The sequence below is a fragment of the Aythya ferina genome (assembly GCF_964211825.1).
Source record: "Aythya ferina genome assembly, chromosome: Z".
Taxonomy (NCBI): Eukaryota; Metazoa; Chordata; class Aves; order Anseriformes; family Anatidae; genus Aythya; species Aythya ferina.
Genome location: NC_140299.1, coordinates 23960297 through 24082025, shown reverse-complemented (window position 1 = coordinate 24082025; position 121729 = coordinate 23960297). Strand labels below are relative to the sequence as shown.

The 121729-nt window shown below is 42.8% G+C and overlaps 5 protein-coding genes across 44 annotated transcripts; all 5 read right to left on the bottom strand.

The window, feature by feature from the left end:
* Nucleotides 1-1678: 1678 nt before the first annotated feature.
* On the bottom strand, nucleotides 1679-40993 carry SERINC5 (serine incorporator 5). Of its 2 annotated transcripts, none has more exons than XM_084503993.1 (12): nucleotides 40843-40993; nucleotides 29150-29317; nucleotides 22017-22195; nucleotides 21657-21739; nucleotides 18685-18778; nucleotides 17360-17571; nucleotides 16443-16538; nucleotides 13491-13617; nucleotides 11824-11890; nucleotides 9287-9326; nucleotides 8470-8617; nucleotides 1679-8172 (listed from the first exon to the last, which is right to left on the bottom strand). In XM_084503993.1, exons 1-12 carry the CDS (start codon nucleotides 40867-40869, stop codon nucleotides 8025-8027), a joined length of 1389 nt encoding a protein of 462 aa, XP_084360119.1. In that variant the 5' UTR covers nucleotides 40870-40993; the 3' UTR covers nucleotides 1679-8024. The 2 variants fall into 2 exon arrangements, with proteins under 2 accessions (XP_084360119.1, XP_084360118.1); XM_084503992.1 differs by lacking the exon at nucleotides 40843-40993 and adding an exon at nucleotides 31573-31719.
* Nucleotides 40994-43808: 2815 nt separating this feature from the next.
* CDK7 (cyclin dependent kinase 7) lies at nucleotides 43809-71087 on the bottom strand. Of its 38 annotated transcripts, none has more exons than XR_014687047.1 (16): nucleotides 70787-71087; nucleotides 70633-70692; nucleotides 69434-69467; nucleotides 67575-67642; nucleotides 66037-66105; nucleotides 64363-64473; nucleotides 63111-63229; nucleotides 61854-61953; nucleotides 59840-59926; nucleotides 56913-57062; nucleotides 55661-55808; nucleotides 51606-51871; nucleotides 50594-51104; nucleotides 49618-49794; nucleotides 46563-46667; nucleotides 43809-46485 (listed from the first exon to the last, which is right to left on the bottom strand). XR_014687047.1 is itself a non-coding variant. In XM_084503417.1 (12 exons), exons 1-12 carry the CDS (start codon nucleotides 70844-70846, stop codon nucleotides 51855-51857), a joined length of 1023 nt encoding a protein of 340 aa, XP_084359543.1. In that variant the 5' UTR covers nucleotides 70847-71087; the 3' UTR covers nucleotides 51321-51854. The 38 variants fall into 38 exon arrangements, 3 of the variants coding, with proteins under 3 accessions (XP_084359543.1, XP_084359542.1, XP_084359544.1); XR_014687023.1 differs by having other exon boundaries at nucleotides 43809-45438; nucleotides 51043-51104; XR_014687024.1 differs by lacking the exon at nucleotides 46563-46667 and having other exon boundaries at nucleotides 43809-44340; nucleotides 45245-45438; nucleotides 51043-51104.
* A 274-nt stretch (nucleotides 71088-71361) lies between these two features.
* On the bottom strand, nucleotides 71362-76438 carry KGD4 (alpha-ketoglutarate dehydrogenase subunit 4; the record flags this gene model as incomplete). 2 transcript variants are annotated; one of them, XM_084503422.1, is made up of 4 exons in its annotated part: nucleotides 71362-71601; nucleotides 72971-73167; nucleotides 75780-75843; nucleotides 76096-76188. In XM_084503422.1, the coding sequence occupies 4 exons, from the start codon at nucleotides 76132-76134 to the stop codon at nucleotides 71584-71586; spliced, it is 318 nt and encodes a 105-aa protein (XP_084359548.1). In that variant the 3' UTR covers nucleotides 71362-71583. The 2 variants fall into 2 exon arrangements, with proteins under 2 accessions (XP_084359548.1, XP_084359547.1); XM_084503421.1 differs by lacking the exon at nucleotides 75780-75843 and having other exon boundaries at nucleotides 76096-76438.
* Nucleotide 76439: 1 nt separating this feature from the next.
* Nucleotides 76440-83633, bottom strand: CENPH (centromere protein H). The gene is made up of 9 exons (XM_084503420.1): nucleotides 83464-83633; nucleotides 83313-83368; nucleotides 82977-83025; nucleotides 81725-81799; nucleotides 80982-81038; nucleotides 79765-79828; nucleotides 79448-79499; nucleotides 78102-78262; nucleotides 76440-77045 (listed from the first exon to the last, which is right to left on the bottom strand). Exons 1-9 carry the CDS (start codon nucleotides 83562-83564, stop codon nucleotides 76947-76949), a joined length of 714 nt encoding a protein of 237 aa, XP_084359546.1. The 5' UTR covers nucleotides 83565-83633; the 3' UTR covers nucleotides 76440-76946.
* Nucleotides 83634-86954: 3321 nt separating this feature from the next.
* Nucleotides 86955-107081, bottom strand: SLC30A5 (solute carrier family 30 member 5). The gene is made up of 16 exons (XM_084503415.1): nucleotides 106922-107081; nucleotides 105935-106057; nucleotides 104071-104137; nucleotides 102613-102698; nucleotides 100900-100987; nucleotides 99236-99323; nucleotides 97941-98017; nucleotides 97165-97335; nucleotides 96246-96534; nucleotides 95680-95888; nucleotides 93691-93848; nucleotides 92920-93049; nucleotides 91631-91862; nucleotides 90020-90246; nucleotides 88030-88158; nucleotides 86955-87386 (listed from the first exon to the last, which is right to left on the bottom strand). The coding sequence occupies exons 1-16, from the start codon at nucleotides 106993-106995 to the stop codon at nucleotides 87216-87218; spliced, it is 2319 nt and encodes a 772-aa protein (XP_084359541.1). The 5' UTR covers nucleotides 106996-107081; the 3' UTR covers nucleotides 86955-87215.
* Nucleotides 107082-121729: the final 14648 nt, after the last annotated feature.

The following is a 121729-nucleotide window of genomic DNA, read 5'->3' as shown; positions in this document are numbered from 1 at the left end:
TGGAACTGTTTGCCCAGGGAGGTGGTGGAGTCACTGTCCCTGGGGGTGTTCAAGGCAAGGTTGGACATGGTGCGTGGGGACATGGGTTAGTGGGTGACAGTGGTGGTGGGGGAGGGTTGGGCCAGATGATCTTGGAGGGCTTTTCCCACCCTAATGATTCTGAGACTTCCTGAAAGACCTGTTAGACCTCCCTATCCTCCCACTCCCAGAAACTTAGGAGTACACCATCACATCCTGTAAAAGAAAAAAGCTGCCCCCTGGGAGTTTTAGCCAACTCTTACACAGTGCATGACTTGCATGTGACTTTAAGAGAAAAGAAAAAAAAAAAAAAAAAAGAAAAGAAAGATAAATGCAGAATCCTCCACAGTGGTGGATTCTAACTCACACACGAAGCCAGGCATGGCCCTGCTGCCCATTCCCTGCCCCAAGCCAAGCTTTCTCAACAGGTACTGCAATCTTATGACACTAAATCATTAACTTAAACAAACAATAACCACAAAGAAACAAACCTTGAGTCAAGCACTGGCAACCATCAGGAAAGGACTGGAAAACAAAAAAGCCCCCCAAAGAACAAGTTGTCCCAGCGCACCATACCATTCAATGGGCAGTGAGGTTGGACACCGCGTGCACCTCTGCCACCTGCTTTTTCAAAATGGAGCTAGGGAAGGAGGAGAGGACAAGCTCTAAGGCCAGCTGAAGAGAAGGATACTGCAGGCTGTGGAAAAACTGCTTTTCTGAAGGACAAGAGTAAACAGTAGGGAGAAATAAATAAATAAAAAGAGGCAGGGGAGGAATGGGGTGAAGGTTTTAAAAATCACAGGTAGCCCTGAGAAAATGACCGGCCATGGCCGCTGCCCAGTACAAATGTAGAGTGGGAAATACTGAAGTTAAATGATCACTCTCAGAGAAGGAGGTTCCTGTTCTCGCTATAGCAAAAACACCCTTAAGGTTTATGATGCTATCAGAGGCTTGCGACCCACCCTCTCCTAGCTGTACACAGGCTGTAAACGCAGTAACGCTCCCTTAGGAACTAGAGCAGAGACCATAACAAAAAGTTGTGTCCTCCCTAGCGTGCATTTGCATTTTCCTGGCAGGAGCACCTTCCCCAAGCAGGTGTCCTGTCTGAGTGGGCTGGGGGCACCCCAGGCAGCAGCAGGTGAGGCTGCAGGGTGGGCTCAGAACAGTGGCTGTGGTTTTAAGGAATGCTCTGACCCTCCTGCACCAGGTTGCCACCTCAGAGCTTGCCCTCTGAGCCCACACCTCAGCCAAGCTATCCCCCCACTGGCTATGGGACTCGAAACACATTGCCTTGCTCAACTGCTGCCCACAAGAGCTGGTCACAGCCCGACAGACGTTTTCCTTTCAGGGACCTGCCAGGGGATGTCAGAGCTCACGAGTCTGCTGTGTTGGCACAGCGACTGCTGCGTGGCCCCCAAATTCAGGAACTGCAGAGCCCGGCTCCTGAACCACCACCACCCCTTCTTTCTGGACTGTTGTACAGCAAAAACAGAGCTTCACGTGTGGCCTCTGGCAAGCGAAGGCACTGCAGGCCCACATTTTCTCAGCCGGGCACGCAGCTTGTCCTCACCCCCACTGCCTGCATCGTTGGGGTCCTGGGGCTGCGGCACACCAGCCTCACGTCCCACTCTTCTCAGGTTTTACATATCACAGCACTTCGTTTCAAATGTAAGAAAAACTTTATTTATTGGTCCATTAAACATTAAACCTATAACAATACATTCACTCAGTATACAAAAGGAAGTGTCCATAAAAACCATTAACATGCTTTAAAAAGGCAAACGCTGTTTTACAATTTAGTTCTGAGAATTCTGAAGTCTACCAATCCTTAAAAGTCAAAGCGTTACAGTTATACGGGTCACAACACTCACAAAAAATGTTAAATAAACTAGCAAACCTCCGCTTCACTGAGCTACAGATTAATAAAACAAAACCACACATACACACCAAAGAGTTCCCTTGAGATATTAAGAACCTTGAAAAGGACTAATTAAAAACCCTTCACCATTAAGAAAGTGTTTACATTTTCCCTAGTTTGCATCCAGTTTTCAAACATGGTATACACGAGACTAAACACCACTGGTTTCTGGTAAATAAAAACAGACAATGAACCATATGTTCCTTGTAAATATCTTCTCAGCTTGTATAGACAAGTTGAAAAATTTTCTCTGAACATCGGTTTTCCTCGCTTGAAGTCTGCGTGGATGTCCAACGACATCTAAGCACCTGGACGTGTATCAGCAAGAGGAAAAATAAAGCTAAGGTATGAGTAACGGCACATTATTTTCCTACAGCTCTCCCAAATTTTCCTTGGCTTCGGACCGAGACTTCTTTGGCAGAGACACAGCCCCAGGGCTGCACCCCACAACTCTGACTAACGCGGGCCCTGGCAGCCGCCGGCTGCTGGCGCGGTGTCAGGGCTGACGGCTGCAGCTCCGCAAACAGCCGGGTGCTGCAGGGGTGCGAGCTGTGCGAGACTGGCAGACGGGGGGGGAGCCAATCTGGTTCATATTTGAAATAAATCTGAAGTGTTTTTGTTTTTTTAAAAAAACACAGTATTGTTGAACAGATGTGGAATGATTCTAAACCAGGGTTGGGGAAAGAAAAAACAAAACAACACAAGTGGATTTTTGAAACCTACAGAGCTTCTCCTGGCCTTAGGACGTGGCCATCACAGCGTGAGGCCTCCTGACCCAGAGCCCCAGGCTGCTCCTCCAGTTGCTGTGCCCAGTACCTGCCTCCCCCCCGGACGCTCTGCACTGTGCCTTGGGGATGTTGCAAACGCAGACGCATTTCCCAAGCTGTATGTCCTCTTCAGAGCACAAAAACTCTTAAAAGCACAAAAAGCCCACGCTTCCTAAGCACTTGACCCCTGGCATTCCCTTGTAGTCAGACAAAGCCCCGGGTTCAGACTGCTGCTTACAAAGCTGGAAGCAGAGAGTGAAGCTCCACTGCCCTGGTTACATGTTTTCCTCCCACCAGAACTTGCAGGCCACCTCAGGAAAACAAAAGATGCATTTTTCACAGAGGAAAGCTGATCCCTGTACAAAACTATGATCCTGGACTTTGCTTCAACACTGCAGGCTGTCCTTGTACAGAAAGGCAAGGATCGAGAAAAGCTGGCAGAGAACTCAGCTCGTCTCTAGCACTGACCGCATCCCAGCTGCAGGCAGCAGAGCGGGAGTTAAGCAGGCTTACAGCGCCTTCAAAGAACAGACTCAGGGAGAGAAAGGTAAGGAAAATGAGGGGACACAACTTGCATGGAAGAGACACTGCATCAAAGCCCTGAAGGAAAGATATACATATTTTTTTAACTGCAGATAATCTCTCTGATTTAGCCCCATATGTACAATCTCGCAGTATTTTGCTTCACCGACACATTTAGGAGGAAAGCGTGATGGTTTATAGCATAAAATCCTTTAGAGCATATTTTAAAACCAGCCAGTGAATTATTCTGTTACTGGTTTGTTCAGAGATCCCAGTGACGCTGTGGACTGTTCACCCAGGTCCCCAAATTCCTGATGCAGTGGTGAGAAGCCAGCTCCCCTCCCGCCCCCCGCAGTGCAATGCTTGCTCCGCTCCTGGCAATGCCCCAGCCCAGGAAATGCGGCGCCAGTGGCTGGTGAAGCAGTTACAGGTGCACAGCTCACACTGCCAAAGCGCTCCAGGGCTCGCGAAAAAGGTGCTAAAACACAAAATAAATAAATAAATAGGTGCGCAGCGTGCAGAGTTCATGCTACCGCGAGGGGTGAGCCCTCTCTCTGGACTGCGCCCACACCAGCAGCACCCCATTACCCGTTTCAGACAAAAGCGGCCCAAACCTAGCCAGGATCCACCAGCTCAGCTGGGTACGAATGAGCTTTTCGATCCCCAAAGGAAACGCCCAAGGGACAGAGAGGGAAGCATCAGAAGCGCCGAGCCCTGACCTGTGAGCCCAGAGCACCCAGCCACACGCTGCGAGGAGCGGGGCGGCAAGCAGCAGGCAGACGTCTCCACCTGCTCTCTGCGTGCTTTTTGTAAGGTTTCGTGACCTCACTTGTTAGTCCGGCTGTCTGGGCTCAGGGACTCGCTCTCCGAGTCCATCCCACTGATTTTTATCCCCAACAAGAACCAGTCACAATTTCAGCTCTTGGTTGCCCTCACAAGTAAAACTGTCCCAGCCTCAGGCAGCAGTGCAGCAAGCAGGTTCCACCTAACCTTCCATCTGCTGGCAAGTTTGGGAAAGTAGGAAAATGCCAGTATGGTACTCCATTTTCCCAGCAGAAATGGCTTCTGCCAACCCGGACCGTTCCTCCAAAAGTCCCCTAAACAATGGCATTAGTTCACATTTGAGTTCAACCAGAGGAAACAGCACAGGACATGTTCTCTGGTCTTCCTGTCTTTGAAACAGCAGTTTCCTCACTTCACACAGTTAGAAAATAGCAGGAACCAGAAGTGCTGCGCTGCTGTCTTATTTCTGGGAACAAACTCAAAGCACAGCCATGGTGCAGGGCATGTGTCGGTGCAGGAGACACTGCACTGCCTCGAGCAGAGCAACCTGCCCTTTCAGAACAGGGGGAGAAAGTCTGACAGCTTACAGTGTAAGTGTCAGCAGCAGCTGCTCGTTTACTTACAGAATGATCAGGCTGTCTGTGAGTTTTCCCAGTTCATCTTCCACTGCAACATAACATCTGAAATCAGTCCTGCTCCAGCAGGTTGCCAAGCACAATTGTTTGGTCTTCCACATGCACCACAGGTCATCGCCGCACCTCGTACGCGCCGGTGTCGTGTACAAGGCAGCAGCACCGAGTCACAGGCTCAGCCCAGGCTTTCCAGTTCCAGTGCCACCTGAATTACTAGCTCTCATGGCAGTAGGTCCAAAGGCACTTGTTAAAAAGATTATAAAAGCCCGTTTGTGTCAACTGTTCACAAAGTACGTTTTGGGCATTGGAATCTTAGACGCTAGCCCAGGGTTTGTATGAAGTAGTTGCATGTGGGCAGTTCACAGTACAGATTTCACTACAAATGCTAAGGCTGCAGGATTTGTGAGGCCATCAGGAGGCCGTCTGGGCCTCACTGAGGAGCCAGAGGCTTTGTGCACCGAGGTGCCAGCGATTATCAGTGCCGTAGAAAGGCCTGGAGACCCACAGCTGTACCAGGGGTCTCAGCATGGACAGACAGGTCCTAATAATTATTGTCTGGGTCATTTCCACAGTGTTTGCTCAGAAGCATCGGAGGCAGCATAGTCAGAATTCCAACCCTGTGCATACCTGCAGAGATCTAAGGTCTGGTGGAAGGGACGGATGAAGGAACAACTCAGCAAGACAAGTGCTGTGAATAAGGACAGACTCAGGTCTCACTGTGGATTTTCCTCTTACAACCCTGTTTCCTCTGTGCAAAACCTATTTCCCTAAATACAAACTACAAAAAACATGAGCACAAGGAGGTACATTGAGTCTTTGTGTAGGAAGATGCTACCTACCAAAAATAAACATTTTTGTAAACAGATAGGATGTCGTACATGCCTTCTTCTGCAGAGCTCCTTTCCCAGATTGTTCTGTTACAAAAACCAATGCTAATTTTAATAAAACACGCTTGGTTTCTCATACCATAGCATACGTGACACGAGAAGGCCACTCCTAGGAGCCTCTATACGTTAGGGATCAGCGTTCACATTCACCACGCGAGAGGCAAGGAGCTGGACCGTCTCAGTTGCAGCTCACAGTCATAGCTCTGGATCAAGGCTGTCAGATAACTGCTGCCAGTTAGGTGAGGCAACTGTTCCTCATCACTGCACAGCCCATAAGCTCTTATCCTGGAGATGGGGCAGATAAACGCTTCCTGAATGTGCATTAACAAAGGCCTCCCTGCTGCAGCAGGATCTACGTGGCTAGACTCCAAATGCACGAGGGGATACTGACAGACCCCATGCTAGCAGAGCTCTTGATCAGACCAGGATCTCAGAGCATGAGCAAAAGCAATGACAAAAGCCTGCCACCACCTCCAGAGCTATTGGTTGTACTTCTAACTCAACATCAAAGATAAGCTTCAAATGCTTTTTTTTTTTTCCTCGGTGAAAATAATGAGAAGAGCAAGGGGTTCACCTCTGAGCAGACTCCTCTTTTCCTCAGACTTCATACCAGAGGTATTTTGAGTCCTGATCACTGGGGTAGGTAATACAAGTATGCAGGACTACAAACCTGTGGATTTTGCTCAAGGTAAGAGTGCTTGGAGTTGGGAGGATCACACTCCTAGCAAGTTCCAAGCAGGACAGAAGCCCTAGGATAACACAGCAAGATGTCAGCTAAAAGTGTCAAAGGAAACAGGAGCAGAGCTGAGATTTGTTGCATTTTAGGATTACTCACCATGTGTGCCTTAGCTATCAGTTATTGCAACAGAACAAATAAGGCATGCAAATATTTTGGCCATCTCATTGACCTCTATGTTGTGCTTTTGTTTTGTAGAAAGCATTGAGTGAGGATTTAAGGCTCAACCATATAAAAAGAAAAAAAGAACCAACAAAAATACCCTGCTAAATTGGTTGATTTTGTTTATATCCTGCACATTTCACATTGTATGTATATATATACACAGAGAGAGAAGAGAAAGACTCTGGGACTAATGTAAACCATAATTTTTTCCCACTGGAATGTAGATAACTGAAGTGTGTTCAAACTTATTCAGCACTTAGAGCAGCTGAGCTGTTGTTCTACCACCAAATCATCTGCTTGAAGCAAACAAAAGCGATATAATAGGGCTTAATATCGTCAAGTCAGTCATTTGCACTAAGGCAGCTGCTGTCACACTTGTGTTTTCTGGTTTTGCTTTCCTGGCTGCTTTCCCTGCTGTCTGGAATAGGAGTTCTCCAAAAGAAGTTCAGTCTCCATGAATTAATCAGTTGCCTATCTCCCATTCCAACAGCAAAATGAACATCAACAGAGGGTATAGAATTATAGCAGTTAGGAAGAAACCTTCCAACCAACGCACAGGCAGAAAAGGAAGATGATATACTATAGTCCTTTTTCTGACTACCACTGCATTTTAAATATTATCCAATTAGGAATAGAAACAGAACTGAAGACCCTGGGAGATTTTCAGGAACAGGCTGAGACAGCAGGGTAGAAAAGTGACTTTAAAAGCGGAGTGCTCAGCCAACAGCAACTGGCAGCGCTCCGGTAATTAGCATTTTCTCAACAGCAAACATTCCAAATAAAGAATGTACCATATTAAATCCCCATACAGTACACAAACTTTACAGTTACTAATCTTAATCTGGCAAAGCATCATTTAAGAATCTGTGTGTAAAACTCTCCTTTTATTAACAACTAGACCAATTCTGAGTTACTTAAAATATTTAGGTGCCTGTTTAAGTTAAAATAGGATAAATACTCTATCATCAATGGTACATTCCTTTCTCAGTCTAGGTATACAATAACTTAAAATATATTTAACATTTTTAAAATTTTTAGAAGATGCTTTGGCAGTCAAATTCTTGCATATTCTCTATTTCTACAGAAGTATTTAGGTATCTTTCTGGAAAAAATTATCTGGTTGCTACTTACAAGAATTATAGGCTGTAAAAACAGCAATCCAAATTACCATTGCTAAAGACATGGTGAATCAGAGTATAAAAAGGAATGCATTTTGCTAGAAGATATTCAACATTCACAGGAAGAAGATACATCTGCACCATATTTTTTTCTGTTCTTATCAATGAAGTAAGAGAAAGATTGTCAGTTATTTGAAAAGTATTTCACCTATTCCAGTTTATGCAACAACCAAATTTCCCATACTATACACGAGTGTTACAAAATTTTGGAACAGATTTATCCCCTTGGGCAACACTTGTTCCTGGCCATTAGAAGAGGTTAAAAAATGTCTTCAGTCATTTTAGTCTGACTAAAAAGTTAATACCTGGTATATTACGGTAACTGGGCAATAGGTTTCTCCTCATTACAAAGTGACTGCTGTACTTTATTTGTAACAGGAAAAAAAAAAGTAAATATGCAGAAGGATCTTCTGAGTGTTCATACCGAGAACTGTCTGGTTGGGCAACACAGTGGAGCAATAAGAGTCCATAAATATAGAAAGACACAAACCCAACAGGAGACCATCTTAATCCAGAAGATGGACCAGGTTCCGGTGAAGAATTTTTCAATTTGAGCACTTTCATAGCTGTTAAAGGAAAAAAAAATAATGCAATAAATTCACCATTCTTATCTCAAATTGTAGCATCCCCTGTTTCTTCTAGGTGGGTCACAGACTTCAACTAGGTTATCCCAGCCATGAAGTAAAGGAGAGCTACTCTTTTGAGCAAGACCTTGCTCAAAAGTACCCCAGGAGACACTTACATCCTCTCTCCCAGGTTTTTACTTAGGAGAGGAGACACACGAATGGCAGGCATTCCCATTCAGATATCTCCTCTCAATGGGAGAGACATTAGTTTTTCAGCTTTAAAAGAAATGCACTTACTGGAACCAGTGGGTTACTGTCATCATTACATAGAGTGAAGCCAGGAAGAAAACAAAGTGGAAGTAAGCGTAGCTGTACACTGTGCCCTTCTTCTCATCATAAATCACAGTCTGGCCTCCTCTTTTTTCAGTGTGCTCTTCAGCATCAGCTGAAAGAGACAGGAAACAAGAAAACTTTTGTAAATTTAATGAGAACTGAAAACATCAGCTGGCATCATGAAGAACAGAGCAACACGTCTACAGTGTGATTCAGCAAAGCATAATACAGAGCAATACTCAAACATTTTCTTGCCCTCGGGGCTTGAACCTAACCCTTTAGTGAAACAAACACTAATGCCACTGAAACGCTGCACTGCATCATGTTCCTGGTCTACTGGCTGCTTTTTGAGCATTTGAGCCATTTATATTGCTCTACCTGTAGGATATTCTCCAGGCAAGTACAGGTTGATATCCTTGATTGTACCAGATCTGCAAACAGGACACTCCCTCCTGAACTGGAGTCCCTGTAGCACTGTTGAGCCAAAAATCCCACAGTTGGTCACACCCACAAGCATACAACGAACAGAGATTACTCCTTGTATGTTGCATTAACAAGACACCCTTTAAGTAATTATTAACTTGCCTCTTGTTTTAAAACAGTATTGTTATGTCTCTTACTTTCTTCCCTAGTCTAACGTTGAGTACTGCAGCTGCTTCGGTTTGACACACTACAGAACAAGGCGATACAAGAAGCTTTGTCTGTGGCTGTGTCCTTAACTCTCTTTGGTTTGGTCTGGAAGCCACTAGCTAGATAAACCATGTAGTGCAAATGTAATTACCATCTCCATCAGGCACACAGCAAAAGCAGCAACGAGCTACCTGTGGAATAAACAACAGGAAGGGTAAGAGTCTGTGCAAGAGCAAAGAAGCAGAACAGTTGGTGGAGGAGGCCTTGTTATGTCTAAGTTACAGGCACTAATTTAGAAAAGTCTGGTTTGTGTTTCCAACCAGCACAAACCTCAGATTAGGATTTGCCAAATTGTTCATAACAGCAGTTTCTAAGCTTTGGAAAAACCTACTCAGTAAGAGTTGGAGTAAATTAATTGTTGTTTAATAATTACTCTATTCATTTTATATAATTCAAGGTCAAGTACTGGTAGTGTTACAGTTCAAACAATTTGTGATAGAATGGCAGAAAAACTATAATAAAGTGGTTACACATTAGTAATTCACAGGGGACTAACCTCTTTAGACTTGCATCTAAGTGCTCTTTAAATAAATACTCCACTGAAACGAAGATACAAGGAACTTGTAAAACCCTACTGCATGGGTTGGGAATCAGAATAATAAACACCTAACTCTGAAATGTACTTATCTTTGCACGGTTTTGCTGAAATGGAGCCAGAATGAGTACAAGCAGAGAGTGGTTTTTACCGTTTCACTTAAATTAACATTATTGATTTCTAACTGATAGAAAAGGGAAAGCTGAAATTGCTGAAGGGTCAGACACTCCTTGTGTTGAGTGGTAATGTAAATGTAATAACGGTGCAGACAGTGCAATAAATATATAACTAGGTGCATTTCTGCACCAGACCACTGTACAAGTCAGTACGTTCTGTACTGTGTCATCAACATCATTTGTTCTGATGAAATTGAACTCCAGGATTTATTTTTTTTTGGTGATCTGGTAAAGACAATGAACTCCAAAAATCACATACTAAGTTTTTACAGTTTCCAACAGAAACAAACTAGTTTTTACCCTGTGTACCTATGATTGATTACATGTATTCACTGGGTTCATAAATTCATGAAAAGTCAAAAAGCTCACTTTTTTTTTTTTTTTTTTTAAAGAGACTATATTGAGAGTTTAAGGAAAGCTTTTATTCCGCATCTCAGTGGGTTAACATGCTCTTTCTACTGTTACACTAAGCCTCACCTAACACACTTAGCCTGAGTTTTCCTTTGGCTGTATTAAGACTCTGAAGCAAGTCCTGGGTTCCCTCAAACATTTTAATTAGTTGCATTTGTCAGAAATTAAGTCCTTGCACACATGCTGATGCTAACAGCAATGCTGGCACACATACAACTAGCCCTTCATCACGCTTAGCTGTCTTCAGCATGGACACTGAAAGAGTTTCTGTATACCACCAGTAACTGCTAAGTTATGTTTATATTCATGTTTGGGAAGACAAAGGCTCTTTATTACGGAGAAAACAATCAGAATGCAATTAGTTGCTCTTTGCTAGTCATTTCTTTACATTAACATTCAGTGGCTCTTGTACTGCTCTTTAAAACCAAATGGTGCAGAAATAACCCCACTGGCAAGTGTGGCAGGAGAAGAGCTAGACCTTCCCAGCAAACCGGCCACATCCAGCAGCTCACCCTGCTTGTGCCCCTCCTGCAGCAGGGCACACATCAGCCATGAAGCCATAGGGTGATGCTATGAAGCCATGGCTTGTGTGCTTTTGCTAGAAGTAAGGAGAAGCTCCCGCAGCCCCTGATATGGTCCCAAGACTAAATGCGTTTTCCTTCCTCCTGTCCAGCTGCTACAAACAGCAAGTTCCTCATTATATGTTTCTGCATTTTTGTATTCTCACAAACACTTAAACTTTTAGCTTCAATTTTTCAGTCCTTAATCAAACTGCAGGTGCAAGTAACAGCAGCAAAAAGTGAGCTAGGAATGCAGATCCATCCTCCACACACAAGCACACACTCAATGTGTGACACTACTAAGCCTAAGTATGGAGTAATTGTTACATACCAAAAAAAAAAAAAAAAAAAAAGCACTTTCTTCCCCAGTATTTGGGGTATTGCTTGGACAAGCATGCCAAATTAACAGGCAGGTAGAATGAAGAACTGTGCTGAGGAAGGAAAACATGGACCAAAAATAACTAAAATTTGAGATATAACTAGAAAGAAATTAAATACTTATGTACAAAAATAAAAATAAGATGATCTTGGGATCATATATGCTTGTTATGTTGTTGCAAAACCAAAAGCAATCGGGATCTAAAGTGTTCAAGAACTTCTTTATCTAGACAGCTTCTTAGTGTCCTGCAGATTTTTTCTTTGAATGTGAGGACATAAGCTTATGAGGAGCAGAAGATTTACAGGAAGTTTATACAATGCTGTGTAAACTGTACTGAAATAATTCGCTGCTCTTGCATAAAGGCACTGCCAAGGGACCAGCAAGAGCTGCAGGAAGGCCAGTGTGGAAAAAATATTCTGTCAATTCCAGACCCAGAGGCAAGTAGCACGTGTGCTAACAACCTTTTGTTTTTACGTAATTACAGATTAACTAGCCATGAAAACAACAGCAAGGAAAGCACACAAGGGAGTCTGTACAGAAATAATGTGGGAGGAAGCAAGAACTCACTTCGGTTTCAGGTGCTGCATATATTCCCCTCAATGCCTCAGAGCTTGCACGTGTTGTTGAGGTCAAACTAGGAGCAGAAGAAGATTGAGTCAGAATACTGGCATAAATATAAGCCTAGAAGGGTGATTTTTCACACCCACAGGAAACATAAGTAGTCTACTCCCACGCTTAAGCATCAAGCACTAAGCATGTGAAAAGTTTCTTCTGCATAAGTATAAACCAGCCTGACAGAAAGCCACCGACCAACTCAGACAACCTTAAAAGTAGGTCGCTTCTGGAAAGCAGTGAATTCATCACCAGCAGACACCAGCAAACAGCTCAGCACTCCAATTTGCATTTTAAATGAGATCTCCCCTGCTGTGCATAACCAATGCTTTTATATTAACTTCACAGCCATCAATTTTGTGCAGTATTCATAAAATGCTTCTCTAAAGGCTGTGCCAGAGAAGAAGCCTGTCACTGGCTGGAGTCAGTTTTCAGAAGTAGTTTACCTAGCGGTTAATAGCGGTTGCTATTGTCAGTGTTCCAGTTGCAGAAAATCACCTTCCTGCATGACTGTAACCATCTGGGGGGAATCCTTCCTAGTTTCTTCTGATTAGAAATATTTCTTAGCCATCCAGCCTTCCCCTCTCAGGATGTGTAAAGAAAATTTCCCATTACCCACAAAGAGATGTGTGATATGCTTTGCTGTACACACTCATCCTTAGTAAGCAATAGGTCAGAACATTAACCCCTTGATGGCCCTCATCTCCTCAGACACATGGTGCACTTCTCCAGCAGGCCACCTGAAAGCCATCCACATTCCCCAAACACCCTCCTGTTACATTGGAAATGCTGTTCTGCTGTGAACTAGATCTACGCAACCACTCCAATATTTGATATAGGAACTAAATGGAACAAATATCCATATTTGATGGCAGAAGAGACACCATGCTATCTCTTCAAAAAACCTCTCACATTCACTTCAGAATTATTACAGTCTCAGCACATCAGCTCCAAAGTGGACTTGAAGCAGAACGTGCTCCAATACCTGCAGTACAGGCAGTACTGTTCCTGACAACCCATGCAGTCGAAACAGCAATACATCATGTTTTTATGATCAGCAATTGTTTTCCACCCAGTGTATGGCTTAGTTCATTGGTCCAAGCTGAGATAATACATGGTGTACAGCCATGGACAGATTTTAGAGGAAGACGTTGATGGTAAATCCTTACAGTAGTCCTGCACTCATCAGTTGTTCAAAGGAAGGCATAATCCCTCCCAAGTAGTCTTTAGCCTCTGCCAGGACATTACAGAAACTTCAGATACCTTTTTCAGATGGACCTAACTGCATGGTGTAACTCGTAAAGAGAAGATTAGATGCAGAATCAAAGCTCCTTGAGACTGTTTGCCTTCATGGACATCTGGAAGCTTTCTCTCTCCACCTTTAGCTGTGAATTGCTCTAGTTGGTTTTAATGAAATGAAACATTTGTTTCAGAAGTTATATTATCTTGTTGGACATTTTTGGCTAGAGAATCCAACCATTCTGAAATTAAGGAGAATAGGAACCTTCCAGCTCAGTTTTATTTCTCACCATGATGTTGTCTGCTTGAGAACTTCTATAAGCCTTCATTAGTTTGATGACACTGCATTTACAGTAAGGTTAAGTGCAGACCCCCAGACTTACCAAGAGTATAAAATGCAGCCAAAGAGAATGGTAGTACCCAGACCCGTAACCAGGTTTTCATCTCCATGCAGGCCTTGACTAAATTCAGGTACACAGATTGTGATGTTCTGATTGTTTTCATCCAGGACTTCACAAAACAAAAATGAAATGAAAATAACAGTTACCAATACTCGTTTCAATGCATTTCAAAGGACTGTTCAGAGTAAAGATATTCAGGGAAATAGTTTTATTACTTCAGACACTGGGTAGATATATCTCAGTTGTTGCCATCTATCTTTTAGAAAAGTCATACAGAATAAATTCTATAAATCTGACCTGCCAGATCACATGTTTTGGGGAAAACACTGCAACTTAGTAGGGTACTAGAGCTTCTTCTGTGACTAGAGCTGACAAACAAGGAAAGAGACTGTCTTGTGAACTAAGAAATAAAAAGCTGGAAGTTTCCCAGCCCTTCATGCAAGACTACAAAGCCATATAAAACTGAGATAGTATGCACCGGATACTATAAATTTATTTGGCTGCAGATGTGCTTTAAGGACAGCTATGAAATTAATAGTCAGAAAAAAGAAGTAGCATGTAGCTGTCCTGCTCTCAGATATACAGAAGACCAAACACAAAGAGATGCATTGGTTGCAGGCAAGATTTTACTTTAACATTTAAGCAAATACTACTTCTAGGTTCCTGAAATGAAACCAATTTAGTCGATGTTCCAAGATGTGTCTGGCCTTTTGGCGTCTGCTTTGATCCAAAGCAGAGTAGTAGTCTAGCATCACCCCAAAGGAGCTTATTCCAGCTGCCCCTTATCTCAAATCAAGTGATTTTCATGCCAACACCACTCAAAGCAAGCTGTGTTCCCATCACCTCTTTCCTTCCACTGTATCCCCACTGGGGCAGCATAACTGTTTGGAGGGCCAGAGGGCAAAATACAGCAAAGGCTACACCCAGGTTAAAAATAAACTTGAAATCAGTCCCCTGACCTGGTTCTATGTAGGACTGCATAAACAGCGTTATCAGCAGATGACAGGGACAAAGTAATGCCAGGAGCAAAGAAGGGAAGACAAGCCTTTAGGGAACACCTTGGCAGGAGACAGGCAGAATCCCCCAACTATGTCCCATCACAGGATACAGCAGCTAGGCAGGCCGCTGTTTGGCAGGCCTTTTACCTAAGTCTGGCATCAGAAATCAAAGTCACACTGCGATAAGCACAGGTTCAACAGCAATTTCCTTTTGTTTGCCTTTCCCTTCTAAAGACATTGGCAACTGTGCTTTTTAATGTTGCAAATAAGTATTTGTAGCTTACATTTTCTTCAGGCCTAGTTTGTGAGACAGCTTACTTGGAGGTCCCTGCTTAAGGTACGAGTCAACACTAGGTAGCGTGTGGCAAGTCTGAGTGACAAGGTATGGGACACTTTAGTAAGTGTCAGCTCCAGCACGTGCCACAGTAAAAAGTACACAAGGCATTATAAAAGTAAGTATTATGAAGACAGGAGCAAAGACAATTAGGAACAGTCAATGCAGGGAGCCTGAGACAACATGCTTGAAGCAAACTCTGCCAAAGGCAATAATCACAGTTGCAATACATACCAGAAGAATCAGAGCATTCACTTAACTACTGAAAGCTTTGATTGTCACAAGTATGAAATAACACAAAACCAATGATTTAATATCATACATCACTTTCTTTTCTTTTAGACTGTGTCGAATCTTTTGAGTAATTCAGATGTCATCTAAATGAGTTTCTATGTTCATTTGAAAGTGCTGCTTATGTTACATAAGTAAATCTTCCACCAAAACAGTCTGTTTTTTGTTTTTAGCTCTGGAATACATTTGTTTATGTGTCTATGTTCACATAGACAAATGTGAGAAAGACATTCTTCCCCTCTCTCCCGTTTCTTCTGGGCAAGTGTCTATAAAACTTCTCCTTCCTGCCCATGTACTTCTACTTATTGTTGCTTCAGCTTTTCAACACTAAAAGCTGAGCAATAATAATGGAGGTCTTTTTTCATTACTGATCTGAAATAAGAGATCTTCTGTTAGTGAAAAGCATGTTCCCTGTCCGAAGAGGTGAATATAATGATTACAATGATTATGCGGGAAAAGGACACCAATTGAGTTGAACGTGTAGTCTTGATCTGTTTTTGCACCACAAGGGACTTAAGACACTAGGGAAGTTCCCTGCTTCTGGTTTGCAGTGTGAACTGTTAGAAGGTGTGGAGTATGGTAACTCTGCTGAAGAACACTGTCAACTCAAACAACCGCAGCATAACTCCAGGTCTTTTCCCAGAAAGCTTTCTTTCATAATGAAAGATGAGCAATACTCAAGTTTTTGTTCCATCAGGAGACTAAGGGAGCCTAGAGCTAAGGCTACCTAGCGAAACAATCGTACGAGAAAACAAGCAATTTTAGTAACCACTCTGATGGCCAGCAGAGCAAGAACAGAACAAAGCTACCTGGGTGCAAGGTACCTACTAATGGTGGTGGACCTAGTAACCTTCTGGATAGAGCTGGTCACCAAACCTCTTCCAGAGGCATATAACAGCCATTTCCATTTGTCCCAACTCTACTCCCATCATGTGACCAAACACGTTATGTATTTAGTCATGTCCTATTGTATGAGCACATACACTTGCCATACAAAGGGACAGAATGCAGGGCTCTGGGAAACTTATCAGTAGTAAACAAACTAGAATGACGCTGGTGCAAGAGATGCAACCCACACACAGTGAGTTGCAACTCCCCTAGACCAAAGTGTTCAAGGTACAAGGGAGAGCATCCATTGCACAGTCTTTCAAATACTGCAAAAATTTATTATCTGCAACTTCTTTTGCACAGGCCAGAGCAGACCAAAACCAGCACTCCTAAATTCCTCACTGCTAAGGTTTGCTAAAGGCTGCCTTGCTTTTAATACATAGCATGTCTCAAAGGATTTACATAAAGCAGAAGGTAACTTACTGGTTTCTGGTGGCTTGCTGGATAATGCTGAGAAAGTGAGGTACATGACATAGCAGCTGATAACTCCTGACTGCAGCAAACCAGAATGGGGCTGGCCTTTTGAATAAAGAGGACAAGAGATTATTTTTGTGGGTATTTTAACAGACTGAAAAATAAATTCATATCCCTTAAAGAAAAGCACACTTGTATCTTTCAGAAGAGAAGAGTATCTTTTACATTTTACTTAAAGCAGTTCATAAGTCTTTGAGGCAGTTCAGATATGTTTCCTCTGGCAGGTAAAGAGAAAGGAGCCTGTCCTTTAGTTCTACTGACTGTTTTAGAAAGGCATTAAAGATTCCCACATAAGAAAAGAATCACCCCTCTGCTCTTGCCAAAAGAACCAGCTTTCCAAAAGCTATTGACAGGCTGCCATAATCATTTTATTTGCCCATAATATTTGTTTTGGAGACACTCAAGTTACTATTTCCAGGTCCAATGTACGCAAGATACTAACAACATACATAAAACACACCAGAGAAGCATGAAACGCTGCTGTCAGCTGCTTCAGACCCAAGCTTTACAGATGGTAAATCATAAGCAGCCAAAAAGCAATGCTAAAACAGAGGTTAAAGGGTTTTACAGCCATTGTCTCAACTGTTATTGCTGCAGGAGTTGTGTAAACTCCTCAACACATCACCAGACATCAGCATTTGAGTGTTCTTTAAGTATAAGTGGCTGATGGCACACCCACAGCAACTCTCACCCAGCAGCCAACTTGATCAGCAACAGCACTTCAAACTGTAGATAAGGGGACAGGGACAAGAGCAGCACTAGCTCTGAGCTATCACGAGTCTTTCTGCCCAGAACATAGCTGATTCCTCAAGGCACACAACCATAGAAGTACCCAAAAACCAGGAGGAAAAGGTCAGCAGACTCACGATTCTGGACACAGGGCGATATGGCTACCAGTGACACGAAGAGGCACAGGCCACCATTGACACCGATCAGGACCTTGTTGTACATGCAGCCCTCTGAGCGTGTGTAGAAGAGAGCCATGAGGACCAGGGCTGCCACAGCAACAGAGTACAAGACGAGAGTGACCAGGGCAAGCAAACCGTTCCACATCTGCTTGTGGTTTGCACCTGCAGTCCTGGGGAGACAGAGACAAGCACCTTATCTTTATCTCCCTTTCCTAAAAAATAAAGTTCTAATAGTTGAACAGTTTATATAAAACACAAAAAACAGGGCTTATGTTCCTGAAGCATGTGTGTATCACTACACTAACACAGGTAATTGCAAGGTTTCTCCCATGAAACTGACAGCAATGTTCCTTAGCATTGTTTTTTTTTCTGTGAAAACATGGCTTGTTTGAAAAGAATATCTATTGTAGAGACTGATGGTGTTACATGCTGCTGCTGCTGGAAAGTTTTCATCCACATACTTGTCATATAAGGAGATCTCACCACTGCCTACATGAAAATGGGTATCTAAAAAAGCCCAAAGGCTTGCTGAAACCTTTCCTAACAGCATGCTAAGTGAAACAAGAGAAGGCAGCAAAGGCTGTAGGGGAAGAAATGAGAGACAGGACAAGTTGTATGGAGGTAGGAGTTCCTGTGTGTATGTGGGAGAACAATTTCAATACTTCAATGCATGATGAGAGGCTAAGGGCTGGGGCGATAATATCAAACAAATTAAGTCAATGCCAAAACATGATATATGTGGGTTGATAATGGAATCTTGCATGTTTAGATGAAAACAAAGAAGTTGGAGAGAACATAGCAGTTCTCGTGACCACAAATAAATAAATAAGTCATTTGACGTGCGTTAAGCTGACATCAAAAAACAGGATGTATCAGTTTGTACCACTGCATACAGACAGTTTCATTGTTACATTTTGCAAATCCAGTTTTATTCTCTTGCACCACTTTGTTTCTTGGCAGCTGTGTTTTCATCCAAAACTGGAACAGCTTAAAATAAGTGATGTTCGCATCCCAACATGCTACTACTTACTAGAAGCAGAACAACTAAGGTTAAGAAAGGTTAAACTGAGGTTCAGAGTAGAATAAGGAGGAAACACCTCCACCTGGGAAGGAGGACAGTGTATAAAAAAAAGATGCACAGATCTAAATATCAACTTTAAAGTATCTTCTTTCAGAAATTATATCCACACTACTTTTAAATGCTGTGTTCCTTTGTTCCAAGGAATGTGTTGTTCAGGAGTCCATCAGAATATTACACAAATAATTACGTGCCCAACACATACCAGTTTTTGTTCCACTTGTGTGCAAACTCAACAAGCAGGATGAGCTGAATAGCAATGAAAAGGAAACCTCCTGTTGCTCCTACATAGCGCCAGGCTGCAAGGCAGAGAGACACAAAATAGGTAAAACTGCAGTCACCTTTCCCTTGAGAGAAAATGGAATTAAGTCTATCAAGTGAAGCTATTACACAGCTCAAATATCTCAAGCCCACAGATGTAACAGGTGATTAGAGATTTCATCCAAAACATCAGCTGAGCTACCTCAAGATTGATGTTGAACTCAGCTTGCAATGCACTACACCTTCAAAATAAACCTGTAAGGACATTTGAGACTCCCTAACCTAGAAAATTTTTGTGGAGACAAAGTTACTATATTCAGGCAGAAAATACTGAAGCCTTTATTTGTGACTGGTTGGGGGTGGAGCATGCCTGAAGGCATTTAGAAGTCTAAACCCTAAAATTGCAAGGTATTGGAACCCAGTTCTAAAAAGGGCAATTACTTTCCTTGATTCTAATACCACAGAAAAATAAAGGCGAGGCTCATCTGTTTACAAATGCTGTCCTGAGCCACTCCCAAAGAAACCAGAACACTTGGTATTCATTGACTAGTTTTAAAACAGGTTATTTGACTACTTAACCACTGACCTACATATGCTCTATTCTATACTGCTGGAATAATTTGGACAACAAATCCCTTGTGTGCAACACCAGGAGTCTCTGAGAAAATATCGATACCTATCTAAATGTTTATCAGCCTGTGTTGTTGTACAGCCTACAAATAAATCCAGGTACATGTATGCAGCTGATTTCAGTGAAGACTGAGAAAGTACATTAGCAAAATTCATCCATATGCTAATGGAGTATTTTTCTTCCAGATTTAAAACAAACAAACAAACAAACAACAAAAAAAAAAACTTAGCTTGTCTAAAAGGAACAGACTAACAGAACAGCCCAGATACGCTACCCTTAGCAGATGAAGCAGAGAGGTTTTTTTTCAACTGTACAATAAGTTCATTGTCAGAAAGCAAGCAAAAATGCCACTTGTCTGGTTTTGCTAAATGAAAAAAATCCATTTGATTAGCATGGTGCTCTTCAAACAAACAAAACAAAATAGGACCAAAAAAGGATGTAAGAAGCTAGCATGCAAAAATACATTAAAAATAGGGTGTGCCTGTGTATTTTGAATAGGTGGTGTAGGAAAAAGCAGACCACCAATGCAGTGAGTAATTAAACATCTAGACTATCAGTTATGATCTCCCATTGCCACAGGCAGGACACTGTGGCATATTTTATACATCCATCATAGATAAGGTTAGCATGGCCAGAGTGGACTTAGTGCTTCAGCCCCCACAAGCCTAGCATATAATGTCCCTCCTCCATGATTAAAAAAATGCTAAGTATAGGAAGCCTGGGAAGAAAATTTTACATTTTTATAAAAAAAAACAAACAAACAAGCAAACTGACAGAATGGTCTAAGAATGTTCTTAAGCATAAAATACAGTGCAGGTTTCTTGATAGGAGGGGAAAACCAAGAGAAAACAAAACCACACAATGCTCAGACCCTCTATAAAGCTCAAATTTAAGGGCTTCATAGAAGACAGTTTAGCAGGATGTATAGAATACTGCTTTAAAGAGAAAAATTGAGATCTAATTTAGGGATGAAAGCTTCCTATGCTGAATCTCCACACTAGGTTAGACTGCAACTGAGAAACAGTCGTCTAACGAGCACAAAAAAAAATAATCTTGTTTCACTTCTTCCCCAAACACTTGAATTCTTGATGACTTTTTGCCATGGAAAGAGTCACTCACAAAGATGACAGGGAGTCTTGCTTACTCATGAGTGTAACACACTGTACCACTGCATCTTTCTAAACTAAGCACTCATCAGCCAGTAAGGGCAAGCACAGACAGCCATCATGTGTCTTCGAGGAGAAGAGAAACAGGGATAAGGACCCCTTCACATCTGGGGTATCAAACTGAACCAGTACCAAACACAAGCAGCCCGTAAGAGCATGAAGGTGAAGTAAACCTCAGTGGTTTACTTCAAGTGTTTTTTACCGTACTTTCCCAAAGCAGCATGTTGGTAGTACATCTGTACACTGCATTCTCTTCCCTTGTGTTACTCCCTCCTCTTACCCCTCTGAACATCCACAGAAGATTGGAGTTGAAAACATGCACACCCAGAGAGCTTCAGTGGAAGCAGGTGGCTGACAGACAACTGCTATTTTGCATGACTGAATCTACCCCTTTTCACCTGCCCAAACCAAAAAGCTTAAGGGCTTAGCAAACAAAAGAGCACAAACTCATCTTGGTATTATAACCAGGACTTCTGCTGCCACCCAAGAGGCCTCTGAGAAGTAACACATAGAGATGGCATTTAAACACTTGCCCAGCACCAGTATGCTTGAGCAGCACCAGAGCGTCTTCTAAAACTGGAAATGCATTGAGCATAGCACTCTGGGCTTGGCACTTGCAACAGGCCATGGGAAGTCTAGTTTTACATTACTAGGTTTACATCACCAGCCTGAAAGATAGTGACATCCCACATTCTTTCATGGTACTGAGGGTTTCCTGCTTCCTACCATCAGCATGGTACCACTTCACCACATAGCATGGTCCCCAGCTGCTGTGCTACAGCAGAGCTACCTGCAAAAGCCACGCTAACATGCGTCTCTGTGCTCTCAGTAGAACAATTTCTGTCACATCACTGCGGTCTCTGCTTCTTAAAGAATTTGCAAGACAGCACTGCAGCTATTTTACCTACCCTCTTGGCCTGCTTGTGGTCAGCACAAACAATGAGTGGTTAATCTTTGTGCGTGCTCACAAACAGCTCCAAATATCCCTTCTGTACCTGGACTATACTGGCTTTACATGAAGAAGTACAGCCATACCCACATTGATCAGACCTTTAGGATTTAAAACCACCCTCAAGGTAGTACAGAATGTAGCAGCATAACAAAATGAGAAGCACATACCATTGAGAAAAGTGTCCTGATCAGGAATGAAGAATGCTCCTGAGCACATCGCTGCCAGAAGTAGAAGCTTAATAAACCAGAATCTGGCCAAGAGAAAACAAAAGATATCATCTGATTATAATGGGACTTAGAGGTCTTCAAAACAAGTACCATGAAAAATCTCTATTTAAAGCCCAGCAAGAGAAAAAAACAACTTTTGTTGACTGATTGCTGTTTAAGTTTGTTTGCACTTGACTGCATTACATTTGACAGCAGCAGTGACATCAAACTTTTTTTTTCCTGCCTGGTACTACATGCAACTGGAAAGTAAGCAGCACAAACCGATAAACAGAAGAGGTAATTAAACAATCAAATACCCACCCATTATGAATATAAGCTCGGCAGCTTTTGCTGTTGTTAATTTTGATGGTGAACAAGCAGAAGAAAAAGAAGAAGCAGGCCATTCCAAAGCAGACTTTGTACACTGCAGAGTATCCCACCAACTTCTCGCACATTTCACCTGCTTGAATTCCCTTGCACATCTGCTCATAGAAGGGAATCTGAAAAACAAAACACATGACAAACTGTTAGGCAGGACACAGGGCTTTACATAACTATGTATGCATAAGTCAGAGCACCACTGATTTTTTAGTGGCTTCACTTAACACTGACATCTTTCACTGTTGATTTCCCTCAGCCTGGATTTAGTGGTTTAAGGGACACAGAACAATGCAAAACCCAAGGGACTGGATCCTTCCAGAGCCTCGTCTGTAAACTACTCCCAGATGGCTCTCAGATACAAGTCCACCTTGCCTTCCTTCAGTTTTATTGGATTAAACCATCCCTGCCCCTTACTGCAGGGACCCTCTCCCTTCTTCCTGTGCTTTTTAACAACAGACTTTGTTTCAGTAATCCGGCTTACATAATGCCTTACTGGCTGTTTCACCAGCCAAAGGGGCCATGCATGGGGACACATGGCAGGAAGCTCTGGCTTGTGCTGCCCTCAATGAAAATGTAGACTGAAGCACGCCCAAGCAATATGGGAGCAGTGAGTCCCCTCCCCTCCATTACAGCTTCTGAAAGGGAGTTGTGCCAGTTGTCCTGATTTTATGTTAAAGTAACAGAGGCAGGAAAATTCCACTTTTCTCCTGACTCGTTAAATATTTGCCTTTGAGGCTTTGCCCTTGCTGTGAGGGGAAGGCAAACAGCCACACATTTTGGCCTCGGTTTCACCAAGGTGGGTGTGACATGAGCGCTCAGAAAGCAGGACTCTGTGCACAGGTCCCACTCCTGTGCAGAGCCTTTGTACAGACCAGCCTCCCCTTCCCACAGCCAGGGTGTTGAGCAGAAATAGAGGCATTTAATTAAAAAACCACCAGCTGCTTCAAAGGAAGAAGGGCCTCTGTATGCTCAAAGCGCTCAGCCGAGGCTGGTGAGACCAGTTGAGCAACACATCAAAACCTCTGGAGCTGATCGCAGCTACCTGCGTGGGTAACTGGGAGAGACAGAGGACAGCGCATGCCAGGACAAAACATTGTACAAATAAATAAATCAGGCAGATGAAATGGGAAATCGGGTGTGAGAAAGTGTTCAGCCAGGCCCGATTTTGCTTAGGAAAAATATACAAAGATTGTGGGCAACACCATCCTTGAACATATCCAATAAAGAAGAGAATATACTCTTGTCTACTTCCTTCAGCAGGCTAGTAAGTAAACAGAAACAGGACAAGGGAACAACGAACAGGGCTCAACAGACAGCAATCAGGCAGCATTCCCAGCTGGGTGGAGAGCCATCAAAGATGCAGGAAACATGGGATCAACACATAGAAATGGATTCAAGCTGCGCCACCCCAAGATGCTCTTTTAGAAGTAACTCAGAGATGAATAGCCAATGCTTAAGAAGTTGCACAGCAATTGAGCAACTGTGACTTAACTCGCATCCAAAAAATTTGGAGGGCTCCTGAGAAACCGGCTGGAGCATCAGCAATGCCTTTCTTAAGTCCTGAAAGGCAATGAAATGTCAGACTGGCCAAATGTGCCAGCACTCAAAACGAGCAAATGGGTTGGGTGAAATAACCAAGAGACCTATCAGTGCCACAGCAATGCCAGGGAAAGCAGCTGGGCTGTCAGTTAACTCTTTACTTGTAATTCCTGTTAACGATGCGTGGTATTGAACTAACAATATTTCTGAGAAAATCAGAGCTTTTGGTGGAGATGGTAATGCTGATTAAACGGCTAGTTTCTGTTAGATCTGCACCAAGCGCCAAACATCATTTTGATTACTGGTTTTAAAGAGTAAAACAACAAAAACAGCAAGGAACATAATTAATCAACTAGCTAGTTAAAAAGAGATCTCTTTGTAACTGTAAATGAGGATCTTCTTTAACTGCATAGGTTTCTACTGAGGTCTAGAGGGGATTCTTGACCCTTTGTGTTCTTTTCTCTATTTAGTAGTAATTTCTTTACAGAACAGGCTGACAGAAAACACATGGATTCACAAGAACAACAGCTTACTTTGTGCCTGCACAAACAACAAAGGGCTCAGCCGTTGTGTAGCATGCACAACGCTACACAGTGATAAATGATGGCCTGCGAGATTGAGCATCTTTTTTCAGAGACCACTGATCCCAAAGTAACAAATCAAGAATAAAAACAAAGACTTGGGACCCCAGCAGATAATAAACACGAGCACAACACTGAGGACAAAAGGGTGGATGTAATGAAAAGGGCATGTTTTCATGAGAGGATAATCTACTGCTGTAAACAATTTATCAAGCTTTATGCGAGTTCTTGATCACTGAAAAGTTTAAAAAAGACATTTTTTTCTTGCAAATCTCTCTCTGAAATATGTTCAGCTGCCAGAAGGTTGCCTATCCAATGTCATTTAGTACACTTTCTAATTGCTGGGTAGTTTTGCCAGTTGTTGAAGTCACAGATTAATTACTTAGCTGATCCTGATGGAGTCAAGTATTTACCTTTCTCTCTTTAAAAGCAACATAAGTAAATTCCCCTGGCCCCTAAGCAGGGGACAAAGCATTCCAACTGCAGTAACTCAGGATCCACTCAGATAACGTGAATGCCTCTGTAGCTGCGTGCACAATGATGTTATCAAGTCAGTATTTTTTTTTTTTGAGTGCAGTGAAACAGAAAACGGCAATATCCACAAGAACAGGGTCACATTGCCCTGAACTTGCTATGTCTTCATTGTGAGTGTCTGTCTTCCTAAATTACTGCAATGCTGCAGCGAGCTGATGCAGCTGTGCTGTGTCCAAGCTCCAGCCAGCTGCATCTGGGACACCTCCAAGCTTGGTCTGTCTGTGCTTGGTCCCGTGAATGCAGAAAGGCAGAAAACAGCATCACAGGGCAGCAAGAAGGAAGAATTGTGTACAAACAGGCCTGGAGAGCCAGAGAAACCAGAAAGGGACTGCTTTCCACACGGATGTCCTCATCCAAGAGAGGGGGAATATGGCAGGTGAAATTTGTTACAGAAATTGAGAAAGCGTAAAAAAATAATCATGCGAGAAGAGAGATAGTGGGGAAGAACGCTGGTAAAGCCACTTGTCTTGAACATGTGAGATATGGACTGAAGAAATAAAAAACAATCTGATCAAAGCAAGCATCAGCTTGCATCCATAGCTAAATTCTTACCAGAAATAAGTAATGGACAGTTTCTTAAAAAGAAAAAAAAAAAAAAAGTTTTGGCAGCAAATTTGTATTTTAACATACTGTAATGGATTTAAGGACAGAGATATCAACCTGGCTGGGGAAACAAGTCTGAAAGCATGCTCTACCAGAACATTTAACCACCCAAGACTGAAATGCTTTCACACAACTGAATGAGCTTTCACTGTATTTGCTTTCCTGAAATCCTCTTTTCCGATTTTCCTTTCCTTTTTTAAATAAGGCATGGATATTTTCAGGATGAAACCACAAGTTTTGAAACAGCTTTGACATTAAGACAAACATTAAAAAAAAAATCAAAGTAGTATTTTGACTGACTAGCACAATTCTCTCCCTCCTCTTGTGTCAATTATCCTTTCAAAGCCTATGAAGCAAGGTTATGCTTCAACAAAATGTTTGTGGGTAAAGCTGTAGCTGATTATCAACAGAATAAATGGAAAAGCACATACCTGGATCAGGGCATAGAATGGTTTGGGTTGGAAGGGACCTTAAAGCCCACCCAGTTCCAACCCCCCTTCCATGGGCAGGGACACTTCCCACCAGACCAGGCTGCCCAAAGCCCCATCCAGCCTGGCCTTGAGCACCTCCAGGGATGGGGCATCCACAGCTGCTCTGGGCAGCCTGTGCCAGGGCCTTACCACCAGAGAAAGCCCTTCCTCAAGCTGGATCCTGATCTACTTCCTTTTGGAACAAAGTCAGGTCTCAAAACTGTCTTGTGTAACTGTATGTTCACCTTTTCTGCCTTGCTGTCCCCTTCACTAAAGCTTTCACATCTTGATTGATGTTGTATCCTATCTTTTGCCTCAATACACGACCCTGCTCCTCTGAAATCAGTTCTACATGCTACAACTCAAACTGCTTTCTTAGTAAGAGCCAACCACTCCCTCCCTATCTGCTTCACTCCCTCTCCACTCCCTCCCCACTGCTTGCTTCTTCCACAGAAGATCAAACAGAAATGCCTTGGTTTCCCTGCACATTTTTTCTGAATTTAACTCTCCAGGTTCTCTTGGTGTCTCATGAGCTTGGGAGCAGATCCGAAGATGAAGTGTGAAAAGAATAGGAAAAAAAAAAAAAGCTCACCAAAAAAAAATAATCTTTTCTTTTTTCAATTCTTAAGGCTCACCACAAAAATAGATCATCAAAATACTGCCAATTAGATTAGGAAGCAAGGTTTTGAAACCATAATCAGATACTCTACAGGTACGGTACCCTCCCACTGACACATGGCTTTGTCTGCCTGCCAGCTCTGGGGAGGAGGTGGAACCTGGGACACTGACTTGTTTTTCCAGACATGCTGCAGGGCATAGAGTAAGTAGGTCCCCGACTCTGGGCTGGCACCTGCAGAGTCTGACACCTCAGAAATGGAAAACCTGTCTTAAATTTATTTTAATAGACCTACAAAGTGGGGCAAATGAATACTGCTGAACAAACACATATTAAGTCTTTCTTTAAGGTGTCCATCAGAGATATACTTTGCTGCAACTTCCTCTCAAAATAACTTCAAAGGTCCAAAGGCTACAGTGTTACAATAAATACTTTTAGAACTACTTCAGACTTGGGAACTTAGCACCAATCAACAAAACAACTGAAAAAAAAACCCTTCACTGACAAGGGTGAGATTCCTTTCACTTAACATCAGTGTGATTATTTGATTTCTAATCTAGTAAACCAGACATGTTGTTCCCTGCCAAGCTGATGGCTCCACAAAGCACTACACTGAAATATTAATTGTTACTTTAATATACAAATTAAAATAAATAAATAAATAAATAAATAAATAAAATGAATTAAAATTCTGTCCCCTTTCAAGAAAGAGGGCATGAGGTCCTTGAAGCATCGTGCAAAGTATTTGCTTACAGTGGGGCTTCAGGATCTCGGAGTGCTCCACAGTCCAGCCAAAAGCAAAGGAATCACTAAGTGACCAGCACTTTCAAAATACAGTTTGTCATTGGGAAGCTGAGACCAGTTAGTCTGGATAGATATTTTGAAGGTGCGCTCTACTACAACTGGGTTGAATTAGCTTCAGGAGTCTTTGAACTTTTAACAGCCCAGAAAGTAATTATTAAATTAGAGAGCAGAGAAAGAAAGACTACTTTCAGATGGTCCATTTCCTATTCAAAGTCACCAAATGCGCTAAATTAAGAAGGCAATTATCTTTCCACTTCACACTAACAGCTACTCTTTGTGCCATTTCTTCCTACACTGAGCTTTAAAGGCTACAAACTGGAAAAGAAATTTGGCAAGGCTAAAAAGCACGTTATTGAAGGCTGCTTGAATCACTTTTCTGTTGGATAAGGAGAGGTTTGGGTTTTTGGTGTGTTAGGGATACAAGCTGCATTAAAACCACACTACTGATGGAAAACGACTTTATGAAATTTGGATACGAGCATATAGTTTGTCTTCCACATACTGTAGTTCCCTGGATTATTCACTTTATTGCCAATCTAAGCATCTAGTAAGTCAAAGTAATTCCTGGCAAGAAACTTCAGCACATACATTTTGAAGAGTTTTTAAGTCACAGCTCAGGGATGAGCATCTTGTCTGTACTGAGCACTCTTACAGGGCTGTAAGCAACTTCTGGTGATCAGGGATAAGACAGCAGCATTGTGATAGTCTGAGCAGTGTCATATTAAATAAAAGAAAATTAGCAAAGAATGTAGGAAAGGTCACTGGCACAGAGCACAGAAACCCTCAAGATAGTCTCTGCATAAGCCTCTTGTTTTGTCTGCCTTGCAGGCACCGGGTGTTACCACCAGCTTCTGGCCCCAGGATGCTGCAGAGGAATGTGTTTCACAGGTAACTGAAAGTTAAGCAGAGCATCAACTCAACCAGCAACAAGGAATTAGCCTTAACTGCGCACCCACTGGCACTCCCCTCTTGGGAGAGAAAACACAGAACAACTAGATGCCCACATCAATCAAGGCCTTCTTATCCTCCAGGGCAACCACAATGACAGCCTCAAGGCAGGCCTGATGCCAAGTTTGGTGTGAAAAAGTTTCAGTCCCACATTACTTAATTTTAAAAAATTAAGTAATCCAGCCATTGTTCCCTCTACTTTAAAGCAGACTTATTTTCTTGTAGTTTGTAGAGGGTGAGAGAGCCTATTTGCGCTACTGAGAGCAACTTGGGTGGCTGAAGAAATGAAACCAAAGACATGGAACAACAGGTCTAGTGTCTGACCTCAAGCAGGCAGAAATTGAGCTCAGGAAAGTTACATATTAAAAACCAAGTTCCTTTCAGAGTCTTATAATCTAGTTTTTGCCACAGCTCCTTTCATGCTCTTGAAGCTTTTTAATTAAGAAGACAATTAGAGCTGAACAATGTCTGCTGTGGTTATAAGCCATGTGAACATGATGACTCAAAGCACGCTGAAGAAAACCCCTTGTACAGAACCCACTGCACTGTACTAGTCTGTCACATAACACCAAGTACACAGAATTAATGTTATAAATGGAGCCGTTGAAGAGCTGTTTTCTAATTGCTTTTTCTGGTACTAACCTAGTTAGTAGCAGAATTTATGCTGCTACAAGATGTCTTGAAACTACCCACGCAGAATACCTGGGGTGGGTTTGCTGGCATGGGTTTCTGCACAACAAAAGAAGAGGAAGGATGCTAGTCCCATGATCCTTGACTCTTCCTGTTGTGAAATAGACTTGAAGGCTGAGCAACCAACAGGAAGAGGGAGTCTGAACATGCACTATCCTCCTGTCTGGGCCTGGAAGTGCGTGGGTGGAGGGAATTGACTGCCCCTTCTTGAGCAAGCGCCCTTGTATATGAAGAGACAGAGAAGGAGCCCCACATCCGTTCAGGAGCAGGGGAGGATCTCTTACTTACACGTGCTTTCATCTCGTTAGCTACCGTCGTCGACATCATGACACAGCAGATGATGGTCACCAGGATGAAGTAAAGCGCGTACATGAAGCGGGTGCTGGTTGACTGCTTTATCTTGGGGCAGCATCGGCAGCACAGGGAACACGCAGCAGTGCCACAGCAGCAGGCCAACTGGAGAGGAAGACACAAACACAAATCACTCTATCATCACTGCTGGGTTTCTGTTGCAAAACTCACACAGGGAAACTGGGCGACTTCCTGTAAAGCTCCAGAGTTTCTTAAGTCATCTCTTTCCAGCATATCGGCGTTTAAGTGGAAGCAGACTGTCCTGTTTATCCGAAGTCACTAGGTCCAAACACACCAGTTTCTAGCTCTCCCACACACTAAGGATGAGGGCGAGGAGGAACTGCTGCTGATTTCTTAGCCCTACTCTCTGCCATCCTGCACAGCTCATGGCCCTATTATGTTCCATCCAACAGAACAGGCACTGCAATGATCAGGCTCTACTGCCTGCATTGTACACTTCCCCTTACATGGTGAAGAAACAAATCTGCACAAGAAGAGCAGAGCCTCCAAATCTGTTTGCTTTTAACACAGAGACAAAATGAATTTTGTTCCTGGGATGAACTGGAGATGGGTTTTGTTTCACAACAAGCCGTACAGATCCACTTTCAACTAACCAGAACCATACTGTCCTGTTTAAGGTGCTTTTCTGGTATGTATGTACATATCCACCCCCACACCCCTCATTATTTGGCTATGGGACTTAAATGCTTTTTAAGGCTTAGAGCACATTAAAATGGAGGAAAGAAAGATGCTTAAGCAACATTTCAGGACAGTTGTGCTTAAGGCTTTATAAAGAGGTAACAGCTACAAAAACAAATAAACAAAAACCACACTGGCAGTTTAAATATCTTGAGCAATAGAGAAAGAGCCTGGAAATACTTTGCTTGCTGCAAACAAAGCAAAAAACATCTGAGCTTGAAAGACCCCAAAAGACAATGGCACAATCTTATAATGAAGAAAGCCAGAGAAGAAATTCGTATTTACGGTTATTTAGACACATTTTTGCAAAGATGAAAGTGGTGATTCCACGTGCAAGATGAGAAGCATTAACACAGCTACAAAGGAAAATCACATAGAGTCGCCCTCCAGCTGATATTGTCTATTATATCCAAACACTAATAGAGACAGAGCTGGATATATGTTTTTTATTTCTTTTCTTCCTGCAGCTATCCAAGGACCCACCAATTCAAAAACTTGAAGGATTCCTAACAGCACTCCTAAAAACACATAATTTCCTTATTTAGCAGGGGAATAGACACTGAACAAATCCTGTGAAGGATTTACCTTGGGGCTCATTATTCCCTTGCTGTTGACAGTATCATTAACTTTCAAAGCAGCTGGACTTCCCTTCCCTTCCTTCTACTTTAGGAAAATTCATATATAACAACATAAATGCATTCGTTATTTCTGTACATAAGGCAGCAGTGTCTCTGGCCAGGCCCTTCTTGCAACAGGCAGCAGCTTCATGTGGCTGAGCCCAGCAGAGGTGACCACAGGAGGAGGTTTGAGACATCAGCAGGCGTCCAGGCGCAGGGCACCTCTCCTCCAGGTCCCGCTGCAGACCCAGAGCACCCTCAGCCCCCAGCACTCCTGTTTTCGGGGACAAAAGTCTCTGATGAGACTCTCCGATGAGAATCCACAGAGCCTCGCTACCCGACTGGCTGATCAAAGAGCACCAAACCATCCTGATGAAGAAGTGTCTTTAAAAAGTCTCCCAGCTTATTATTTCCTTGCCACTATTATCAGCTGCAACACCCAAGCTTAGACTTCCTGCCTGCAGCCCTGCACAAAGGGTGCAGCGAGGGAGACCTTGCCTCGCTTCACAGCGGCTGCTGGGTTTGCAGAGCAAACAGAAACGGGGACAGAACGACCCGGCGCTCGCTCTGCCGCGCTCTCGGTTCATCGCTGCATCCCGTGCCAGACAAGACAGGGGCCTCCGAGCGAGCAGCTGCTAAAACTGCTGCTGCTGCAAAACAGAAATCCTCCCAAAATCACACAGAGCTCAAGCTGTGGGGGATAAACAGAATGGGCCCGTGTTGGCACCAAAGCTGGAAATTAAAAACACAGCGTGCACAAGCACATCATGCAAGTGTATTTTCAGAACAGAAGACAATGGCAGCTGAGTGAAGTTAACTTTTACTGCATCATCTACAAATCCAAGGCATAACGAAGCTATGGTGAGGTACTGATTCATTAAGCCAATGGAAAAATAGTATTTCAAAACAAAAACGTATCAGAAAATTATATCCACCCACTTCAGAACTATGAAAAAAATGTAAGATTAAGAGTAAATGTCCTTTCAGTCTTATCAGCCAGATCCAAAGCGTCCAGGATGAACTTCAAATGCTGGCCGTACTCACCATAATGTTAGAAACTATGCTGGAGAATGAGAAACGTATGCAGCTTTGGCATTTGTAAAAGTGAGAGTGGAACATCGTTTTCTTAAGTGCTGCAAAGCTTTGCCAGTGAAACCTCATCCATGTCCAGCAACATGTCTGCTATTCCAGTCCTGGGAGTCCTCCAGTCCCTCAGGCTGCTATTTAAAGCGACAAACACGTAAATAGATTATACAGATCATTTGCACGTTGCTCCATGTTATCCAGAGACTTTAATGATAGCTTCTAATAGCTCGCTTGTAGCCCACAAGTTGACAGTATTTGTGAAAAGTAAGAGCACACCCATCTTATTTCAGACACACTCCTCTCAGCACTCTGAATAGCCATGGAAACCATAGAAAGTTGGTTAGGTTGATCAGCCACAGTCTCAAATTTTATTTTTTTTCTGTTTTAAACTCAGGTTATGTTTAACTACATTCCAGAGCGGACTGTAATGAAATAAGTGTTATCCAAAAATAAATGAAAACTGTCTCTGTCCCAGAGAGCAAAATGCTGGCAGCAACCCACTGACCTGAGAGGTTTCAAAGATGTTATCCCTGGATGAAAGACTTCACCGTTCAACTCTGCAATGAGTTCTCCTAAAAGGCTGGTGTTACTGTGCAGCTGAACTGTGCAATCTCTCTGATGCCGCGTGCTGGCACATTACCCTGGCGTAACTCACCTCCCTCTCACCTCCCTCTGCCTTCCTGACTGCTGTGAGGTCTGCCCAGGGGCTCGGGACCGACAGGTGCATAGGTGTAAGCCAGCAACAAATTCTCTGCAGGTTAAAAAAAAGCAACAACCAGGCTGTGAGAACAGCAAGTAGCGCCACGGATCTTTTATAGATCTAGCTTATCATTAAACAAAAGCTCCTCCAAAGGCTGAGCTCTGCTGAACAAAGATGCTTTGCAGTTTTCTGAGTAGAAACAGACCAGACAACCCAAGATCTGTGACCTCTGTGTGCAGACAGGCCCCAAAAATCCTGGTGCGTACCTACAGAGCTCCTCCAGAGTCCTGTGACCCCTCTGAGCCCTGAGTTCCAGGAAGCCCAAGGCAAGAGCAGCGGGCAGTCTGCCTGTCCCGGCAGGAGGCTGCCACAGGCACAGTGGGCTCTGGCTTTAAGTCTCCCTGGTGCAAAGACAGCCAGGAGTCAGGCAGTCAGCATCAGCACACACAGCCACCCTGGCTCCCTCTCCACGCTTACTCACATCTCCTCCCTGCTCGGGTCTGGCAATATTTACAGGCACTGCACAAATATTTATGCTTTCCACAAACATTTCCCCAAACCCACCGCCTTCCCCTCGCAGCGCGGGGCGTCCATCTGCTCTGCTGGGTGCTGCGGGGCGCGCAGTGCTGGCTTACCTGAGCCCTCCCCAAAACACAGCGCAGCGGTTTGAGCTGTCTGGAGGGTGGCTCATCTGACTGGTTTCGCAGCAGCAGCTGTGGACGGTGGCGTGGGAAGTTATTCAGTTAAAAATACTGAAGGCAGAGCTATGCAGGTGTCTCTCTGGGTGGTGTCAGAGCCACCAGGTACCCCCAGCCCTGCTCCCGGGGCAGCCACCCGCTCCTGATCCTGCGCCACCACCGCAGAGTTGTTTCTGCTGCTGTTGGTGGCCAAACAAAAGAACCAAACAGCATAAAAAAAAAAAAAAGGCAAAGGAGGGAAGTGAAAATGACTTATCAATTATCAACTGAGAGGACAGCACGCATGTACAAGGGGAGAGCAGAGGTAAGCACCTCACGTCACTCCCATGTGCTTTGGCCCAAACCTTCTCCAAGCTGGCATTTCGCTGGTGGCTTTCTGCTAAGCCATTTGGGACGACTGCAGCAGGCTTCTGCCAGGTCAGACGGACAGACAGCACCACATCCACGCAGCCAGGACCAGAAGTGATCAGCACAGGCTGCCCCAGCCGGTGCCAAACGCTTTCTGGGCACAGGCAGGAGAGGGTGAGTGTGTGCTCCCATCCGATGCCAGCGTGGGCAGCAGCTATGGTTAGCGAGGGAGAGAGGAAGGAGGACACCACAGGCTGAGAGCAGGTTTGCCAACACGCACACGAGCCGTGCGCTCCCTGCAAATAAGGCTCCACCAACATGTATTTAACACCTGCTGCACGTGCAGGGCTTTGCAGGATCCAAGGAGGAGTTAGACAGGATGGTAACGTTAATCCCACACACGGCTATTTACACACAAGGCTGAGGAGTGAAGTGGATGTGTCCTGCCTACTGCTTTTGTAGACACCGTGGCATTTTTAGAAGGTATTTTCCAGCAATGCTTCCAAAAAAAATCTCAGAGGTTGTAGGAAATATTTTCCATAGCCATTAAAACAAAGCGTATGTCCATGAGGAGTTTCGGGCTCGCTGCCCAAAATAGCCCATGGTATTTTTAAAGCATACAAGCCATAGGGAAGTATCGAACTTGTCACAACAAAGCTCTCTTCCTTTTGGGAGACTTCAGCTGAAATGCTAGAAAATTAAACCAAAGAAGAGTTTGTTGGGGAAAAAAAAAAAAAAAAAAGTGCATTCTTAAACGAAATGAAGACCTAACAGCGTTTCATTTCTTCCCTGCTATGCGACCACCCGGGCAGCACGATGGGGGACCGCGTGCTGGCCGTGCCAGAGCTGAGGAATGTGCCACACTGAGGCTTCTTTCCACCAGGGCCGGCCACGGCTTAGTTTTTCCATCCCCCGTTTGATTACTTGACCACCAGCACGATCAGGGCCGTAAGGCTTGCAGATAATGCAGTCGCTGATCTGTCAGTGGCAAGGTCTCCCGAAAACACCCAGGCAGCTCCTCGCAGAGCTGCAGGAAGCGTGCAAGCACCAAGCACACGGCTTTAGCCACGGGTTCTGTGACCAGCACACCAGCCCATTAACTGGCAACCTATTTTTACAAGCACGCCTCACGCTGTGGACTGTGCAAAATTAAAACTGACCTCAGAGAAGTGTCAGGCCAGCACAGACGCTGCCTTAACACTGCTTTCTGGTGAGGTGAGGCTTTCGTGCCCCAAACTGCAGGCTCCTGCCCTGCACAGTGGGTCAGGATGGACAAACAGCCAAGCAGCAGGAAGCAGACCCAAGCCTAAACGAGGGAGCAGCACCCAGGGCAGCCATGCCGATAGCCAGAAACTGGGCAAGCTGCTGGCAGACGCTGGCAGATAAAAAGTTAAGCAGCTGACTGGGCTGAGGATGATTAGCTTTTGTCTCCGTGCTCGAACGGGACTAAGCAGTGACTCAGCCCAACATTAGCAAATAGCGTCACTGCAACATTTCTAAATTAAAGACTGCTCGACTGCTCTTCTCCTGATGATTTTGGAAAATTCAAGATGATTGTTTAGTCTGACCTGAGCGTCGCATGCATCACGTCACCCAGCTCCCCAGTAGTATAGCTATTTCCCAGTTATTAAATTTAGTGCAGACCATCTGGATTTGACAGCATAGGAGATGAGCACTCTGTCCCTCCTAGTCATTACTTACATCTCATTAAAAACAGAAAAAAAAAAAAAAAAAAAAAAGATTTAATTTGTCTGCTACAGTTCCCAGACCCTGCTTCTCAGTGAGGCTTCTTTCACTAGCTCACTCTTTTTAATACCTCATCTTTTCTCCATGTCCATCAAAGAAGGAGCCCACACTGAGCACCCCAAGTTCCTCATCTGAAGGCCTTAAGACGTCTCCTCCCAGCAACTTAGCATGTGTATCACTGCATCCCCAAATCCACAGCGCATTTTCCAAAGCCACGGCCACAGGACCGGCACTGTTACACCACATACAAAGAGCAGAGCCCAGCACCTCGCTCCTCTCCCCAGGACACAGCCCGGAGGGGGCAAGGCTCTGCCCTGCAGTGCTCCCGTGAAAGCACTGGTGAGGCAGTGAACATCCTGACCCTGCTGTGTGCTGACCCGCTGATGATCAGGTGCTGCCTCTGCTGGGTGATGAGCTCGGCTGTGCTCTCCCACCACTGCACGTTTCACTGCCCTCTCACCTGCAGGCTGCTCCAGCTCGTACATCAGACAATTGTAATTGCGGGGGTAAGAGAATGGGGAAGAAATACTAACACTTCATGCAAACTGACAGAAGCCAATAAACTTGTACAGAAAGCAAACTATTACTCACCACATCAAAATAAATAAAAAAACGTCTAACTTTCAGAAACATTGCTAAAGACCTTCCAGTCACAACAGCCAACTTCACACCCACTTCCAGGCTGGCAGGTTCCTCACGAAGCCTCTTCCCATTTCCTGCTTTCTGAATAGCACTTGTAAAACACGGCTACAGCAACTTCTTCAGAAATGCCTTGAGTAGTGTTCCTAAACTGCTGCTTTGCCAGTGACCGTAACATAAAAAGCCAGGGAAAGACACACGAGTCTCTTCTGGAAACACTGCGAACAGCTTCTGTTTGAGGGATGACATGCTGAGACGTTTTGGGTCAGTCATGTTGTACAGAAAAAGAAAGGCAAAACTCCACATTTTCAGGCTGTGAACTCTTTTATTCCTGTAAATGTTTGCGCACGTGCCATCTCTAATTGCCGGCAGCTCCAATCAGGACCGGCAAACACCAGTCCTCGCCTAGTTAGAATGAATTAAACCAAAAGCGAGACTGCTAGGTGTGTCGGGGCCCTCTTCCAAGCAAAGGCTGAGCCACGCTCCCACCGCTGCTGTCACCCCAAAAGCTCTGTCTGCCTGTCACCAGCTGCCTCAGGCTCAGCACAAGGCAGCACTCAGGCACCACCTGCACTTAGCCGAAGGCTAAATCTGCTGCTGGGAGAGGAGAAGCGAGAGCATGCACCCGGAATTAGAGACACAGCGATTTTACTTCGCTTTCCTTCCGCGGCACTCAGCTCAAGGAAAACCCTCAGCACAAATACACTCCCATTGCTGATGGTGAAGTTTATTTCTTGTGTGACCTGAACAACGCAGGAGGTCAGATTCGGTAGTCGTAATGGTCCATCATGCCCCAGAAACCCAGGAAGCCAGGCATTTAACATGTCAAGACCTATTACAGCCCCGTGCAGCTGAGAAAGAAATGGGAGTGCCATTAACTCTGATGTGAGAAGGATTTCATCTGCACACAGCTAAGCCAAGGACCCAGGAGGTTTTTGGGATGACCGGCTCCAGGTGAGACCTCAACCTTACACCTGCACTCGTAGCCAGGGGCTTTCCTTTCACCCAGTCACCGCCCTGAAACACAAACATCTCACACTGGCAACTGCGAACACATGCACTGCAAGGCTCAGCAATGAAAAATCCACCCTGGAATACCCGTGCTTGCAAATAAAATAAAGGCAGCGGTAGCATTTAAATCCTCCCACAGAAAAGCATCACCTTGACTTTGAAGGCAGAGGGTCTGTTCTCACACTGCCTTCACTCCACAGCTGTAGGGAACGGGTATTTAAGCTGTTCCTTTAAACACCCGGTGCAATCAACTGACAAACAGGATGTGAAGGGAAAAGGCTGAACAAAGTAAAGCATCAATGAGAGACTAAGCAGGAATGAGAGAGTATACTCTGCCTCTTAGGCAGTGCCAGAGAAAGAATTAGTTTGAACTCTACCCAGCAATGCAAGCGCCAAATAATAGAAAACTTACATGACCTCGCTGTCTTTTGGTAGCTGCCACCTCCCTTTCCAAACGCTTTTGGGTCCATCAGGAAATTTTATCCAGCTATGAGAGGGCAACGGGGCCTCAATGATATTATTTTCTTACTATTTCCATGAAAACAGGTAAAAGGGCTGGCAGAGAAAAATGATCTCTCAACCCTGCACAAACACAAGGCTGCAGTACTTACTGGAAGGGGAAATCAACGTGAGATACCAACCTCAACGCTCAAAGCTGTAGGAAACCAGGCTTTGCTGCTTCAGCTGTTCAGGCAACCATTTGTTTTAAAACAAGAACTCACGTTTTTGCAAATGGGGAAAAAAGCCTTTTCCCACCCTGGTTTTCATAGATGTGTTTAAGTGGAGTACCCTACAGTGCGCCCAGCCAGACCTCGGACAGCTAGCTTGCTCCTCAGCCACCTGTGGCAGTGGCGGTGGGGACAAACAGAGGGGTGTGGAAAGGCAGCTGGGAGAGGGGGATAAGGTGCACTGGTGAAAAAAAAAAAAAATAAGAAAGGAAAAAAAAAGAAAATTGGTTAAGCTTGTGGTTTGGGCTTAGCATAATCAGCCTCACCCAGTGAGACCATTTCCAGCAGGCAAGGCATCACCTGGGGAGCTCCAAGAGGAGCAGAGCCAGCAGCAAGCCCACAGCATCCTCAGCGCCCAGGTTGGGGACAAGGCAGGCTGAGGTGACAGAGCTGTCCCTCGCAGCCTTCCCTGTGAAGGGATGAAGGGGATGGGGCTGCCAAACCCCTCCTGGGCCTGCAGATGCAACCAGGCAGCACTGCACAGCCTGGTGGCCCCAGCACACTTCCTTCCCCTGCCACACAGACCACCAACCCCATCAGTCTGAGGCTGGCCTAAGCCATGACTTTAAATAGGGCTTTTTTCATATTTTTGTTTTTTAAACCCTCAGCATTAGAGGTCTGGGTATAAAATAAAAATCTGATATTCTACTCGTGGCACATCTTACTTCATTTACTACATTATAGGACTTCTAAGTGCTGAACAGCACTAAAGAAAGCACTTGAGATTTAACAGACCTACAAAAATAGCTTTGAATGCTTTATAAGCTTTAATAACTACCAGTTCTAATTGAAAAATCCATCTTCTTGAACAAGCCAGTTGGAGCATACTGCCCCCTAAAAACTAAATGCTAACAATTTAAATTACATTTATTTTAACTCTGGAAAAAAACATATTCATTGTAATAAAGATTTTCCGCAACAGCTGCTTTTCTTAACCATGATCTCAACTTTATTCTCTTGAGAATAACTACTGAAGAAAAGCCAAATGTAAAATCCTGTTTCCTGTCAATTTAAGCAGATGTTTTTATGTAATCAAAAGCATTGTGGAGGCCCAAGCTAGACTGTATTCACTCTGCATTCTGAAAATAGGTCCACCAAAGAAATGCTAGCAAAAGAAACATTAGCAAGCCTATTACAGCACAAACACCTAAAAATTACAATTTTCTGCCAAATAGGTTTGCATGCTGCACAATAAAAAACAGTGGCAAAAATTAGAGCTTATAAATGATCAAGACAGAGGCTTGCTTCCTTCAGAGTAAGTTCCCATGGTCTACTTGGCAAGGATGCAAGTCGCACAGTAACGTTAATTGAGATTATTTCAAATAACTTCTGTTAGTGCAAAATCAGCATAACCAAAGGACATTGAATTTTGGCAGCCATTCCTTTAACAACAGGAATCTGGGCCGAGGAACCTGAATGGATTTATTCAGACAGGCATCATCGGCTAGATGTTCAGCACAGCTTGGTCCAAGCCCAAAAGAACTGATAACTCCTTGTCTGTTTCACATCAGGAAAACTTGCTGGCATTACGAATGGAGAAAATTGATAGTCAAGGGATGTTAACCCGCAAGAAAACTTTGATATCAGCACTTTCACAGCTCACGAGGAGGACGCTGAAGTTCCCAGTCACTTCTAGGAGAGCAGACCCAGAGAAACACAGCAAGGCAGAGACACGCAGGCCAAAAACACTTTTTTTTTTTTTTTCCTGTTGTTGTTACAACACAACACTCCAACAAAACAAACGCCATGGGATATCACGCACATTAAACCAGTACTTCTTAGGCCAAAAGGAGAGACCAGCGTAAGGGCTGTTTTTCAGGACTCACTGTATAAGGTCCCATCTCTCCTCAAGCATATCATTGCTGTTTCTGTAGGGACGGTTACATCCTGCAGAACGTTTAAAGAGAGGCCAAATTCCTCCTCAGTTTTTCAGCTTGATTAACAGTACTTGTAAAATGCCTGAAGAAGTTCAGATGAGAGAGAAAGAACTTCTACTCCTTCTCGTTTAATATAATGAACACGCAGGAATAACAGCCTCCCCTCCATCAAGGTTGGAACTCATCTAGCTGTGAACTCAAAGACCATTTTTCCTTTTCAAAAAGTTACACTGTACACTATTGAAGCATGATTTATGTCATTTATCATCTTAATCTGTATATAAAAAGGTTATCCACGCTAAGTGTGCTGGTACAAGCCCAGCAATATGCCATATTTAGCGCAGATAAGTCTTACATCAAAAATAATGTTTGAGCCAGCAGAATACATCTCCCCAGGGTATTGCATAATTCTGCAATAATAATAATAATGACTGCATGGTTAGGGCTTTTGCTTAGGCTCCAACATCACGAAGGAGTTCAGCTTCTCTCCAGACTCCACAATGACGCATCAGTGTCAATAAAACACATTACTACTAGATATTACTACATGGCACACTGAGAGTGGCTCTAAGAAACCTTCACAGTTCAGTCACGCTGAATCCATGCCATTCAGCACATGGTCCTCATGACAGCTTTGTCCTTCTAGTTTTAAGATACTTCTCCAGGAGGTACACCAAAAAAGCAACGAGATGTGAACAGCCACGAACCACCCCCATAGCTGTGCCTACTGCCAGCACTTTGTTCTTTCCATGCTGTGGAAAAGACTGAGGAGCGCTAAACCTTGCTTCAAGCGCTGCCAGAATGTGTGTGAAACAGCAGCTAAGGAATCACAGGATCTTTAGGGTTGGAAGAGACCTCCACGATCATCTGGTCCAAACATCTCCCTAACACCAATGACAGCACTGAACCATGTCCCTAAGCACCACGTCCAACCTTCTCCTGAGCACCCCCAGGGACGGTGACTCCACCACCTCCCTGGGCAACCCATTCCAGTGCCTGACTGCTCTTTCTGAGCAGAAATGTCTCCTCATTGCCAACCTGAACCTCTTCTGGTGCAAATTGGGGCCATTCCCTCTGGTCCTATCACTGGTTACCTGTGAGAAGAGGCTGACCCCAGCTCCCCACACCTTTCCTCTCAGGTAGCTGCAGAGAGCAATGAGGTCTGCCCCGAGCCGCCTCCTGCCCAGACTGCACACCCCCAGCTCCCTCAGCCGCTCCCACAGGACCCGAGACCCACCCGAGCAGCAGCGCTGCCCCACGCAGCCGCTGCCCCCACCCGTGCTCCTTGGCGAGCTGCAGGGGGCCCGTGGGACGGGCAGGCTCAGCCGCCCTTCATTCACCCCCCGCACCTCCTCAGAGCCGCAGGGACGAGCCCAGGGCGACCCTTACAGCTCGAGGCAGCGCCAGCGGCTGCCGGGACCCGCGAGCACAACGGAGAGCTCCGAGCCCCCGGGGGCTGCCCCCAAGCCCCGCGCCCCTACCTGGCCGGCGCAGCAGGGCGCGGACATCCCGGCTCCGGCTCCGGCCCCGTCCCCCGGCCCCTCGCTGCCTCCCTCAGCCCATGCGGGTGCGGGTTTGGGCTGGGCTGGGCCGGGCCGCGCAGGGCACCGCGGCGGCGGCGGGCGGGGCCGCACCGCCTCTGCCCGCCGCCCTCGGCCCGGCCCCGCCGCCCGCCTTCCGCTGTCGTCAGGGAGCGGCGGCCCCCGAGGCCCGCGGGAGCCCGCTCGGGGCGGGGAGCCCCGCGGCAGGTGCGGGCCCGCAGCCCCCAGCCCCCGGCCCGCTGCGTGCACCTGCGGGGCGGCCCCAGGGCGCAGCGGCGTCAGGCGGGTGTTACGGCCAGGGTCCGGTGGTGGCGGGGGAGGAAGGGCGGTGGGGAGAGGGCTGGCAGCTCCGCCTGGCAGGGTCCTCAGGAGCATGGGGTGCACGGCCCCTGCAGCGCTACAGGGCTGGGGCAGGGCGGCTGGGAAGCTGTGCAGGGGAAAGGAGCTGGGGGTGCTGGTCGATGCTCACCTGAACACGAGCCGGCAGTGTGCCCAGGTGGCCAAGAAGGCCAGCGGCATCCTGGCTTGTGTCAGGAATAGTGCAGCCAGCAGGAGCAGGGAGGTGATCGTCCCCCTGTGCTCTGCTCTGGTGAGGCCGCACCTCGAGTGCTGTGTTCAGCTTTGGGCCCCTCGTTACAAGAAGGACATCGAGGCCCTGGAGTGTGTCCAGAGCAGGGCTACGGAGCTGGTGAAGGGCCTGGAACACAAGTCCCATGGGGAGCGGCTGAGGGCACTGGGGGTGTTCAGTCTGGAGAAGGGGAGGCTCAGGGGAGACCTTATTGCTCTCTGCAATTCCCTGACAGGAAGGTGTGGGGAGCTGGGGTTCGGCCCCTTCTTGCAGATAACCAGTGATAGGACCAGAGGGAATGGCCGCAAGTTGTGCCAGGGGAGGTTCAGGTTGGAAATGAGGAGACATTTCTCCTTAGAAAGAGCAGTCAGGCATTGAGACGGGTTGCCCAGGGAGGTGGTGGTGTCACCATCCCTGGGGGTGTTCAAGGCGAGGTTGGACATGGTGCATGGGGACATGGTTTAGTGGGTGACATTGGTGTTAGGGAGATGTTTGGACCAGATGAGCTTGGAGGGCTTTTCCAACCCTAATGATTCTGTGGTTCTATGACCTCACAGGGCTCTGTAGACTTGTACCTGTTCAGTTTCATTGGGTGATCCCAAACCCAATCTTCACTCACAGCGGGAAGGATTTTGTTCCCCCAGTCCCTGCCTTGATGCTCAGGGCCTCGAGAGACTGCAAAGTTGTGGGAAAAGTGAAGACTGAGCCAAAAAAAGTTACAGAGTACCTCATCCTTCCCCATGTCTGTTGTCACCAGTTCACCCTTCTGGTTTATTTTGGGGGGCGTACCCTCATTAGCCTTTCCTCTTCTAGCTAATATACCTGTACAATCCCTTCTTATTATTCTTTGCAACCTTTTCCTGCTTCAGCTCCAACTGTGCCTTGGCTTTCCTGATCATTTCCCTGTACATCTGGGTGACATCCCCGTATCCTTCCCAGGCCACATACCCTTGCTTCCACTGCCTGTGCAGTTCCTTCTTGTGCCTCAGTTTGACCACCAGCAGGTCCTTGCTCAGCCATTTTCCTGCCTTCCCTGCTTGATTTATTACACATGGGGATCCAGAGCTCTTGTGGTCTGTGAAAGCTGTTCTTAAAGAGTTGCCAGCTCTGATCAGTTCCTCTGTCCCTCAGGGCAGTGTCCCGAGGGATTTCATCCACTAGTTCTTTAAACACCTGAAAGATTGCTCTCCTAGAATTCAGGGTCCTGACTTCACTCTTTGCCAGCCCTGTATCCCTCAAGATCACAACGTCCACCAGGGAGTGACCACTGCAGCCCAGACTGCCTCCAATTTTGACCTCTTTTATTATTTCATCCACGGTGGTGAGTGCCAGGTCCAGTAATGCTTCTCCTCTCATTGGGCTATTACCTAGATAACTCAGCTTCTTGTGTGATTTCAGGTTATTTTGCAAACAAAGCCAACAGTGGTAGCAATCGGGTTCTCTGTGGGAAGACTCCCTCGTTTTGTTTGCATTGTTGCCTCCATGTATATCCATGCTATAACATTTAAGATAAATATTTAAGGCATTTTAAAACTAAAGTACTAGTCTTAGGAACTCTGTGACTACAGGCTGTTGTACTGTGTGTATGTGTAGGTAACACAGATTTATGGACCAAAAAGGAAATCAGTATGGATTGCAGGATGTATTGTGTAAAACCCCTTCCTCTTTCCCTTTGTGTGCAAACAAACAGAAATTTGATATTTTAGGAGAAAAAGCAGGTCATGTGATGAACCAGTGTCACATAATTCGGTGTTCTGCTGGGGACTGAAAAGCCCAGAATTACTCTGAGGGTGTAGTTTATGGAAGGCAGACAGGTGCTTTATTTTTGATGGCGCTCTGACGTCCATATATACTAGTTAGAGATGTAGTATTTACCCCTGTCATAAGATCAGTTTTGTCAATCGGATGGCAAAGGACACCAGCTCGCACTGATCCTACAGAACCCTAGGCAAGAGTGCAGCTGAAACCCGTACTTTGTAGGAGCATCATCAGCCACAACCTCAAGTGTGGACTCCTCAGGTCAGGGCTGAGTCTAAGCACAACTTCTCTAATTTACAGCCCCTCTCTGTAAAGACAGGGCCGAAGGGAAGGAATCAAGGACTGAACAGTGTACAGGAGAGCGGTGTGTCTGCCTGTAGAAAACCACTGTTATTTTTAACTTCGAAACACAGTCAGGTTCTTGAAGCATGTGGTTGAGACACGGCAATACACAGAATAGTAAGAACTAAGCAAAAATGTGTTCTTTTTCTATTTTTGTTCCAGACTTCTTGTACAATCACAAAAAGCTGACTGGTCAGGCATGGCTTAATTTCCACATCTGCAAAATTAAATCAAAACATGAAAGAGAATCTGAGGTTTTATTTAAAAATAAACTGTCTTACAAGAAGAGGCTGCATAAAGGTGACATATGGGTGCGGTGGAAGAGTGCAAGCGTCAGCATATCAGGAGGTTGGTGGTGGAGAGAAAAACCTTGACTCACACAGTGCAGTGTTTTACTGCTTTGGGTCACTCTTCATATTCTCAACTAGCGTGGGGGACCAGCTGTATCCCAGTCTCTGACAGCGACAGGAGGAGCTGAATGAGCTAACAGGAGCTGGTAAGAGACCGAGCTTTGTCCAGGTTAATGCCGTGCTTCAAATTCACATCACTGGAGACTCCTTGCAGCACCCCAGGGATGCACACTAATTTAGCAGCTCACATCCGGTGCCTAACCCGAAGTGTTAGCTCATGGTGCTGCCCCTCCTCAGCACTCCCAGATTAGCTTCATGCTTTGTGTTGATAGCAGCAAGCCTTCAGTGGGCAGGGAACGCAGCTCCACGCAGGTCTGTTCCTGCCAGCACTCTTATCACTGAAACAAATGAGCCTAGCTTCTGCACTGAAGAAAACAATGGAGATCTGTAACAGACTTGCCAGTCAGTAGGCCAGAACACCCCAGGGCTTTGGGGTGTATGCTGTGGCTTTTTAAATCAAAAAAAAATAAAAAAATGTCACTAGACATTCTTGAACTTCCCTGCTGCGTTGCTGGCAAGGACTGAGCAGGCTAACAGCTAAGCAATGAGCAGATGCTGCTGCGTGAACAGAACTGTCACTCTGAAACTATCCACGCATTTAGAATAAGGTTTACCCATCAAACGTAGATTCTGAAATCAGAAATGGCTGTTGCAGTCCCCTAATCTGATTTACCAGCCAGAAATCTTCAGCCAGTAATTCCTGCCTCTTTACCCTGTTGGCAGGGTAAAGAGCATCTCCTTGAGGAGGAGCTAATTCTGATTCATGGCATTCAGAAATCTGATGGGAAATCCATAGTTTCAACTGAGAAAGGCAAGAAGATTTGGCCTGCCTTCGTATAAGGAATTCTAGCAACACTGATTTACAGAGATTTAATTAGTCACGACAGGAGAAAACAGACCTGCGCCAGCCCCAAAGGTTATGCAGCCGGAGCTTGTGACACAGGGGGGTGAGAGGCCGAATGGAGGCATCAAGGGGCCCCGCAGGACACCTGAGGGGTACCCAGGAATGGACTTCAAACTCTGGTCACAGTTCATGTGCTGGAGAGCAAGGAAAGCAGGGAGGGAAGTGCTTGGTTAGAAGTTGTAACTACACAGCTTTTTCCAGAAAAAACACTGTTAAGAGCCAGTTGTGCCCTGGGAGCAAGCCAATTTCCTCTCTCAGTGTGTATGCAGGCAGCACAGCAGAGCCTGAAGCCCCAGACACGTCACTTTGAGCCACCTACCTTCGAGCAGCCTACAAAACTCTGCCTACAATATATCTGACCTTGTTTCTTATGCACTTGTAACCTTCTGGTGGCACATCAGCTTCGCTGAAGCTAGCAAGAAAGCCATTACGCTTGGATCCCAAGTGTAGTTTCACTCGCAGATGTTGCACCTTCGCGTGTATCCACTTCACCCATGCCCAAGTCATTTCTACAGGGATTATGTAGAAACAGGGACTCTCACTGTTCCCCTTTGCTGTGAAAAGAATGCAATATTACCAGCTCTATAGAGTACTCAAAAGATGTTAGTGATGAAGCAAAAGGCTCTTTGGCACCACACAGGGAAATCATAACTTAGCAGGAATATCTGAGGACTCTGTGCTTCCTCAGGACTCGCACAGTATAAACCAGATCACCATATTTTATTGTAAGAATATTAGGAATTGTGCCGTTTTGTTCACACCTTATGAAAGGAAGCTGCAACTGGGAACAATGCTTTTACTGTTCTGTAATTCCATGTTTTTTCAGTAATTAAAGAGATTTTGGTTTTCATCAACTGGCAACGAGAAGAATGCAAAAAGGCTGCATGTGATGAGGAGAAAAAACTTTACCACTTGGCCATGTTTCAGATGAAATGAATGAAATACATAATACCTTTCCAAACGTAAATGTGATCAGAAAGAAAACAAAACCAAAATCTATCAATTGTGGTGACACATACAATTAGTTCATTTTTATAGCATACATTTACACTTTATATGCCTATTAAAATATAAGAGATTTGAATTCGCTTTTTAGGTAAATGTATATTTTGCTTGAGCCTAGGAGTTAGACACCCGTCAAAAACATGGTTATGGGAAGGTGGGGAAATGTGTGTCAATGCTCATGCACATGTTCCGGAAACAACCACTCAAGTCCAAATGGGACCTTTTACGTAGCTAATGACCTAACTGCTGTGATGGTTGCTGGAACAGTGTCCTGTGGAAAAGGTATTCCAGTTAAAGGGAGCTCCACGCAAGAGTGTGAATAGACAGTAAAAATAATTTCTGCAACACCTAGCAGTTTTACTTGTCAGTGACTGAAAGATCATCCCCGTCTCACAGTCCAGATGGCTGCAGGCCACGAAGTCAATTTTTTCTGAAGTATGCACCACCACCTGGTAACTCAAAGTTTCTTGGGGATGACAGAGCACTTCTTTCCAAATCCTCCTAGGTAGCCAAGGGCTTCCTTTGGAAATCTTTCAGAAGCCAGCATATCTAGGAACCATGTTGGGACCAGTACCCACAGCACAACGTAGCCCAGCCTGTAGACCTGACAAAAAGCAGCTGGGAACAGCCCACTCTGACACAAAGCGTGCTGTTAGCAGCCACAGCATCTCACCTGTTTTAGTGCTTGGCTGAGGGCAGGAAGCCCAAGGGCAAGGCGTATCCCATTCCCGTGTTTGATGAGGGCACTGAGATCTTGGCTGTTACATCTTACTTGCATCTTTGTAAGGAAGGGAAAAAAGGAGCATTATAATAATGGCTCCAGAGTTCACCGACACTTTGAAAAACATCTAAATTTTGTGTTGTTTTATGATGTTTAAGCTCATAGGAGCTCAACTTTCACACTGCAGTCAGTGTCTCTAGGGGCTGAAAGTATCTCCCACCAGCAGCTTCAGGAAAAGAATCCGTTGGCTTGGCATCCATTAAGATTCTTACACAGTGTAGCATTTGTTGCTGCTCTAATCGTATGATCCAGTATCTACATACAGCCTTGAAGGGGAGGGACACACAAAGCAACCGTAACAGAAAAGAAAGCACTGGGAGATCTGCTGAAGCAAGGCAAGGGCTCTACTGCAAAGAGACACCTGAAATACAAATCTCTGAGATGGGGTGGGAACAGAGATTGCCTGTGCATGTGCGGCCAGGTACACATGTGTAACCAGTCTTTCCAGAACATCAGGTTGGTCATAACAACAAACGGTGGTATCACTCACTACATCTTTGTTAGTGACCCGTAACTCACACATCTTTTCTAGCAGGTAGGAGTTATAATTAAAAAAAATAAAAGGAAAAAAGGTCCATGCATTTAAGTAGTCAAGTTTGGTTAGATTCTGATCAGATTGTTTTACATTGCTTGTTAGATTTGTAACAAAACACTTCATAGTAGTTGAAGATTTTAATCTTTACACAAAAAAACAGCATTTCCAGACAAATTTGCGTAATAAAGATTTTAAAGAATTATAGCCTAATAAACTGCTTTTTTTTTTTCCCCCACTGCAACTCTAATTTAACATAGATTAAAACCTGCATTGTCTATTAGTGAGGTGCAACAATTAAACCTTTCTGCATAGGTAACTTTTGTAACCAAACTACATTATGATAGCAATACATAGCTGTGTACCGAACTCTACAGTTGATGCATTTGCACATTTTTATTGACACTTTTTAGCCCAGTACCATGTACAACCAGTTATAAATGTCATTCTTTCTGACCTGTTGTTAAGTGTATGCGGTCCAACTTCTAATTCCTAAATCAGGTTTTAATTAATGACATCTCAGGTTACTTAATGCCTTCACCTTACAAATAACTGTCATAGACATTTAACTCTGGTGGCACTAAGGACACATTGTGCTCGTAGGAGACAGCAGAGTTCCCAGCCACATTTACACATTTCTGACACTGAGGTAAGCAGCCAGCAGCTGGGAGTCTGGTGCTGCCTTATTTACCCTTACTGGAGTTAATGAGTGACAGATGAAAAAGAGAAAACGTGCGTGCCCCCAGGTTACTAAATAAGGTCAAAGTAAAGGGTCTTATTCAAGAATATGAAGTAATGCAGGCATAAACTACATGCTGAGAGTCAGGCCAGTTTCCCATCCTCACAGGAGCTCCAAGCTGGCAGAACAAGGACTTTCAGAAAAACAAGTATCAGGAAGACAGTTGAAATTGTTACTGCATCTGACTACCTGCTTCATGTATCTGACAGACACTACCTCCGGTGGCAGGAAAAATGTGTCTGAATGTATATCAACATCTGAACTCCTGCAGTTAAGCTTGATGGATGGCCTAAGTACTATTGGAAGGTACCTGCCTACCAGTCTGACCCAAACTGGAGGTTTTTCAAAAACGAAGCACACAGTCCACATTCTGTTTTCAAAGTCAGGTCAGTGCAACTGCCAGCATCCCTACTAAAGTGGCACAAATCTCCTGGAGTAAGCAATATACCACATTCCATTACACATGTTAATTAAGAGCAAAATGCCGCCTTCTCCTCCTTCTTTCCTTGCATACCATTCTGTTTTTATCGCAGTGGTGAATGCTGCTTGTATGCAGGTTTCTGGGTAAAGTTTGAACTGACTGCACTAGAAGAAATAGTCACAACACTGGCAGCCTCTGTGCTGACTACACAGCAAGTTTTTCAGGACATTCTCACACAGAACCTGCCTGCCTGTCTGCAGATTCAATTCTTTGAAGGAAGACAAACTCCTTAAGTAACTGTTTGAAAGAATAAGGGTTTCTAAAAAGAAATAATTATTTGCTGAATTACTTTCTCACAAATGGAGTAAAAAATAAATTAAAAAACTTAGAACTGAACACAGAGATGACACGAGGATATTTCAATAGCATCAAAACTTATATTTTATCCCAGTTCTATTTGGGTAAGCTTGACAAAGAGATACAAAAAAAGATGAATGAAGTTTGCACCAGTGATTGAGATGTGTTAAGAGAAATGCAAGATGGAGTTCGCAAGCTAGCAATAACAGAGCTGCTGCTGGTGCCTTCCAGTTGGTGGTGATGGGTTATAGAGAGAATAAATCTAATACCCATCAGGCCTTTGGGAAGAGAAGAATCAATATAAGGTTATCTTACACAATACTGTCTCTCATGCCCTGAAGAGCTACAGCCATACATGTCTCGTTCACATCCTCTCATACTACTACACGTCATTACAGTCTGTGAAGAGTGTTCAAAGAACTCAATTTAGCCCTCCGAGAAGCTCCCCATCTCAACCAGTCAAACTAAACTTAGACCTATCCCTGATTTATCCTGTGATTTTATTACAGCCACGTGGAGAGAATACCTTACCTCAGACAGAGTTGATATAATCCAGTACGAAATGCAAGGGGAAGTGGAGGGGGTTCAATAAAAAACAACCTAAACCACAGCTTTCTTGTAGTAATTCCTCCCTTCTATCTGAGAAGCAAATAAATATGAAGTCAGGTGAAACCTGCTACAATTTTAGAGGTTTCTAAAGGAATCATCATACTGGTGTACATGGAGCGTAAGTGACCATACACCAGAAGAAGTGGCCAAGCAAGAGTTAAGAGAATAGTGTATATGCAGGAACAGGAACAGTCACAAAACCAAGAACAAACACTAGTAGAAGCAAAGAACTAGCAGAACTGCCTGGAGTGCTCACAGTATGGAGGCTATACCATAGATAAGAACGTACCACAAATGCAAAGCAGCAGTGTTACACCGCATCCTGGCTCTAAACTTCTTTGTCAAAAGAGCATAGAGGCTGGAGGGATCATACAGTGTTGGCACTAATGAAGAATCAAGGAGATGAGATGAAGACATGACAGCTAGGAGTCTTGCCTCTCCATGTTATCACAAGTAACCCCAGTCTCTGTGAGAAAACAAAATCAGTTTTGTTTAGAACAGAGAGCACGTTCCCTTTCTATATTGCGTGTTCTTACAGTGAGTTTTGCTGCTTTTATTGTGGCAACATAGAAAGGGAAAAAAAAGGCTTTATTAAATTATATAAGTAATATCAGTACAATCCACAGAAGTTACTCAAACTCCAGTAGGTCTGAAAGTGGCTCACAATTAAAAAAAAAAAGTGATGAGGGCAGGGAAACCGTCTCAATCCAAGAGAGAAGGCATTTAGATTAAGTTCCAGTTTGCACAAGTGTACAAGATAAGCCTTTATACAATTACATAAGCACACATATTGCAAGCTCAAGACAAACCATATATGATCACTGTTAATCTTAATAGAAGCCAAGTAGGTTGCAACAGTTAAATATTTAATGTGCTGGTGTGATAAAACAGATTGTCCAAGCTGAAGCATCGTTAGCATGACAGAAAGCTTGCAAGGTAAGCTAGCTACAAATTTAAACAGTATTTAACCAGTTGCATAGTAATTGATAATCAGCAGTAGTCACAAATGCTTCTTCCAGAGTTCTGACCTAAGTCAAAAGAGTTAAGTCAAACTATCCAAAAGCCTGAAATCAAGAAAATATTGTGCTGATGTTTTTTCTAATCTTATCTTACTCTGTGGTGTATGTACACTTAAGGTATGCACAAAACCACCATTAAGAGCAAAGTAAGTTTAGTCCCTGACACAGAAGGCTTCGTTCACGAACACAGATGAAGTCAAGACATGATAAGCTGCTATATACACTCACAGCACACAACAGCCTTACCTGCAGTGCACAGTATGACAAATGAATTCCAGTGTGGGATTTGGAAGAGAATGGTTCCTGACCTTCTATTATATAGGAGCACTGCTTTTTTAATTCAAGTCTTCTGTGGTAGACACATGATTGGAAGCACACAGGTCAGCAGCATAGGTTACAAAATGCTCAATGTCCTCTTTTCAACCTCTCTTACAGAGCACAGTAAACAAATGCTCAAATCCAGTATCTACTTGACAAGTTTCGCCAATAGCAGCTTGGAGGATTGCTCCTTGTTCTACTGGAAAAGGTTCCCTTCAGGCCAGGGTGTGGTCTAGGCATATGCTGTGTTTGACAAGAAGGGAATGAAGTAACTCTCACAGCAGAGCTGGTACAACACAAAATTGCCACTGCCATACAAGCTCTATTTGTTATGCTCAAGAGTTAGGCGTGAGTATACTCACTGAAAGATTCTGTACCTGTATTAGTGGCTGAATGTTTCAGGACTTTGAAATCCAGTCAGAATGCTGCTCTAGAGAAGCTGAATGCAAAAAAAAAAAAAAAAAATTTACAGTACTCCTAACTCTCTCTTCCCTATTGAGATTAACATATTTTTTAAACCTATCCCTGCCCGAGGTAGGACTGCAGCTCTCCTCTTAGTCCTTCAGCCTGCACTCAGGATGATCTGTGATTACACAGATAATAAAAAACCTGCTATAATTAGTATAGAGAAAACATTCATGATATGACATTATCATTTAGGTCTTCGTAGAAATTTAATTTTCACTCACCAACAACCAGAAACACAGTAGGATATTGCCATGAACACAGTACGTTACTGAGGGAGTAGCAACTGCTGCCCCTTTAAGGCCAACGTATTTCCAAGTTGGCTGATGGTACAAGTAAATGGAGTTATTTCAGCAGCAAGATGATGGTTACTAGTCCTCTACAACTTTAACTCTTCTGCTAATATACTTGCCATATACATTAAAAAACAGAATGCTCAAAGAGGGTCACAACTGGGAAAATGACAATGGCTCACCGGGTATCCCTGAGATCCACTGCACAACAGGGGTGGGCACGCAGTTAGGCTGCGCATCAACAGCATCTACTGGCTTGTTTCTTTCCACTGAAGAAGTCTGGTTGCCCAGCAGCCACTTTGTAACACAGTTATGCTGGAAGTCAGGCAACTTGAAGAGCTGAGCACAGTATCTGCACTATGAAATGTTCAACAGCCACAGGTTGACAGGAGGGCTGGTATAGTTTTCCCAGCTGGATCTCCCTCCATCATTTATTGCAATCTTGAGGCTGTGAAGAAAACAGTATTTATATGCGCTCTCAGATAACTTTTCCTGGAAGACTAGAATGCGTAAAAGAAACAACTTCACATTCAATCTATGCATCATATTGTTTTCAATATAGTAGATGTGTCCTTTGAAAGTCTTAAGGCGTGTCAAATGAGAGCACAGGCAAACTCACTCGTTACTATACTGGCATATTAAAAAAAGAATCCTGCCCTTCTCTTACAATGATACAGTTTTTCCAGCATGTATTACACATCAGACATATATACTTAAGCTCCAGGTGAAAAGGCTGTATTTGCAGTTTTTCTCCTTGTTTTGCAGTTTTGCATCTATACAGGATAGCACATGATTCAGCATAAAGGCTTTGCAAAATTAGGCTGTGTAAATCTGTAGCCAGCAAGTGTCTTTTTATGGAATTAATACCTCAAAGCATGGGTCGAAATAATGAAACAGCAAACCAGAAAAAGCAATCTTGCTGTTTTGTTTAAAAAATTTATTATAAAAGAAGTTAATAAAACCTCAATTTCAGTTACTAAAATTGCATTCACATTTTACATATAAAACAAACAAAAAAAATAAACATCCAGTGACTATTACAGCGTTTTTCAATGGTTGGCACTCGGGTCATATGATCACTCATTTTCATCCACCATCCACAGCAATCAAAAAATCAATTTTTTTGGTAATCCTGAAAAGTGTAAATCACAATGTTACCAAAGTAAAGGGGTTCAGTCCCCTCCTTGAGTTTTTAATGCTCATTTAATACTATTCTTCACATTCATTTACTCCGAGCTAGTTAATGCTGTCTGCAGCAGCAAAATACTTCTATTTCAGTAAATCTATGGGGGACTGCCAGAATCAAAGCCAACTTGCATCAGTAGCTGTACTCCATATGAGTCCCAAATTCCATAATTATGGGTTAATTGCATTTGGGATACATGTATTTCTCTTTGTTGGTATAAAAAGTTAGCCAATTAAATCTATTCTAAACCTACGAAAGGCAAGTTGTTCTAAGACTTAACCCTACCCTACTGCATATACTCTTAATGATCTTTTTTGCATGCTGTCTGCAGGAGGTAGCGGCCTTTTTTGTCTATGACTCATTCTTTAACCATGTTTTTGTTAGTATCAGCTGTAGAGATGCAGGGATCAGAAAAGTGCTGTTTCTATTCTAACTGTCCTCTCCTTTACTCATGTGCTATTTATTTATAACATAGGTAGCTTATACCATCGTTGCCTTCTGGGATGACAGATATGAAGTTTGCTATGGGAGGTCCAATTGTTTTTGCCTGCCCTGTAAGCAGAATTGTCCTCTAAAATACACTGGCATTGAATCATTCCCATGAACTTTAACGGAATACCCAAACAGCAGAAGTTTTTAATCTTAGATATGAATGGACTTTTATTTTTTTCAAGCCAAAGTAGAATAGACCTGAGATTAGGTAGGTTTCCTACACTGTGTTGACTTCAGGAAGAGTTTATTGCTGTTATCTTCTACATTCTGTTTTGTGAGTTTACAGCTCTGTAGAAATGCAAATTTGTAGGACCGGAAATCAGTGTTCTGGGAAAGAAGTGCTGTATTTGACTATGTGTTTTCCAGGGTGGAGAACATGGACAATGATGTTATAATAACATCATTGTCTCCACATACCTCACAGATGAGAAGTAAGTGGTAGTAATAGCTAGCAATGATGTATGCTTAATACTTTGTCATTCATTTAGTTCGTGAGTTTTCCCCTGACAACAGTTGTTTGTTTTTTTTTTTTTTTAATTTTCCCTGTAGGGTACAGCCGCTGCACATTTAAGTTTGGTGAACACTCCCGAAGGCTATAGCATTTTCTTCTTGTGGAACAGCAGCACTTCATGGTGATGTAATTTCTCTCTCCCAGAAGCAAGCCTCTGGTGCCAAGATTTTGTAAGAGGGCACCCACTACTAACTGCTTCAGTCTACTCTAAGTTCTAGAGTGCTGCCTCAACAGGGCTGAAGGAGAGATGCTATGCAAGATGCAAGCACAGCTTAGTTTGAGAATTTCAAAGGATGAAATTTATTTTTCTTTGAAATGACTTCTGCACATTTTCGTTCTCAACAGCACTAAAAAATGCCGTATTTCCACCTTTATTTATAAATACTGTAGGATTATTGCTCTTTCAAACTAAAAGCATATTCACATTTTAACTTGATGTTCATGCCATGTAAGGACATCAAACGAAATCCAGGGTAGCACACTTGCTAGATCTAATTTTGTCTCTCTCCTTTAACGTCAATTGGGACTAGGAAATATACCTTTGGTACACTTGGGTTCTATCAGCCTAGCTAAGGCAACAACAGAACATAAGTTTTCTGATGTGCATCAACCAGCACTTGGAGGAAACAATATACTTTTTAAACTGATACTCAAATGTCTCAGGAAGTAATGCTGACTTCCTAAATGCCTTAGTTATATCCAACCTCAAACCTTATGGCATTTAACGCTGATTTCACTTTGCTGAAGATGAGACTTTTGTAAAGACATTAAGCCAATTAGTGTTCTAATTCTGATACAGCTCTGGGAACCTTGTTCATTGATAAATGAAATATTTTAAAGTTGCAGAGCTCAGGGAATCATTTCCTCCTCTTTCCTGTCCTTTAGTTAATTGGCGTATTTTGGGGCATGGACTCGAAAACAGTAAATCACAGATCCTCACATGGTGTTGCAGAAGGAGATAAAGAGCTTAAATTAAGCAATTAATTACATACGGGAACTTGACAAGTCAGCCCATGGTACTGAGGTCACCAGACAGTGTGTGAATAGTTAAATGATTAAAGATTCTAATGAGTTAATGCATTTTACTTTTAAAGTGACAAAGACTATCAAACAATGAATTGAAGTGCCTAAAAAGTAAGCTAAACTCTAACAATTTATCTGTCTGAACTCAAGAGGAAATGTACTTTCATGCAAGTATTTGCATTCCAAAAATATGTATGACTTTAGTATCAAAGAGCCTCGTACTGACAAGAACAAAAAGCTGACAATAACCTGGCAGCTGCTATCTAGCAAATTCTGGCTGTTAAGGCAACAAACTCCCAGTTTAAGAACTAGCGTTTGCCTCTCTGATATGAAGTCTGCCTAGTTTAGTGTCTGAAAGAAGTCTTAAATCCTCAGAGCTTTATTACTATGAAGGTAAGAAGTATGTGCTACTGTCTGGGGGAAAACTGGACATTCCATATAGAAGTTAATATTAGAAAATAGGTTTGCCTTTTAAAAGGATCACTGCAATGTGCTTAGAACTTCCTTACAGAGTGATCGTAACACTTAACGTGCTTAGTCCAAGGGAGACAGCGGAAATCTCTCTTCTAAAATCTGATCTACAGTCTCTGATCTGTCACTTGAAAGAATGAAATACCATGTTTCTCTCATACTCTCCTCCCCCCATTTTCTCTCTCCCTCTTTTTTTTAAAAGCGACTTCCACCTCAGTTCAGTAAAGTGTCTTGGGAATAGAGGGTCTAATAGTAGCCTCTAACTTATTATGTAGTACCACACTCCATAATGGAAATTAATGGTATTAAAAATCTATTCTAACAAATAGATTTCAAAAAGCTTTTTTTTTTTTTTGTACTAGTTCTGCTAGAACACAAAACTAAGCCATTCTCACCCTAAAGTGTTTATCCTAAAATATAAATTGTCAGAGGGCTTCAGATGGTGCTGGTACCCAGTTGTCCATTCAGAAGGTTTTTGTTCTGAAACACTGGAAGCATCACTTCCTCTCTGAGCTTGTAGCTCCTATGTTAAAACAGGTGAAACAAGATGTTACCTTGATCTATTCCTTCTGTTCTTTTCCTTTTTAAATTTGGAATTGCATTTTGTTGCTCCTTTACAGCTTCTGCAGGACAGTTGGGTCTGGGTAGTTGGTTTCCTGGAGTGGGTCCTGGTCGATTACTGAAATACTTCTGTTTCAACGCCTTAATGATAACGGAAGAAGAATAACCAAATAATTAGTATATAGCATCAGAACTCCATATATTGAGAAACTATAATGAAATAAATCACTTGTAATTACAACTTCAAAAACTACTTTGGCACATTTGTATGGAAGGTGTTCTTGGTACAAATCAAGGTTTGGTGTTCTCAATTATTACCATGGTACTTTGATTTTATTAGACATGCAATAATTGCAAACTGATGTTTTTAACTTGTACTGAGACACCTAAACATCTGAACTCTAGACTACACTGCAGGAGATTTTGTACAAACAAGAAGTTTGTATCTCCAAAGAGCTTACATTCTGAAAAACAGATGAGACATGAGGATAAAAAAAGAAAGTGGAGAAAAAGGATTAAAATAATATGATCAGATTTAGGGTCCGAACACCTGTTTTGCTAACTTTTAAGATAAGTCTTCCCCCACAATTTCTTTAACTGTGTTGCTTCTACAATGTAAACTGCAAGAAAAATGTAGTTTGAACAAGAAAAAGACCAACACAAGGTAACAGGGATAGTTTCATGTAGCAATATTACATACCCTATTTTAAACTTTTGGAGTTCCACAGGTTCCATAAACTGTGGAATATGGTCTTACCTAAGCTGTCTCTTAGGTTAATATTATTCTTGCTTATGCCAATAACATAGTATTCAGATCAGGATGCTGGTTAAAATCATCAGATTTCCAAATAAAAAGAGTCAAAAAAGTTTAAATAAAATAGAAGAGACTAGATGAATTAAAGATGAAAACCTTTTAAGAGCAGGGAATGAGACCTGCTACACCAAGATTTAAGTTGCAAACTTCAGGTAACTGAATTTAGAATATCAAATATAATGATTGTCTGTAGACCATGACTCATACACCTTTATTTACATTCTCTTTATAATTGGGCGTGGAGATTATTAGTGAGAATTATTCATGCCTTTCAGAGTTCTCTGTATAAAACACTGGAAATATATTTCTAACATTTCAAAGACAGATACCTGACATTTCATTTCAAACCTGGTTTACTAGCTTCAAACCACATTTATTTGATATTAACAGTAGGTTAATGAACATTAGGACATAATGCAAGCATATGATACCTGAGTAGCTGTAACCCTAGCACAAGGATTAAAAGTGAATAAGCCTTGCAGAAGACTGAGCAAATCATCACCAGCTGCACTGAAGATATGCTGAAGCGGCATCCCAGGGAAAGGCTTAAATGTGACATAATCTGGAAGACTTGTCATATCCTGCAAAGACAAAAATGGGATGTAAGTATTTTCAACTTTGAAATAATTCAGCTTTTCACATATATTGGTACAGTTGTTTCACACTTTCCGTTTCCAAGCAATCTGTCCTTCCCTTGCAAAAAAAAATTGCTAACAATGAAAGGAAGCATGAAGGAACTTCATAGAGTGAGTGCAGACAAATGAAGTAAAACTAGCTTTGGCTTTTCTCTTGCAAACTCACATGGTAGAAAAGACAAGATTCACTAAAGAACCAATCTGTATTTTCTCCAATTTAGTAACAGGCTGTCCTCAGAGTTCACTGTTCATCACAACTGTTTTAAGCTACTTTTGAAATGCAAAATAGTTAAAGTTTTACTTGTGGAATGGAGGGAGGGAACAAGAAATATACCAAGCAGTTAAACAACAGATGAATGGCATACTTTTATCTCCCTTAGGTACAAAAAAAAAAATAAATCCCATTTTATTCAAATTCTATCTTAAAAAACTGCTATAGACAATTTTCCAAACATCTATAAGTAATTTAAATCTCTAAACATCACACTAAGTTTATCCAAGCAAAATAGAACGCTAACACTGAAGTGAAAAATGTGTACAATGAGTCTCAGTTCTAAAGGTTTCAATTCTCAAAATGTGTGGGTTTTCAAATTAATTTGGGAATATCATCTCTGTTATGCCATCAAATCTCCTATTCTGCTTTTCCCACCTGTTTCAACTCTTCTCCCAAGAATGCTGAAACGTCACTGCAAAACAACTTTGTACATTTCCTTTAGAATCTCAGCACGATGCAATTGTGTGCAATTGACTAGTACTGCCTTCTATTTCTCCATATGGCTATAGCTCCACTTGGTGATTGTGCACCATTTACATAAAGGAAAACCAGCACAGAGAGGGAACACAGGCAGGATGTGACTACTAGTTAACAAATACAGAGGATGCTTCCACAACTTAATAAAACAGGACAGTGGGATCAGGGAATTCAGAACTCCCCATGCCCTCTAGAAGAAACCATCACTGGAGAAACTGTGTCCTGTTTTATGTCAGCCTGCCTTAAAACCATGGTATGTGGGTCATTGTGCATTGTAACGCTATGTTTGGCTAAGCATTAGTGAATGACTGCATTTACTGTCATCTTGATCCAAATAATTGTGCTACTGATTTGTATCTATTACTGTACTGTTACTCAGATAAATTGTTTATCCCTACAGTTGTTGGTCTGGTGTCTGTCACCACATCCTAAACTTTTAACTTGATTGGTTCACCTCTGGTCACAGAAAGGGGGGGTACGATACACAGCATCATGACCTGCCAGGGCACCATAGTGGTTGCCTTAATTGAGTTTTTTGGAGCCTTGCCCCACCCATAGACACCAGATTGCCTGATTGTGGGAACTGCCTATTCTCTTTCCCTAGCTGCTTTGATTAGAGAAATTCAAAACAACAAGCGTATGCCTATCCTTCGCTCATTGTTTCAGAAATACTTAGCATAATCTGTATAGAGACAATGCCTTTTGTCTCCCTACAAAAAGAATTAGGTCAAACCCAGTGGAGTACTCAGGCTGCAGTAGAAGATCAGACTTTCATTGCTGCCTGTGCTTAAATTGTGCAGTCTAACACGGAGACATGAGTGCATTGCATGGTCCCCCTAAAGTAGCAGTATGTGCCCAGGAAAAGCTTGACCAGCAGCCTGAAGCTGCATAAAAAACAGACTTTCTGAAACAAAAATACATATAAATTTACATGCTGAGTAAGACAACTGGTACCGAAATAATTCTTAAAGCCCAAACCAAACTTAATCCCAGCATTTCTGGAAACTCAAGATGATGCTAATGGAGGTACAAGCATCTCTACATGCTTGTCCACAAACATAGCACCTGCTTTATGTGGCTAGGTATATTATAAACATATTACTGTGGATTACTTAACCTGATTTGGACATAAATAATGTGATGGGTGGAGGAGGGGGCAGAGGGAGGGGAGATGCCATACAGATTTCAGAATCAGATACCCAAACCCCCACTTTATGATCTGGAATCTGACTACAGGTTCCAGCAGAAAATATAGACTATATTTCTGGGTGTAAGTAGCTTAGAGTGAATGAGAAGTGCCCACAGGACTCCTGGTTATTTCATGGCCAATCCCACAGATTTGGATTGAGCACAGCTAGGCTGGTCATCATTCAAGCTTTAGATGCAACCAGCATGGCAGATAAAGACCTACGGTGAAGCTGTCCCACTGAGACCTATTGGTACCCACTAGTTAAAAAGGGTCCACTCAGGATGGATACTGATTTGTATTTATTACTCCACAGTTACTCTGAGATGAACTGTTTATCATTAAAGCTGTTAGTATGGTGTCTCTTACTGTCTCCCAAACCTGTAACTTGCCCAGCCTAGCTTACGTTCCTACTAATTGCCTTCAAAAGCAAGAACAATTTAAGTCTTTCAGGTTAAAGCAGATTAAATTAATCAAGCATCTCAAGAACATTAAGCAAGTGCCATTCATTTCACACAAATAGCCATGGGAAATGTGGACCAAGAAAAGAAACCAAGAATCTCCATTAACATTGTTTGATGCTAACATTGCTATATTAAAAGTTTGCCATGAGGAAGGAAAAAAACTCGGCTGCTTGTCCTCTTTCTTTTCAAGATAAGGCAGTTCCTTCCTCAAAACCTACTAAACTAACTGGTATATCACTTAATTTCAAAAGCTAAAACAAAGTAAATGTAAAAAGGTGAAACAAGGAAAACTAATGTCAGTGTGTTAAACAAAAAGACTCACAGGCCACTGTTCTTCTGTCGGAGTGCCCAGTGTTTCAAATATCCTTGTCAGCTGGTCAAGATCAGAGTCTCCTGGCAAGAAAGGAACCTAGGAAGAACAAAACAGAATTATACAACATAATTTCTCATTGAATTAGCTTCTGAACTTCAATTCTAGAAAGCAACTTTGAGTGCCTCCTCATAATTGCATTGTACATTCACGGCAAAACATCTTTGCTCACTAGCTGCCCACAGCAAAGTAGAGGATTCCTAATCATTTGAGGATTCCTAATGATGTTCAAATAGATTTTGAAGGCTTCTTGCAACCCAGGCTTAGTATCACTGACTCAATAGCATAGAAATAAACACATAATTAAACTACTGCCACATTAATATAAAATCTTTCTTTTCCTGTGTTCTTTTCCTTTAATTTCACATCTGAGCTGAAAGTTCAGTCTGTTGTTCAGTGATCTTTCCAGGATCTACTATCTCAAGTTAGGCTTAGTACAGATTCAAAACAATGTAAATTGTAACTGGACAGCTAAAATAACAATTAGACTAATAGAATTAAGATGACATTGAGGGTAGATGGTGACTCATACCCACTAAGACAGAAACAGCCTACCCAGTGTCACGTATCGATTAGATTAGGCAAAAAGACAGAAAAATTAGATTTGTCCAGTTGGAGTTGTAGTTTGTGCATCAGGCACACAATGAAAGAGAAAAAAACTTCATGAACTTAAGTAAAATTAAGAAGAATTAGAGGCAGTATTTAAATAATTAGGACAGAAAGAGCATAATAACTATCCCTGCTAGGAAGTGCATTCAGTTCTGGTGTCATAAAAATCGATGGAACATCAAATTCTTTCACAAAGCTCCCAGAAGTGCATTGTCCCTCAATCTAGTTTACCCAAGAAGAAAGAGATAAGACATTTAAAACTATAATGGTGATAAAACACAACCATAAACACAGTTTCTGCTTTGTGAGAAACCAAATTACTCAATACAATTCAACAATATATATGCTTTCTAACTTTCCACAAGCTTACTGAACTTTAGAGAATCTAGTCCATGTTTATTTACCCATTACTAAAGCTGTTTAGACAACAGCCACTATAAATTCCTGTTTCTGAACCAACAACTAAATTGTAACAGCACGCTTGCTTGTATGATAAATCATACAAGGTAAAAGACATTCCAGGGTGTTTTCAGACAGACCAGTTCCCCAGTCTGGTTCATGACATGGTCACACAAACATTTAAAGAAAACAGCAGAAGCCACTTAATTGTGAAAGGTTAAGTTATAGTGCAGGCTATTTCACGCTTTCAGCTGTGTCTGTACCCTTGCCTGCCACTTCCTACCTCATATTTTCATGTTCTCTTGACAGAGCTACATAATACATTGCTTAATTCCATAAAACATACTTAAGGATGATTACATCTGTACACCTTACTCAGGAGTGATATATTAGAATCCTGTCGGTTATCAGAATTTCTTCAAACTACTTCACTCCAATTTGTTAAGCAACCACAGCTGAGAATAACATCAGTACATCTCCTCATGACAAATAAACCCATAGTTATTGTACTGGTGCTAGTTATTCCCAGTTACCTGGAAACAATTTGTGAGGAATAGAGTGTGAGTGTATCTGTGTTGCCAGTTTTCCAGAAAGATCACAAATGAAAACGGATGGAAGGCTGTATGAAAGGTAACATTCAGAGGACTGGAAGAGTTAACTGCTCTAGTCACCTTCCCCAAGGCAGGATGTGTGACAGTTTGCTGCAATTTTTTGCTTAGCTGTTCTTAAAGACTTCCAATGATTGTGACAGTTATGTAATCTCAGTCTATTTGAAAACCTCACTTTCCTTACAGTTAACAAACTTTTGGACGAAGGGAGGGGGAAAAAGCTTAATTTCCTAGAGAGCAGCCTAACTTCCTTTTCCTGCTACTGTTACAGCAGAGAGGAAGCCCGCACCTAAAAGCTGTAGCGTAACACACTGAAGAGCAAATATAAATGCTTATATTTGAAAACTTACCCTGAGGAGCAACTCTGCTAAAATACAACCGACAGCCCACATATCAACACCAACACCATACATTCTAGCACCAAACAATAATTCTGGGGCTCGGTACCACCTGAAAAGAAAAAAAAAATTAGGAAAAAAAATCACCTGATTCTTCTGATATTAAGTGTTGCATTCAGCAGTAATGCAAGAACTACAAAACCGGTTCTGCTCCTGTGTATTTTTCTAACACTGAAGAATTGCAAAGTCCTTTGTTAAAAAATAAAAATAAAAAACTGTTCCTCACCACAGGCACAAGAATAACCATAGATCACCTACAGTTTCAGCTGAGCTGGTTGACAAGCAACAGAACTGTAGACGTGCAAAGGAAAAAGTAGGCAGGTTTGCAAGTTATAAACCATAGTTTTCTTTAAATTTGACATTCATGAAGTAACACAGAGAGAATTCTTTCCAGCTTTTAGAAACACCTGTAGCAACAGACCTAAGGATAGAGATTAGTTCTGTACAAAATAAACCTTGGCAGTAGTTATTTAAAGCTGCAAAGAAGATCTGGTACATACTGCATTTGAAACTACTGTATCAACTCTGCCTCTTCAGTGAATGAAGGTGTTAAAAAGGAACAATTTTGCCTAAATAGCTTTAGCATTGCAGCAAACAAAAAGAATTTTTTCTTATTTTGCAATCCTCTACTCTTTAAGAGTACATGTCTTAATTAAGCAGGTCATAAATGACATTGGTAAACCCTTTGTCTCATGCTTTTCACAGAATCACAGAATTTTCTAGGTTGGAAGAGACCTCAAGATCATCGAGTCCAACCTCTGACCTAACGCTAGCAGTCCCCACTAAACCATTTCCCTAAGCTCTACATCTAAACGTCTTTTGAAGACTTCCAGGGATGTCATAAATTATTTTGTATCATAAATAATGTGCCTAACTACAAAAAAGACTCTAGATCACAAGATTAGCAGCAAGTAACAATTGTCTTTATCTGAAGACTAGGCTTATAGATAAATGAGTATGATTTTCATGTGCTTCAAAGGAATGTCATACCATAGAACAATTGTCATCGATACAAATTCCAGAAGTTCTTACAGACTTTGCCAAACAATGCTGTCTTGTGTTTTCTGTTTTAAGACTTTTCCCACTACAGATATATAATGAGGTATACGCTAAACTCTAAACATGTTGATTTGACATGGTTTATTCCAGGAGGCAATATAAAAGAGCTACACAATCAGTATCTAAGAAACAAAACAGAGTATGCCTTACCTTGTTACTACTTGGTGTGTATAAACTCTATTTGGGCTTCCAAAAGATTTTGCCAAGCCAAAGTCAGCCAATTTTAAAACCCCACTTTCATCTAATAACAGATTATTTGGCTTAAGATCCTGTCAGTTTAGAAAGAAAAGAATTAATCCTGTCAGTTTTGATAAGGACAAATATATATTGAACCTCCCAGCAGGTGTCCAGAAACGGCATTCTAAAACTCAGCCTTCTGATTCTATTACAAGTTTACATAGCAATGAAAAACAAACAAAACATAAAATCAAGTATTTCCTTATACATGAAAATCAAAACTAGCCAAACACTCCTATTTGAATATTGCAATACTTAATCTCCAAAGCATAAAAAGATTATCAGTTTTGCAGGAATATTAGTTTTACTGCATTGTTTACAAATCAATAACAAAGACCTAGCCAATTTTTCAGACAACTGTAGAAATAATGAATCTGGTACAGTTTAATACAGTAATGGTGTTGTGGGTTGGCCCCAACCAGAAGCCAGGCAGCCCACACACCTATGACCACTGATACCTTTAGTGGGTCAGGGGAGAGAAAAGGAAGAGTAAAAGCAAGCAAACTCATGGATCGATATAAAGGAAGTTTTACAGTTGCAGGAAGGGTAGTGGTGGGGAGGAAAGCAAGGGATGCAAAGGAAATCACTCATCTCCTCCCACGAGCAGGCCAATGCCCAGGCAGTCTCTAAGCAGTGGCCATTCTTCCCCTGCCTGATGCTGAGCACGATGCTATAATATATAGAATACCCCTCGGGCCAGCTTGGGCCAGCTGTCCCTGCTGTGTCTGCTCCCAGTTTCTGGCCTAGCCCCAGCCAATTTACTGGACTAGGGGCAGAGTGGTGGAAACTGAGAAAGCCTCAACAATATACAAGCACTGCTTACCAAGAGCAGAAACACCAGTGTGTTATCAACACCATCTTGGACACAAATTCAAAATAGAACAGGTGACTACGAAGAATATTAACTTCATCTCAGCCAGACCGAGTTCAGAGTTCTAATTAAAAAGTCACATACTTGAGATACTTTTATATATGCATCTACCTGATCACCATGTGTAACTCTTAGCATTTCTGGTGTTGCTGTTGCCACTCCATAATGGCTAGCATGAAGTCTTACACATTAAAAACCTATGAATTTCAAAACCATCTACGTTCTTAGACTCATCTTCTACCAAATGTGACTTTCGTTACAGGCATAAAGGTCGTCAATTTAGTGCATGCTTACCCTGTGTAGAATCCAGTGCTGATGTAAATATTCTAATCCTTGAAGCGTCATCAGCATGTATGCTTTGATGTGAGACTGAGTCAACACAATACTACTATCCTTTATAATTACCTGTAAAGTGTTAAATTGATAGTGAAGCTTATCATAAAAAATCATCTTTCTCCAGTTCTTTTGCAAAACAGTTATTTTTATCCTTTAAGACAAAGTTTGAATTGGCTGCCGTGTATGCGCTACTGTTCTCATCCTTTCTCCAGAAAAATGTGTCTCTGATTTAGTGACCAGAAATTTAAACAGGGAACCCAGACAGCCTATATGAGCTTTGCATAACCAGCAACTAAGAAAATTAGGGAAAAACTTAAGTTTATCATTTTAACTCCATTCCAGGTCGGTACCCTATCTTACAAGTCAAAGCTGTGCAAATAAAAATGTTAAATGTGCTAATCAGCTCAAACAAATTATATTCCTACTTGTTGCTTCTTCCTCTGTGCAAATTAAGCATCTAAATTTTGTAAATGCATCCTTTTCCCTTTTCAGGAAGGCAAGATACTTTAGCCCCTATAACATATTTTAACAAACCTATTCAACATTCAGCATTCTTCTGTCTTTAACAGTATAAGCATGACATTGACATAGAGTTTTAATACCTTCTACATTACTCCCCTCAAATTGCTTGCTAATATTACTTTGCAGTTCAAAAGCAGCCTTTCCCAAGCTTTAAGTTGTTTGAGATTTACAAAATAGCTAAAACTATACAAAGAATTTCAGATGTGCAGCACATTCCCAGACACAACAGGCTGCAGACCCAAATGTTGGCCTCTGAGTGATACCACAATGCAAGTAACTTACAGAGCATTTTATTCATTGTTGTACACTGTATCTTCTTCATTTCTAAATACTACATAGTTACTAAGTAAACAGAATTAATCCTCTACAAAGTCTACTTGTTACTGTAACTTCTATTAGCAAAAAACCTTCTGTCTCACATTCCTCTGGGCTTCACAAGCCTGTCAATGTTTTAATATTTTAGATGCTAGCCCCAGTGTTTAATGCCGTACCTGTAATGGGTTAGCTTAACAAATACATCAACTTCCATCCAGACTATGGACAGATACATAGATCTGACATGACTGTTACCTACAACAGTCTTCCAAAATGACGAAGCTGCAACAAAATATATGATACAAAGCCTTCAAAGACAAACTAATTTAAGATCTTGGAGAATGAAAAACCTGCAAGATTCAGACTCACAAGTACGCAGCACTGTTATGTTTAAAAGAAGGGTGCAAAAGTGTGTGACTTTTAGCATCAGATCATCACTTGGTATACTTTGCTTTTTTGGTATACCACGCTTACTTGTACATGTTTTGTGCTATTGTGCTTGACAATTGCATTCTGAAAGCCTAGCCTGTGACCAGAGGTTTCATGCTCTACTGAAGACCCAGAAAACTAACATAGTAAACATAATCTGTTTCCTGAAGATTATTCTGACAAAAAAAGTATTTAGAAGCAGAGGCATTTTGAGAACAGAGAAGAACTGTCCAACTGTTCAAGCTTTTTAGAGGCATAATCTTAATCAAGTTACGCAATGAAATGTCATCTTTCTAGAAATCAGTAAGTATAAAGCTGTTAAGCACTTTTTTCCAAAAGCATTTGAAGATACTGAAATAATCTTACCTCTAGATCTGTTTCCATAAAATCAAACACCAAGCTAATATTGGATTTGTGGCCAAATGCATCTATAAGCTGTAAAAACAAAATATATTATGATGTATTATACTCTCCTACTTCCAGTTTTCTACAATTCTACACTGTTTTAGTCTGTCTGTGGATTTTTAGGTTGCTGTCAGGGCTGGGGCAGACCAGCACAGAGCAACTGTTGCAAAGACCTGATAATCAGAGAGCAGTATAGCTCAGACACCTCAGTTTTGTCTCAGCTCTGATTTTCTTTAACATAACCTGTAAGAAATTGCATCGCTTCGGTTCTTCAACCTGCAATATAAAACTTCTTACTCAGTTTAGCTTCTTAACTCAGTTGCCAAAGAAGTCCCCGTCAAGTGTGGTAACATTTTACACAACTGCTTTTCCTTTCTGAAGTTAGAAATTTTAAAAATAGGGTTAACTTCACCATGTTAACAACAACAGATACCCTAACACACACCTCTCCCCATACTTAGCTGTTCTACAAAACTCCTACCCTCTTCTTGAATGAATTCACGAATGATCACAATTTTGCCAATTTCCTTTTAGAACTGCTGATGCTATCTGCTTCAATAATACCTGTGGTAACAAATTCGAGAGATTCACTATGTGCTGTGTAACTTAATACAGTCCTCCCTCCCAACCCCCGAAACATAATGTGAACACATCTCCCATTTCTAGTATTGTTTTTTTCCCCCCGTATCCTTTCTGCATACACTTTACCTACTACCTCAGTTTTGTAGACCTCCCAACGCCCATGAGGAATCCCCAACTTTTTCATAAAGGAGGTGCTCCATCCCATTGCCATTTTAGTTGTCCTCCTCTACATATTCTCTATTCTTGATAGCTAGAGCAACTGTTTTGAAAGTAATTTCACAGTCCGGAAGAGTACTGTATTTCCAGTCTGAATTTTTTAATAAAGTATCTGGAAAATTAGTATCTGCTCTAATATTTATGGCAAAGCTTCGAATGATCTACATTAACTAATTTTGAAGTATCTTCAGCTCCAGCTAATTATCTGTAGCTGAAAGTCAATCTAAACAAAACCGAAAAGACACAGGCATTAATCCTACCAACAGGTTTTCAATATCAGCACTAAAACCTAGTAAGCCCCGTGAGTCACACTGTAACATCGCTTACTAAGCTTGCTTTTGCCTCTCACTGGTTTCACCCGCAGCTAGCAAATTCAGATAAATTCAGTATTGCATTCATACACATATTTATCACAGAGATGCAGAGTCAGGCAATTTAAGTTTCCACAAGTCTTCCCACCTTTAATTTCCACAAAACCCAGGAGGTGTTTTGTGGAAACATTAAAAGGAGTTCAAAATTGAGGACTTTGTTATTGAAATAAGTGTTTTGCCATAACAACTGTTTGACTGCTCATTTTAGGTGACAAACAGCTACAATAAAATTAAGTAGCATCTCCACAACCCAAATAATTCTGAATTTGTTTGAGATTGTACCAACGGTATTTGGGGACCACTTCTAGAAGTAGCATTCATTTTACTTACACCAATAATATTTGTATGGCTTAGCTCCTGTAACAACTTTATCTCCCTGAGGGCTGTCCTGTTGATTCCTACATTGACAAAAAAAAAAAAAAAGATGAGGGAACAAAATTAAAAACTTTATCTTAAGCTTCAGAGAAACCTCTCATTCTGTTATTCACTGATTTACTATTAGAATCTACTTCCTCACCACTCATCTACTTGTCAAATACCAAGTACATCGCTATAGATATGTTGATTGCTGAAGCCTAAATAAAGGTGGGTGTATACTTTTTTCATAACAAATATATCATGAGAATCAGAAGATTCAGATTACCATGTTCTTGAACAAGCCTAGAAAAAAAATATTGTTTTGTTTTATAATAAAAGTTACTTCTTGCAAATATTAGTTCTTCAATGTGTCATTTCCAGAGGGAGGCACAATGGCAAACTTCACGAATCTCTTCTTTCTGAATCATAGAAAGAACGTAGCATTATTTAGAAAGGCTGGAAGTGCACGCTTTTCTATACTTGTATTGTGACAAAAAACAGTAGAGTGGCCAAAGCCTGCTCATCTGAATGAGAATCTTATAGAGAGATTTTATACAGAAATCCTGGGGCATGCACTTTGGCAGTCACACATGCTGCACCACATCAGACCCTGATTCCTGGGTCTTCCTTCAAATAATGCTGGTATGTATGGCTCACACAACCGGCTGGCAAGCACACATTCCTGTAGCATGTTGTGGAAGAAGAGTTTCAAGCTGCACGTGAGCTGAAGAAGAGTGTTCTCCCAAAACTTGTGATCTCATTCAACATGTAATATTCTAGCAAAGCTTTGGGCAAAGCGATGGATTAGCCTACACTCCTGCTTTGCCTACTTTAATTCCAATTTTAGACAGGCACCTGAAAGCAGATTTTGCCTGCTGAAACCTGCTGTAGCACAATTCTTGGATTCAGAAAAAAAAGTATTCCAGCGTGTTACCAGATAGCACAAGGAAACCAGACACGATTACTATTTTTTGAACTGTAGGTTTAAGCCAAAGGTAATGACTGTCTTTGAAGGACACTAGTCCAGTGAAGACCAATTGAATCATGACTCTGTGGCAGTCAGCACAACTGGTAGACTCTGGAATGTCTGAAATTTCATCCTTAGAATGAAACTGGAGAGTTGAGAGTAAAAACTCATCACAAGAAGTTGGCTCCCTGATGCAGGATCCCTGAAGGATGGCAGCCTACACACATACTACTGCATTTTTGGGCACCACATGGGTAAGTAAGAGATGACCATGATTACTGGGTTTTACTTGCAATACCCATGCCTAAAGACATGTGGCTGGTCAGAGCACATGATCAAAAGACACTGCTGCACCGGCCTATTTCTCAACACAAAAAAAAACCACCAAAACCAACCCATACAGAGACAAGATTTTTAAGATCTTGTTTTTATGAACTTTTGTTCCAGCGTAAATCACAAAAATGGCACAAAGCAAACATCTGACAACAGAGCCAAGCACTCCCACCTGTCTTACATATTTAAGGCATAGAGACACATCAAAACAAGACGGTATTCTAAACTCAGTGCTGTAAATATTATTATTCTATATTGTGTTTGTATTCCACTTAAATTGAGAAGCTAACTGGTTATATATACACAGTTAGCCATGGTAGATGTTATACACAGTTGCAAAGAGTGTGCAGATATTTCTGTTGCTTTTTTCTGTCTCTCCAGGTTGGGAAGCAGCCCTCAATTAGACCTTACACTGAAGGAGTAAATAAAGCTCGTTTTTCCTCAGCCAAGCTACAGTGTGAAAAATTAACCCACCAGTTTGCAGAAACAAAGAAAACAAAGCCACGCAACATGAACTTGTTTTAAAACTTACCATCTTTAGCTTCTGATCTATTCCCAAGTTTAATCTGAAAAGAAACGTTTCACATTATATAAGGTTAAGCCATCTGCACCAACAGTTAGGGTATGTTCTTCAGTGTTATTACTCCAAAACAGAATGAGTTTTAGTACCAGAAAGTGCTTTACCAGCTAGGCAGTTTTTTCTTCAGCAGAAAATTGATTCCACAGCATTAGCTTTTATGAAAGTTGAGAAACATTCATGATGGCTGAAAACAGACACGTTACAAACTGGCAGCACATAATGCTTTGTACTAAAAAAGTTTTATGATACCAGTACCAAGCCCCTCCCCTGGGAGAAGTGAGGCCAAGAAACTGTCAGTCTTCTCAGAAGGCCTTTCCCCCATGCCCAAGTACAAAGAGAACACTAATTTTACTAGAATCATTCTGTCTTGAGCGTTTGCTGAACAAACTTTCAAGTACTGACATTTCCAGGTGACAAAAATAAGAAAAGGGTACAAGCGAGCAGGTACATTTTTTGCAACAGCTGCTAGTATTAGCAACCCCGCAAGAACAGTGTTGTAACACTAAAATGGACTGGTGTATACAATAATTACTTGTTATTGATATGGTTCGACTTATCTAAGTAAACCTGGGCTCTTATCTAACCACAGTACCATAACATACAGTTTCATCCTTCACAAAACACTGCTAATCACCTCTTTCTAGTACAAAAACTTCCCATAATCTCTTCAAATAGCATGAAATTAAACACTTTATGACAACAGCAGTTTCAATGTTTGTATTTGAACAGCTAAACTGAAGATATGAGAACACTTTTGCCAGATTCTGCCAAAAAACTGCCCTCTATAGTTAACCAGGAGTAACATTCTTGGACTGAAGGAAGTTATGAACAGCAGACAAGATTTAAGTAGCAAGCTTTTACTGGGGACTAACAAAGCCTTGAATTCGGAAACGTGTGCTTTATCTGGTTTGAATGTGTAACAAACCATTTCAAGCTGCAGGCAGGGTAGCCTTTCAGAAACTCAGATCTAGTAGGACTGAAGGCCGCCTTTCTTCTTAGAAAAACGACGTATTAAAGTCAGCTGAAGCGGGGCGCTTGGAGAAAACGCTACAGATAAAGGAAGAGCGCTCCCCCAGCCACTGCGGGCCCGGAAAGTACAGCACCGAAACGAGACGGCCACGGCGCGGGGAGGGAGGCACGCCGGCACCCACCTTTTTAATAGCCACGATCTGGTTGGTGTTCTTATCCCTCGCTTTGTACACGGTGGCGAACTGCGGGGAGAGAGAAAGGAAGAAGGGCGAGACAGGTGTGACGGGGCCGGGACGGGGCTGGGACGGGGCCTGCAGCGGGCCCCGCGCCGCTCACCTGCCCCTCGCCGAGGAAATCGAGCTTCTCGTAGCGCTTGGCCCGCGCCCGCGCGTCCATAGCTTCCCAGGGAAGGAGCGGGGAGATGCGAGATGGCGGCGGGCCCGCCGCGGGCCTTCAACACCGCCTCGCTCTCAGCCCGCCGCCGGGACCGGGACCGGGACCGGGACCGGGACCGGCAACCGCAGGAAGCCGAGGCCTCAGCTCCGCCGCCGCGCGTCACCGCCTGCGCCACGCGGAGACACAACCGTCACCACCCCCTGTAACCGTCACCGCCCCCTGTAACTGTCACCGCCCCCCTGTAACCGTCACCACCCCCTGTAACCGTCACCGCCCCCTGTAACCGTCACCGCCCCCTGTAACCGTCACCGCCCCCCTGTAACCGTCACCGCCCCCTGTAACCGTCACCGCCCCCTGTAACCGTCACCGCCCCCCTGTAACCGTCACCGCCCCCTGTAACCGTCACCGCCCCCCCCTGTAACCGTCACCGCCCCCTGTAACCGTCACCGCCCCCCTGTAACCGTCACCGCCCCGCTGAGGGGTCCCGTGAAGAAGCAGGCAGTGGCGCCGCGTGGTAGAACGGCTAATTAGAAAAAATATTTTAATGGTGTGCCGCTGCTCGTTAGCCATCGACGGGGGAGGTGTGAGGGGGGGTCATGCCTGCCCTCCCGCCCCTCGCGGCGGGGTTCTGCTGAAGCTAGCCGTGTGCGGCCGTCTGTAACGCTAAGGGGACGATGCCTTGGCGGTGAACACGAGGCTTCGTCCTCCCGCAGCGGGGACAAGCTCGTCTTCCAGCCTTATTCCGGACCTCCACGCTGCAAGAGAAAAGAAAGGGGACAGGCTAAGCACACACCACCACACCCAGGGGAGATACAAGCTTTTTCCTCACGCAGCCCAACCAACGAGATTTCTGCTCTAAACTTCTTATTTAGACTTTGATTTCTAACCCATAAAAGAATGGGCATGAAATAAAGCACCATCATTTATCTATCAGCAACAGCCCAATTTTCAGTTGAGGCACATCAAAAAAGAAAAAATCCTGCAGCCCATACCTACGGCTGCAGTTCTCCCCGTCTGAAGAAACCTGGCCCTTACTCGCTTTACAAAAGGTCTGAGAGACACAGCAGCACTGAACAGAAGTTTGAAGGTTATTTCCACTGCTCAAATTCCAAAGTGCAAAGGAAAAAAAAAAGGCCCAGGTCAGCAATTACGACCTTTGTGAGAAATTCAAGAAGCGCTTGGACAAGGTGCTACGAGACATGATTTAGTAGCTTAGTGATAGGAGGACGGTTGGACTAGATGATCCTGTAGGTCCTTTCCAACCTTGTGTTTCTATGATTCTATGAAATCAGAAATGCATTAATGTGCCGACACAATTATTTTACGATGTATCTCACCATTAAAAAAATATGCTGGAGGTGAAGAAGTGTATAACTGTGGAAAATAATTCACAAGCTCCTAATTATAATGTCCTACCCATATGCTTGCAGAACAATATATATGTGGTCACACTTTAGGTGTCCTTATCATTTAACAATGCTATGTAAGTGTCTTTTCATTTCCAGCTTTCACCTCTCTCTACTATTCTTCAATTCTGTGCATTCTTCCCTTTTAAGTAACAATGTTTACAGTTCAAAATTGTTATGAAGGGACGTCTCTCTTACCTTTCCCATATAACACTGTAACTGCAGATATTTCAGGAAATATTTACATTGAACTTAATAAAATGTTCCCAAAAGTTGAAATACAAAAGTTAACTTACTATTAAATAACTCATAAAAACTAGTTTGAAAAATGTTTTGGACTTCTGTCACCTGGCAATAGCTTCCACTGGCCCATGTGTAGACTCCAGTCGTCGCATCCAACACATTGAAATTACACATTAAGCAGCTGTTACAGAACAGGTAGCAACTATGGTTGATGTAGGCTGTACCTATCACTAGCTCTCCATGAGTGCTCCAAGTCTGTATCTCCCTGTGACACCACGAGCTGCTGATTTGTAAAAGCTGGGTACCCCGTGTACCAAGGATTTGTCATTTGGGTACTGTGCTTCGGACCTGTGAGAGCTCTGAGTACACACTTACCAAGAACCGCAAAGTACTACCGTATTTCTACAGGTCCTTCAAAGTTTCAAATTAAGATAAATGCTGTGTAAACAGAGAACACACAATCATTGAAACTTACTTGAATATATTCAATCTCTTCATCTGACATAAGTTTCCTTCTGTATTTCTGAGGGAAGGTTCTCGCTAATTCCGAAGTGTCTGGTGTACCTTGTACCCTACTAACAGGTGAAATACTTTGAAAGGCTGGTGCTCTGCCTCCGACAGACTCCTGTGCTTTTGAAGCATGGGGCACACTTGCTTGTAGAGATTCCTGTACTGAAACCCAGATTGCAAAACCGTTTACAGAAATACAAGAAGACTGTAAAATTAATTAGATGAGCAGACAGTAAAAGTTACTAGTTATTGACAATTAACATTCTTCCTTATAACAAACATTAAAAGAATTAAGACACTCTGCTTCTTGCAGCTTGTTCTAATTGCTGTTTAATATATGAAGAGCACAGTATCAAGGGCACATTTATCTGAAATTAAAAGAATACACATTCGAATGGCAGAAATGTTCATGTGGAAACAGATCTCCACATGATATATCCTAACAAAGGCTTTCCTTCGCTGGAAGCTTTCCTTGCAGCAGGAAGTACCATCAATGTGCGTGTGGGGAGGCTTATGCAGAAAGATAACTAAGATGAAGAAATAAGGCCCACTGAGATGATGCTTTCTGTTTTCTGCAACTGTAAAGACAGACTGGTGAAAAAGAGACAGTGGCTTACAGAAGGATGAAGCTCATGATGCACAATGTTGAACCCATTTTTAACATTGTGCCGAATGAACACCACTATTGGGCATCAGCAGTCAAACTGTTAATGAAATGCAGATCAAGTGCTGCATGAAATACTTCAGAGAAGAGGGCTCGAGGAATTCATGTTAGGGAAGCTGCCTTCAGTTTGAGGATAGGAAAAGAGACGACAGAAAGGCAGTGCTATCAACGTCAGCCTGCTGGACCTTAGGTCTGTCCCTCCATGGTGGATCTGACAATGGAAATGCACAGTTACCACAGCAGGGAGGACTGCGTCTCATTGCAGTATGTTTCCTTCGGAAGCACTCAGGCCTGGTTAAAAAACCTGGTAAAGCAGACTGCTCCTGAAGGAAGTCCTTCCCGGTGTCCCTGGAAAATGAGCAAGATAAACACAACTTCAAGCAGCTGGGACAGGCGGACTAAGGTTTTGTAAAATAAGCAGTGTCAAGACTGAGCAGACCTGGATGTGTTAAAATGCCATGGTATTGCCTGCCTCTCTCCCCGCTGCCTCCACCAAGATCAGTAGTGACAAAGGAGAGGAGCCATGGTGAGTCTGAGTTGATTGGCAGGGCAGGGATGTCAAACAGCTGCAGCAAAGTCATCAAACCACTGTTGGTAAAAAAAAAACACCATGGAGGGGCACACTCAGGAGTTCTCGGTCAGAAGACTGAAAGCTGCAAATTGATCAGGTGCTTTGGCAAGGCAGGTCCCGAACAGAGCAAGGAGGGAGAGAGCTTATTGAAAGGAACATAATCTGAACATAATCTGAACAAGCCATGAAGATGAAATTCTAAAATTTAAGATCAGGAGGCAAAAGAGGCAGAAGACGAAAACAGAAGAAAGCTGTTTCTGACAACTCAGAGCTGATAATTCTGGCCAGTAACGCCTACAAAGTATTTTTGTTTCAAGAAATAAAATTCGTCATGAGAAATAGCTTCTCTGAATTTGTCTTATATGCCACAAAAACATTTAGAGATTTGCCCGAGAGCTTCCTCTATCGTACAATTTTGATTCTGACACGTAGCTGGAACTGAAGCACTGGCCAATTAAAAACACCAGAAATCGGGACTCGGAAGCACTAGACCTAAATTGCTCTAGCGCAGATACAGTCTCTCCTATAGTTTTCCCTGCCCTGTTTGACAACGTGTTGCAATAGTAATACCATAAAAGAATTTGGCTGGCCTTTCCAGCGCCCATGGCTCTAAAAGTGTATCCTTGATCTGCAGAGCTCCGCGTGGCCATGCGCGAGCAGCAGCCTGGTGCGGTGAGTGAAGGCAGTCACTGCCACAACCTTCAAGCAGAGAGAGGCCGGCTGCAATTTGCTGTCGAGGCGACAGAACACGGTTCTGGTAGAAAGGTCTAGCGGACTCGAATGCTACCGTGACAAAGTTCTTCTGGCACAGAGATAGAGAGGAACAGAACACATTTTTTAAGAATGCAATTCACTGGCATGAGAGATGGTGCAGCCCACTGAGCTGGGTGCAGCATAGAGTTCTGGCAAAGTTATCCCCAAATACGGCTCCTGAGGACTTCACGGATACATCAGAAGTGGCACTGATGTATGCTGTAGATACTTTGAAATGTCAGTGGATAAATGAAGCAGCTAAATCTCTGGCAAATATACGGTGCAGTTACTGGTGTGTTAAGGTGCTTCCAACCGTTCTTTACCGAATAATCACCCTTCAGACGGTGTTACAGGATTAAGTGTGTAAAGTTTGAAGGTGGCAGAAAAAAAGACATCGGAGGTAACAAACTAAAAAAAGAATGAGAACAGCCACCGGTTCTGAACAAATGAGGACAATGTAACTGCGCTTCTAAGGCACCTGCTGTTTTCGTTTCAAACGCTTTATTGACTCATGCGAAAAGCAACACACAGGTTATGTAACTTTGATGTGTCAACGTAACAGTAGCAGGGACCCTGTAAACATCAGCGAAGCTATGGGTGTAAAAATCGGTGTGAAAGACGGCCACGAAAGCACGGCTTTTAGCCAGCCCTGCTTATCGCAGCGGCCGAGGGCTGCGCCAGGCGCTCCCTTCGCACCGACACCGCTGCCGCGGAGCCCTCGCCCCGCACCAGGGGGGTCCCCGCGGGCACGGGGCCGCCGCTCGCCGCGTGGGGGCAGACACTTACTTTTAGGCCTGGGACCGCTCCTCCTGTCCGGGAACTTAATGAGGGGCGTGTGCGGCTTCACCACCTGCGGGGGGACACGGCAGCGCCGCCCGTCAGCAGCGGCCCCGCGCACCCCCCGCGGACCCCCGGGGCCCGGCCCCACCTCCGGGCGCCCCCTCCCCTCGCCAAGGACACGGCCCCCGGGCGGCGCCCCGAGCCCCGGCCGCCCCCGAGCCCCGCCGGCCCCGCGCTGGGGGGGGGGGGTTGAGGGGGTCCCGCGCCGCGCCCCGGCCCCGCCGCCCCCACCGCCCCCCCCTCCCGGGGCCGCCGCCGCTACCTGCACGGCGCGGGCGGCCGCCGCCATCTTGCTGCCCATGGTCACCCCCTGCCCGCGGCTGGGCGGGGCTTTTCCGCAACGAGGGCGTGGCCTCCCGCAAAGGGGGCGTGGCAAGGGGCGCGCCGGCGGGAGAGGCCCGGACCCCGGGTGCTGGCAGCGCGCCCCGCGCTCCTCGTGCGAGACAAAGCGGCCCGTTCTTCGTTTTATTTCTCGGCCAGCGTAGCAGTGTATTAAAAACGCGATTGTTGGCGTCTAAAGGCTGCGGGAGCTTCCTGCTAGGTGCAGCGCGGACAGCTCGCTTCTCTTCCTGCACCCTACAGCACAGCCGCACAGTTAAAAACATAAACGTTTCTAGGCGTAAAATTCTACAATAACTAAACAACAACGACAACAAAAAAGCCCCCAGACAAACACTTTCCTAATCAAGTTTTACAATTTGAGCTTTCTACTGGGACACTGCAGGGTCCTGTGGAATACAGAATACAGAAACAGGAGGAAGGCGGAGCAGAAAAGCAGTGGCAGTGCCCTGGTGTAATACCTTCTACGTACAAGCTTGTCATGTGTAGGTTATATAAATTGATACTCTTTCTTGTCTTATTGCTGAATTTCAGGAGGAAAGGAGTTCTTGACTTCAAACTGCTATAAAGTAGCCCTTCACAGGTTCATCAGCTACATTACTTGTTGCAATGACTGTTCTTTACCACGAATTAAAAATTCACCTCAGTGAGTTGCATGGCCATATTCTGAGTCTAGAGAGAACTTCCAGAAAGGCCAAAATTCATAAAACTGAGCTTCTATGATGCATTGAATATTGATTATATGTTGATTATGTACACTTTAAATATGAAAGGTCATCTTCCTGACTCAGAGACGTTTTTTTCAAGCTGTAGAACAATAGCCTTCAAAGATGGATCTTCTGCCCAGTTAACCTGGCTTCCAATGATGATGCTCTACAAGACAGAAAGACTAGTGGTTAAAAAACAAAAGCTCTTAAAAAGGATCAAAATTTCTGTTGGTCTTGTTTAAAGTTTGGAAGCCCTTGAAATTCACAGCAGTGTTTGAAATGGACAGGATTTAGGAAGAGAGGAGAAAATGATTGTTTGTAACATTCTCACTCTGCCATTCTAGATTGAAAATGGGAATTTTTAATTTAACCAAAAAAGAATTGTTTTACTTATTCTTCAGAAGACCTCAGGAGTACAAAAACAGAATTCTGGGAATCTAATCTAAAACCCACTAAAACGTTTAATTTCCTATTCTCGATTTGAGATGAAACCATAATATGTTTCAAACTAGTAGCAGACATAGCATGCGACAGAAAGAACATGTGGCTCTTCTTCTGTTCTTGGTACTCCACTGGTCATGCAAATTCACAGAATGGTTATATCCATTTTTCTACCTTTTTTTTTTTGATATTTCTATCAAATATATTCTTCCCCAGTCTTTTTTTTTTTTTTAAATAAACTATGTGCGTTTTTCACTGGTATTTCACAGGTCAGGACAAGCCACACTGCAAGAGGCAGAGCAGGGGGTGGCAGCAGAGGGCACATGACCTCTAGTGGCACCCCTCTGAGCACAGGATGCTGCAGGAGGCCCACCTCCCACCCTAATTCCACCAGTATCATCAGATTAAGGCCTATTTATTTGTCCTAGGGAACTGGTTTGGGGGGATGTAGGTGTGACCATCAGTGTAAAGAATTATAGCCACTGCCATGATAGACACATTTCTGGAAAATGCATTACCTTTGTACCTTTAAGGGACCAAAGAAATAAAGACAGATCAATAGCATGTTTCTAAACTCTGGAAATAATAACTCCAAACAAGTTTTATAGTTTTAGTCCTGAAAATAATAAAGATTTCCTTTCATACTGCAGTTTTTCCATTACTGCTGTTACTTAAAGAGTTTAGAAAACATGACTTTGTTTGAAGTCACATTCACTACACAGTATATTATTCTGCTTGTAATGCAGAACTGCCAATCTGCTTATGAAAGCTATGAAATTACCTGGAATACATTTTGAATTACTGTAGTCATCGCTCTTTCAGTTTGTAGGTTTTTACGTATTTTCTCCAGCATTTCATTCACTTCCTTACTCCCTAGTTCCTTTATTTTTTTCATCATGAGATGAATTTTCTGTAGTTTGTCTTCTTCAGCCTGTCTTAGAACTGTTCCATTATTAGTAAAACAAAGCATTAAGAAGTAGTTCAGTGAGCAGAAGACCTAAACAGATATTTTTTTTTCTTACAGACATCTAAGGCATTTCTATTGCAATAGCTCAAACTTCTCTCTCCCTCCACTTCCTCCAACAGACCTAACAACATACCTTTTACACAAGACACAAGTACTGCAGTACCTGGTATCAGTACACACCAACTGGTTCCTTGGCTGCTAACAAAACCAAAAGTCCTCTGAATAAGGTCTGCATTTCCTTCAGACATAGACCCTAATTTAAATACCTGTCCTACGCCCCATCTTTAGTTGTCACGGCATTTATAGTTGGAGATGTTTAAAATCATATTGGATTGAAAACAAATTCAAAAGTCATAGAAGGGATACATGGACAACACCAGTGAGTATTGCCAGGTTTTGGACGATACCAGGCTAAAAGCAAGACTGAAAGACACCGTGAAGGGAGATTTCATACATGGTCAGAATGCTGCTGTTCCTGATACAGCATTCCTTAACTGAAGGAGGGTGTTAGGGTGCTCATTTTTTTTTTTTTACTGTGAAAAGACATACTTCATTGTGTCTATTACTCTCAACATACATACCAATTTCTACGCATGAAACAAGCAATTGAATTAATAATTGTTAGAACTGCTGTCAAACCTCGTTGTATGACGTTAAGAACAAACTTTTAGTGCTATTCAAAAAAATTATTTACCTTACTAAGTTCTGAAATGCGATTTCAAATGTAAATTTGACCCCCTGTAATAAGCGTTCTGAATACCAAGTTACAAATCACTACACAAGCTCTTTGTAAGTAAGTACCCTCTTGTTCAACAAACATTTCACAAAAGTGCAGTTTGAGAAAAAAAAGAATCCTTTCAGTTTTGCAGAACTGATTTAAATTACTAAATGAAGTGTAGGTTGCTGGGAAGCTTATAATAAATAACGAAAGACCATCACTCTTCTTGTTTTTTAGCAGATATGGAACCAGAGATACAAGAATATGACTGATACGTTCTATCAGTCTCATCATCATGTAGACACCATACCTGCTCATTTTTATAGCACCTAGTAAAACTGTTTTCATAAGTTTTATAACTGCATTAAGAATTTTGTAGTCACTTAATAATGCTACAAGAAGCACTTTAAAATATGAACAGTATATTCAAATATGCACTTACTGAGTCTTTTCCTTCTAAGGGCATTCATTTTGTCTTCAATGTCACGTGTTTCCTGAAAGAAAAACGTATTTCGTAGACTCTCATTTCCAATAAATACAGATGATGCTAATTCAGTCCACAAAAGCAGCTAAGGGCAGTTCTTGCAGACTTGCTTGCATACTCACTTGAAGCAGCAACTTCAGTAATTTTAACACTGCTAGCAACTATGCCCTTTGAGCCACATACTTACTTTCAAATGACTTGTGCATTCCTGTTACTTTCAATTACCTTTACAGCAAGCGTGCACAACTGCAGCAAAAGGAACAAATGGCACTTACTTTTTGAAATTCAATTATTGCCTGGCTGAGCTCTACTGTGTTCAGTACGGTATCCACAATCAGTCTAAGGAAGAAAGAGAAGTTGCATTTAGACCATTAATATGTGTTGACAGCATGAACACTTTAATCCAAGTTATTTAGATTAAACAAAAAATGCTCGTTTATCTTAACAGGAAAACAGATAAATACACATCTAGCATGCTTCTAGTTGTAGGCGCCACATAGGCTTCTTGTTTCGCTCTCAGTTTTGCTAAAACATCAGTTAAGTTTAATTTTTCAAATCATAGAGCTAGTGGTTAGAGCTCCTGAATTCTGGGCTGTAACAGGGACATCATGGAAACACATTGCTTTCAGCTGTATTTTCAACAGAAATGCAATTTCTCATACGACACTTCATATGCATATATCAATTAACAGCGGGCAAGAAGTTAAAACTGATTTTAAGCACATTTGAAATCTTCGGTTCTGTTTGACAGGCATTAAGCTTCTACATAATTATTTAATGAAGGCAGCAAAGCTGAAGCAAGGCTCCATTACCAGCTTGCAGTATGCACTCAGCTATTATAAATGCTGGGAATTCATATTCCTTAGAAACAAAAAACTGTTAACTACAAACAACTCTTACTGGTGCATCAAAAACTAGGAAAGCCACTTAAGCCCAGACAAAGCCAAATCCAGTCTTCACAAAGTGACTTAATACTGTCTAAACCAGGGAGAGAAGCTGCCCGAGTCCACTGCTCACAAAACATCCCCATATTCAATCAACTCTCAAATGTCAACACGAATCTAAGGACATGATCCAAAGAGGGCAAGAACTCACATAACATTCAATAAATGTTCTTGTGGCTTCATTTAAATATGGAAACACCAGTGCTGGTGGTGGGGAGTCCAGTGCATTTCACAAGCACAGCCAAAATAACAGAGCTAATGATCAAACCACATTGGTGCTTCTGGAGTTGAGCTGGTTTCTGTGAAACAAGCTTAAGCATCTCTGTAATCAAAGGCTAGTTAATTTAGAGTCCAAAGGTAAATCCACCGTGCATATAGCAGTTTTGATCATGCTGTCTCTAGCCAGAAACTGGTGGACTATATCTTTTCCAGTCAAAGCTAGACAAGAAGTTTGCTTTACAAAAGTTACCATGAAGCAAAATAGAAATGTGCCGCATTAAAGGATGGTCCTTTCTTTTCTGGCCATCCTTTCCCCCAAAACATCTTACCTTGCCTCACCATCATTTTCTGCCATTTTCTTTCGCAGGGCATCCGCAAACTGCATCCTGCATGGTATAAGAAAGACAAATAACTGATGAGAATTGATAAGAAACTGAGAACTAACTGCTGATATATACTGGAAGAGAGATTTACTAATTTCACTTATACCCACTTAACATTGGAAATACATATTTAAAAAAAATGACGACAACAACACTTAACTTTTTAACTATTTAACTTTTAAATATAACACTTAAATACTGGGGCTTAATTCTCAGGACAAGAAAGGTGTTATCAAAGACCATTTGTAAGAGTGACAATGCATTTCTATCTTGACAAACATACCTCAGATGCCATCAGTCCCAGTCTGACGAAGGGAAGCTGGACAAAGGTGGGAATTCAAACAAACAGTCGTCTGTCTAGTTTAGGAGATACACAACAACTACCAACCTCAACCTCTTCACAGGAATTTGTAAAGTACCACCAACTACTTTTACTAATGTACACTGTCTGCCTTTTCTTAATTTTGCAGAACCTCTGAGGCTCACACTTGCTTCAGTTTGTGTTTTGTTGTTATTCTCTATGGTATATCCCTCTTCATTCCTATTGAAGCAATTGTATTAAATCTCTCGTGTTTGCAACACGTGCTGTATCACTCTGGAATCCTATTTTAATCATAATTATGCATTTCTGCATGCATGTGCACACATGTAAACAAACAGAAAACCTCCAAGTAGAAAGAAAAATCTACCTTTGCACGAATAATGTCTTGTTCTTGAAGGAGGTTTTTATTTTCTCCAGTTCATTTTCCAAACTTTGCATGCATCTGAAACAAAGCATGAAAGGAACAAAAACTGTAAAAGCAACCTCGTATTTTTAACTTGTTCTCTGCATGTCTGAAGGAAGAACTTTTCCTCCAAACTACAAGTCATTCAGTCATATTCTCTCTTCATTTTCTTTGTTTTCACACAGAATCACACACAGATTCCTCTAAGTTGGAAGAGATCTCTAAGATCACTGAGTCTAACCTCTGACCTAACACCAACAAGTCCTCCACTAAACCATATCACTAAGTTCGACATCTAAACGTCTTTTAAAGACCTCCACGGATGGTGACTCCACCACTTCCCTGGGCAGCCTGTTCCAATGCCTCACAACCCTTTCAGTAAAGAAGTTCTTCCTAACATCTAACCTAAAACTCCCCTGGCTCAACTTAAGCCCATTCCCCCTCGTCCTGTCACCAGGCACGTGGGAGAACAGGCCAACCCCCACCTCGCTACAGCCTCCCTTGAGGTACCTATAGAGAGCGATAAGGTCGCCCCTGAGCCTCCTCTTCTCCAGGCTGAACAAGCCCAGCTCCCTCAGCTGCTCCTCGTAGGACTTGTTCTCCAGGCCCCTCACCAGCTTTGTCACCCTTCTCTGCACCCACTCAAGCACCTCCATGTCCTTCTTGTAGCGAGGGGCCCAACACTGAACACAGTACTCAAGGTGTGGCCTCACCAGAGCTGAGTACAGGGGGACGATCACCTCCCTAGCCCTGCTGGTCACACTGTTCCTGATACAAGCCAGGATGCCGTTGGCCTTCTTGGCCACCTGAGCACACTGCTGGCTCATATTCAGCCGACTATCCACCATCACTCCCAGGTCCTTCTCTGCCTGGCAGCTCTCCAACCACTCATCCCCCAGCCTGTAGCTCTGCTTGGGGTTGTTGTGCCCCAGGTGCAGGAGCTGGCACTTGGCCTTGTTGAACTTCACAGAGTTGGTCTTAGCCCATCGGTGCAGCCTACCCAGATGCAGAGCCTATGCAGAGCCTTCCTACCCTTGAGCAGACTGATACACGCACCTAACTTGGTGTCATCTGCTTTTCACCACATTCTTGCGTAGTACTGATTGTTAATCCAGAGTATCTACTAAAAAGGAGTAACCAGAAGAGAGCTTCCAAGCTCAGCCCTTCAATTTATTTTACAATACATACAGAAGCTCAAAGTTAACAAATTACGTACTCCGTAGTAGCCTTTTCTTCCACGTCATGGTCAGGGCACCCTCCTTGATCTGCAAAGCAAGAACACACTAGAACAGCACAAGAGGAAGACTTTAAACACGATTTACAGAACGTAAGGGACAAAGCCATTTAATGCATCTTTTATTCTGCCTCCACACCTCACCAGCTCATCCAGCCTCAGTGAGACTACGCAGGGGGGTAGGAGGGCTGTGTAGGTGCTTGGCTGAGGGACTAAAAGCACAGCACCAGGTGGGGGTGTCAGAGCGGTCTCAGGGGGATCCCTGGGGGGTGCCAGGGGGGTGTCAGGGGCTTGAAGGGAAGGCGCTGCGTTACTCACAGGCGCGGGCTGCGGTTTGGCACTCCATCAGCTGCTGCTTCAGCTGCTCCCGCAGGCTGCAAAGGAGCCGAGCGAAGCCGTCAGCGCGCCGTCCCCGTCCCCATTCCCATTCCCCGTCCCCGAGCCCCCCGCCGCCCCGCACGGCACGCACCGGATCAGGAAGGGGATGTTCACCGTCACCTCGGGCCCGGGCTCGGGCCCGGGCTCGGGCTCGGGCTCGGGCTCAGGCTCGGCTCCTCCGGGCTCCGCCATGGCGCCGCCTTCGAACTGCCCGCGCGGGCCTCGCCCGCCCGCCCCGCAGCACCGCCCCCGTGCGCAAGATGGCGGCCGGGCGGGGCTCTGAGGGGAGTTGTGGGCTGGGTGGCAGGGAAGATAAAACCGTCTTTGTTAAAAGCACGAAGCACGCAACTAAAAACTAAGAGTTTATATAGACACAGCTCTGACAATCTTTTTTTTTTTTTTTTTTTTTTTTGAATTTTCACGGGGTTATAGGAATGCAACCACGGGTTTGGCTCAGTCTTCTATGACAGCAGCTGTCCAAGTGCTTACTTGCATGTTGCTCCAGGTGGCGTACTTACTCCCGATGGCCTGCAGAGACACAAGGGGGTTTACCAACACAAAGACACAAAGTTTACCCACATTATTTCATTATTCCTGCCCATCTGAGGCCTGGGGGGGGAAGGGGAGGGTCAGGCCAAGCCAATTCTAGCAGCCAGACCCAGGTTTTTCCAATTTTGGTCAGTTTGTGCCATATCACACCACCTTGGGGCAGATTTTCAGCTGCAGTAAGCAGGGCTGATCCAAGCTTGATGGCTCAGGTCACAGCCGACACAGCCCCAGAGCACCATGCGCTGACACTTAGCCAAGCACACTCCCCACCATCCCCGACAAGCTCTTGCCACATGCCCCATAGAGCCCTGGCTCATTAGAATTACGTTCTTTGCCAAGTGCGGCATGACTGGGACGAGCTCACTCTCACTGTAGGACACGTGGTACTGCAGAGTTGTCGTCTGAAGGGAAGTTATTAGACAAGCCTACTAGAACATGTTGGGCTTGAACATTTGGCCTCCTTGGTAATGGGGGAGAGCTAACAGTCACCACCCTACTTCTGTCCCCCAAGCGATGCAAAAGGCCTGCATGCACTTGTCCCGGGGTGGCCTTTTAAACTTGTGCATCCAAGTCCGTGCTTGCAGGTGCAGCATGACTTACCCACTGGCTTCCACTGGGAAGTTTCAGAGCTAAGCAGGAAGCAGCAGCTGCCATCCTGGATGGAAGGACACCGATGACGGCATAGTCCAGAATGGATAGCTCCAGCATTTACTTGGACAGAATGTGTTGTTCCACGCTCACCTGCATTGTTCAGTTGCCTTTTAGTCAAACCAGAATACTTTCTTAAACATTTTCCAAGCTGTAGGCTTGAAATTCAAATGGCTTAATCACAGAGCAGTTCTGAGTTGTATTAGGCTGCTCATATGCTTTTAATAGCGGTCTAGTGACCACCTGCAGTATCAAGCATTTTAACTTTGGTTAACTAGACTCAAGTGACTAAAAGCAGGCAAACAGCTGCAATACTTTTTGGGCTCATATGGAAGTTTTGAGCCATTATAACAAGCTTCCACAGTTAAGTATTACAACTTCCAGGTACTGCATAAAGAACACTTGTTTTCAGCTTTACCTCTGCAATCTTCAAAGCTCTTCTTAAGAAGGGTATAGAGAGAGGACGACCCAGATGAAAGTACAGGGCTTGCAGAACTGTCACCTCCTGTCAAATTTGCGAATTTGGGATGTCGTATACATGTCTTCAGTTTTATTGTATCCTACATTGTGTCTTATATATGAATTTTAACAAAGGCAAGTGCCAGGACCTGCACCTGGGACGGGGTAACCCTGGCTATACATACAGACTGGGCGATGAGATGCTGGAGAGCAGCCCCGCAGAGAGGGATCTGGGGGTTGTGGTTGACAGCAAGCTGAATATGAGCCAGCAGTGTGCCCTGGCAGCCGGGAAGGCCAACCTTACCTTGGGGTGCATCAAGCACGGCATCGCTAGCTGGTGCAATTGGACTGTGCACTTAGTCACATGGTCTAAACTTTTGGGCAGACCTGTGTGGTGCCAGGAGTTGGACTTGATGATCCTTATGGGTCCCTTCCAACTTGGGATATTCTGTGATTCTATGATCGTACCTTATATTGTACCTTATATATCAGATTATTATATCTAGTTTATATCTAGTCACAACTCTAGCATTTTCAGTTGAGGAATCACTTGTAAGTGCCTCCTCAAAATCCACAGGCGAAAATGAGTGCCATCCCCAAGCTCCCTCTGTGATGACAGGCAGACTCCCTGCGTCAGCAGGTTGTCCCTATAGCTGGAACTACTATTAGTACTACTACCAACCTCAAGTTCTTTCAGGTACTTACAGATGTCCTTCACATACTCGCTGGGTTGCTACTATCTTTTGCATCAACATCTTCCACTTCAAGCAAAGCATTAGAAGTTGCCTCGCACAGCCATTTTCTTCATGCTGATACATGCCAGTCCCTCTGTGGAAGATGAGGCTGTGGGCTCCTGCTGCAAGGAAAAGGGGGGGTGGCAGATCAGAGGGCATGGGGGCAAGCCCAGTGGCTCACGGCCGCTGCTTGAGCTCAGGTCTCTGGCGATGGTGCCGGTGATGCACTCTTCTTGGGGGCTGCCCTCAGCAGCCTCTTCCTGATTGCTGGCTTCGACCCGGGCTGGGCAGTGGTGGTGACGGCTCTCCTGGTGATGCCTAGCAGCCTGCCACAAGCTGTCAGCGGCTTTTTGGGGGTAGCTGGCAGCGGGGGCTCAGTGACGCGGTTGCTGATGTCCCGCAGGACAGTGTGGGGAAGAGGAGTGCCCAGCAGAGCAGAGGGAACGTGAACTGGCAGGCCTGGGAGGTGCCGCAGAGAAACAGCCCCAAATCATCACCTCCGGGCAGTGGTCCAGGGAGGCAAATCCCCTCCTGTAATTAGCTCAGCTACATTTAATCACCGTGTAACACAGAACTGCTGTGAACAGACGAAGCTGAGATCCAGAGGCCTCACACACCCAAAACAGTGCAGGCAGTGCAGATGCCCCCTCCCCAGCGAAATAAATCAACCTTTCCCAAATAAATACAAGCACATCCTCAAACTCCCTACCTGAAAGCAGCTCCTGCACTGACAAGGTGGGGGCTACAATGACACGCTATTACAGGCTTTTAAAAATTATGTTTCCATCTCAGTTAAACTGTTAATGAGAAAAGATGCAAAAGTGGATTTCTCTTCTTAAAAAAGGTAATTTGATACAAATTTAAAATGGTAACAACTATTTGCTCTGACTCAGTGAAATTAAGTTTAGAAATCAGTGTTAAAAGAAGAGACAAAACATAAAAACTGTATATTTATTTCCTAACGAACTCTGCAAAAACTTGACTTTGTGTTCAGCTTAGTTTTTTACCCCCCATAATAAATACATGAATATTTTTTATTGTCTTCCAACTGTTTTTGGAAGAAAAATATTTTTAAGCTGATTTTGTTTATATTCCAATGTAAACTATTTCCATTTCCCCCGCTAACAAATTTACAATCATGATGTACCATACTTAAGAGAAAGTACAGAATATATCCATGCTCATCCACAAGTGCCAAGATTCCTGTTTTATTAACATCATGTACAGTATATAAGATTTCCATTATTCTCACATATACAGCAAATATTCTAGTCCTAATTTCCTTTATAAAAGCATCTTGATCCGATCTTAATAAAGATACAATGCTTTAAAAAAATCAAATGTATAGTACATTTGTTTCTGTACAGGTATGTGCAAGACCTCCTGACAAAAATAATACAGATATGGAATCCTGCAGCTTCACCATTTACCCTTTGAATAACACAACTTTTTGTCACATGATGTAAGTACCATCTTTGTAGTATTTCATAGATTCCAATTGTTGAGTCATTGCAAGGACGTCTTGAAATCCTGTACTGAGGCCGGACATATGCTGAAAATAAGCTTCCTTCTCTACTTGGACAGTTAGGTTGTTTACCCCAGCATCTTTCAGAATTGCTGTAACCTGAATAAAACATCATGGCTAACATTAGTATTACAACACTTCATATGCATCTAACAATACTTTCCAATATTCTCAATATGAAATATTGCATATTAAAAATATATTATCATAAAGAATTTAAATTTCCCAGAAAAGTGAAGACCTGCTTCATAGAACACAGCTTTGTGATTTCTGCATAACACATATTCTCAGTGCCTTGCATAAGGAAATAAACTCCTTTTGAAGGCGTTTGAGAAAGACAAAAACAAGGCTGAAAAAATTAGTAAGCAAGCAACAAACCCATGATTAGCCTTCACAACCCCCTAGTTCTCACTTAGTGCCTGTTTTGAAACATGAAACTAGCCTAACCTCCTCCTCCTCTTCTCACAGTAGATATAATTTCACAATGTTTTTTTCTCTTTATTTTCCTCTTTTTTGTTTTGTTTAGCAGTTTTAGCACGTGACCCTTTTAGGTCAATCAAACAATTCCAAGCTGGCAGGCCAAACGTTAGAGACCATCTCTGAAATGTTAACATAGTAATTTTTGTAAACAGTAGTTTACAAAAATGATCAAAAACTGCAGCTTCAGACTTTACTCTATGACTGAAATAAGGATACAGAGTAAAAAATTAAGAGAATAGGGTCTAGAAACCTTGCACCTTACCTGCTGTACAATTCGTTGTTCCATCACATCTGAGACCACTTGCACATGTATTGTACCTGCCACAACACTTGCAGAGTGACACCAAAAATGAGGATCTCTGTAGGATATGACCCCATCAATTTTTTGAATCTGTAAAAAAAAATAAATTACATTAGCAACAATTAATTTTAAGAACACTTTTTAAACTTGTGCATGTACATGCATATTGATAGCAAGTATTTCAGTCAGAAACAAAGCTTTATGGCAGACCTAAGTCACACACAGAAATAATGCAGCACTTAAAGGCCACCTTGCTACTGTCAAGAAGTTAGAAGTCAAACTAAAGGAAAACCCTGCAGAGTATAATGCTAAATTGGATGAGAAAAAAAACTGTTCAGGTCACAATAACATCAACAGACAGACCAACTTTGGCCTGGCCTTTTCAGCATATCTAGGGCATCTCTTACCACACTATCCAGGATATCATAGCTGTACGTTGTGCGGAAACATACTTCCATAATTCCTAATTTTTTGAAATTGATCTTTGCGATGGGTCTGGCTGAGATGGAATTAATTTTCTTCATAGAGACCTGCACAATGCTTTATTTTGGATTTGTGGCCGAGACGGTGTCAATAACACACTGGTGTTTCCACTCTTGGTAAGCAGTGCTTGCACATTGTTGAGGCTTTCTCTGATTCCATCGCTTTGCCCCTAGTCCAGCAAATCGGCTGGGGCGAGGCCAGAAACTGGGAGCAGACACAGCAGGGGCAGCTGGCCGAGGGGTGTTCTATATACTATAACATTGTGCTCAGGAATAAAACCTCAGACAGGGGAAGGACTCAAATAGGGGAAGAAGGAGGTTATCAGCTTTCAAAGTGGCCACTGCTTAGACTGCCTGGGGATCAGCCTGCTTGTGGGAAGAGATGAGTGATTTCCTTTGCATTCCTTGCTTTCCTCCCAATCACTACACTTTCCTGCACCTGTAAAACTTCCTTTATATCGATCCATGAGTTTGCTTGGTTTTGTTCTTCCTTTTCTCTTCCCTGACCCACTAAGGGTCGCAGTGGTTGTAGGGGAATGCAAGCACATGGCTGTGTGGATACCTGGCTGCAGCCAACCCACGACAACTGTATCAGCTGATATTAATGCAATTTTTAAATGGTTTTCCTGCTATTTAATTACTTGCTTTTCAACTTTTCAAAAAGTACTTCTTCACCCAGTCTCACAAAACTAGTTTGTCTTCTCTACTCAAAAGGTAACATTCCAACCTGCACCTCACTATTCTTTCGTGACACAAGCCTTTTCTGACCAATTTCCACATGTTCTTTCATTTTTCACACAGACAAGAACACATCTCTCCCTCTTTCAGTTCTCTGACACCAAGGAGCCCTCCATGCTGAAATTTACAGTGTGATTTTGGGCAGATACTGAGCCAGCAGTGAAGACTAATTACTGCTTCAAAGTAGATACCTTAGCATGGCAGGCAGGAGGAGAATGCATTAGAATGAGGAAGTTAATTAGCGAAAACAGCATTACTTTTCCCATCTTACCTACTCTGAACCAGCATGTCCTTCGTGGTATGGGACAACTAAGAAAACCTATCACAGGCTCAAGATAAAATCCTATAACCTGAATTGTACACATCAGCTCTCACCTTTTGGGAATTGCTGTTACTTTCTTAGCATTACACCTTTCTTACACTGCTACCATACTTTTCTCAAATCATATGCTATCCATAAAAGCAAAAAACAATATATGGTGCCAATGAATAAAACCCAATTTGGTAATTTTTTTCAGTTACAGAACATTTTATTCAGTAGAACTCCTAGTCCTGTCACATCTCTGCCAAGTAGATTTAAAACAACTGGAGACATAAAGTTGTCTTGGACAACAGAAGCTCTCAAGCTGAACTGCTTGAGTGTAGTGAGCAGGTTTTTTTTAAGGCACAGCATTAAGGGCAGGCACGGCTTCACGTTTGTATATGAAAGCATTTTGAATTTTAATTCTGACCTTTTCTAAAGCAGCATGCAGATCTTTCTCCTGTTCTGGAGGTATCCTCAACAAAAGCACTTGACAGGCATCTTTCAACAGTGGGATAACACTGAGAAAAATCAATGTAGCAATAAAAAGAGAGCAGAGCGGATCAGCTATCAGCCATCCAAATTGTTGAATAAATATTGTGGATACGATAACACCAACACTGCCAAGAGTGTCTGCTAACACATGCAGAAACACACCTGAAAACAAAACACTGAATGATTAAGTTGAACACTTGTGCTTAAAATGTACATATATGCTCATTAGTGGTAACACAGTGGGTTTTACTGTAGTACTATCCCTTAAGGTAGGAAAAGGTAACCATTTGCCTAAACTACTACAAAATGAAACAAAACATTTAGTTTTCCTAATGTTTAATCACAAATCAATGTTAAAAAACACCGCATTTTCACTCTACAGTACAATAATCCAGGCAGACTTTTACAAATTAAACAAAATGTAAATGCAGCTTTATATTGTTAGTGCGATTATTACTATACAGCATCATCATTTTACTCCCTCTAGAGGAATCAGTACACACTGCTCCTCAACAGGAGAAAAAAGATCACTGGAAATGCACCGGAGTGCTACTATTGATAGTTATCAATTGTTTATTGTATGCTAACTCTGTTCAGATTTTATAAGAATATTGTCTACCTACAAATAATAAGAATAATTAATCGTGGGCATTATTTCCAGTGTACACTCAAATGGTACAGAAAAAGTAATTTTTAAGCATTTCTAAAACTAGTGCTTATTAACTACAAGGATTTGGAAGAAAGAGTATGGACAGACTTCACAAAAATATCTGTCAATGGAGGAGTCAACTAAACTATGACTGATGGAAAATAATAAATGAAACATCAGTCTCTTAGCTAAAACGCTGGTGCTCTGACAAGTTTACACAAAAGCCCATTCCTTTATAGATTTTTGTAAGTGAAACAGTTGCTACAGAACTACCTTCTCACTAGAAAGGAAGAAGATTCTAAGCAGCAGCTATTCTGCAATTTTAAATATACTGCTGTCATCAGCTTCCAATTTTAAATTTGGAAAACAAAATTTCATCTTTACCACTTTATCTTCTTAAATCCAAACAGAAGCATATTGCTTCACATCCCAGATTCCAGGTCTGCATTTGCTCTTCCTGCTTCTTTATCCCTTCCCCCCAGTGATTTACAATCAGTTGTAACATGACACATCAAAGTATGGCAGTAACTTTATAGACAGAGACCTTCTACTTGCATTTTGAGATGGAACTCTGAAATAACAACTTCAGATTTTTTTCAGTAATGTTTATGATGACTAGTTATTAAGACTGTAGATTAATGTTTTTTATTGGTCCCTCGGTATTACCCGCATCTGAGAGAGCTGTGTGAAGAAACAATTTAAGCTACATTTCTTCAAGTCAAACTCACTTATGAAAAAACACTTTGAGAAATTAATGTATACCACATTAATTGATTGCCAGATCACTTCTGGAGGAATATTTTAGGAATGGTACGCAGTACTGGGTTTGATTATGTAAATCTATAAATTCTGCTGGAGAACACCTACGTCACTTATGGTTTAACAATCCGTACTTGCCTCTCATGTTGGTGTTCATGCCTCCTCCAGAAGACCCGTGGGAATGTCCATGGCTGTGGCCGTGGTCGCTGTGGGAATGGCTGTGCCCGTGGCTGTGGCCGTGGCCATGCCCGTGGTGAGAATGGCTGTGGTCGTGTGAATGACAGCCTCCGCGAGAAGCCCCGTGGGAGTGCGCGTGGCTAAAGGCACAGATACCAACAAGGTTTACGATCAGCCCTCCGACAGAGACTGGCTGTGAGAGGGAGAGAAGCCTTTAACGTCACTACATCTTGCTAGGTGTTCAGGTGTTCATTTTTTCTTTTCCTAGAACATGGTAATCAGAAACACTGTACACCTAAACTAAGAAAAACCTGGAAGCATTAACATGAACAGAAGGATTATTCCAGTGTGGGCTCCTCATCAGCAAGATGTCAGCATACAAGCATGCAGCTGGTTTCCAAGGAATTATATTTTCCTCTAAAAAAAATAAAATACAATTCCTCCTACTCCTCCCCAAAATCCCACCCACCAACTACCACCAAAATGCAAAGCCTAACACCCAAAAATTGTGACAAAGAAGGGGTTGGTTTCATTTACTTTCAAAAAGAGAATGTGACTTGGCTACAAGCTTTGCTCTGCTGTCATTCATTGGCAAAAAAAAAAAAAAGTCTAAGAATATTTAGGACATGTACAGTCACCTAAAATTGTAGTTAACTGAAGTAGTAGTTAATACAATTACTGCATTACTGTTTGAGTTGTGCTTTTTATCTGTCTGCATATTATTCTATACTTCTCTTGAAAAAAAAATACTGTAATTCTACCTAATACAGGAGCTAAATAAGTCCTGCTTGGGGGCTACCAGATCTCTCCTTGGCTATGCAAATAGGACTCATGTACAGAGGGTAACACCCTCCCCATCTTCAAGCAGAAAAATTGGTAGTGAAAGTGGGACAAACACTGAAGATTAGAAAGACAAAAATAAAAATCAGGCCCTGACTCTAGCAATGTATGCCTCTAATTTTACCTACAAAAAAAGTTCTCAATTTTTACGTAGGTAAAATTGACACACACTTTGTGAAAACGCATCTTGTTTTCTGGTATGACACACGTGAATTCACATGTGTGTCATACAGAAAACAAAGTCAATAACTACAAATTTGATAAATGAAGGAATTATGCATTAAAGGGTCAAGTCATAATTTAGATCTTGAGTATACAACTTTAGTCCCTTTTTTTTCTTTAATATTAAGCATGAGCATAAATGGACCATCAACTGCAAAACAACATTCAAATGTAATGACACAACTTACAGTTAGCATGTTTGTGTCTATGTCTGGCGGATCTACCAGTCTGGCCACCGATTCCATGAAGACAAAGAAAGCAATTACCATCAGGAAGAGGCCATTAATAAAACCAGAGAGAATTTCTACACGTCCATATCTGAAAGCCAACGTAAGCACTTTTGAGAGCAAAGAACGAGTATCCTGAACAAATTTCAAAGTAATAACAAATGAAGTTGTAAAATGTCTAATACAACTCTGAGTTTCTTTTTTTCCTCTCAATGCCACAAAATCAAGCCTTAGCTGATTTTAGCTTAGCTATTTATTTCTGACCAATAGTTCACAACTGTCCATGTATCAATAGCACAATTTTAATAACACATTTTTTTTGTAATATATGCTACAAACATAGGAATCCAAGCTGCTAAATGGCTAGGCACAATTTTTACTTATGTCATTGGAAGTGAAATCCCCATATGAACATCAACTTTCAACACATTTTTGTTATAAAATACATACATATATACAATGATACAATTACTAAATATTATTCACATTGATAAAGATTTATTTGTAGAGATTAACACTAAAGAAATTTCATGCACTTTTAGGCTGGGATAGGAGTGGAATGTCACGACCAGGAGAACAGAAATGACAGATAGCAAAAAAAAAAACAATAACACAAAAACAGAGAAGCACACACAATTAAAAAATATTAAACATACTGTTATAGTAGGACATTTTGAAAATGAGCAAGTAGGATAATTTTCATGTAGTCATTAAAGAAGTTAATATACATACCCGTAGGAAAATATACGGGTTGCTTTCCACCTTGTCATCAGTGCTGCAAAAAGCCCCATCACTAGTGCAGAGCAATCAAAAAGCATATGAAATCCATCAGATATAAGACCAAGGCTATTGGTCCATACTCCATAAAAAAGCTCCACAAAAGTGAAAGCCTAAAATGAAGAAAAGTTTGAATTTTTCCGTGAAGATTAAATTGTAATTTAACGTCTTGGCAGCCAGCCAGAAATTCTTTTCATAGCATGCCTGCTAGTTTTCAAAAGGTACCATTCTAAATATTTCCAGAACATTTTCTTTCTCCTCCAATTAAAGAAAAACAGGTGATATATTCCAAGTCTATGAAGGGGTACTCTTGCACCAACCCTCCCTTAAAGGAGTACATACATGAGTAAATAAGGACATCTATGTTTTCATTTAGAATTTTAAACTAATACGATACAGACAAAATTTTAAGCACTGTCACAAAACAGTGTAACTACTTTGATGTGATCTATCATGAACGTAGAAAGCAATTCTGTTTATACACATTTCCTATTAAGTGTCTACACAAACGAGTACTCAGGATGGGTGTAATTATTGCAGTTTCACAATAGCTTCAAGTCAGCCACTTATGGACTCAGTTTTCAAAAGTTGTTGTAAATCACTGAAAAATAAAAAAGTTCAATAGAAAAGTTCAACAGTAGAAAAAGAAGTTCCATCACTCTGTCTAAATATAAGGGTACACTGTTTAACTGTGCAGGTGATGGGGCACTGGCACTGGTTGGCCAGAGATGTTGTAGAGTCTCCCCTCTTGGATCTTTAAAAGCCACCTGTGATGTGGTCTTGTGCAACCTGCTCTGGGTGCCCCTGCTTGAGGAGGGAGGTTGGACCAGCTGGCCTTCAGAGGGCCCTGCCAACCTCAACCATTCTGGGATTCTGGGATCTGAATCCAAACCTCCTATGAACACCCGTTTCATTTTATATACGTGTGTGTATTTATATACATATAAAGTATACAACCTGTCAACTTATAAAAATCTAAAGGAAGGTAGTTGTTCTTCATGTTAGGCTAGCTTGAGCACTGTGTAAAGAATCAAGGATCAGCATCAGAGTGGCTGAAATACGTAGCCATTTACAATCGCCAATAGTTGACTAAATTAACTGCTATCAATTCTTCTTCAGATTCCAAATCAGAGAGAATTCAAAAAAACCGATTTTATTAAAAAATGCAGCTGAAGCTATTCCCAATTACATCCTAGAACCCTGCTGTGTAAAAAATTTCTTCCCTGATTAGTTGACTGCTTAAATCTTAGGAATTAGTTTTGAGAAGGGTACACAAAGGAACATTTTTAATACAAACATCTTCCTTGTATGATTTACTATCATACGCATGATTTACTATTATTAACTGGTCTGCCTACAGACTTCCTTTCCTGTCTTTTACATTTCATAATGGAATTTCTTAAAGTTGTAATGGATACTTCAGACTTTTCCCCATTTTATTGGATAACAACCAAGGAATGAACAGAGATCTCTGCAGATTAAAGATTCATGCCTACTTCATGGCCTTTTCCTATTCATGATAAACAAGCTAGAAATGAAAACTGTTTGGTCCAAAATGACATTATTCTATCCCACTCTTTACTATTTTGCCATTCCCAGCCAGGAAGGCCTTAATAGTTTCAGCTTGTCTACTGGTAACATTGAGATACCTCCATCTTGAACAGGATCCATTTGTTGTTACTATTACACCTGTTTTTAGTTACTGGTGTAACAGTTACACATAGAACCAGTGCTCCATTGTGACAAAGGATCAGTGTAACCTGCCACTTTCTACATGATTAGCATAAAATTCTTCTATTTTAAGATTCCATCTAATGAAAATACTGTATCTAGGGTCATCAGAAGCAAAACAAAAAACAACCAATCATGGGAAGCATTTAAATAGTAACTCTTAATACTGTACAACTGAGATAGAAAAAAAAAAACAAACACAAGAAGACTTACCAGATTTAGACACAGAAAATAGAAGATTTGCCTAGAATCATACTCTTCTAGGATCTGTTTCAGTGACTCTTTAATAAACCGGGGTAATGACTGAGAACTTTGCTGTATTGCATCACCCATGAAGTTGTACAGAGGAGTGCCTTCAGGGGAATAGCCAATAAGTGTGCCCTTCTGCCCTTTCCTGGAGGGGGATGACAGGATATTGGCAGCTGCAAAGAAAGTATTGAAGTTTTTGTTTTTATGAAACAGCTGTGAAGCTTAGAAACAATGCGTTTTATCAGCAATCAAAGCTTACTAGAAATTTTAAGGCAGCAGAATGATTGCCAACTTCATCTTAAGGTTCACCGTTACACTTCACTGGTATGTAGGATCAGATCATCACTTCCACAACAAAAATGGGTATTGCATTTTTGGTTGTATGGTAAAGGGACAATGTTGCAGGCTCTTTTTATTCAAAGGAATCCATAAAAAGCTCATTCAGAAGCATTTTGCACACAGCCATTTTTTTACTGGCTTCAAAGAAACATGGATAACAGATATATTAAAAGAGAAATATAAGTACGTACATAAAATAAAGAAGACAGCACTCACTACCACTCCTCCAGAAAGAACGTGCTCTGTGCTTTCATGGTGTGGTGGTTTGTTCATAGCTCGAAGTTGGTCTGTTATTGGATGTGTCCAGAAGTTGCCAAAAAGCAGCGCACTAACGAAAATAAGAAAGGATCCGTATCGAGCACACTTGGAAGCTTCCATCTTGACGGAGCATATGGACTCCACGTAGAAATCCAAGATCACAACAAAAAAGATGACTGTTATGAAAGGCATGATGAGAGAAGACCAAGATTCTACTTTACTCTGCAATGAAAACAAACACATTTCAAACAGGATTGTTCACCATTAGATATTATATATGTTCACCATTACAGCATTAAATCCAGTCTACTTTCATTGTGTTTTCATCAATCCATCAGTTCTTTAATATTTTCAACTGATCATATAAAACCAATGTTCAAGCTACAGAAAGACAAAGGCATCTGTGTAGCTTATTTAAAATACCTTCCTGTGCTTAAAAGCAATGCTATGTGCAATGCCATGCTTGCACTATTCTATTATGCTTCTAGTCTAAGCATGAAGTCAAAATTAACATGTTTTTTCAATTACAATATATACTGCTCATGAAAAAATAAAACAAAATGTGTATTTATAGTAATTAATCCATGTTTAATGTTAGTAAAAGAATCCAGGATATATTTGAAGCTAAAAAGAGAAAATAATGTTATCATATAAAAGAGAAAATTAAGGTATCATACGAAGATACACATCAAAATATAGAGGAACAACTTCAATCACAGCTTTCTAGAAGAATAAAGATAGCAAATTTTGTAGTTTTAAGTTTTTCTTTTAAAACACACTTAAGTTGCGTTTCACAAACAGAAGCATTATGAAAAGTGATTTATTTTTGCCAGTGTGTACTTGATGTCTTACCTCTGTTGTCAGAGAGAGGACGATGACCCATGGGCACAATAGAAGGACAGAAACAAGATGAGACAAAGCTTGAAGGCGTTTGGCTCCACCTACATCTACGGAAAGCTTTCGGGAAGCCATGTGAAAACCAACCTTACAACACAATGCCAGTACCAGGAGCAGTACTCCTCCCTGGAAAGGCAGAGAGATCCCACCAGCATTTCTCGTGAGTCTAATATCTCACTCTAAACAAAGTCATATTTACATGAAAAAGGTTAACATGTTTTCCTTATCAACTGAAAACAAAGATGGAATATTTCCTCTGATTGTTATTCTAGTTACAGCAATAATACATAAATTATAAAGCAATCAATGTACATGATAATACTGTTGCATTATCCACAACGGCCTACTTTTTTTTTTTTTTAAATTGAGGTTTAAAATTCACAATAACATTAACTGGCATACAACAGCAGCAAATTGTCAATGGACAACATAGAGGAGAAAGAGAAAACATAAAAGACTTGATCTTAAAATACCCATCCTCCATTATAAAACAAAAGAAGCGCTGAAAGCATACATAAACTTAAAAGGGTCATATCACGTTGGCTTCTTTCTAGTATTTCCAAAACTTTGTCAAGATGCAAAAACTATAGTGCACATTTAGTTCTACTTTGGAGTGGGAGCATTGAACTTTTTGGTTTTGATTCAGGCTTTTCTGAACTCTGAGCTGCTGAAATTTTTACCTATAAAACTCAAATACCCATCACCCTACTAAAATACAAGAAGTAATTTACCTTGTGATCTGCAACACCCAGGAAAGCAATGACTGTATACAGAACGTGGGTAAGAGCACTGTCATGATGCCCCTCAGCTAAACATAATTAAGGAAGTATTTCATTAGATGATTTTTTTTTTTCTCGCACGAAAGAACAGGCAGAGGTAGCAAAAGACCACAGAAACAGAAGTAAGCAAAGTAAGTGTTACAAGTTTGGGAGATACTTAAAACTCATGAAAGGTGAAAATATTTCAACAGAAAATAGTTAATAATAGTTTAAAACACAAGAACATGTTCACTATCAAATACTGCGTATCAGTCAAGATACAGAGTTTACATTAATCTTGTCAACGAGACTTAGAAAAATATACTCAATAGCATTGAAATTCAGTTTTTACTAAAAGCACTAAAACGGCAATGTGTCTAAAAAAATGATTTATAAAAATGTGCCTATGATCTATAAAAAATGTGTCTAAAACATGATCTGTATTTTTTCAGTTTATATATACCTAAAATTTAGAAAACTAAGAGAAATTAGACACTGATTAGAAAATTTAGAAGACTAAAGAGTAATTGACAAGCACAATCTAGCAAATACTCAACTACTGATAGCTTTTGGGAAAACTACTTACTAAAAGGCACTCTGACAATCAATTTAATTAACTGAGTTTTAAGTGAGTAATCAATACTGTTTCTGAATATACCATTTGCATCTGTAATTCCACGTTTTCACCCTTCCTCAAGAAAGTTTACTTTCACCTTACTGTCGTTGCTATGACTGTGTTGTTACTTTTCACCCTTAAATACAACGCCTCTTTCCAGTAGGCTTCACTATGCTGAGACCTGTTGGAAACTTAAGAATTCACATACTTAGTGGCTTTGGAAGCTAGGTTTGGAGCACAAGTACAATTTTTCTCAATATAACAGAAGGGCTGCCAGGCAGGCTGCCAATCGTTTACTGCACACACTGAGGCTACAGCCACTATGTACAGAATTTCTATAAAAGGAAAGCTGACCAAGGAAGCAATCCTCAGTGGTCTGATATGTACAAAGGGCAAGGCAGCCTTTAACTACTACTGAACTTAAAACACAGCCACAGATTTTATCGGCAAAGCAAGCAGTGCCATTCATTCATCTGCAAATACCAGCATTTAGATGTGAAGTAAAATCTTATGCTGTAATATTCTTGTAAGCTCAGATTCCTATCAAGAAAAATACAAGTATATTTAATTTGGTGCATTCAACTTAGCATTCTATTCTCCCGGCTTCAGTAGAAATAAGCACTTGTTCTTAACACACAGCAAGAAAGGATACGATGCTCTGCTATTTTAGCCATGAGGTCATCATTATCAAAAAGTAGTAAGCAGATGACAGCAATGATGAAAAATGCAGCACCTCTTGTCTGGAAGAAAAACAGTTACAGTATGCTGTAAAAGATTAATGTCAAAAATTGTAGGAATTCTCCCTCCCAACCCCCCTGTCAATGTAGGCATACTTTAGTTCAGTAAGAAAAGCATGAAGAAAGAAACATTTCTGCAGGAAGCTGACTGTGACAACATAATTTCATATTTATTCCAGTTTCTAGATTTGTTATATAACCCAGGGTAAATCACCACTCTAACACACAAGAACACTGAATCTTACGAACTTCAGATGTTTGCTTCTTTCTTTACAGTGTATTTCTGCCTGTCAGAATGTATAGCTACTTAAGCCGTATATTAAGCCTTAATATTCTGTGTAGTATCAAGGAGCTGTAAACAAGATCTAATTGATAAACTGTAGAATTTTGTCCTAGGGGAGGTAAAGGCTACAGCCCTGTGTGAAGGCTCTAAGAAATCAGAGCTCTGCAAGTGCTTTCATGACGAAGAGACAGAAGTGATTATGAACTCCCTGCTGCCTGAGAAGTCTACTTGTCTACCCTGACTTAAAATACTGCAAATTTGGTATTCATCATCTTGGCAAAACACTGACCTACAGCTAAAAGCCATTATTACAATTCATCCTATGAACTTAAACACAGCAATCACAATATTGTTTTGGAAAATTGGATGACTTCCTTTTACCACAGTTCCCTTCATAAAGCTGAAACATTCAGAGGACAGGATTTTCAATCCCATGTTTCTGCTACCTTAGATGTGCAGCATAACTGTTAGGTGTAATCTACTAAGATACAGATTCACAAAGAACTTCTCTCTTGAAGGGTAAGCTCTAAGCTTACCATTGGAGTGAATGGCTGGAGAAAGAATTTATCTTTTTGATGAACAGTTTCATGCTGCATGCCCTAAACAATCTCAGCTTGAGGAGGTGTGTGGGTGTGATAGAGCATCATAAGATAATTGTGCTGTTGATGCTACTCTAAGAAAAACCTTAGAACATCTTTGGGACTCCAGTAGAACTTAAAAGGCAATTTTGAAACTAAAAGCCTGAGTCAAAATCCAGACTTTTTCTTATACTGCAAGTCCTCTAGCCTCAAGCATACAACATCAGCAGGTATTTTCCTTCAGCCATCACTGTTTTTGAATGAAAGTGACCAAAGACTGCTAAATGCTGGGATCAGTTTATTCCATTTAAGGCTGATTAGGCATGATTTCACAGTATCTTTTGAAATTGTGTGTGACGGGACTCACACAAAAGACGTCTTATGTATAAATCTGATTAAGTGAAAGGGAGGGCCAAGAATTCAGCAGATGCAGCCTTATACACAAATTAAAGCAGTTACAACTTTTTTGTCAGAAAAATAAAGCATGTGAAAAGTTTCAGATACCAAGTAGGTTAGGCAGGAATCTGTGTCGCGGCTGTCAGTGGCTGAGGGCCAAGACCACTGCACACATGTATGTCCTTTTGTTGGTTTGAACCCCAAATCCATTTACAAAGAATGCTGCGGTGCAAAAATTAAGGTCAAAAAACCACACAGCTACTACGAAAATTGGTCTAAAGCACTCTTTGTTTTGGGTAAAGTAATACTTGTATTTAAATACCTTTGCTGGTCCTCCACCTGAGCTTGTGAACAAGACACTAAGGAGTGATAGCACAACCACATCACTGTGTTCAAATAGCAGCAATGTCCTATAAAAAAAAAAGTGAAATAAACACTCAGGTCCCACCTCCATTTAAAGGAGTTTGCTTCAAGAGCTTGACAGCATACATTTCAGCTAAAATTCAGTGACAGCAAGGTTAGAGATTTATCCTGCTGTTCGAACAGCAAGTATAAGCAGCTCAAAAGGATAACTGCAGATCTATTTGCCTCCACCTGCAAGAGGTCTAACCAGTGACATCCAAATACATCAGAAAAAAAAAAGAACTTCTTAAGACAAGTAACAGATCAAAAATATGCATTTATGGACTACTTTAAACTGTAACTTCCTTGTAGTAATGCGAGACAGTAGTAACTTGCTCAAGATGGAAAAGTTATTCCCATTACAATTCACATTTTGTATTCTCAAAATAAAGTTTCTGGTGCCCTGAAAAAGAGGCCCTGTCCTGTCATTTAACATCTCGTTCACTGAAGTGTTGATAATCTACTAGGTAGCTTATGGAATCTCAGAACCTTTTATCTACTGAAAACAAGAAATTCTGACCTGCACACATTCTCCTTCAGGTAGCGTAGGCTGACTAACAAGCTGCATCAACAGCTTTCCAGGGCAGAACATGAGAGTAACAGTCATTGTCAAATTTACCAACATTTTCAGCTGTTCCTTGCACAATTACAACCCACCAGGGACCATGCTATTGGAAGGCAAAATGCTAGGAAGACCTAGTATCCAGAAAGGCACTACAATATTTCTTAAAGAAATCCTATTATTCATAGAATCATTCAGGCTGGAAAAGACCGCTAAGACCACCAAGCCCAACTGATGACCTACCACTGCCAAGTCTACCACTATACCCTGTCCCTAAGCACGACATTTACACGTCTTTTAAATACCTCCAGGGATGGTGACTCAACTACTTCCCTGAGCAGCCTTGTTCCAAGGCTTCACACTCCTTTCAGTAAAAAAATGGTTTTATTCTTAAGTATGCTTTCTGATGCATAGAGAGTAAATCATCAACTTCATAAATATATCATTTAAGGCTTTACTTTCCCTCTAAAGAAAGATACTTTTCTAACATACTACTGTTTTTTTGTCATTCTCTTATTGCTAGTTATTCCTTAATGCTAACAGAGAGCATAAGTGATTTCATGCAGGGGATGTGCACTAATGCTACCCAATTCAACCATACAACCACAGACTTAAAACAGTACCCTGCAATAAACGGGGAAATGAATTCTAGTCACCTGGCACAGTAACACAAGCTCCTGTCACTAGCTGTCAAGCCATGGATTTCAAACGGTTACATGTAGCAGAAATGGGGTTACAGAAACAACACTAAGGTAACAACGAAAACCACACTCAGTAGAAGTTAACTTACTGTATCACTCACACCAATGGTTTAAGCATTGTCAAGAATTTCACTGGAATCTTGTCCAACAATGACTAAAGAAAATGAAAAGTTCTGGAGAAAATTACATGCAACTTCTCCCAAGTAAAACAGACTCAGGAAAAACCATGAAAGTCCATTAAAAAAAATAAATCAATGCTGGCAACACAGGCTGACAGATATAAAGTGAAAAACAAAGGCAAAGATGAGGAAAAGATAACAAAAATTACTTTAAAAAGACAAAACCTTGTTTACAGTAAATATATATTTACCTGAGTGGTCCACAAAGAGTAAGGCCAAAAAACCACAAGAGTGAAATGATGCATCCCACAATGGCATGCTTAAAAATTTTGATCCACTGCAAAAGAAAGGTATTTCATTATCGTTTTCTCCACAGTTTCAAAATAAACATGTCATAGACATTCTTTCAGCTGTAGAAATACAGGGGAAAACATATACTCTGCAAGTTCTGCAAAATTTAGAGTACAATTGTTTTTTTCTTATCTACTTTGCCAGGCAGCTTAGGTCCGTTTAAACGTATTAGGGACAATTTTTGCATTTATTTTCTACCACAGTACTAGACTGTATGATACAGCTCTCACAAGAACTCTTAAAAAAAAAAAAAAAAAAAAAAAGAGCATTCTAGATACATACTGAAAAAATTGAAGTCCGTTTAGAAATTAGCATTGTTGACAGGTACCTATCTGATAAACATAGACAGCACTAGATAAACCATCTAAGATACAGAAACTAAAACCTTAATTTTACAAATATTTATGCATGTGTTAAACTATTCTTAGTTTAACACTTAGCATGTGTTAAACTATTCTTAGTTTAACACATAAGTTTATAATTCAGTTATTCAATACGTTATTAACTTTAAATGCCAGTTTAAAAAAAATCAGTTTGGAAATGCATTAAATGAAACAAACTCCCTATGACTAACATCACATCTTGAAAATTCATTTTTTAAGATTTATTTTTATTTTTTACTTTTAAGCAAAAATGAAACCATAAAAAGATTTTCTGAACACGAATCAAAGATGCAATTTATTTCTGTTCACTTTAAAATTCTACCACATATGGCTAATCATGAAAGCAGTTAAAATTTGGAACATTTCTGAGGCTATCCTTCAGATTATATCCAGTTAGTACATATTCCGGTAACTAAGCATAGATGAAGTTTTTGCATACACAACTATATGCAAACAAGATGAATATGGGACTGGTAGAAAAAATTATTTCTTACAAATGAATAGATTGCAGTCTGAGCCCTGCTCTTACTTCTCAGGAACTCCACATGGTTCTTAAGAGCAGCTAGACTCGACCTCATTGTAACACTGCCTGCAGAAAGCACTCTGGTGGGTTGGAGAAGCACAGCTGGAGCACTTTGACACCCCAGCAGACCGGAAATTGCTGTTTGGGACTGTCAAAGTCTGCTGAGCCAACTAAGCTCTTTTCAGCAATCCAATCCTCATATAAATAAATGCGTGCATGGAGCCAAAGACCAATCTTTTGCCAAACTATCTACGGGAACTAACAAAAGCTAAAAATGTTGATTGCGTTTTACAGTGCAGTAGACAAGAAGTCAGTTACATACTTCTGGAAATTGTAACCACATCTGCCAAGTGGAGGAACCTTTGTTCCTCTTCCTGAGTGAATTCTGATAAGAGCCACGTTGTCAGGAGTATCTACAAAGATGTGAACTACTATTACATATGTCAACTCACCTGACGCTTGGTTACAACCTTTCCAGAAGAAAATGGTTTTTGAAATAAAACCATAAAAAACGCAGACCTGTTAAAAAGAGAAAGTTTTCTCTATTAATGCATTAGCAGTTAGCTTCTTATTCAAACCAGCTCTCCTCATATCACACTTTGTTTACAAAAGAGCTTCCTCTATTTTTCACTAAAAGTCCACATTATTCAGTTGTATTTTTCAGATACTAGTAAAAAGTTGATGAGTAAAAAGTTTTAGTAGTAGTTGTAGTTTTAGTTTTAAAAGTTTTAGTAGTAGTAGTTGACTAGTAAAAAGTTTTAGATGTAGAGCTTAGGGATATGGTTTAGTGGGGACTGCTAGCGTTAGGTCAGAGGTTGGACTCGATGATCTTGAGGTCTCTTCCAACCTAGAAATTCTGTGATAATAAGAGTGTTCTGTGGTAAGTTTGGTTCTGGTCAGTTTTACATATAAGATCTTCAGGAAACAGTCAATGACCTGTTCTGAATTGGCCCTGAATCCAATTCAACGCCATGAATTGGAAGGAACCCACAAGAATCACTGACTCCATCTCCTGGCTCCACAAAGGACACCCACAAATCAGACCAAGTATCTGAGTGTTGTCTAAATGCTTCCTGAAGTCTGTCAGGCTTGGTGCTGTGCCCACTGCCCTGGGGAGCCTGTCCCAGTGCCCAAGCACCCTCTGGGTGCAGAGCCTTTCCCTAACACCCAGCCTGACCCTCCCCTGTCCCAGCTCCATGCCGTTCCCTCGGGTCCTGTCGCTGTCCCCAGAGAGCAGAGCTCAGCACCTGCCCCTCCGCTGCCCTCGTGAGGGAGCTGCAGGCCGCCATGAGGCCTCCCCTCAGCCTGCTCTGCTCGGGGCTAAGCAAACCCAGGGACCTCAGCCACTCCTCATACGTCTTGCTCTCTAGACCCTTCACCACCTTTGCAGCCCTCCTTTGGACACCCTCTAATAGTTTTATGCCCTTCTTTTGTTGCAGTGCCCAAAACTGCATACAGTACTTGAGGTGAGGCTGCAGCAGTGCAGGGCAGAATGGGACAACCACTTCCCTTGGCAATCTAGCAATACCATGCTCAAATAAATCTACCCTTGGTTTACAAAACCCAGAATAACTGATCTCAGAAAAATGTTTACGAGAATGTTGGTACAATAGTAATAATGTACCCTCTGTTAGCAAAATGCATACACCCAAAGACCTCCTCACATACTGAATGCTGACTACAAAGTCCTGTTAGAAATGACAGAAAAAAAGACATTACTTCCTCAACTGTGATTGGGGAAAAAAAAGACCATGCTATTTGGGAACACACTACTAAAAAGCCCCAAAATGTCAACAAAATTGAAATAAAAAGGAGGAAATGAAGTTCCAAACATTTCAGTGCTGCCAACCTACAGAAATGCTTTTCCACATTGTATCAGCTGAACATGAAGTAGGACCATGCCTGTATGTTATCAAAGGCTGGTTCTGGATATTTGCTATCAATTTCTACACTTTAATTGTCAATCAGGGAAAAACATCAGTTGAAGCTTGTAAGATCTACAAGAATACACGTTGTACAGGAACGCACTCATCTTTTACTTCTTAAGAAAATCTGGACACACCTAAGTTTTCTATACCCAGTACCATCATAAATCATCAATTCTTAAGTAGCCTTTTGCAGCTTCTGAAATTATTACAAGCGCAGACGAGAGAGAAAAACACTGGTGTGATCAGCACATTTCCTTGATCCACCTGACGTCCTTTCCTCCTTGATCACTCCACAACAACACAGCGCCCAGTACGATCCTGACACGGACCCTGAGCCCCACAGCCACAGCGTGCTGCGCCCGACAGGCGCCTCCCCCGGCACACTCACCCCAGCTTCACCACGAAGATGAACTGCACGAGGTGGACCACCTTCAGCAGGTCGTAGGACTCGAAGAGCCCCACGGCTTTCAGGAACTTCGTGAAGCACAGCAGCACAACATACCGGGTCAGCCTGTGGGAGACAGGACAAAATCAGCACTGGGAACTGCCAAACACGCTGAACCCCCTCCACACCCCTCTATACACCCCCCAGACCTTTCCACACACTCCTTGACCCTTTCTACACACCCCCAAACCCCTCCACACCCCCTCCAGACACCCCCCAGCCCCCTCCACACCCCTCTACACTCCCTTAACCCCTTCCACACCCCCCCCAACCTCTTCCACACTTCTCTACAACCCTCCAACCCTTTCCGCACAGCTCCAATCCCCTTCACACCCCCCTGGCCCCTTCCACATCCCCCTTGGCCCCATTCCACAACCCCCCAGCCCCTTCCCCACCCCTCTACACCCCCCAGCCCCTTCCACATCCCCCCAACCCCCTACACACCCCTCTACACACCCCCCGACCCTTTCCACACCCCCTAACCCCCTCCATACCACTCCTGACCCTTTCCACAGACCCCCAATGCCCTCCACACACCCCTCCAACCCCATTCCACACCCCTCTATGCCTCCCCAACCCTGTCCACACCTCCCCAACCCCCTCCACACCCCTCTACACACCCCCCAATCCCCTCCACACCCCCTCTAACCCCTCCACACACCCCCCAGCCCCATTCCATACCCCCCAATCCTTTCCACACACCCCCAATCCCCTCTACACCCCCTTCACACACCCACTAACCCCCTCCACGCCCCTCTACACACACCCCAACCCTTTCCACACCCCCCCAACCCCCTTCACTCCCCCCCAACTCCCTCCACACCCCCCCCAAAACACCTCACGGCTGAAGCCCTGCCTCCCCCGCCCCCCCCCATCCCCCTCCCCAAGGCCCTGTCCCTTCACCCTCCTGCCCCCCGGCGCGGCCGTTACCGCGCGCTGGGCACATCCACGGGTCCCAGGACGCCGCCGGCGGCCAAGGCCTGCCCGCTGTACTTCTCCTCCATGGCGGGGCGCTGCGGGCCGGCCCGGGCCTCCCCCGCCGCGGGGGCGCCTCAGCCTCGGCCGCCCGCCCGCTTCCGCGACCCCGCCGCCGCGCTCTGCGCATGCGCCGCGCACCTCAGCGGCCGCCGGAAGCGGTCAGCGCTGCGCGGCGGGAAGGGGAGGGGGAGAGAAGGGGGGCGGGGGGGGGGGGAGGGTCATGGAGGCCCGGCGGGAGGGGCGGGGCTAAGGCGGGAAACGGGGGGGGTGAGGGGGGCGCCATCTTGGGTGTGAGGGGGGCGTGAGGGTTGTGTGGGGGAGTGGTCGTTAAACGTAAACGTAACGGACCGGAGTGGGCATTGAGCATCAGCAAAATATGGAAGGGTTCTTTGTCTCCTCAGCTCGTTTTTTTTCGGGCAGCGCACAGAATCACAGAATCACAGAATTTCTAGGTTGGAAGAGACCTCAAGGTCATCGAGTCCAACCTCTGACCTAACGCTAGCAGTCCCCACTAAACCATATCCCTAAGCTCTACATCTAAACGTCTTTTAAAGACCTCCAGGGATGGTGACTCCACCACTTCCCTGGGCAGCCTGTTCCAATGCCTCACAACCCTCTCAGTAAAGAAGTTCTTCCTAAGATCCAACCTAAAACTCCCCTGGCTCGACTTAAGCGCGTTCCCCCTCGTCCTGTCACCAGGCACGTGGGAGAACAGACCAACCCCCACCTTGCTACAGCCTCCCTTGAGGTACCTGTAGAGAGCAATAAGGTCGTCCCTGAGCCTCCTTTTCTCCAGGCTGAAACCTGCATGCAGCAGAGCAGAAAGCTGCCCCTCCACACACCCCTCCTCTGCTCCCTGCACCCCCTGGGACCCGCAGGAAACTTCCAAGGGCCCTTCCTCAGGCCCCTGGCTGGGGTTTGTGCCCGGGTTAAAACAAAAAAAATATCCGTTCTGGGCGTAGGTGCCCACACTGAGGAGTCAGAGGTTATGGGTGGGCTCGTACTCTCTCAGCCCTGGGGCAGAAATGTCAGCCAGACACAACGCAAGACACAAAGCATCCCCTATGCTCTCTCCAGCAGGCAGAAGGGGGGCATGGGGGCAGGTTGCTGCTCCTGGTGGCAGGTGAATCCCCTCGCTGCCTGCCTCCGCTTCCCAGGTCCCTTTATACAGCCCCCTGGAGCTTGGGTGCTAACTCATCAAATAGTGCTGCAGATGATGACCCAACCAGGGCATGCCAGCCTACCATTGTTCTACAGTGACCTCTGTTAAGAAAAAAAAAGATAAAATATCTTGCATGTATATCACAGGGAGTTTTGCTAGAGTTTTTTTGTGACTGTTGCTTTCACACCCTGTACTCAGATCTTCTCCTTTACTTTTACTGTCCCTCAAAGGAAGCATGTTTGTTCTTGAACTTGTACATAGTTTATGCAGCCTGTCTTATCACAGTTTTCTATGCTGTGTGATGCAGTGTAGTAAGAATCCAGTAGGGCTCAGCAGGTTTAAGCATTTCCAGTGTCCTGAAAATGGGACTGGATTGTACTATCTGACATCAGATGTACATTGCAGCTGTTACCACTAGTAAAAGGGTAAAAAACAATAGTTTTCGTTTTTGAAGGACACTTTGCTACCAGGAATCTGATAGAATAGATAGTAGTAATCGGCTGCAATGTATCACCCCTTTCCTTCTGAACAAGCCAGTCAATATACAAAGCCTTGCAAGTTCTGTGCAGTAGAAGATGAGAGTGACTGTGGACTAGTATTTTTTTGATGCAGTCCTGTTTATGTAGGATGTACAAAGCCTTCTTCTGGCTGTTGTAAGAATCAAGCAAGAGGAGAGAATTTCCCTGCTCACCACTCCAAGCCTTTTAGTAAACACTCCACCAAAAATACATTGTCTTTTACTTTTCCTCAGGACAGTGCTGCTCGTTCTTCACTGACTCTCTTCATTTTTCTTTGCACTTCAGCATAGTCTGGTGTATTCCTAGGTTGACAGATAAATTTCTAATTACATAACATGTGGGGATCATATTTTTATTTAAAACCTATCAAGAACTGGAGTCTACCTCCACCAACCTGGTGATTCAGTGTTTCAGACAGAAATATTTGCATATATGCCTTGCAATTTGCCTGAGAATTTTCATTCCTTTAAATAAACAATTATTTGTGCTCCCACCTGTGTTTACAGTCAGCCTTCCTCCCTTGATGTCCGCGATTTTGGATAAGACATCTACATAACCGTGCTTCTACCTAAACCTGTTTTTGCTTGTTAAACTATTATATGGCTATAGCATCCTGGCCTGCATCAGAAATATTGTGGACAGCAGGACTAGGAAGTGTTTGTCTCTCTGTAGTCAGACCTGGTGAGACCACACCTCAAATCCTGTGTTCAGTTTTGGGCTCCTTGATTTGAAAAAGATACTAAGTTCCTCGAGCATGTGCAGAGAAGAGCAAGGCTGGTGAAAGGACAAGAAAACAAGATGTATGAAGAGTGTCTGAGGGAACTGGAGTTGTTTTGTCTGGTGAAAAGGAGGCTGAGGAGACACTTCATCACTCTCTATAACTACCTGAAATGAGGTTGCATTGAGGTGGGTGTTAGGCTCTTTTCTCAGCTGATAGGATGTGAGGCAACAACCTCAAGTTGCCCCAGGAAAGGTTTACAGCAGATATCAGGAAAAAATTATTCCCATAATGGGTGGCCAAGCACTGGAATGTACTGCCCAGTGAAGCAGAAGTGGTGCAGTCAGCATCCCTGGAGGTACTTCAGATGTGTGGATGTGGCACTCAGGGACATGGTTTAGTGGTAGACTTAGTAGTGTTAGTTTGGACTTGATGATCTTAGGATTCTTTTCCAATCTAAATGATCATATGATTCTATTTCTTTGTGCATGTGCTAAGTTGCTGTTCATGATTTTCTGTTAATGGCCAAGAAGCTGGAAAGTTCCCCACAGCACTGAGTTTTGATATATATCCTCAGCAAACTGTCTGACACCTAGGAAGTTTTACACAACCTCCAGCATAACAATAAGAACTCTGCACAGTGACTGCTTCACACATAGACAAAGTGGAGCAACATCCTGCACGACTCTTGGCCTGTGTGAGAGCATATAGAAATGCTACAGAAGAGCACAGGGAACTAAAATGTCCTGTTAAACTATGGGAAAAAGGAGGCAAAAGGTTGGAAATGTTCATATCTGATCTAACAGCTTTTTTTCCAGCCACCATCTAACAAACTCCTTGACACATGATTTGGGTCCTTTGTTCAGCACTGAGGCAGGAAAAAGAAGTTATAGAAAGCATCTAATATACGAAGAGAGGTGGAGTTTGGAAGGAATGGTACAGAGAAAGGGATGCAGATCATGTGTCTCAGAGAGAAGAGACCGGAGAGGGGAGAAGAAAGGGGGCTGAAACTACTGGCTGTGCCTGTTTGAGGTCTGCTCCTACGAGCAGCATGGGTTGAATGAAGCTCAGTGTTGGCCAGCTGCATCTTCGATTGAATCCAAGTAATAACTCAGAGTAGGCTCTGACTGAGGAGAGATGAAGAGATGAGAGCGTAGAGGAATAAATCTGCTGGAAAACAAAAACTTCAGAATTTCACATATCAAAGAATGTCAGATAGCAAAGGCTTATTATCATTATTTATTCATTTATTTATTATTTTCTTGTACTTTTGGAAGTTGTTGCCAGTGCAGGTGGGGGCCTCTGCATAGCAAGTGTAATCCCATTAAAAGAAGTGCAGGCTCTGCTATTTCATCTGCTTTTTGGGCAGCCCTTAAAAGTTTAATCCACTGGTCGTAAAACCTCACGGTTCACAAGCCTGAAGTTCCCTGACACGGATCCAACAACCAGAAAACATCGATGGCGTTTGTAGGCAGGAAAGATGTTTAGTTACGTGTCGTGTACACTGAGTCCGGAAGGGGGAGATGTTGCCAAACAGCAGAACAGGACTACAAAACAGAAAACTTGGCGTTTCATGGCAGGAATGGGCTGATGGCCCCGGAACCTGCAGGGAGTGTGCGTGCACCTAGGGTAAGAGTCAAGCTGCTGGGTCAGGGCCACGGGGATGGTGCGAGAAAAAGGCTGAGGAGGCAGAGAGAAGAGCTCTGTGGTGCCAAAACTAGGAGAAATCCTCACACAATCTCCCAACACAAAAATAGAGGGGTGAGTTAAATGACAGCATTGCAAAGGCTGCGGGATGCAGGAGTGGGCCCTCAATGCTTTTTGAGGATGGTAATACCTGGGACGCTGGGGCAGGCTGCCTCCAGTCAGCATCTCCTGCCACTCCTGCCTGGTGACAGCGTGCACAAGCCTCGTGTTGCTGCAGCTGCATGGATTCTGTCCTCTGCCTCTCCAAGCACCCCCTGAGCACGTCTCAAGCACCTGTGCCTGTTGGTATAGAATCATGGAATTATTAAGGTTGGAAAAGACCTCCAAGGTCATCTGGTCCAACCATCACCCAACTACCACTATCACCCACTAAGCCATGTCCCTAAGCACCAGGTCCAACTTTTCCCCAGGGATGGTGATGCTACCACCTCCCTGGGCAACCCATTTCTTTGGGCTGTGGTTTATGCTGGGGGTCTGAGGTTGGAGCAGTGACATGGTCTGGCAGGACCCCTGCCCCAAAGGAACCATTTTTTTCTGCTGCATTGGCTGCTTCTGCCTCACCAGTACAAGCAGGAGCACACCTAGGATGTGGCCTTACGTGCTAGTTGATCATCTCTCTCATGGTCCTCATGTACTGGAAGCCCATTCCTTGAGCAGGTTTGTCAGTCTTGAGCATTGGTTTGGCCAAGAAGTGTCTCTGTGTCAGCATGTAAGCTCTGTTATGTGTGAAAATGTATTGTGTCTCATTAGCTGTGAAAATACACATTACTATACCCCATCGGGGTTGGCGTGAAGACTGTTGAACTTGGATGTTCATATATTCAAGTGGAGCAACACCACTCCAGGGATGGCGACTGCCGTGCTGTAAAGACAGGAGGGATGATTTAAGAATAAATTTGGAGAAGAAAAAAATATCTGGGGAAACTGGTTAGGATTGTGTTACAGGTGGAATTACACACTTTGCTCATAAGAAAGAAGTAGTGATGTGTATTGTGGATATGCTGTAACAATCTAATGGATTTTAATCGTAAACAAGGCAGCAACTAAAAAGATTTGATGTGGTAAGGTGCACATGGATATGTCCTGTACAGAGGACAGGGCTGTGCAGGCTGTCAGGAGAGCCTCCCATTGAGTCGCGAGGTCCAGAACAGGCCCTGTCTTGCATTCTGAACTGCTCAGAGAGGGGTCTAGGTACAGCTGGACCTACCCCCTGTCTTGGACTTCGTCAAGAGTTTATATCTGAAGAGGTTATCAATCGGTCTGGATTACTACTCCACAAAGCATGCAAAGTGTCATCAGGACTCGCTGCCGGGTATGTTCTCATGACTGTGTAGGCTAGCCTTGTATCTAGTATTTCTCTTAGTAGTAGTGAATTACTCACCCTTTCCTTTTCATTGGTGTCTGTCAGTGGGTGGTCTTTGAACCTTGAGGAGCCTGCTTTGAGAGGCATCCCGGCTTGGGGAGTTCCTAGGTCACAGCCCACTGCGATGCTGGAGAGCTCAAGGGGTTCTCACTTAGGATCTGTTTATGGGATTGCCAGATAATTGGCTTTTAGATCGTGTTTTTCCATTCTGGCCACAATTCTCATTAGGCAATTCTGGTATTTTTCTACCAGGTGCACAATTCCAGTGTTTCTCTGATTTTACAGCTCTGGTACTTTCCAGATCGGGCTGTGGTCCAGGCCGCAGGAGTTCTCAGTGTGGTCAGGGGGTGCGTGGCCATCCCACCTCGCCATGCTTCTTACAAAGAAAGGAACATGACGTTGGCATATCCTGAGATCGCAGATTGGCCCAGAGAGAGCTATGCCACCGCAGACTGTCCAGGGGAATGGTCAAAATAAGTGACTCTTAACCAGAGCAGAGAGGGAGCCTGGTTTTTCTGCAGGGGCAACTGAAGGAGAGAGAAACTAGTTTATCGGGATAAATAGAGCCAAACTTGGAGACCTGGTGATGGGAAAGAGAAGCCACATCCTGAAGACATGGGGGTCTTGGATATTTGAAAGGGCTCTTATTTGAACCCTTCAAGACATGCAGAAGTTGTGAGAAAATCAAGTCACAAAAATACGTGCAAACATTTTATATTACTTTTAGTTATGAATGTGTATTTTGCTATTTTGTATTATTTTATGTATTTATTTATTTTTATGGAGTCTTGCAAAGCTTCTGTCTCTGTTTGCTTGAATACTGCATGCTCCTGCAGGCTTGATTTGTGAAATCAGAAATGGAAAAAAAAAAAAAAAAAAAAAAAAAACCAACAAAAACCAAGTTGGAGTGTTAGCAGTGGCCCTGGGATAACAATGAAAATGTGACATGGTAAGAAAGAGAACATGTGCCTAAGAAATGTTCTGTGCAACAACAGGCCAGATTACTGCCGCAACTTAGTGTAACCAGGGGAAACTTAAAAGTGAAAGGCTGAGAGAAATTTGGGAGGATAATTTATTTTTTTTTCCCCACTAACTGAGAAGTTGGGGCAATTGAAGAGAAAATGCTTGTCTCTAGAAATTTGCCAGTTTCTAAATGTCTTACTTATTTTTGCTATTTCCAAACTACAAATTCCAGCTGAGTAAAAAAAATAAAAATAAAAATAATAATAATAAAAAAACCTGCTGCTGAAAGGAAAAGTACTTAGCTTAGTGCTCAGCAGCGAGCTGCAGAGTCATTTCTAGCTTGGTCTGTTGGTCTGTCAGGAAAGTTGAAGCAGTTTCCTTCCGGGTGGAACAAAATGGTTTGTGTGGGTGCCTGTGCCCCAGCCTCTGAGCGCAGAAGTGGTTTTATGAAGCAAGCTGTGGACCCCGATCTGCTGAGGAAGCAAACCCAGCACTGCGATTAATGTCCATGTGGGGGAGCTCGGGCAGAGCTGTGCTGCGGATGGGCATTTATTCCAAGTTGTGCTTTTCTTAAGAGTTTTGTTTAGAAAATATCTTAATAGCTTTGTATTTATTGAGTAATGGTGGCACAGATCTCTGTTCCAGGAAAAGCTCACTGGGATTAACTAAATAATTGGAATGGCAGAAAATGTCTTTTCTTTCTGATTCAGCAAGAGAAGGCAGTGACTGCGAAGACTTTGCTTCTGCATTTCATCTTTCTGATTCTAATGCAAGCCACGCTCTTTCATTTTTGTGATAGCAAAGAACAACTGAGCAGAGAGCAGAATTTCTGGGAACTGTGCAGACATCAGTGCTCTGTGGGTTTCAGTACAATCACAATAGTAAACTGATCCACAGTGATTTACAGAAAATTTCAGAATTGGTGTTTAAGAAAGTGAGGAAAGAAGGGGAGCTGTCTCTAAAATACTGGAGTGACCTGGATGGGTGCAAATCTCCTCTTGCATTTGTGCTGTATATCAGTTTACATCAGTGTATCAGCATCAGTATAATGGTAAAATTTGCAGTGATAGAAGAGAAATAAAAAAAAGGCCTATGTGTTATAATAAATCAGAGAAAAAAATAAGAAAAAAATAAATGACTTAACAAGAAAGCCTTATGGTGAGTTAAAAATGACTTTTTTCCTGTTACAATGCTTTGGTATCAACCATGTGTCAAGCGTGAGAAGAGAAAAAAAAAGGGACTGTGGAAAATAGGAAAGGTGCCTAAAACCAGGGTCACTTTAGAGGCTTTTTTGATTTCCTGTAATGTGACAAAAAAAAAATCTATTGTGTTTTTGCTTGGAAACTTTTAGTTGAGGTCAATGTAGCAGAAAATAAAAGGAGCAAAACATACACAGGGTTGCTGTGCTGGAATGAGAGTTGTGCTCCTTATCAAATCGGTCACAAAGAATGGTGCCTGTCCAAATTTACATAAAACAAATCCTAAAGCATCTGTCATACGGTATTCTAGCATGTGTGTTGTTTCCCGTCAGTTCAATTTTGCATTATCAGAAAGCCTTTGTTTAGACATAAGCATCTTTTGTTACTCAGACTCGTTAGCACAGGTCTTTGCTTTTCCTTCCACTCCCTGCCGCGACGGTGCTGGCTGTGGCCCGGATGCCACCTTGCTGGCATGGTTTGGGCTCTGGCACATACGGGGCCGGTGGTGGGGAGCTGGCTGGGACAAGCCTCGGTGCTTCACAGGGCACTCAGCCCCTGCCACCGAGCTCACTGCTCAGGTGTGGCTGCCCTGCTGAGAGCTGGTCTGCTGTCTGAGCAGTGTTCTGCTGAGGAAGGCAAGAAAAAACAGAGATCGTCCTCCCTTCTCTCTCCACCCTCATGAAGGAGCCCTTCTGCTGCGTAGGGAAGATGAGAGGAGGCTTACACACCGAGCGTGGTGGTGGAGATGTGCAGTTCCCTGCAGGCTCCCCTGCCCTTCACCAATGATCTAGCCATGCCAGTTCCTCGGTGCATCCCAATTCCTCCCCCTGTGTGGGTCGGCTGTACTTTGCTTTGCTGCCCGACAGATTCAGTCTGGCTGTGGGGCTGGTAGGGCTCAGCAGCTCTTCATCATTTTTGCAGCTGAGGAGACTTTCCCTAATGGATAAAATCTTGCTGACTTGGCCTGATCGCATTCCTCATGGATGCAAGAGCTGGTTCAAGGTTTGGCCCTTTGATGGCAGCAATGCATGCAGAAACCGAGTGTCTCCCAAGATCATGTGTGTGGTTTGCTGAAAGGTTTTGCAGAGGGAATACAGGCGGCAGAGACCAGTGAAGCAATGTGGTTTCAAAGGGAGCTGAGTGGTGATGGAACCTCAGTCCTAGGCCAATGGTTTAACCACGAGGTCAATTTCTCATTCATTAAGACTTTGTTTAACAATAAAATTGAAATAAATACTTGAAATTGTCTCAGAGAGCTTTTTTTTTTTTTTTCCATCTTTCCAGTCAAAATTCATTAAGCGCTATGAATAGAGCACCTGAAGCATTGGAAATGATTCACTGCTTTCTTTCCTAAGGATGTAAATTAACACATGTTCTGTTTTGCTGACAAAGTGAATCCCGCTTTAGGAAACTTATGAAGCATGGCTAGTGTGAATAGAGACAAATATGTGATGCTAACTTTCCATCCTAAAACAGCAGCCTTGGTTAGCTCTTATTTTATATCATCTTCCCTCCCTTCTTGACAGTCCTGAGTAACAAGGAACATATGCTGCTGAGAAGCCGAACCACACGGACCTCTTTCAACAGCATTTTGCTTCAGATTTCCCCCTTCCCTAGCATGACTGAAGGCAGCAATTGTGGAGTCACCATCATACAAACATTAGCAATAAAGCCATTGTGCTCTCCAACCTTTGGGATGACGTGGAGATAAAAGCATTGATGACCAGCCCCCGCCAGCCCACCTCGGTTTTCTAACTAGTGGAAAACTGAAGAGAGCTGGTAGTGCAGGCAAAAGAACATGATGAACATGATGGAGACATGGTAAATTCAAGACAGTAGATGGTCTGTGCCCTGTGATCTGCTTCCCTGTGTTCCTGCACCCTGCCGTTGGCCCATGTTCAGGCACTCAGGGCTGTGAAGGACTGCAGATGTATGGACTTGAAAAGAAGTGGATGGTGGGCAAGACCAGCCCTGGGAAAAAAGCTGGCCCTAGGCTTAGCTCGTGGCACCAGCATATTCAGAAAGCTCTCTGTGCTGACAGAAACAAATGAATACTGTAGGAAAGTGACAGAAAGCAGTGTTCAGACTTCTCTCTGTGGGTGATATTCCTCTTCATGTTTTATTTCCAGTTATTTTAAAATTAAGCCATAAATTGAAGGCAGAATTCACATTACACATTCATCTCCTCTTCTGCAGGCCTCTGGGGGACAGCCATTCCACTTTATCAGGGTGCAGAGGATTTCTGACCGTCGCTGAACTGTTGTGTGTGTATATGTATGCTGCTTGAATAGCCAGGTGATTTCTTTTTTTTTGTTGTCCTGGGATATATCAGGCTTTTTTCACATACGATTATTTGTTAACAGCCATAGTAGTATTCCTCAGGTCCTGTTTTGACAAGGTGTATAATAGGGCCTGGTGCCTGGAGAGTCCTGGCTTATACCTAGGATACATTTTTGCCCATACTAGAACACAGTGTTGACAAAAAGACTGTTTTGAGATTTAAGAAATGCAGGTGAGGTAAGGAGAAGAGGGAAGGGAAATAAAAAGTCACTGTGAACATAGGAACATTTTAGCGGGCAATATTGTTGGTAGGGGGATGGTTGGACTAGATGATCTTGGAGGTCTTTTCCAACCTTAATGATTAAGTGGAACTATTTTTATTTTATTTATTTATTTATTTTGCCAAAAATGTAACTAGTAATGATACGTAGGTTATCTAGAATGACTTTCCAGCCACTGAAATGTTAATTAAGACTGAATAAAACTTTTCCTGCTGTTGAGTTGTTTATGATGGTCCTAATCTATGTGGATCCTCTATAGTTTAAAAGTTCAGGTAAATTCATGCTGAAGTCTTTTCTGTGGTGGGATGCAAGTCTGGGTATCTCTCCTCTGCCTGGCTGTGTATTTTCACAAAGCTCTGGGAGCTACATATCTATGAGACCTCTACTGCTTTTGTCAGTACCTAAGGCTGGTGAGTAGAAAAATGCACATCCAGGGGCGGTGAACCTAGGCGGTCAATTAATCAGTGAACACACCTGGGCACAGGACTGAAGTGTCTGCATTGTGAAATGGTTAGACTGGCTCCTGGCACATGTGGCCCTGGCTGTTTTTCACTCTCCAAGCAATTTGTGGGCACAGTCTGGGAGCTATCATCGGGCAGGGTTGTTCCTGTTTGGCAGTCAGCACTGCAGAAGGGAGGAGACCATGCCATGGGCCCTGCTACTACATCTGGTCTCAGTGCCAAAGGGTGGGCCTGGCTGTGTTCAATATACAGTGGGTACCCTCAGGCAGTCTTGGGACATGGATTTGGTTTTGGCCCCAAGGAAACTAATCAGCACAAGCACTCAAAAGCTTATTTACCCTGTGAGATTTCACATGATTGTACTGGTGTCATGGAAGAAAGGAACCTAAGTCCTTGTTGGAGAAGCAATGAAAATGGAAACCAAAGGAAGAAATGTACTGGGGGATGGCAAGGCAAGATGGAGCTACTCTGGTAAACTACTTTGTATTTATTTTTCTTTCATAATCTGGTCCTGCATGCAGCTCTGAGCTCATGTTTTTGTACTCCCCAGCCTGCTCCATCTGCTCCCACTTGCTCTTTGGCAAAGCTTAGTGTTTTCATGGCTGGGCTGCAGAGTACCAGGCTCTTTGGCACATTCCTTGGTGGCTGGGATCAAGGCTTTCATTGCATTCTGGCTTGGCAGGCTCTGCTTTCCCTCACTGAAAATCCTTTTGCCTTTTGCCACCCAGACTTGTTCTTTCCTGGCAGAGCATAGCCTGCCTCCGCCAAGCTGATGGTACGGTGTTACCTTCCCAGGAGTGAGCTAGCTCTTTTGAGCAGTACTGCTCCCCTCTCAAAGGTACCAAGAGGCGCTTGTGGTCCAGAGACTGGAAATGTGCCTGACAGGTGAAAATTCTCTTATAGGAGACCTGCCTTGCCCTTTTGGGGGCCTGAAGCACCGCAGCTGAATGTCACACTACCATCTAAGGTTCTCTGTTCTTTGCAGGCTGTAAAAAATAGCAAGAAAGGACATGGTCAGCAAGACAATTCCCCAGATAATTGCAAAAACATGTTTAATCTTATGTTGCTGTGAGCCCGTTGTTTGTTTCTTGATGCCACTAGACAGAACATTTATCATAACTACTCTGAATTATCTCAACGTGCCATGATGTCAGGCAGGGCGAGAGTCTCCCTTTGAAGCGGCCTTTCTTTCAGTAGGTGGATTTAGCAAAGAAAAAGAGAAAGGGTTTAGTCAAGGTTACTGGAACAGCCTGAGATCACTGAGCTCACCCAGAGCGGACACTGTGGCATGAAGGGTTGCTTTGTGTGCACTCAGACTGCAGCACGCGATGGGTAGCTCTGTAGGAGCAGGGACAATGAAGGGCAAGGTCTGGTACTGGCATGTAAAAGTGTAGGGCCGCTGAAATCCAGCAAGTTGCCTGTGGTGCCAGGTCTGGATTTGGTAGTGAGAGTAAAGACAAATGGGACATGGAAGAAGGACATTACCAGAATTCAGGAAAAAGCGTTGGTCTTGTTAGTCCAGACCTGAGGTGATCAAGCTGCTCCCTGTGGCCTAATTGGATTACCAGATGTCATGTCTCAGAACCTTCTAGCGAAGCCTGTTACCGAGGCTAATTCTTCTAATTCCCCAAGCAGCCAGAAGCACTTTGAATGTGCCATGACATGGAGAGCTTGGGTCTAACAGCCATTAAAAGGCAGACACAGGGCAGGCTGGAGGGGTTGGTGCTAGCTCTGCATGTGCTCAGAGCGGGTCAGGCCTGAAGCAGCTCAGCTTGTGTGCGCGGTGGTGGGAGGCTCAGCCATGGGGGAACCCAAGCTGCCCGCTAGAAAGATTATCAGCTTAAACCAACACCAGGCTGACGTGGCCACGTGCTGCCCAAGACGGGATGGCTCACGTCACACCTGGAAGGTGAAGCGGGCCTGTTCCTCTTTCTGACCAACCTCATTGACATGTCTACTGTGTCTGTGGTGATGCTGGTGCCAAACCATCTTCAGCATGGTTCCCCGGAGCAGGTGGGGACCCCAGAGGTGCCCAGGTGCACCCCCACTGAGGATAGGCCCACCCTCACAGGCCCCACTCTCACTGAGGAAACACCCTGACCCTATAGCCTCTGGAGATGCAGCCACCACAAGAAAACCACATCTCCAGAGGGGACAGAGCACTGTCACCAGTTTTGCTAGGAGGGAGGTTTTGGCGCTGATGGCAATCTCGTTGCATGGGAGGATCTCCATAACTGGAGTTTGTGGGGCAAAGCTGTGGGTTTAATTTGGTCAATTAACATCACTTAGAGCTCGATACCCTCTGCAGCACCAAGAAAGAAACATACGTTCACCTGTCGGTGTTCCTGTCAGGAAGTTTAGCCTCAGTACCATAACAGCTAAGACCTATCCCTTTTACCCCTTTTTCCCCCCAAAGAGAGCACAGTTTTAGCCACGTGGGGTGTGTCTCTGTCTCTATGTTTGCATCTCTCACCTGAACCTTTGGGCTGATTTGAGCCAAAGATGTAGAAGCATCTATTTCAAGCAATTTTTATGAAAATTATGTAGAAAGGGTAGAGGAGAAATGTGATGAAGGCCTCCTTTGAAGGAAAGGCAGCTGTCTGCAATCACTCTTTATTAAACCCCATAGAAAATCATCATTGGAAAGTGATATTTTGGAAGTTCCTCATAAAAGAAATCTTCACTAGAGGTTGTGCCTTCTTAGAAAGCCCAGGCGTGAGAGACAATGCAGCAAGAAGCCAGACTTCAGAAGTGCAGTGACTCCTGGTGCTGTTTCTCCAGCCTTCCCTCCCTCCCTCATTCTCTGCCTCTCTTTTCCATAGGATTGCAGACCTCTGAGCCACCACTCTAAGGCAGGCAGTGCCTTCATGAGCCAAGCTGTGCCACCGTGGACTCGGCCACCACCAAAATCTGCTGAAACCAACAGCATCCTACTGACTTCTTTCCTCCCATAAAATGTAGCTCACTGAAGGGCATTGTCCCATTTCTCTAAATGTTTTGACACTGTTAGTTATTATCAAGCTTTATAGGTGCTCTTCGGGGTTTCATTGGTTCACAGAGACCAAGCCTTCAGGGCATATGACGGGGGATATGAGCTAGAAAAACAAGCAGCCCCATACTGCTACAAGTCACGTTTCTTTACTGTAAACATGTGGAAATTCTTTGGTAAAAACACAGTATGGGAAAAGCAAACTGATAAAACTAGATCAAGAAATGACCGAGCTAATACAGTTCATATGAAAATCAAAAATAATACTCCAACTGGAGAGAGCCAGGAACTTTCTTGGCTGTCTTGCAATGGCAGGGAACATTTTAATTGTCATTGCAATTATGGTCTGTGATTTTCTCGAGGTTTGCAAAATTCTAGCTAGCCTTTTTGTTCTCTCTCTCTCTCTCTCTCTCTCTTTTTTTTTTTTTTTTTTTTTTTTTTTTTTTTCTCACCTCTTTATACTTCTTGGTTTTAGACATTAGCAACAGAGGAACTGAAGTGTTATAAGAAAGACTGACAGTGTTATATTTCTGGCCAGACTGGAATGAGGAACTCTCAGAATCTTTCCTGGAAGAAAAGGCATGTGATGTTGTCATTTTTCTAAATCAGGTAGTTTTGGACACTTTAAAATTATGCCTCAGGCTCCTGGTTGCTCTGCAAATAAAAATGCAGCTGGAATATTGAGTTACCTATTTTGCTGAACCCTACATTGCACAAGTAACTATTTAACAAGAACTGAATCCCAGACTCAGCTTCCCATCTATGTTATGGTCTTTTTACCATTTTGATAGTTAAAATGGCTACATATGCTGACACACACTCAGCTGCACCCACAGCTACATATGAATATATACAGGCTTTCATTCCTAAAATACATATACATTATGTCTATATATTTTTATTTTTATTTTTTTACAAGTGAATTCAGGCAGCAGGAAAAAATATGTTGTTTTACACATGGTGATTGTGGTGATCTCCTCTTGACAACAGTAGATCAGTCATGCAAAGAGTCAAGGGTCAGCCTTTCTTGTAGTAGCTAATTTTGTAGTAGCTTTTTTGTAGTGTTAATAGAAACACCCCAGTCCAAATGCTGATCATATGGACATCAGTGGCAGTTCT

What these genes read in the sequence shown, in the direction of transcription:
- SERINC5 (XM_084503992.1), bottom strand. Translation starts at nt 31,689, where the DNA reads ATGAGGTTTCACTGGCAAAGCTTTGCAGCACTTAAGAAAACGATGTTC. An exon ending in CACAAGTGGAACAAAAACTG is followed by an intron (nt 17,572 to 18,684) that starts GTATGTGTTGGG and finishes CTGTCTCCCCAG; the next exon opens with GACTGCAGGTGCAAACCACA. An exon ending in CTGTGTGCCTGATGGAGATG is followed by an intron (nt 8,618 to 9,286) that starts GTAATTACATTT and finishes TGTCTCTTTCAG; the next exon opens with CTGATGCTGAAGAGCACACT.
- CDK7 (XM_084503416.1), bottom strand. Translation starts at nt 70,846, where the DNA reads ATGGACGCGCGGGCGCGGGCCAAGCGCTACGAGAAGCTCGATTTCCTC. An exon ending in AGATCGTGGCTATTAAAAAG is followed by an intron (nt 69,468 to 70,632) that starts GTGGGTGCCGGC and finishes GTTTCTTTTCAG; the next exon opens with ATTAAACTTGGGAATAGATC. An exon ending in TAGCAGAGTTGCTCCTCAGG is followed by an intron (nt 59,927 to 61,853) that starts GTAAGTTTTCAA and finishes TGTTCTTCCTAG; the next exon opens with GTTCCTTTCTTGCCAGGAGA.
- CENPH (XM_084503420.1), bottom strand. Translation starts at nt 83,564, where the DNA reads ATGGCGGAGCCCGGAGGAGCCGAGCCTGAGCCCGAGCCCGAGCCCGAG. An exon ending in CCAAACCGCAGCCCGCGCCT is followed by an intron (nt 83,026 to 83,312) that starts GTGAGTAACGCA and finishes CTTGCTTTGCAG; the next exon opens with ATCAAGGAGGGTGCCCTGAC. An exon ending in AAGACATTATTCGTGCAAAG is followed by an intron (nt 81,039 to 81,724) that starts GTAGATTTTTCT and finishes TATACCATGCAG; the next exon opens with GATGCAGTTTGCGGATGCCC.
- SLC30A5 (XM_084503415.1), bottom strand. Translation starts at nt 106,995, where the DNA reads ATGGAGGAGAAGTACAGCGGGCAGGCCTTGGCCGCCGGCGGCGTCCTG. An exon ending in GTGGATGTGCCCAGCGCGCG is followed by an intron (nt 106,058 to 106,921) that starts GTAACGGCCGCG and finishes TGTCTCCCACAG; the next exon opens with GCTGACCCGGTATGTTGTGC. An exon ending in ATCTTCGTGGTGAAGCTGGG is followed by an intron (nt 104,138 to 105,934) that starts GTGAGTGTGCCG and finishes TCTTTTTAACAG; the next exon opens with GTCTGCGTTTTTTATGGTTT.